Source organism: Brienomyrus brachyistius, unplaced genomic scaffold (genome assembly GCF_023856365.1).
Source record: "Brienomyrus brachyistius isolate T26 unplaced genomic scaffold, BBRACH_0.4 scaffold37, whole genome shotgun sequence".
Taxonomy (NCBI): domain Eukaryota; kingdom Metazoa; phylum Chordata; class Actinopteri; order Osteoglossiformes; family Mormyridae; genus Brienomyrus; species Brienomyrus brachyistius.
This window is the reverse complement of record NW_026042312.1, coordinates 1,491,126-1,635,304: the sequence shown is the minus strand read 5'-3', so window position 1 is coordinate 1,635,304 and position 144,179 is coordinate 1,491,126. Positions and strand designations below refer to the sequence as shown.

Below are 144,179 nucleotides of genomic sequence, written 5' to 3'. Positions count from 1 at the left end.
CCTTCAATTTACAAATATTGTAAATTCAGTTTTCCACAGTTTCTTAAATGATAGTTTATTTTCATTTTTAATTCTTCATTCTGCCAATGCAGATTTGTTTGTTTAATAAATGGTGTTGTTCATAATAGTACAACAAGTAATTAGAGAATATAGTGATTCACTACATTGATTATTTTTCATAACTCAATGGCCCATAAACATACAGTTATCCATCTGAAGCTGGATTTAAACCAGCAAACTTTGGATTACAAGCCCAAATACTTGAGCTACTGAGCCACACACTTACATTGACTCAGCTTAAGTTGCAGAGACACAGTGGACTTTCTGTTGGATGTCAGACAGAACGGCAAAGGACCCCTCACTAACAGGAACCTAAAACACACAAACACTTGGGAACACTTCAAATGCGTGATCTGACTCTGCAAGGGGAGAACATGTTTACGTGGAGTCTTGGCTTTTCACAATGTTTCATTCCTAGTTATAGCTAAGGTTTTTTTTAGCCGTCGTCACTCTAAGGTTGCCCATTAATGGTTTGGAATTGGGAATGTAAAGCTGTTTTGTTAGCATGTCTGCCTTACAATTCCTTTACTGTAAGTCGAGGCCTGATGGAGCTCAATTCTGCTTCATGGCACTTGTATTTACTCTTTATTTTGCATTACATTATGTGTGAGACTAACCTCTTTCTCTACCTCTCCATTCCTCCTGTCGAGCTCCATACAGAACTAGTGGAGAAAAGGGGTGCTTGGAGGGGGGACGATATCTCTGGATGCCCACTTAAGAAATATCTGCGTTACCTTCCAATACACCTTCCAACTTAAGTGGATTGAACATGGGTGCTGTTGAATTAATAAAAAAATGCACTGTATTAAAATTATTTTGTTTATATAACATAAAATTGAACTATAAACATGAAATTTAAATCTGTTTATATATTGACAAAATAATAATTCAGAATTTTGAACCCTCATTGAACAAAATTAAACCTAATATGGACAAATGGAAAGCATTGAAATTATCCTTATGGGGGGAAAGTTAATGTTACTAAAATGGTTGTGGTGCCTCAAGTTAATTATCTCTCTATGATGCTTCCATTTAATATTCCGGAAAGGATATTTGAACAGTACGAGAGTATAGTAAAAGATTTTTGTTGGGAAAGAATAAACCTAGGATTAAAATTACTTCGCCCAGAGACAAGGGAGGTCTAGGATTGCCAGATGTTAGATTATATGGCATGTCATTTGAAATAGCCGAACTCTACTATCACTGGAAGAATGTGAATTCTGATGTGGACTGGATAGCTATCGAGAGCAATTTGGCTTCACTATTTCAACCTCTGCACATTCTGTCACAATGGGGGGACAATATAAGAAACACAAACCCGATATCTTTTTCGAGGAATATATGGATCAAAATACATAAGAAGCTTAAAGTATCACATGACATGCAGCCATATTCCTCAATTTGGCACAATCCTCAAATACAAATAGGAAAAAGTATGGAAACAATGGCAATCCAAAGGGGTGAAAACTCTTTGGGATTTATTCGTAAATGGGATGTTTATGTCATAATCAGACGTAATGAGTAAGTATGATGTAGGAGGAGGAGGGAGTTTTTGGAAGTTTTTGCAACTGAGGCATTGAGTCACAAGTGTTAAAATGCAGGAGATGAATGGTCAAGAATACTTTCTAGAGTGGGGAAATATTATAGGGAAGTAAAAGGTAAATTTATTCAGTATAAAATTATACACAGATAGTACTGGACACTAGTTAGACTAAATAGAACTGGACTAATTAATACTGATCAGTGTTGGAATTTTAGAAGGCAGGTGGGGGCTTATTTACAGAAGCTGTGGCAGTGCTCTCAGGTATATCCATTTTGGGGTAGAGAGCTTGATCTCCTGGACAAATGGCTAGGCTTTACTTTACCCCGCAAACCCGACTCTGTCTGCTAGGAGATAGAGTGGAATTGCCAAAGGTGAATAATAAACAGTTTAAGGCTGTGATGGTGGGACTCATAACTGCCATGAGGGTAATATTAAGGCATTTGAAATCCTCAACAATCCCCAATATAAAGGAATGGACCGATGAGATGATTAAGGCAGCTTCATATGAAAAGATGTTGGACAGACTAAATGGGAAACGAGATATAATGAAAATGTGGGAATGTTTCTAGGGCCATGTTTTTGAAGGATAAATGGCTGGGAGGTTGAACTAGTGATTGGTCATATTGTTTTATAAATGTGAATGGCTGAAGTGTATTATATGAGAGTGCTGTAACTTTTTGGTTTGAAAAATTTGAATTACAAAATAAAATGCTCTTTGAAAGTAATTTCATGTAACCACTAGTCTTAAAATTAATTACATCCAACAGTACATTTTTTAGTGTAGGTAAGTAGATGGATCGATAAAATTAAATAATTATTACAAATCACAAATAACTAATACAGTCATGGCCAAAAATATTGGCAGCCCTGCACTTGTGTCAAAAAACACACCCCTTCTCCCAGAAAATTGTTGCAATTACAGATGCTTTGCTATTGTCATATTAATTTCTCTTGTTGGCACTTGAAGAAAACAAAAAGAGGAAGAAGGAAAAACAGGAATGGGAGACATTCCACGCAAAAGGGCACCTGCCCTTCTCATATTGTCTCAAACACCCAAAGCCAGTCAGAGTGGTCTGGGGGTGATTGTGCACCCAAATAGGCCATTTGATCCATGTTGGTCTTAGTCTTTCTCATGATGGTGGGTAAATCTGGGGTGGCTCTTGTGGTCCTCATATGAGGTCTTTGGTGCACATTAAGTGAGGCAGATACAGGCCACCCATTGTGTCCCTCTGTGCCATTTAAATGGGCTTGCAATCTGAAGAGGTGTGAGGTCACAGTGATTTACCACTGGTCCACTTTTTCTTATGGCCTTGAGCCAGGTCATGACCATATCTTGTGCAGCACTAATGACGTAATGGCATCTGCTCATGTTATCTCATAACTTGAAGCTGTTTGTGCAGCACAACCCACACAGCACCAAGAAGACATTGAGAACAATCCCAGCAGCCCTCGGCTCTCTTACCCAGTGCTGTTATAAGGGGACCAAACTTCTTTAAATTTCGCTTCCACAGTGGCTTTAGAAAAAAATAAGCAAATCACGCAATGCTATTGAAATTATTAAAACATAGAGATTAACAGTCAGATATGCTTTGTGATTTTAAATGAGGAAGTGATATATTGGATATAACATGAATGTATTTCTTATTTCTTTTTTTGGGTTTTCTGTGGTGAGAAATGAAAGCTACAGGCATGTAAATATTGCTTCCTGTAGTAACTTGTAAAATGTTCCTCATTGTTAACAATCACATTACATGTGAAGGTGTCAGTCAGTGGAAACACATAGTGAGACACGCTGGCCAGCCATTGTATTCATTCAGCACCAGCCCATCAAGTAAAGGTTTCAGCACCACGGACAGTGACCTGTGTTAAACTGACCTCAGGTTCCTACATTGGCTCTGTGGAATTTTCTGTAAATAATTAAATGCCACTGGCCCCCTACATGCGGAAATGTTTCCCCTCCCCCAGACTTCTTCAGAGAGCTTTGGAGGACATTGTCTGCACGCTACCAGAGGCAACTAAGAATGTGCTTGAGTTGGGAGGAGGCAGTAGTCCCCATTTTTCCCTCCTGCTGTAGAGGGTCATGGGGAGGAGGTGGGTTTGCTGCTCTCTTTCGTGTCTCTTCAGCAGGTGGCTCTTAGAGATTTGTCTGAGAAAGGTCTGTACCAGGCTTGTGTTAAAGTGCTGCATTTTCGGGCACTGAGTGGACTGGCGGATTCTAGGTGGTCAGGTTTGTTGAGGCCTGGATCTTCCCCGCGGGGATGTTGGAGGTCCCTGAACAAGCCCCCCATTGAGAAGCACACGGTGGATCTTCAGTGGCAGATTGTGCATGGGGCAGTGGCCACAAACAGACAGGTGATGCACATTGATTCCACAGGGTGGCAATTGGTTTTCTTAGCTAATCTGTTTCTTTAAAACAAAGAAATGGATTGTTTACTTGTGTCTTTTATTCTACATCATAGATAATGCGAACCTTCATATAAGTAAGAGGTAATATTTTGCTCAGTATCAGTTCAAGTTCAAATACTTCAGGTTTTTTATTTGACAAAACACATAAAATTGTCATGCAAAGTCATTGATTTATTTTTAAAACTATTGCACTGTGATACATTTAACATCATATTTTCAGTTCTGCAAAATCTCTTATTGACAGCTTAGTGGTTTTCCAATGGCTTGTGGCGTCACATGGTGGTCGAAAATGATATTACAGGCTTTTGTTGAAATTACCTTAAAATTCATCTGGAATGTATTGATTTATGCTGTAATTAATGATGCAAATTAACACAGATGGGACCATTTTTACCCAAAACAGCTAGTTGGAGGGTAGCAATCCTCCAGATTGCAAAGGTCAAGATACTAAAACCTGGAAAAGTACAAAGGACTGGAGCAAAAGAATAACAGTGAAAGCTGTCAGAAACAGGCAGGAAACTCTGCATGGATGTTTTGGAAGAGGTAGATGGTCCAGTTGGCTGTATTAGTCAGTGTGCTGAGAAACATAGCGCCAACAAGCCAACAAAATGCAACAAACATTTAGGACTGACTGCAGTATTAATTCAAAGCATGATTGTGTTTTTCTTATTTTTTATTGATTTATTTTTGTATTATTAATTTTTTAAAGTAACTTGATTCCGTTAAAAGGGGTTTGTCCATTTGCTTTAGCAGAAGTTCGTGTAAGTATGATGTTCACCTTCCCTTTTCATAGTCTAGTCTTTGCCAAGTTTTATGCTTATTTCCCCTGGTTAAGTTAATCTGACTTGTGTGTTTAGGAGGGTCATGCATGCTTTTTGTTTGTAATGGAAGCACAGGGTCTGTACTTGCAGCTTATTTGCCATGTTAATGGAAGCATTTTACCTTCCTCTCTAATCTCTCTTTTTCTTGGCTCTCACTGCAGTCTCCTCTATGCCAGGGTTTCTCAACCCAGTCCTTGGACCCCACTGCAAAGCTCCACAGTTTTGCTCTGTCCAAGCTCTCAGCACAGCAGTAAAAGGTGACTGTTTGGTTCATGCATGCAGGGATCTGGGACAGAGCAAAAACGTCTGGTGGGCTGAGGAATGAGTTTAGAAATGCTGCTGTATGAAGTATTAAACCATTTGGCCGGTTGGATAAATGTTAAAATGTTTTTTCAAAATATAAAAAGAGATAATCTTCTGTTTTGCGTCTCATTACAAGCAAACTTGTTTTTTGTTTTTATGTCACTCTAGTATTTGATATCTAATTTTCAGTCTTCTGGCAATATAATCTGGTGAATGGGGAAAGACTTCCAGAAGGGGCTCCGGTTTCCTCCCACAGTCCAAAAGTGTGCAGGGTAGGTTAATTGGCAAATCTGAGTTGTGAGTGTTTGCGCCCTGCAGAGTGTTGACTCCTGCCCAGGGTTGGTTCCTGCCTACGCCTGTTGTTCCAAGGACAGGCTCCGGTCCCCCCCGCGACCTCAGTTTGGCTTGCTGTCTCCCCGCTTGGTTTTCTTTGGTTTACGTCTTCACTAGCCCCCTTGTTGCTTTGACTTGTGTGTAAGTTATGTTTGTGTGATTGTATTGCTGTGTAGGCAGTGACTGCTATTTTGTTTTGCAAGTGTGTGTTGGACTCTGTTTATTTGGTTAGGGAGTGAGGTGGAGTGTTTGTCTTTTGGTTTCCTTTTCTTTTGCACTTAGGTGAGATTAGCTGTGGGTCGCACTTGATAGTTGGGGATTTTGTTTGTTATTTTGGCTGTGGTCACTCCCAAAGTCTTTTGCACCGGGTTATTTGTTCAGTGTCAGTATTATACATGAAAAAATTAAAATACAAAAAATATCCCTTTGTCCACTGGTGTTCCCTTCTTGCCCTCACCCTGTTTGTCCCTTTATCCCATTCCCCTTTCCCATGAATACTGTTACACTCCAACCCTAGACAGGATATCATAACAGCATCTTACCTATAGTTTTAAAAGAGATGAGGGATATTATTCATTGACCTTTATCTTTGCTATTTCAGAAATCCGTATCTGCCGGTGTGGTACCTTCTGACTGGAAGTATACACTGTAAAAAAGGCAAAATTTGTCACAGTTTTAAACCATTTTATATCAGCCAATTTGACTACAGTATAGTTATTTTTTTCCTCTTATGTTAAATGACAGAAAAGGTTTATCAAAACTACATTGCATAAACATAATGTACCAACATGTGTTTTAAGTAAAACGAAGGCACAACAGCTGTTTTCTATAATTTTGCTTTCATTAACTTTAATTTTACATTCAGTATACATAAAATCTACATTGTTTTACTGTAATAAACCAGATATCCACCATAATTGTACTGTGTTGTTGGATATATACGAAATGGTTTGCACAGAGCTAAGGTTATAAACATAAAAAAATTACTTAAAATTTGAAAATATAGACCCTATATTATAGGGAATATGCGAGTCATCGAACTGATATTGTAACGAACCCAAACTACAGTAGCGTCAGAGGCTGTAAACGGAGAACAGATCACCACCAGACTGCAGCTACAATTACAAAGATACTTTTATTCAGTACAATTCATGCAGCGACCCATCGGGTCGGATCTGGATTCACAAAGAGCTCGGTCCCGCTTTCTCCCCGTAGCACACCACCCCTTTTTAAGCGTGTGTTAACCCACGCTACCGCACAGTAAATCCCGCACCACACAACATCCCCATTAGGGCACGGCACACCAATAGCACTGCAATACACAGTAATCCCCACACTTCGGGCACAGGCAAGCGTTACGGGACCCGAACCGCCTCTATAGTCCTGTCCCGACCCTAAGTGGTTACACTGCGCATTTAAACCACACGAAACACTCACACAATAAAGACATAATTAAAACATAACACCCTCTCCCCCCCCGGGGATCCGGACCCTCCCCCGGGGAAGGAATAATCACACCGGTCCTCGCCCTACCGCACCGGGAACTGTCCCTACCGCCCACTCTCTGGCTTCACCGCCGGCAGCCCTAAACGGCATGCGAGTGGCACCTCCCCCGGGACCCAACGCGTACGGTGTCTACCAGACCATATCTCCCTAGCGCGCCTTCCATTCCCTCTCTTAACCCCAGATCCCTCACAACCCAGGTGTAGCCAATTAACTATTACCTTCCACGCCCATCCCTCACCCTCCACACGCACACATATCATCATTACACAGTATTTGAGGGATGGAGGGATGAGAAGAGTGGGATGGAGGGAAGTATTAGGAGAAGGAGGTTCCTCGGAGCTCCGAGATGTGTTTGGCTGTAATAAATCTGGAATATAGCTATATGACATAGTTTTTGATAACACCAGCATTTATTTTTTAGGTTTGTCGAGCTCCGTCAAAACAGTTGAATTAGAATGAGCCCATTATGTAACTGGAACCCCTCTCACATGTAAACACAGTGACGCGCTACAGCGTTGGTTTGTTGTCTGAGGCTATGATACTGACCATAAACACATTCTCAAATTTCACTGCACCAATCACAGCATATGCAGGCAGAAAAATGATAGCAAACAACATTCAGCATTAGACTGTAAAACCGTCTGTAATGTCTGTGTTTATCCAGTGGACCATGAACTAAAATAAGCTTTTCTATTTCAGATTCTTTCAGATGTTTTAAAATAATAAATAAAAAAATCATAATAATTAAACCATGTATTACTGACTATCAGACAACTTCAACAAGTTACCAAATGTATGCAAAATCAAAGATATTCATTTGCGCCTGGCACTAACCATGTATTCCTTCACAGTACTAAGCCATAGAAAGGTCCCCAATGAAACCCCTGCATTCCTGCATCGCAGATACTCTAATCTCAGCATTTATAGGATTATATTTGTACTGCCTGCCAATTTTTATATTAGATGAAACTAAAAATTGAGAAATGTCTATATACACAAGTAGTTTTTCGTGATAAGAAGGATGACATCAAGACTGTCAGCATTTACAAATCGAATTATGACATATCTGAGTAGCCCAGACTGTCCGGAAAACAAAGATATACAGCATATGTGGCTGACTAATGTACATACAGTGTAATAAGCTTATAATCAAATGGATTGAAAAACGCTCAATAATAGACAGGATTCAAAGGGTAAATAAGGTGCATCATGTGGAAGAGAAGTTAGGTGGCATGGAGGTGCATTGTGAGTTTCATCTGGTAGCTAGAAGGGAACAAACAGGGCTTTTGGGGGGGGGGGGGGACTTCTCCGGGGGCTACATCGCTCTACCTTTTTTTTTTAAATGATTTATTTAAAAAAAAATCTTTTCTCCTTACACTATAATGGCAGGTTTAGGACTAATACAGTACAGTCATAACCAGTGTCAGGGATTCTATGCATCGCTACACAGAGACAAGTCCAGATATTGAGCCCAAGGTTAAAATTGTGGTTTACTTACAAGTGCACTTTGCTGGGCAGTGGGGGTGTTTGTCCTTCTCTGCTCACATTTTCCCCTCTTATCCTGTCTTCTCCTCCGCAGCCCTTCCTCCTTCTCTCTGTTGCTCCTATATTCCCTCCCCTCCAGTCATCTATGTTCTCCTTCCTCTGCGGTCTCTCCTCTTCTCCCATTCTTCAGTTATACTGTCTTCTCCGCTCTCCCTGTATCCCTCCTGTCTTCTGGTCCTGTCGTCTCTTCTCCAGTCATCCCCTGCTTCTCAGTCATCTCTGCATCTTTTCTCTCATTTGTTTGCTTATTCTTTGATTGTTTGTGTTATTCCTTAACTCACCACCCCATGCTGGATGAGTCTTGATGTTTTTTGTTCTTTTTAAAGTTAGGCTTCTTCCTTTGTTTTTGTGCCATATCTTCTGCCCTCTTCTGGTTGCGGCAGTGCATGACACGGGTGGAAAAATAGGGTTTATTACAACACACATCAAAACCAATAAGATCAGGATGGATCCAAAATAAACAGCAAATGTCCAGGAATGAACTAAATGATGGAATAAACACAACTAGAGAACTATGTACATACATACAACATACAGCTATAATGAACCATCAAAGAACAGAAGCAGAACAGGCACTTAAATACACAGCTAACAAGACACAGTGCAGGACAGTGAGAATCATAACCAATAACAAGGACTGAAGGGAACCCAGGAACAGGCGTTACAGTTAAACAGCACTGGTGAAATCAAAGTGACCTTTCAGCCACATGGTCAGCTCTGCATCGCCCTCTGCTGTTTGCATTAGAAGCTGCTTGAAATTCCCACTCTCCTTACCAACACCTCGAAAAGCCAGGCCTTGCCGTGCCAAGTACTTAACTTCAGAAGATTTTTCCTCACTTGCTGCTGCTCTTTCCAGCTCATCTGATGGTTGAATATTAACAGGATTGATCTTCTGAATCCATGTCTTCAGTGCTAATCTGTGGCACTGCCTGTCTTTATGTGCACTGAATTTCCCCAGTGCCTTTTCCAGTTTCACATGCCAGTCTTCACAAGAGCTGAATGTGTCTTTCATGCCAGTTTAGACATTTGTGTTACAAATTATTTTGCACAGTAGAAACAAAGAACCCCCCTTAAGACGAGGGGGGGCTGTAAGGGAGCCCAGTGTGATCTTTAAACCATTTCTCCTGAAAGCAGGGTCTCCTGTTTGATAGACGTGACATTTACATTTGGCTGATTTGGTGAAGGTCCAAGCTCCTCCCCCCTCCTCCCTAATGCACCTTCATCTTCACCTGCCTGTCTGCTCTCTCTCTCTCTCTCTCTCTCTCTCTCTGTCATTGACTCACACTCAGTCTCCCTGCTTAAATGCCATATCTGAAATACACACCACAAGCCAAACTAAGAAGCATATTAAACTAACATCAGGATCAGGCTGCTGTGACGTCATTATTCACTCTTAACCATCAATATTTGCTCCTTTTCTCACTCCCCTCCATGTCACCTGCATTCTCTGCTGTCAGCAGCCTCTTGCTGTCTCTCCCTCTTCATCTTTACTCTCAGCACAGCAGAGTTTACATGAAAGCAGTTATCAGTAAACAAGTGGTGTTTCTTGGCATGATGCTCAGGAATGGATTTCTAAGGATTTGTTACCTGAATGGGATGATTAATATATGAAGAACCCTTGACTCACATACTGTATACGTCTATCATCTGACTGGCACTAATTATCTCACTGTCTCTACTTACTTTCCTGCTTTTCTGTGGTTGCCCAAAAACTCACGATTGTCACACTTCCTCTTCATGATGACACTGTGAATAAAAGCTGACTGTAATAAAACTACCTTCATTTAAATCACACATTAATAATGCAAAATACCTTAAGTAAGCAAGTATAGCTTTCTACAGTAATGGAATATAAAATGAATTAAACCTATTACTGTCTATAAAATAACACATTCAGCACTATATCAGACTTTACATGGGCTTTCTGACCAATATAAATATACCTGAGTGAGCACCGTTGTTAGTTTCTAGGAGAATGTGCAGCTAATAACATCTCCAGGTAACTTAGCCAACGCAACTGCACATGAGGCAATTATTATAATTATAATCGTAGTAGGGGTAGGGGGCGCTATAGAGCGAAAGGGTGACTACACCACTCTGTAACTGTCACTAAGACGGTTATTTTATAATCACCTTTTGCTGGTTTGATTTAATATAGAATGTATACTGTGAAATGTATGCCAGTGCCCTCTGCTGACTATTTAATTGATCCGTGTTAACCCTTGAATACATGGTCAGGTGACGGAATAGGGTAGGAGTAAATGCATGCTGGGAGATTCATGGAGTCAACTTGTGGTTTGTCGGCTTGTCACGGCAGGATCTGTAATAACTCCTAAGCATTTGGTCAGAAGGCGCAAACGGTAATTTATATTTATTGTATTTACTTGTTGTCTTGTATTGAAAAGTGGAATTGCGGTGATGTATGAGCCGCTGTTTAGCGGTAATATCATGGATCTTTTAGAATGTCTTGTAAGATTAAATGTAATGCAGGAATTTAATAATATGTTTATTTTATAGTTTTTCATGGTGTCTAGAAGAATAAAGATGGAATAAACTTCACCATCTGTCAGGCGTATGTTTTCTGTACCAAATGAAGAACTTTTGGAGCTGTTATATCTTCTATAGTAAAGGTAACCTTACAGTAAATGACTTCTGCTGTGATCTGAAGCTATATAAAAATTTTTATTAAATAAGATTAAATTTACCTTCTGCGAGGGGCACCCTAATATAATGATATATATAATAATTATAATATAATATAATTATATAATTATAATAAATGTAGTATAATTATAATTGTGCCCTATTCAAACAATAAAGAGAAACTACATGCAGCACTGAAAAACTATTCCACGGCCAAAAAAAATGTAAACATTCTTTCTATATCAGAAGATAGTCTCTGACTGAAATTTCTGTAACAGGCGCCGAATGGGAAATCTTTATATAAACTGATAGCAATTAACCTAAGAGTGCATGCTTGGATTGTAGTATCTGCATGTACTGTGGAACTAAAAAGAATCATAATCAACATATATAATTACGTAAATGAAAAACAAATACGTTGCATTTTGCTTAATAGTTTTGCACGTTGCCATAATTTATATTTAATTTAAAGTATGAAGCACCCAAGCAAAGTTTATGTTGAAATAATACTCAAGATTCTTAAGTCTTAGCTCTGGCACAGTGTTGGATCTAGAAAATTTTACATGGGGTGGCAAGAGATTTTAACAGAGTGGCATGGAGGTTCAGTGAGAAACCGACTATCATTCAGAATCCTGGAGCTCGGGAGCATACTTACACTGAAAAAGTGACAATTTATCTAAGCATTTGGACTCTCATGGTTAAAACAATGCTGATTGTACTTTTCATTATCACTGACCAGTTGTTTTTCTTTGTTGTGCTGTGCAGCAGAATGTTTCACAAACATATCCAAATTAAGAGCCTTTGCAAGCTGATTCTCAATGCTCAGCAGAGTTTCCAGGTCCGCGGTGTTCATGTCCAGTTGTGCTATTTTGAAAACATAGTTTCGGGTAAATATTAGGAGGTCATGGGTTGCGGATTTTTGGGCTGATTTCATAATGTTATACAGCAGCAGACTGCAAGGGGAAAAAGAAACTAATTATTATCAGTGCAAGTGGCTCCTAATCCTGAGTAATGCTGGATCTCTAGCCACCTAAAGTAAGAGACAGATGCACACGGAAAGCAGGGCTGCCGACTACCATGCATCTGGCATGACTTTCACGCTCTCAGACACTCACGCAAGGAATCTTCCACTATATTATTCCACTATAAGCCTAAATGTAGCTACATCAGAAGCGTTGGTGTAGTTTGCAAACCCTACATACCATTTAGAACAGGGGTCACCAACATGGTGCCCACTGGCACCAGGATGCCCCCAAGAACCACATGAGTCGCCCACGGACCTGTTCTAAAAATACCACAACTCACCAGTGTGCAGCGACTAAAATTTAATTTTATCTTGTTGCTATTCTTCTTTAATCACATTTGTATTTATATAGATTTGAAAATGACAATATCCAAAAAAGCATTTAAAACGTGTTTATTCTACATGAAGTTTAGATAAGTTTAGGTAAAGTCTGTTCTGGTAGCCTTTGTATGACTCAGTACCTGTGAAGTAGCTCTCAGTTTCAAAAAGGTTGCTGACCCTTGATATATAGTATACCCCAATCTTGGGTGATATATCCTAATCAGTAAAATAACAGTCGGCTAAATTCCGCATAGTGATCTCATTAACTGCGTGTTGTTGCTGAAATACATCACACAGATGTCGGGGGAATGTCGAATCATCAGAATATGTAAGATTTATACATTTGGTTAAGCTGAACGCATTTGCTGTTGAATGCAATTCCTATCACATTAACAATTACTGGTTGAAAAATGAATTGCTGTTAGTGTCTTAAATCATACTGCTGTAAAAGTAAAATTTACAAGAGAAATCAATATGCTTAGAATATGGGTTAAGATGGAAAATAATTTTTCCATCCCAATCCCAATCATGTTGATGCAAATTTACAGCAGTGTGGATTCTCAGAAAAAAAGGTACTCTGACATAAAGATCAGCAATACAGTGCAAATAACATTTAATTTCACATTTATACAAAAAAGGACAGGGCATTTCGATGATAAAATTTGTAGTGAACAATAAGTCGCATCAAAACAAAACCTGGTATTCGGTAATGCTACCTTAAGGTTAAACATTACTTTGTGCAAAGTTCCTTGTTCTGAAATAAATACTTTCTGCAATAGCACATCCAACCATATTCACACAGTCTTTATCGTTACTTATTTATTCAGCCGTTTTTTTCTTACTGCCAGCATCTCATAAAAAGGGTCAGTGCTCACAGCAGCAGTGATGCTCTGTATCCACTTGTCCTTCTCCTCAGGGGTTGGCGCCGAGATGCGGTACACCACATGATTTCCCTCTCCCAGGCGGCCGTCCGCCTCCGTTTTGCAGGCTTTCATCAGCTGTCTGCTGTTGTTAGGGATGTACAGTTCAAAGCAGTTAGGCTTCCTGAGATCATTCACCTCACGGATGCTCAGATTCTCCAGCGGAATGATCACCCTGGGTTTCTTATCCGTAGTATGTTTAAAGTAGTAAAGGCAGTTATCCATCAGGATGAACCACCGCCTTTTCCATATTTTCACCCGTCCTCCTCCCAGTTTGAAGAGCCAACTCTCTCTGTCAGAGTTGAAGAAGGCATTGTTCCCATTGTCTTCAGGAATCTTGAATGGCTCATTCTTTATGCTCTTATAAAGATTTCGGAGGAGTTCATCTGGCAGGTTGCCTCCATCATTGATTCCTCGATTCATGGAGATGAACCTGTCCACACTGGGCTTGTCTCTCACATTTGGATTATGAAGGCTAGTGTTTAGCATGATTATGGAAAATGAAAGTACATAGCAGGTGTCAATGTTCTGGAAGACTCCAGGATTACATTGACAGTACCTCTGCGCAAAGGCCTCCATCATCCTGTAAATCTTTTGTGCTTCTCCTGGCAGACGGAAACTCCAGAGGAACTGCCTGAGAGCCTGTACCAGGTTGAACCCTGCGAATTCATGAAGCCCAAGAAATGTTTGGAGGACTTGGATATTGAAGTCGTCTCTCTCACCCAGGTAATCCCCAATGGCTGTTTTGTTCAGCCCCTCTCCCTTGTATTGGACCTGGGCGATGTCCTCAGACGTGTGCCGGAGAAGATTGTTTTGTACCATGAACAGGATACCCTTCTTAGGGTCCATGTTGAATTTCTTTCTTCCCATGGCGACATGCCTATTCTTTTCTAAGATTTGGCTGCGTTTGGTGCTGGATTCAAGGCCCTCCACTTCCATGAGGGCCTCTCTCAGCGCCACCCGCAGCCTCTGGATCTCCAGCAGAAGTGCTTCTCTGGACTCAGGTCCATGGAGACTGCAGCAGACAGGAAAAGGAGATCGTCAGCGGGTGTGGAGCTCAGCAGGTTGGCCATCTCTGCCAGTTTGGTTGTTGGTTCAACTCCCATGGCAGAGTAATCGTAACATTGTTAAGCCCTTGAGCAAGTCCCTTAGACCCAAGTGCTCTGACCCCAAACTCTCATCACTTCGGACAAAAGCATATGCTGAATATATGTAATCCCAAAGGGCAGTTACAGAAGACCCCAGGACCGGAGTAACGTGGGAAGCAATTACTGATGCCTGGAAGCTTTGGGGCATGCAAATAAACTGCATCCAAAGGCAAATGGCTAATAAAGAATGCTCTGAATGCCAGGCATTCGTCCAGCAGTGAGATCGTAGAGATAATGAATAAAGATAGAAAGTGTGAATAAAGATAAAACATTTTGATTGTATTTGCGAAGCGATGCTGGATGTGCTGAGCTCGCCGGGAAGGTCATGTGGTCCGCATTCCCTCCCCATGCACACGTGATCAGCTCAATCACACCGAAATTGTCGGTTTGCTGCCCTTCAGGGAAACAATATAAAGGGTGTTACGGGAAAAGTAATCGATGCAAGAGCCAATGACGTTCTCCTGGTGCCTACCCTTGTTTATGTTATCGTTACTGACACAAACAATGATGAACGATAATAAGCATTTATAAGCCATGATGACCGCACCATTAACGTGGAGTTGCACTAACGTCTGTTTTTATAGCTAACCAACAAGTCAACGTCTCACCCTGGTAATGCAACAGCGCCGGTTAAACAATACGTTTACACAGAGTGCTTGTGATCAGTGGCCTATACTACGAATCAGGGTTACTGGCTTATCGAGGTAACTTGACGGATTTAAGGTACCACAGTTTAAATGAACTTCATATTTGTTCATCGGGATGTCTGAATCGGTGCTAATCAGTACTACGATGCCAGTTATGCAATGTAGTTTTGATAAAAACTTTTCTGTCATTTAACATAAGAGGAAAAAAATAATTATACTGTAGTCAAATTGGCTGATATAAAATGGTTTAAAACTGTGACAAATTTTGCCTTTTTTTTACAGTGTAAACTTCCAGTCACAAGGTAGCAGATACGGATTTCTGAAATAGCAAAGATAAAGGTCAATGATTAATATCCCTCATCTCTTTTAAAACGATAGGTAAGATGCTGTTTTGATATCCTGTCTAGGGTTGGAGTGTAACAGTATTCACGGGAAAGGGGAATGGGATAAAGGGACAAACAGGGTGAGGGCAAGAAGGGAACACCAGTGGACAAAGGGATATTTTTTGTATTTTCATTTTTTTTCCATGTATAATACTGACACTGAACAAATAACCCAGTGCAAAAGACTTTGGGACTGACCACAGCCAAAATAACAAACAAAATCCCCAACTATCAAGTGCGACCCACAGCTAATCTCACCTAAGTGCAAAAGAAAAGGAAACCAAAAGACAAACACTCCACCTCACTCCCTGACCAAATAAACAGAGTCCAACACACACTTGCAAAACAAAATAGCAGTCACTCCCTATGCAGCAATACAATCACACATACATAACTTACACACAAGTCAAAGCAACGAGGGGGCTAGTGAAGACGTAAACCAAAGAAAACCAAGCGGGGAGACAGCAAGCCAAACTGAGGTCGCAGGGGGGACCGGAGCCTGTCCTTGGAACAACAGGCGTAGGCAGGAACCAACCCTGGGCAGGAGTCAACACTCTGCAGGGCGCAAACACTCACAACTCAGATTTGCCAATTAACCTACCCTGCGCACTTTTGGACTGTGGGAGGAAACCAGAGCCCCTGCTGGAAGTCTTTCCCCATTCACCAGATTATATTGCCAGAAGACTGAAAATTAGATATCAAATACTAGAGTGACATAAAAACAAAAAACAAGTTTGCTTGTAATGAGACGCAAAACAGAAGATTATCTCTTTTTATATTTTGAGAAAACATTTTAACATTTATCCAACCGGTCAAATGGTTTAATACTTCATACAGCAGCATTTATAAACTCATTCCTCAGCCCACCAGACAGCTCCACGTTTTTGCTCTGTCCCAGATCCCTGCATGCATGAACCAAACAGTCACCTTTTACTGCTGTGCTGAGAGCTTGGACAAAGCAGAACTGTGGATCTTTGCAGTGGGGTCCAAGGACTGGGTTGAGAAACCCTGAGATAGAGGAGACTGCAGTGAGAGCCAAGAAAAAAAGAGATTAGAGAGGAAGGTAAAATGCTTCCATTAGCATGGCAAATAAGCTGCAAGTACAGACCCTGTGCTTCCATTACAAACAAAAAGCCTGTATGACCCTCCTAAACACACAAGTCAGATTAACTTAACCAGGGGAAATAAGCATAAAACTTGGCAAAGACTAGACTATGAAAAGGGAAGGTGAACATCATACTTACACAAACTTCTGCTAAAGCAAATGGACAAACCCCTTTTAACTGAATCAAGTTACTTTAAAAAATTAATAATCCAAAAATAAATCAATAAAAATTAAGAAAAACACAATCATGCTTTGAACTAATACTGCAGTCAGTCCTAAATGTTCTCGTGACATTCTTTTAGTCACGACGCACACTCGGTACATACTGGTTAAAAACCATTTATAATCCTTCATGTACCAGTCTATGATGGAGCACCCCAACCTGGGCCACCCATCCAACATGGCAGATTTCTGCCCCCTGGCCCCGGAGACTAGCAGACTAACCTCAGGAAACAGGGAACCAGGGGGACATGGGCCGCTGACTGGATGGGCGGCTCCAGAATGAGGTGAAGCAGAAGGTAGACTCCACAGCAGAGGACCGAGGAATGTAGACCAAAACCAGGGAACCTGAAGTGGCAAGAACACAAACCAGGACAGACATATAAAACCCAAGCAAAGGCATCAGTGGCACAGCCCACCAGCTTGTGAAAGATGGCTACCTGGCATCATGAATCCCTTAATCAAAAACCTTTGTGGTGGCAACTTTGCCACCCAGGACTGATCCCTCCTAAAGACCTCAAGTTTCAATGCAAGGTTTCTGAAATGTTTTGAAACATCAGTCCATGTGACTGCTGTGGTATTGTTCCAGGCAGGGAAAACAACTTAGGAGAAAATTTCCGTGCATGTTGGGTGTTTGTGGTACTGTTGGGCTGAGGGGGTAATTGAGTGACAATTAACCTTTGAGATCCAATTATATTATTTAAACAGGTTAGTAGTTAGACAGTGTGATTTAGATGAGGATAAGGATGTTTTATTGTCATTACAAAACGTGTTCTACATGAAGGGAACAAAATGAGGCACTCAGATCCGGTGTATTAGCAAAAATAAAATAGAAATAAAATCGAAAGAACAATACAATGAATAATATGGTAAAAATTAAAGTAAAATAGAATAAAGACATTAAGATAAATTCCATTAAACCCTCTGGGCCAGGCGCTCTGCCACTCTGCATTGTATTCTTTGCATGTACAACTTTGTACTCCATAATTTTTATATTTTATCACGAAGCCTGAAGAGCAATATGAACTGTATCATGCTTTAAGTAAATTGTCTCATCCTTTATTTGACTAAAGTATATTTAACTTCTACAGAACTTTGCAGGCTCATCTAGGATGGAGAATTTCTGCTGCTGAGCGCATTAGAAGAGATTCTCAGAGGGAGATACGAGTCCTAGGTGCCTGCTGGGTACATAATCAAGACAGAGTTAGGACCGACTCCAATAATTCTGTACTGTCTCCCAGATTAGAGGAAAAAAATGTATTTTACTGAAAATTTCATTTATGGAATTTTACCTTAGACTTGGTCAGCAGCCATGTGGATAAAATTCTGAACTACAGACGGTCTGTGGGTTGGGGGGGACAGGCAGGTTGGCCGGTGGGGGCACACGGAATGCTCCTGGGGGTGTGGTGGGTGTGCTTATATGATTTACAGGAGCCGAGGCTAACAAAGGCACTAAACTGCACAAACAGCCTCCTGTACGAAGTTTTACATGAAAAGGGGGCATGGGCTTGTTGGCGCTATGTTTCTTAGCAGACTGACTAATACAGCCAACTGGACCGTCTACCTCTTCAAAAACATCAAAATGGGGTCAAAATGGCTCCATCTGTGTTAATTTGCATCATTAATTACAGCATAAATCAATACATTCCAGATGAATTTTAAGGTAATTTCAACAAAAGCCTGTAATATCATTTTCGACCACCATGTGACGCCACAAGCCATTGGAAAACCACTAAGCTGTCAATAAGAGATTTTGCAGAACTGAAAATATGATGTTAAATGTATCACAGTGCAATAGTTTTAAAAATAAATCAATGACTTTGCATGACAATTTTATGTGTTTTGTCAAATAAAAAACCTGAAGTATTTGAACTTGAACTGATACTGAGCAAAATATTACCTCTTACTTATATGAAGGTTCGCATTATCTATGATGTAGAATAAAAGACACAAGTAAACAATCCATTTCTTTGTTTTAAAGAAACAGATTAGCTAAGAAAACCAATTGCCACCCTGTGGAATCAATGTGCATCACCTGTCTGTTTGTGGCCACTGCCCCGTGCACAATCTGCCACTGAAGATCCACCGTGTGCTTCTCAATGGGGGGCTTGTACAGGGACCTCCAACATCCCCGCGGGGAAGATCCAGGCCTCAACAAACCTGACCACCTAGAATCCGCCAGTCCACTCAGTGCCCGAAAATGCAGCACTTTAACACAAGCCTGGTACAGACCTTTCTCAGACAAATCTCTAAGAGCCACCTGCTGAAGAGACACGAAAGAGAGCAGCAAACCCACCTCCTCCCCATGACCCTCTACAGCAGGAGGGAAAAATGGGGACTACTGCCTCCTCCCAACTCAAGCACATTCTTAGTTGCCTCTGGTAGCGTGCAGACAATGTCCTCCAAAGCTCTCTGAAGAAGTCTGGGGGAGGGGAAACATTTCCGCATGTAGGGGGCCAGTGGCATTTAATTATTTACAGAAAATTCCACAGAGCCAATGTAGGAACCTGAGGTCAGTTTAACACAGGTCACTGTCCGTGGTGCTGAAACCTTTACTTGATGGGCTGGTGCTGAATGAATACAATGGCTGGCCAGCGTGTCTCACTATGTGTTTCCACTGACTGACACCTTCACATGTAATGTGATTGTTAACAATGAGGAACATTTTACAAGTTACTACAGGAAGCAATATTTACATGCCTGTAGCTTTCATTTCTCACCACAGAAAACCCAAAAAAAGAAATAAGAAATACATTCATGTTATATCCAATATATCACTTCCTCATTTAAAATCACAAAGCATATCCATCCATCCATCCATTTTCCAAACCGCTTATCCTATCGGGTCGCGGGGGGTCCGGAGCCTATCCCGGAAGCAATGGGCACGAGGCAGGGAACAACCCAGGATGGGGGGCCAGCCCATCGCAGGGCACACTCACACATTCACACCTATGGGCAATTTAGCGACTCCAATTAGCCTCAGCATGTTTTTGGACTGTGGGGGGAAACCGGAGTACCCGGAGGAAACCCCACGACGACATGGGGAGAACATGCAAACTCCGCACACATGTGACCCAGGCAGAGACTCGAACCCGGGTCCCAGAGGTGTGAGGCAACAGTGCGAACCACTGCACCACCATGCCGCCCCTCACAAAGCATATCTGACTGTTAATCTCTATGTTTTAATAATTTCAATAGCATTGCGTGATTTGCTTATTTTTTTCTAAAGCCACTGTGGAAGCGAAATTTAAAGAAGTTTGGTCCCCTTATAACAGCACTGGGTAAGAGAGCCGAGGGCTGCTGGGATTGTTCTCAATGTCTTCTTGGTGCTGTGTGGGTTGTGCTGCACAAACAGCTTCAAGTTATGAGATAACATGAGCAGATGCCATTACGTCATTAGTGCTGCACAAGATATTGTCATGACCTGGCTCAAGGCCATAAGAAAAAGTGGACCAGTGTTAAATCACTGTGACCTCACACCTCTTCAGATTGCAAGCCCATTTAAATGGCACAGAGGGACACAATGGGTGGCCTGTATCTGCCTCACTTAATGTGCACCAAAGACCTCATATGAGGACCACAAGAGCCACCCCAGATTTACCCACCATCATGAGAAAGACTAAGACCAACATGGATCAAATGGCCTATTTGGGTGCACAATCACCCCCAGACCACTCTGACTGGCTTTGGGTGTTTGAGACAATATGAGAAGGGCAGGTGCCCTTTTGCGTGGAATGTCTCCCATTCCTGTTTTTCCTTCTTCCTCTTTTTGTTTTCTTCAAGTGCCAACAAGAGAAATTAATATGACAATAGCAAAGCATCTGTAATTGCAACAATTTTCTGGGAGAAGGGGTGTGTTTTTTGACACAAGTGCAGGGCTGCCAATATTTTTGGCCATGACTAATAGTTATTTGTGATTTGTAATAATTATTTAATTTTACCGATCCATGTACTTACCTACACTAAAAAATGTACTGTTGGATGTAATTAATTTTAAGACTAGTGGTTACATGAAATTACTTTCAAAGAGCAATTTTATTTTGTAATTCAAATTTTTCAAACCAAAAAGTTACAGCACTCTCATATAATACACTTCAGCCATTCACATTTATAAAACAATATGACCAATCACTAGTTCCACCTCCCAGCCATTCATCCTTCAAAAACATGGCCCTAGAAACATTCCCACATTTTCATTATATCTCGTTTCCCATTTAGTCTGTCCAACATTTTTTCATATGAAGCTGCCTTAATCATCTCATCGGTCCATTCCTTTATATTGGGGATTATTGAGGATTTCAAATGCCTTAATATTACCCTCATGGCAGTTATGAGTCCCACCATCACAGCCTTAAACTGTTTATTATTCACCTTTGGCAATTCCACTCTGTCTCCTAGCAGACAGAGTCGGGTTTGCGGGGTAAAGTAAAGCCTAGCCATTTGTCCAGGAGACCAAGAACTCCACCCCAAAATGGATATACCTGAGAGCACTGCCACAGCATGTGTAAATAAACCCCCACCTGCCTTCTAAAATTCCAACACTGATCAGTATTAATTAGTCCAGTTCTATTTAGTCTAACTAGTGTCCAGTACTATCTGTGTATAATTTTATACTGAATAAATTTACCTTTTACTTCCCTATAATATTTCCCCACTCTAGAAAGTATTCTTGACCATTCATCTTCTGCATTTTAACACTTGTGACTCAATGCCTCAGTTGCAAAAACTTCCAAAAACTCCCTCCTCCTCCTACATCATACTTACTCTTTACATCTGATTATGACATAAACATCCCATTTACGAATAAATCCCAAAGAGTTTTCACCCCTTTGGATTGCCAGTTTCCATACTTTTTCCTATTTGTATTTCAGGATTGTGCCAAATTGAGGAATATGGCTGCATGTCATGTGATACTTTAAGCTTCTTATGTATTTTGATCCATATATTCCTCGAAAAAGATATTATCGAGTTTGTGTTTCTTATATTGTCCCCCCATTGTGACAGAATGTGCAAAGGTTGAAACAGTGAAGCCAAATCACTCTCGATAGCTATCCAGTCCACATCAGAATTCACATTCTTCCAGTGATAGTAGAGTTTGGCTATTTCAAATGACATGCTATATAATCTAACATCTTGCAATCCTAGACTTCCCTTGTCTCTGGGCGAAGTAATTTTAATCCTAGGTTTTTTCTTTCCCAACAAAAATCTTTTACTATACTCTCGTACTGTTCAAATATCCTTTCCGGAATATTAAATGGAAGCATCATAGAGAGATAATTAACTTGAGGCACCACAACCATTTTAGTAACATTAACTTTCCCCCCATAAGGATAATTTCAATGCTTTCCATTTGTCCATATTAGGTTTAATTTTGTTCAATGAGGGTTCAAAATTCTGAATTATTATTTTGTCAATATATAAACAGATTTAAATTTCATGTTTATAGTTCAATTTTATGTTATATAAACAAAATAATTTTAATACAGTGCATTTTTTTATTAATTCAACAGCACCCATGTTCAATCCACTTAAGTTGGAAGGTGTATTGGAAGGTAACGCAGATATTTCTTAAGTGGGCATCCAGAGATATCGTCCCCCCTCCAAGCACCCCTTTTCTCCACTACTTCTGTATGGAGCTCGACAGGAGGAATGGAGAGGTAGAGAAAGGGGTTAGTCTCACACATAATGTAATAAACAATAAAGAGTAAATACAAGTGCCATGAAGCAGAATTGAGCTCCAGCAGGCCTCGACTTACAGTAAAGGAATTGTAAGGCAGACATGCTAACAAAACAGCTTTACATTCCCAATTCCAAACCATTAATGGGCAACCTTAGAGTGACAACGGCTAAAAAAAACCTTAGCTATAAGCAGGAATGAAACATTGTGAAAAGCCAAGACTCCACATGAACAAAGTGTTCCCAAGTGTTTGTGTGTTTTAGGTTCCTGTTAGTGAGGGGTCCTTTGCCGTTCTGTCTGACATCCAACAGAAAGTCCACTGTGTCTCTGCAACTTAAGCTGAGTCAGTGTAAGTGTGTGGCTCAGTAGCTCAAGTATTCGGGCTTGTAATCCAAAGTTTGCTGGTTTAAATCCAGCTTCAGATGGATAACTGTATGTTCATGGGCCATTGAGTTATGAAAAATAATCAATGTAGTGAATCACTATATTCTCAAATTACTTCTTGTACTTTTACAAACAACACCGTTTATTAAACAAACAAATCTGCATTGGCAGAATGAAGAATTAAAAATGAAAATAAACTATCATTTAAGAAACTGTGGAAAACTGAATATACAATATTTGTAAATTGAAGGAAGAGTCCATTAACTTAACGGAAAATGTGCTGGTAATTTTCTGCCAGTACATTTTCCATTTTTTGGTGGATTTTTTTTTTACAGTGTATGACACGCTTGAATTCACTGAGCTCAAGTGTATGTGAAAATTAATATATTTACATCTAGTATGTTTCATGGCTTCACTGTATTTCCCTCTGCAATGATCAGTTTCATCTAACTGGTGATGTTAAAGGCAGAGCTGAAATTTAGTTTAGTCATGACCTCAAAATTTAATTGAAGTAGGTATTCTGTACAACCAGACGGAACTGCTGGTTGGGCTGGTCATCACCTGCTTTTCTAAGTGAGGTCTAAATGTAAAGTTTCAAATTGCACAATATATATTAATCTGTTTTTAATGTTTTTGCAAAATATTTTTTATGTGTTTGCATCTTATATTTTGTATAATGGGCTTGTACATTTGATTCTTCCTTGATTTCGGTGTAATGAAGTGTAACTAGTGAAAAAGAGAGAAGCTTTTGGGAAGCATTATTGAGCTGATTGTCCAGAGTCACTTGGGTGATAATTAAGGTCAATATAAATCACCTATTACCCACTGTAACCCTTTGTATTCCCCCCGCACACTCTGTTAACAAAATAAGAGGGTTGAAGTTAAATCAGGTTAAAAAGGTAAATTTGATCCTCCGCCTATCGCGGAAGATGCGTTCCAGACCCATCAGCGATAGGTGAAAATCCACGATACAGAAAGACCATATAAATTTTTTATAAGCCTCAAAATACCCCTCCCACATGCTTTAAACACATGTAAACTCATTAAAACAACACATATATCTGTATGTCGGGCTAAGGATATGAGTGACATAATAATAATAATAAAAATAAAATAATAATATGTAATATTATTATTACATATTATTAATATATTAATAATATGTAATATACACACACACACACAACTTTCTCTCTATATATGTAATGGAATATATAAAAATAAAAACATATATGGCTCTTACATATTCTTTTCATCCTTCTTCATGTAGCATACTGTTGATTCATTCAAGCCATAATGGCGAACGCCGTCCGCATAACGCTTTCCTTCCCGAAGCACAACCAGAAGTTTTACCTTCACCTGAATGGTCAACGTCTTCCATCGTAGGGCTTAGAACAAAACGAAAACAATCGGACCACAAACAATGTACGGGATGCGCAGAGAATTGTGAGGCGTCGGAGGAAAATCCGCGATATAGTGGGGGAATCGCTGTAATGTGAAATCTGCCAATCCTGGTTTTCAGCACCATGGACAGAAACCTGTCGTTTATAGGGACCCATTATGCCCTTTTTCACTGTTCATAATTGGATTTTTATGGTCTGCTAGAATAGATTCACCCTTTTAATAGATGATATCCTAGAATCCAATATATTATTGCAGGGCTGTTTTCATTTGATATTAACCAAACGTGATATTTTATTATCCTTTTCCTCTTATCTGATAAAAGCCGCTGTCCGCTGAGACAAGCTGGTGTGTTTTTACTGCTCATTGAAAAGTGGGTGGTGCGGACTTTGTGTATTACATCACACTCTGAGACAGTCACTGATTGGTGGGCTCTGAGGGGGCGGTGTGACCTGAAAATGATCCATCAATCAACCCAGGATGGGGGGCCAGCCCATCGCAGGGCACACTCACACACCATTCACTCACACATGCTCTCCTACGGGCAATTTAGCAAGTCCAATTAGCCTCAGCATGTCTTTGGAATGTGGGGGGAAACCGAAGTACCCAGAGGAAACCCCACGACGACATGGGGAGAACATGCAAACTCCGCACACATGTGACCCATGCGGAGACTCGAACCTGGAACCCAGAGGTGTGAGGCAACAGTGCTAACCACTGTACCGCTCCTGAAAATCATGAACTATTTTAAATGTTGAAGTATTTTTGAAATATTTATTAATTTTAAATATTTATTAAATCAAAACATTGGGCAGTATACATGTTATAGCTACTTATTAATGAATAAGCAATATATTAAGATTCAATTTTGCTTTCACTACTTAAAGCGCCAGAACAACGCATTTGAAAAATTCAACAGCAATATCTCTTACCAGAAATCAGGAACAGGTTAAGAAAGTTAAGAGCAGTTTAATATACGAACTATTTCCTTCTACCCGACTCCACACACCAATAATATCACTGCGCAGCAGATATCACCAGGGAGCTCCCGCTTGTGTCTAATGCGCAGAGATACGAGTAGTGTACTTCGATAGAAGCCCGACATTTCTACGGCTGATATTTCCAAACCTGAACAACTCCCAGCAGAACTTTGATGAATAGATAACATTAAGGCCCCTCTAAAATATCTTTTAATAGTTTTTTGTGAACCTCCCATTTAAACGAAGTACATCGTGGTGCTCATGAATTTGAAAGCCTAGATGCCTCATCTCGCTTTTCCACAACGAGTCAGCAGCGCCACCATCTTGGAGCGGTAATTAGACATAAACAAGCAACATGTCAGGGTGTAGATGGAAAGATCTTTTAGCCATAACTTCTTTACTAATTAACGCATTTATATCTTACAATTATGTAGAATAAATAAACAAGCCCACCACTACTGCCCCCCCGCCAAATTTATGTAGTACTGCTCATAGTATTCTCAACAAAAACTAATGCTAGTATCCCGTCAGTGTCACAGGCTAGTAAACATGTTATGTATCTTATTTGACCGTACCGCAGATTTTTTTACCTGTGAAATGTGGTTCCCTGTTTTCTAGTTTTAACATTCCTCATGTTGTTGCAGTTTCGAAAATAGTCGGTTCACTAAGTCATATCTATGAATCCTCTATTTCACAATTACCGTGCCAACATCGCGTATCGCCCAACGAGGCACACAGGGTTTCAAATCTATGGCGGTGCTGCCTACGCTACTACCCGTCACATGACACAGGAGCTACCGAATACCCGCCAATCGGGAGCCGGCTAGATCAACCACGCCCACCCGTCACATAGAGAAGAGTGAGGCGAAAGAAGCCAATCAGTTTAAAAATGTCACCATTAACGCAGTATTTAGTAGTCTGGAGATATTTTACTTTAAGCAAGGCACAAAATAAAGTTGTAGTATTTGTAATAAAATTTGAAGATTAGCCATCCCCAAGGAGCTGACAGGAAAGCCAGGTACAGGTTTAATCCTCCTTAATCAGCTTGTCGGTTACTAAATGTCGGCAAATAAGCTTGCCTTTTTCTGTGATTTTTTTTTCAGTTTAATTGACACTTAACGAAGTAATCTGAGACCTGAGATATAACATTAGCAACAATGGTCATTTTTTACACTCATGGATTTTAACATTGAGGACGTGTGTCTCATGTCATTTTCACATAGAGGGAGTTTAATTTATTTCTTTTTATCTGTGTCTGTGTGTCAACATATGTCTATTTAGTTATGTCACTGAAATGTATGATTAGTATTGACATTTCCTTAGACTACTATGTTTTAATAAAAATGTATGATCCTTTGGGAGTTGGGCAATAGAACGGAATTGTAAAGTATCAATAAGAAACGCTATTAATGAAGTAGCCGCCATAACCTTTTGCTTTGTATGAAGTGTGCATACAAGACACAAATAATGCAGTTGTACTGTTATGTATATAATTTAAAAGGTATACTTGCCAGCAAAAGATTGAGTTAATAAAATTAAATGAAAAGTATTAAGACCCCTTGTCATTCATAGTATTATATACTTCTTAATTTTACAAAGACTTTTTTCCTATCATATTTTTAAGTTTTTGAAGTTGATAATCTGGAAAACTGCTGCTATCCATTCTTGACTCTTGGAATAGGAATTGAAGTCGAATCAAACAGCCTTACAGCACCCTCTTGTGACATACAGTAATATGGAAAACAGAACAATTACTAACTGAACGCAACATCCCCCCTTTACTTATGTATTCTTCTTCCTGCAGCAGCACTGTATTCTATAAAAGACACGCTGTCACGATCGCGGTCGGGCGAAGCGGCGATCGTGCGGGCAGGTGTGGAAATAGCAGGCAGACAGGTTAAGTCGGGGCAAAACCAGGGATTTAATGGGCGAACGAGGACTGGAAAACATAGCACACCTACAAACATCAATGACGGACAAGGGAAACCAGGGAGACCAGGACTTAAATACACAGGACTAATCAAAGTAACTAGACAAAGCTGGAGACGATCAGGGAAATACACATGGGTAATCAGGGGGCGTGGCACACACGAGGAGGGGACGAGCCGGGCATGACACACGCCTTATCTGTAACATTTCTTCCTTTAAGGTCACTACACCCCAGACAAAACAATAATGTAAGTTCAACAAAACACATTGTGCTTGTGCCTTCCTGTAACTGCACAACCTTTTCACTATGAACTGTCTGTTTTGCTTCCAACAGATATCATTTACAATTAGAAATGTTCCATTCACTGAGGACCACAGCAAGAGGATCTATGAACAACTGTTATATATTTTACACTGAATCTCTCTTTTCCTTTAAGGTATCTCTTTCTAACCAGAAAATCACGCTCAGAACATGCATTTCATTTCTTTGTTTAACTCTGTGAAGTTCCATAGTCCTTGAGCCGATGATGGTTTGTGTGCCCTGGCTGCACAGCTTCCAGTTCCTTAGGCCATTCCAAGCTCAACTGTTCTTTCAGGACCAGTCTTTGGCAGGGCTGGAAATTTGGGAAGTCCACTGGGTACTGAGGCCAAATGGGCAGCATGCCATGCTTTCCCGTCAGCCAGGATGGGTCTCGATGGGTGCAGAGAATTTCTGATGCCCTTTTTGCACATGCGCTGGTTTCCACAGCCGCACTCTGTGCCCTTCTCTGAATGAGGGAGTGCGAGCTCCCTGTCTTGCATCACAGTACTGTTTCATGCAAGGTTGGCAAAGAGACACCCAGCAATGCACTTTATTATCATGTCACTTAATTATCACTTATGCCCCTTCAGTATCAGGCCAAGTACAAACACTACACAAGCAGAGTATTCTGTGGGGAAAAATTAATGTCCTCAACTGCTGAGAGCAGCGTGCTGGTGATGCTCTGTGCTCATTACATCTGTGAGCTCATTACTCTCTGTAGTGCTTTTCAATGCTGCATTTAGCAGCTGCCAGGATGTTATGCTGCCTCTGAGGATAACTGTTTGTTTAGAAGTAGAATAATTCAGAATAATTCAGAAGATGGATACAGATTTTCTCTTATTAAACAAGACACTGGCTCACTCATAATTGTCCAATAAAAGGTAAAGAGCATTCCTATTGAACAATCATGACTTCTAGCTTAAGTTAACTCCGCTAACTGAGAAATCCTGCTTAGTGGAACACCTCCCTGGTCAGAAGAGAACAACTACAACAACCAAGAGTCACTACCTGGCTTCTGGTTATTGTGCATTAGCTCACAGCTCAGACTGGAAGTCATTTCATAATGAATTGACTCCTCAAGACCAAGCCTTGCAGTGGACTGCAAAGCATCCAGGGACACTGCGCAGCACGTTAAAGGACAGCTCTTATGGAGTGACCACTAAACGTAAAAGTGGAAAAATAAATCATTTAAAAAATTTTAAATGAATAGTTAAGGAAGATGTAGCATTTGATTATGTCCATGCATTTTATAATCTATTCAGTACAGGATCATAGGGGAGTCACAATAGGACATACTGTAAGGAAGGGGAATATTCTGCCAAGAAGGTCAGTGCATCATAGGACTCACTGACAGACACAGACACACACAGGCACAAGGAAACAAGCAGCAGAACATGCATATGACATGCAGAGCTCAGCCATGATGTTAAGAGCGCGACACCCTGAGCCAACAAGCCTGTAGGACCTAAGAACAAACTTAGATTTGGGTTTAAAGTTTTCTATCTGGGATTTTCTTGCTGTTGGTACTACAGCCAGACACACTACAGTCTGTAGTCATGATCCTCGTTCCCCAGTAAAATACTCTTATTTTCTTTCATGCGTACTTTGACAAAGACATCAGCTTAATACAATGCATAAGGCTCACAAGTTGAAACTTCAAGAATAGGCACAGACCATGACATCACCTTAAAACCAGCTTGGAAGGTGATGAAATTGTAACCTGGCTGTCTTCATCGCCTGATTTAATCCCCATCGTTAACTATGGGGCCTTAATGTAGCATAAGATTAACCATGATCACAAACATTACACTTTTCAGAGTGGCATCTGGGAGGTTGTCCTGCCTGCTTGTGAGTGTGTGTGTGTGTGTGTGTGTGTGTGTGTGTGTGTGTTTGTGTGTGTGTGTGTGTGAACTGATACCAGGCTCATGATGGTCATTGACAAGAAAGGGCATTAAACTTGGCAAAAGGGACCGCAAAGAATGGCAGATTGTTATTCTTTACATAAATTCAATAACTAACTAAGTCTTCTTTTATTATTGCTTCTCTTAAAAGAAAAGAGAGAAAAATCCATCAGTTTCTTTTGTTTTCGTTTGTGACTAATTTTCTCTAAAAAAGAATTTACTTTTAGCAAGACAAAACTTCTGAATTCATTTTCTCAGTCTGTCAGTTTGCACGCACACAAACACACACACACACACACACACACACAGTCAAATGCATTCATACATGTATATATATATAGTCAGGAGTGGTACTTTCACCACGATATGTCACCCATGTGCACTGTCTTCGAGTAGTGAACCAGTTTTCAATACAATGGTTAAAAAGGCTCAAACCTTCAGTGCCTCGTTGTACCATCTCTACCAGTGTTTTTTTCAACAGGAAAAATACAAGTTGTATGCTGGCCTTAGAAGCACAACTTAAAAGAATAGCTGCCATGCTTCTGCCTAGCATGGCAGAGGGAGTAAAACGGTATGGGACTGCTTTGGTGCTGGTAAGGTGGGTGATTTACACAGAGTACAAGGTGCAATGAACCAGCAAGGTTACCGCTCTGTTTTACAACTCATGCCAGCCCCTGTGGTCAGCACTTCTATCAAGCAGCAAGGCTGATTCAAAGCACACTGGTGAAAGATGAGGAATCCAGAGAACTGTCCTGCTTGACTGGCCTACAGAATCATCACATCTCCAGCCTATCAAGCTCATGTGAGACCAGCTTCACCGTGAGGTCAGAGAAAATACCAAGCCAGTCCCACCTCTGGGAATAGCAGGATTGAAATTTCCCCTAATATTGTCATAAACGGACAGCTCAAATGGCAAAGGACTGCAAAGCTGTAATTGCTGCAAGTATAGTTTTCATACAGTTTGATTAATTGAAAATGAAGATGAAACTTATTGCAATATTTATTATATCACAAAGCAGAAGGCAGCAGGGAAAAGTAAAAAAAGAATCACCCCAGATGGGACTTAAAACCACGATATCCAGCTCAGAAAGTCAGGGCCGTGGGCGTTTGGCCAGTGGGGCAACCGGCAGACCTGAGCTTATGACCGGGACACTTGACTCACAATGGAAGCTCAGCAAATTATAAGCAAGCCTGCAAAAGTGACATGAATGGATCTGTGTAATCTATGGTAAAATGCATGCTGGGGCCGAGACATTAACACTCACAGTCCATGAGAAGATGACATCCATCACTGGATCTCAGTCAAATGCGCTCATCGAATTTCCGCTATGCCTTTGGCATTTAATGTTTTTACTTAGCTGAAGAGCTAACTGCAAACATTACTTGAATGGGAAATAAAAAAAAAAAAAACATTTGCATTACAGCAATACGTCACACATGACTATGTAAGGGAATAGATGAAACCCTGAAATGCCGAACCTGAACAAGGTTTTCTGGATTACATTCATAATCCTTTGGATCATCGACGACTGTTCAACAATAAAACCAATAGGTAATGGACACAATCCACTCACCTACAGTAGAGGGGAGCTTCTCCAACTGCAGTCGGCTATCACCTCAAGGCCGGCAGTTGCTCTTCCTCTGGAGTTTCGCCTGAGGAAAAGAGGTAGGCGAGGAGGTGTACGCTCCAGACTGGGGAGGCAACCCTTCAGACCACCGCTACTCCCCATCATAATGGCCAATGTATGTTCACTCCAGAATAAAATGGACTTATTGCATGCCAATTGTCGGGTGGAGCGGTATCACCTATGTTATTGTCCTGACTGAAACCTGGCTTGATGACACCATCTCAGACTCTGAGGTTAGTCTCTCTAATTTTATGATCTGGCGGACTGACAGGACGTCTCAGTCAGGTAATAAGTGGGGTGGTACGGTCTGCATCTTTGTTAGCTAGCGGTGGTACACGAATATTAAAGTACACCGCATTATTTTGGACACCTGACATGGAGATGCTGATTCTATCTGTACGCCCCTTCTACCTTCTGCGGGAATTCCCTACTGTAGTAATTAGCTGTGTCTACATTCCAACAAGCACCAACACCAAGGCAGCGGCGGAGCTAGTGTGTGAGGACGCCAGCTCCATGACGGCAAGATATCGCGACGCCCTGGAGTTACTGCGAGTGATTTTAACAACTATAATCTCAATGCTGTTTTGCCATCTTTTTATCAGTATGTGGATATTCCCACTAGGAAGCTTAATACTCTGTACTTATGTTACAGTAACATCTCTGACGCCTTCATCGCGCGTGTACATCCTCCACTTGGCCACTCTGACCACAATGTTGTCTTCCTGCTACCTCACTGCAAACCAGAACTGAAGCGCATTAAACCGCATGTGCACCTGGCCACCCTCTGGTCGGAGGGGGCAATTGAACGACTATAAGGTTCACTTGCATGTACAGATTGGGACATTTTCCAGGGTGATCAAAACCATAAAGTTTCTGTAATTACAGACTACATCAAGTTTTGTATTTATTCCAATATTCCCACAAGAACTGTCTGGGGATGTCCTACCTACAGACCCAGTATTACTTCCCATGTTAAGCACAGCTTGAAGGAAAACACAAAGCATTTCTATGCAAGGACTGGTCTTCTGTCCAGTCACTCAGTAGACAAGTAAAGAATGAGATAATCAATGCCAAACTCAAATATAAGAATAGACTGGAGCAAGAGTTCAGTACAATGAACACCAAACAGGCCTTTTGGTTACTCACTGGTCAAATACCCTACCATGACCTTCATCCCATAGGCACTGATCTTACAACTTTTGCTGACTCCTTAAACTCCTTCTATACAATGTTTGATAAGCAGGAGTACTCTGCTGTCTGTGAGGAGCTGCTCAATGGCCTTCCCTCTGATGATCCTACAAACCCCCCCTTTACTGTAGAGGACATGAGGCAGCAGCTAAGCAGATGCAAAGCTGGACAGGCCGCCGGGCCTGATCGTGTACCAGCTAATGTTTTGAAGCTATTCGCCACAGAACAAGCTCCCATCCTTCATTCCATCTTCTGAAACTCATATAGATTGGTGACCATTCCTACAATTTGGAAAACTTCTACCATCGTCCCGGGTGCTAAGAAACCTCGTCCCTCTGAGCTAAATCATTACCGGCCAGTAGCACTCACATCGATAATAATGAAATGCCTAAAGAAAATTATACTCCGTATCATCCAGCCAGCTGTCAGACCGCAGCTGGACTCATACCAGTTTGCCTCCTGTGTGAAGAGCGGAACAGAGGGTACTGTAGTATGTCTCCTCCACTCCCTTCTCCAACACCTTGAATCTCCAGGCACCTTCGCTACTGTCCTCTTCATTAACTCCAGTTCCGCTTTTATTATCATTCAATGGCACCAGATGATCAAGAAGCTTCTTCAATTGAACATATCCCCATCTCTCATCCGTTGGGTCCATAATTTCCTCAGCAATAGACCACAGATTGTAAGGATAGGCACAGCCAAATCAGCAACTGTGATCAACAACACTGGACCCCCTCAAGGGTGTGTCCTCAGCCCCTTCCTCTTTACACTCTATACCAATGACTGCATTATTTTTCTAACTTTTTCAGTGTGAGATGAAGCTACTTCAGAAAATGTACATTTTTTCTAACCCTTTTCACAAATATTTACAAGGGCTGCCAATAATTGTGGAGGGCGCTGTAGCTTCTCTAGCTATATTTTTATCAGTGAGCTCCCTTGCCTGCAAGTTTTCTTTTACATATTCTGCAGCACCACCTCCCTTCTTGCTTATCTGCTCCCTACTATGTAAATGATTCTCACTGACTGAACAACATTGAAATAATTGCTGTAATCATGTTACAGTTTGCCCTGCGATGGGCTGGCCCCCCATCCTGGGTTGTTCCCTGCCTCGTGCCCATTGATTCTGGGATAGGCTCCGGACCCCCCGCGACCCAATAGGATAAGCGGTTTGGAAAATGGATGGATGGATGGATGTTACAGTTTACTATGAAATGTTTTTGTGCAACAGGTCAGCAAAAGAAATGGGTGTGCAGAGGCCTAACAGTGAGGATACGTAAAGACCACCATCCTCAGCCTCAGCAAGTGGTCCATCAACGTCAAGCGGATGACAGTGAACAGCAAACCCCAGTTCTGCCAACCATAGTTACCCCATCAGCTTGGAGGGAATCAGTGGCTGAGGGGATGAGGAGATCCACGGGGCGGAAGGACCCATTCTCTGTGCCTGAGTACGAGATCCACCACTGGTCCGGAGTGAGATACTGGTCACGACAGCCAGAGAAGACATCTGTAAATGAAAAATCCATTCTGGACCTTTGTAATGCCCTGCAGTCGTTTACTCTCTCTTGAGGGGGAGCATTATAGATTTCTAAGGCTAACAGGATGTCCAACACCCAGAACTGTATTTAAACCTTTAAAATTATAAAATAAGTTCAGTCTGATATTGTGTCAGCCAAATAGCGTCATCAATGTGCATCATAAATAAAACACATAGCTTATGGTGGACCTAAATTTTCCAAACAAACCAGAAATCATATGAATCATGTCAGTGCACTTCGTACTGAATTGCACTAGTATAGTGATGTATGCAGGGTTTCATCTATTCCCTTACATAGTCATGTGTGACGTATTGCTGTAATGCAAATGAACTTCCCATTCATTTGTGTTCCTGCCACTCTATAGCTAAGTACAAACATTAAATGCCAAAGGCATAGCGGAAACTCGATGAGCGCATTTGACTGAGATCCAGTGATGGATGTCATCTTCTCCTCGACTGTGAGTGTTAATGTCTCGGCCCCAAGACGCATTTTACCATAGATTACACAGGTCCATTCATGTCAATTTTGCAGGCTTGCTTATAATTTGCTGAGCTTCCATTGTGAGTCAAGTGTCCCGGTCATAAGCTCAGGTCTGCCGGTTGCCCCACTGGCCAAACGCCCACGGCCCTGACTTTCTGAGCTGGATATCGTGGTTTTAAGTCCCATCTGGGGTGATTCTTTTTTTACTTTTCCCTGCTGCCTTCTGCTTTGTGATATAATAAATATTGCAATAAGTTTCATCTTCATTTTCAATTAATCAAACTGTATGAAAACTATATTTGCAGCAATTACAGCTTTGCAGTCCTTTGCCATTAGAGCTGTCCGTTTATGACAATATTAGGGGAAATTTCAATCCTGCTATTCCCAGAGGTGGGACTGGCTTGGTATTTTCTCTGACCTCACGGTGAAGCTGGTCTCACATGAGCTTGATAGGCTGGAGATGTGATGATTCTGTAGGCCAGTCAAGCAGGACAGTTCTCTGGATTCTTCATCTTTCACCAGTGTGCTTTGAATCGGCCTTGCTGCTTGATAGAAGTGCTGACCACAGGGGGTGGCATGAGTTGTAAAACAGAGCGGTAACCTTTCTGGTTCATTGCACCTTGTACTCTGTGTAAATCACCCACCTTACCAGCACCAATGCAGTCCCATACCATTTTACTCCCTCTGCCATGCTAGGCAGAAGCATGGCAGTTATTCTTAAGTTGCGCTTCTAAGGCCAGCATACAAGTTGTATTTTCCCTGTTGTAAAAAACACTGGTAGAGATGGCACAACGAGGCACTGAAGGTTTGAGCCTTTTTAACCATTGTATTGAAAACTGGTTCACTACTCGAAGACAGTGCACATGGGTGACATATCGTGGTGAAAGTACCACTCCTGACTATATATATACATGTATGAAAGCATTTGACTGTGTGTGTGTGTGTGTGTGTGTATGTGTGTGTGTGTGTGTGTGTGCAAACTGACAGACTGAGAAAATGAATTCGGAAGTTTTGTTTTGCTAAAAGTAAATTCTTTTTTAGAGAAAATTAGTCACAAACGAAAACAAAAGAAATTGATGGATTTTTCTCTCTTTTCTATTAAGAGAAGCAATAATAAAAGAAGATTTAGTTAGTTTTTGAATTTATATAAAGAATAACAATCTGCCATTCTTTGCGGTCCCTTTTGCCAAGTTTAATGCCCTTTCTTGTCAATGACCATCATGAGCCTGCTATCAGTTCACACACACACACACACACACACACACTCACAAGCAACTAGGACAACCTCCTAGATGCCGCTCTGAGAAGTGTAATGTTTGTGATCATGGTTAATCTTATGCTACATTAAGGCCCCATAGTTAACGATGGGGATTAAATCAGGCGATGAAGACAGCCAGGTTACAATTTCATCACCTTCCAAGCTGGTTTTAAGGTGATGTCATGGTCTGTGCCTATTCTTGAAGTTTCAACTTGTGAGCCTTGTGCATTGTATTAAGCTGATGTCTTTGTCAAAGTACGCATGAAAGAAAATAATAGTATTTTACTGGGGAATGAGGATCATGACTACAGACTGTTGTGTGTCTGGCTGTAGTACCAACAGCAAGAAAATCCCAGATAGAACACTTTAAACCCAAATCTAAGTTTGTTCTTAGGTCCTACAGGCTTGTTGGCTCAGGGTGTCGTGCTCTTAACATCATGGCTGAGCTCTGCATGTGATATGCATGTTCTGCTGCTTGTTTCTTTGTGCCTGTGTGTGTCTGTGTCTGTCAGTGAGTCCTATGATGCACTGACCTTCTTGGCAGAATATTCCCCTTCCTTACAGTATGTCCTATTGTGACTCCCCTATGATCCTGTACTGAATAGATTATAAAATGCATGGACATAATCAAATGCTACATCTTCCTTAACTATTCATTTAACATTTTTTAAATGATTTATTTTTCCACTTTTACGTTTAGTGGTCACTCCATAAGAGCTGTCCTTTAACGTGCTGCGCAGTGTCCCTGGATGCTTTGCAGTCCACTGCAAGGCTTGGACTTGAGGAGTCGATTCATTATGAAATGACTCCCAGTCTGAGCTGTGAGCTAATGCACAATAACCAGAAGCCAGGTAGTGATTCTTGGTTGTTGTAGTTGTTCTCTTCTGACCTGGGAGGTGTTCCACTAAGCAGGATTTCTCAGTTAGCGGAGTTAACTTAAGCTAGAAGTCATGATTGTTCAATAGGAATGCTCCTTATCTCTTATTGGACAATTATGAGTGAGCCAGTGTCTTGTTTAATAAGAGAAAATCTGTATCCATCTTCTGAATTATTCTACTTCAAAACAAACAGTTATCCTCAGAGGCAGCATAACATCCTGGCAACTGCTCAATGCAGCATTGAAAAGCACTACAGAGAGTAATGAACTCACAGATGTAATGAGCACAGAGCATCACCAGCACGCTGCTCTCAGCAGTTGAGGACATTAATCTTTCCCCACAGAATACTCTGCTTGTGTAGTGTTTGTACTTGGCCTGATACTGAAGGGGCATAAGTGATAATTAAGTGACATGATAATAAAGTGCATTGCTGGGTGTCTCTTTGCCAATCTCGCATGAAACAGTACTGTGATGCAAGACAGGGAGCTCGCACTCCCTCATTCAGAGAAGGGCACAGAGTGCGGCTGTGGAAACCAGCGCATGTGCAAAAAGGGCATCAGAAATTCTCTGCACCCATCGAGACCCATCCTGGCTGACGGGAAAGCATGGCATGCTGCCCATTTGGCCTCAGTACCCAGTGGACTTCCTAAATTTCCAGCCCTGCCAAAGACTGGTCCTGAAAGAACAGTTGAGCTTGGAATGGCCTAAGGAACTGGAAGCTGTGCAGCCAGGGCACACAAACCATCATCGGCTCAAGGACTATGGAACTTCACAGAAGTGTCTTTTATAGAATACAGTGCTGCTGCAGGAAGAAGAATACATAAGTAAAGGGGGGATGTTGTGTTCAGTTAGTAATTGTTCTGTTTTCCATATTACTTTATGTCACAAGAGGGTGCTGTAAGGCTGTTTGATTCGACTTCAATTCCTATTCCAAGAGTCAAGAATGGATAGTTGATCCCAAGCAGCAGTTTTCCAGATTATCAACTTCAAAAACTTAAATATATGAGAGAAAAAAAGTCTTTGTAAAATTAAGAAGTATATAATACTATGAATGACAAGGGGTCTTAATACTTTTCATTTAATTTTATTAACTCAATCTTTTGCTGGCAAGTATACCTTTTAAATTATATACATAACAGTACAACTGCATTATTTGTGTTTTGTATGCACACTTCATACAAAGTAAAAGGATATGGCGGCTACTTCATTAATAGTGTTTCTTATTGATACTTTACAATTCCGTTCTATTGCCCAACTCCCAGAGGATCATACAGTTTTATTAAAACATAGTAGTCTACGGAAATGTCAATACTAATCATACATTTGAGTGACATAACTAAATAGATATATGTTGACACACAGACATAGATAAAAAGAAATAAATTAAACTCCCTCTATGTGAAAATGACATGAGACACACGTCCTCAATGTTAAAATCTATGATTGTAAAAAATGACCATCGTTGCTAATGTTATATCTCAGGTCTCAGATTACTTCGTTAAGTGTCAATTAAACTGAAAAAAAAATCACAGACAAAGCCAAGCTTATTTGCCGACATTTAGTAACCGACAAGCTGATTAAGGAGGACTAAACCTGTACCTGGCTTTCCTGTCAGCTCCATGGGGATGGCTAATCTTCAAATTTTATTACAAATACTACAACTTTATTTTGTGCCTTGCTTAAAGTAAAATATCTTCAGACTACTGAACACTGCATTGATGGTGACATTTTTAAACTGATTCGCTTCTTTCGCCTCACTCTTCTCTATGTGACGGGTGGGCGTGGTTGATCTAGCCGGCTCCCGATTGGCGGGTATTCGGTAGCTCCTGTGTCATGTGACTGGTAGTAGCGTAGGCAGCACCACCATAGATTTGAAAGTCTGGATGCCTCTTTGGGCGATACGCCATATTGGCACGGTAATTGTGAAATAGAGGATTCATAGATATGATTTAGTGAACCGACTATTTTCGAAACTGCAACAACATGAGGAATGTTAAAACTAGAAAACAGGGAATCACATTTCACAGGTAAAAAATCTACGGTACGGTCAAATAAGATACATAACATGTTTACTAGCCTGTGACACTGACGGGATACTAGCATGGTTAGTTTTCGTTGAGAATACTATCAGCAGTACTACATAAATTTGGGGGGGGCAGTAGTGGTGGGCTTGTTTATTTATTCTACATAATTGTAAGATATAAATGCGTTAATTAGTAAAGAAGTTATGACCAAAAGATCTTTCCATCTACACCCTGACATGTTGCTTGTTTATGCCTAATTACCGCTCCAAGATGGTGGCGCTGCTGACACGTTGTGGAAAAGCGAGATGAGGCATCTAGGCTTTCAAATTCATGAGCACCACGATGTACTTCGTTTAAATGGGAGGTTCACAAAAAACTATTAAAAGATATTTTAGAGGGGCCTTATTGCTATCTATCCATCAAAGTTGTTCTGCTGGGAGTTGTTCAGGTTTGGAAATATCAGCCGTAGAAATGTCGGGCTTCTATCGAAGTACACTACTCGTATCTCTGCGCATTAGACACAAGCACGAGCTGCCTGGCGATATCTGCTGCGCAGTGATATTATTGGTGTGTGGAGTTGGGTAGAAGGAAATAGTTCGTATATTAAACTGCTCGCGACGAAGTCTGTGGATTTTCTTAACCTGTTCCTGATTTCTGGTAAGAGATATTGCTGTTGATTTTTTTCAAATGCGTTGTTCTGGCGCTTTAAGTAGTGAAAGCAAAATTGAATCTTATTATATTGCTTATTCATTAATGAGTCGCTATATCATGTATACTGTTCAATGTTTTGATTTAATAAATATTTAAATTTAATAAAGATTTTAAAAATACTTCAACATTTAAAATGGTTCATGATTTTCAGGAGCGGTGCAGTGGTTAGCACTGTTGCCTTACACTTGCCTGTCCCCCCCATCCTGGGTTGATTGATGGATGATTTTCAGGTCACACCGCCCCCTCAGAGCCCACCAATCAGTGACTGTCTCAGAGTGTGATGTAATACACAAAGTCCGCACCACCCACTTTTCAATGAGCAGTAAAAACACACCAGCTTGTCTCAGCGGACAGCGGCTCTTATCAGATCAGGGGAAAAGGACGAGATATCAAAAGTAAAAATAAATATATCACGTTTGGTTAATATCAAATGAAAACAGCCCTGCAATAATATATTGGATTCTTGGATATCATCTATTAAAAGGGTGAATCTATTCTAGCAGACCATAAAAATCCAATTATGAACAGTGAAAATGGGCATAATAGGTCCCTATAAACGACAGGTTTCTGTCCATGGTGCTGAAAACCAGGATTGGCAGATTTCACATTACAGCGATTCCCCCACTATATCGCGGATTTTCCTCCGACGCCTCACAATTCTCTGCGTATCCCGTACATTGTTTGTGGTCCGATTGTTTTCGTTTTGTTCTAAGCCCTACGATGGAAGACGTTGACCATTCAGGAGAAGGTAAAACTTCTGGATGTGCTTCGGGAAGGAAAGCGTTATGCGGACGGCGTTCGCCATTGCGGCTTAAATGAATCAACAGTACGCTACATGAAGAAGGATGAAAAGAATATGTAAGAGCCATATATGTTTTTATTTTTATATATTCCATTACATATATAGAGAGAAAGTTGTGTGTGTGTGTGTATATATATATTACATATTATTATTTTATTTTTATTATTATTATTATTATGTCACTCATATCCTTAGCCCGACAAACAGATATATGTGTTGTTTTAATGAGTTTACATGTGTTTAAAGCATGTGGGAGGGGTATGTTAAGGCTTAAAGTTAAAGAAAAATGTATATGGTCTTTCTGTATCGTGGATTTTCACCTATCGCTGATGGGTCTGGAACGCATCTTTCGCGATAGACGGAGGATCAAATTTACATTTTAGTTCGCCATCCTAACCCTGTACACCTGTTTTGTCGCTGATTAGTGTGCTGTGTATAAATATGTCTGCCCTCACTGCGTTCCCCAGCTCAGTCGTTGCTGTTCCATGTGTAGTCTGTGTTTCCTTAAAGTCCACGTCTGTCTCAAAGCGGCTGCATTTGAGTCGAGTCTCACCTGATGCTCACATCTCCCCGCAGAAAAACAATACACCGCCTCACAGGCCAGAGGCACAGCCTTCTCCTCTCTGCTGGGTGGAAGAACAACTCTCACGCAGTGGAAGTCCTCCAGACCCCCTGCCTTCAGACAATAGGTTAAAGATGTGTTTTCTATGTTACCTTTTGAAAATCTGAGATACAGCAGAGGCAACTGTTGGAAGAGCTTTCATGCTATCTGGTCTCCTTTCACTGAAAATGTGGAGGGCCTGTATCTCACTTGGAAGATATTATTTAATCCCTTATATTACAAACCAAAGAATATTGCACTACACCATTACTAGGCTACACAAAGTTATTTTAACAACCACTGAATGGAAAAAGGTCAGTGCTGAATATATATAGCTGTGGAGCAGCAGCAGGCCTTGCTGGGCCGGAAATGCAAGCAGCATTGTCCACATTACCACTCTCTGTACTTGGATTGACCGAATGCTCAGACCGTAGGATAAGAATTAATACTTTTTATTGATCCCAATCAAGATATTTTCGTTTTGCCTCCCCCAACTTGCTCAGAGTGAGCTGGCCGTGATGGGCAGCCAGTCATAGTGACACCCAGGGAGCTGGGGGCCTTGCTGAAGGACCCACAGATGTGCCCATGATGGGCTAAAGTGGGCTATTTTCTGATCACAGGCTTAGCACACTGAGCTACACACTGCCCCCAAATTTATATTTATATGTAATCTGTGTGTGTATGTGTTATCTAGATTTGCCCTGTATGTTTCTAACTAAATCTAATCCACTAAATCTACCTACTATAATTATAAGTACCTCACTATACCTATATCTAACACTGCTATTCATCACCAGTGTTACATGTCAGGGCTTCGCTGCGATAGATCCCTCAGAGCTGCAGGTTATTACTGTGACTTTGCACACACACACGTTGCTGCTTCCTCAGCCAGTGTCACATATACTTTATTACACACAGACCTCAGTAATCTCTGCTACACTCACACCTGCTCACTTTACATCCATGGTTAAATTCTCCTAATGGAATTTATCTTAATGTCTTTATTCTATTTTATTTTAATTGTTACCATATTATTCATTGTATTGTTCTTTCGATTTTATTTCTATTTTATTATTGCTAATACACCGGATCTGAGTGCCTCATTTTGTTCCCTTCATGTAGAACACGTTTTGTAATGACAATGAAACATCCTTATCCTCATCTAAATCACACTGTCTAACTACTAACCTGTTTAAATAATATAATTGGATTTCAAAGGTTAATAGTCACTCAATTACCCCCTCAGCCAAACAGTACCACAAACACCCAACATGCACGGGAATTTTCTCCTAAGTTGTTTTCCCTGCCTGGAACAATACCACAGCAGTCACATGGAGTAATGTTTCAAAACATTTCGGAAACCTTGCATTGAAACTTGAGGTCTTTAGAAGGGATCAGTCCTGGGTGGCAAAGTTGCCATCACAAAGGTTTTTGATTAAGGGATTCATGATGCCAGGTAGCCATCTTTCACAAGCTGGTGGGCTGTGCCACTGATGCGTTTGCTTTGGTTTTATATATCTGTCCTGGTTTGTGTTCTTGCCACGTCAGGTTCCCTGGTTTTGGTCTACATTCCTCGGTCCTCTGCTGTGGAGTCTACCTTCTGCTTCACCTCATTCTGGAGCCGCCCATCCAGTCAGCGGCCCATGTCCCCCTGGTTCCCTGTTTCCAGAGGTTGGTCTGCTAGTCTCCGGGGCCAGGGGGCAGAAATCTGCCATGTTGGATGGGTGGCCCAGGTTGGGGTGCTCCATCATAGACTGGTACATGAAGGATTATAAATGGTTTTTAACTAGTATGTACCGAGTGTGCGTCGTGACGAAAAGAATGGCATGAGAACATTTAGGACTGACTGCAGTATTAGTTCAAAGCATGATTGTGTTTTTCTTAATTTTTATTGATTTATTTTTGAATTATTAATTTTTTTAAGTAACTTGATTCAGTTAAAAGGGGTTTGTCCATTTGCTTTAGCAGAAGTTCGTGTAAGTATGATGTTCACCTTCCCTTTTCATAGTCTAGTCTTTGTCAAGTTTTATGCTTATTTCCCCTGGTTAAGTTAATCTGACTTGTGTGTTTAGGAGGGTCATACAGGCTTTTTGTTTGTAACGGAAGCACAAGGTCTGTACTTGCAGCTTATTTACCATGCTAATGGAAGCATTTTACCTTCCTCTCTAATCTCTTTTTTTCTTGGCTCTCACTGCAGTCTCCTCTATGCCAGGGTTTCTCAACCCAGTCCTTGGACCCCACTGCAAAGATCCACAGTTTTGCTCTGTCCAAGCTCTCAGCACAGCAGTAAAAGGTGACTGTTTGGTTCATGCATGCAGGGATCTGGGACAGAGCAAAAATGTGGAGCTGTCTGGTGGGCTGAGGAATGAGTTTAGAAATTAAAATTTTAATTAAAAATTAAAAAGTATTAAACCATTTGACCGGTTGGATAAATGTTAAAATGTTTTCTCAAAATATAAAAAGAGAGAATCTTCTGTTTTGCGTCTCATTACAAGCAAACTTGTTTTTTGTTTTTATGTCACTCTAGTATTTGATATCTAATTTTCAGTCTTCTGGCAATATAATCTGGTGAATGGGGAAAGACTTCCAGCAGGGGCTCCGGTTTCCTCCCACAGTCCAAAAGTGCGCAGGGTAGGTTAATTGGCAAATCTGAGTTGTGAGTGTTTGCGCCCTGCAGAGTGTTGACTCCTGCCCAGGGTTGGTTCCTGCCTACGCCTGTTGTTCCAAGGACAGGCTCCGGTCCCCCCCGCGACCTCAGTTTGGCTTGCTGTCTCCCCGCTTGGTTTTCTTTGGTTTACGTCTTCACTAGCCCCCTTGTTGCTTTGACTTGTGTGTAAGTTATGTATGTGTGATTGTATTGCTGCATAGGCAGTGACTGCTATTTTGTTTTGTGTGTTGGACTCTGTTTATTTGGTCAGGGAGTGAGGTGGAGTGTTTGTCTTTTGGTTTCCTTTTCTTTTGCACTTAGGTGAGATTAGCTGTGGGTTGCACTTGATAGTTGGGGATTTTGTTTGTTATTTTGGCTGTGGTCACTCCCAAAGTCTTTTGCACCGGGTTATTTGTTCAGTGTCAGTATTATACATGAAAAAAAATGAAAATACAAAAAATATCCCTTTGTCCACTGGTGTTCCCTTCTTGCCCTCACCCTGTTTGTCCCTTTGTCCCATTCCCCTTTCCCGTGAATACTGTTACACTCCAACCCTAGACAGGAGATCATAACAGCATCTTACCTATAGTTTTAAAAGAGATGAGGGATATTATTCATTGACCTTTATCTTTGCTATTTCAGAAATCCGTATCTGCTACCTTGTGACTGGAAGTATACACTGTAAAAAAAGGCAAAATTTGTCACAGTTTTAAACGATTTTATATCAGCCAGTTTGACTACAGTATAATTATTTTTTTCCTCTTATGTTAAATGACAGAAAAGTTTTATCAAAACTACATTGCATAACTGGCATCGTAGTACTGATTAGCACCGATTCAGACATCCCGATGAACAAATATGAAGTTCATTTAAACTGTGGTACCTTAAATCCGTCAAGTTACCTCGATAAGCCAGTAACCCTGATTCGTAGTACAGGCCACTGATCACAAGCACTCGGTGTAAACGTATTGTTTAAACGCCGCTGTTGCATTACCAGGGTGAGAGGTTGACTTGCTGGTTAGCTATAAAAACAGACGTTAGTGCAACTCCACGTTAATGGTGCGGTCATCATGGCTTATAAATGCTTATTATCGTTCATCATTGTTTGTGTCAGTAACGATAACATAGACAGGGGTAGGCACCAGGAGAACATCATTGGCTCTTGCATCGATTACTTTTCCCGTAACACCCTTTAGATTGTTTCCCTGAAGGGCAGCAAACCGACAATTTCGCTGCGATTGAGCTGATCACGTGTGCATGGGGAGGGAATGCGGACCACATGACCTTCCCGGCGAGCTCAGCACATCCAGCATCGCTTCGCAAATACAATCAAAATGTTTTATCTTTATTCACACTTTCTATCTTTATTCATTATCTCTACGATCTCACTGCTGGACGAATGCCTGGCATTCAGAGCATTCTTTATTAGCCATTTGCCTTTGGATGCAGTTTATTTGCATGCCCCAAAGCTTCCAGGCATCAGTAATTGCTTCCCACGTTACTCCGGTCCTGGGGTCTTCTGTAACTGCCCTTTGGGATTACATATATTCAGCATATGCTTTTGTCCGAAGTGAGGAGAGTTTGGGGTCAGAGCACTTGGGTCTAAGGGTCTTGCTCAAGGGCTTAACAATGTTACGATTACTCTGCCATGGGAGTTGAACCAACAACCAAACTGGCAGAGATGGCCAACCTGCTGAGCTCCACACCCGCTGACGATCTCCTTTTCCTGTCTGCTGCAGTCTCCATGGACCTGAGTCCAGAGAAGCACTCTGAACTTGAGGACATCCGGCTGAGGAAAGGAGCCCTTCTGCTGGAGATCCAGAGGCTGCGGGAGGCGCTGAGAGAGGCCCTCATGGAAGTGGAGGGCCTTGAATCCAGCACCAAACGCAGCCAAATCTTAGAAAAGAATAGGCATGTCGCCATGGGAAGAAAGAAATTCAACATGGACCCTAAGAAGGGTATCCTGTTCATGGTACAAAACAATCTTCTCCGGCACACGTCTGAGGACATCGCCCAGCTCCTATACAAGGGAGAGGGGCTGAACAAAACAGCCATTGGGGATTACCTGGGTGAGAGAGACGACTTCAATATCCAAGTCCTCCAAACATTTCTTGGGCTTCATGAATTCGCAGGGTTCAACCTGGTACAGGCTCTCAGGCAGTTCCTCTGGAGTTTCCGTCTGCCAGGAGAAGCACAAAAGATTGACAGGATGATGGAGGCCTTTGCGCAGAGGTACTGTCAATGTAATCCTGGAGTCTTCCAAAACATTGACACCTGCTATGTACTTTCATTTTCCATAATCATGCTAAACACTAGCCTTCATAATCCAAATGTGAGAGACAAGCGCAGTGTGGACAGGTTCATCTCCATGAATCGAGGAATCAATGATGGAGGCAACCTGCCAGATGAACTCCTCCGAAATCTTTATAAGAGCATAAAGAATGAGCCATTCAAGATTCCTGAAGACAATGGGAACAATGCCTTCTTCAACCCTGACAGAGAGGGTTGGCTCTTCAAACTGGGAGGAGGACGGGTGAAAACATGGAAAAGGCGGTGGTTCATCCTGATGGACAACTGCCTTTACTACTTTAAACATACTACGGATAAGAAACCCAGGGTGATCATTCCGCTGGAGAATCTGAGCATCCGTGAGGTGAAGGATCTCAGGAAGCCTAACTGCTTTGAACTGTACATCCCTAACAACAGCAGACAGCTGATGAAAGCCTGCAAAACGGAGGCGGACGGCCGCCTGGTAGAGGGCAATCATATGGTGTACCGCATCTCGGCGCCAACCCCTGAGGAGAAGGACAAGTGGATACAGAGCATCACTGCTGCTGTGAGCACTGACCCTTTTTATGAGATGCTGGCAGTAAGAAAAAAACGGCTGAATAAATAAATAACGATAAAGACTGTGTGAATATGGTTGGATGTGCTATTGCAGAAAGTATTTATTTCAGAACAAGGAACTTTGCACAAAGTAATGTTTAACCTTAAGGTAGCATGACCGAATACCAGGTTTTGTTTTGATGCGACTTATTGTTCACTACAGATTTTATCATCGAAATGCCCTGTCCTTTTTTTGTATAAATGTGAAATTAAATGTTATTTGCACTGTATTGCTGATCTTTATGTCAGAGTACCTTTTTTTCTGAGAATCCACACTGCTGTAAATTTGCATCAACATGATTGGGATTGGGATGGAAAAATTATTTTCCATCTTAACCCATATTCTAAGCATATTGATTTCTGTTGTAAATTTTACTTTTACAGCAGTATGATTTAAGACACTAACAGCAATTCATTTTTCAACCAGTAATTGTTAATGTGATAGGAATTGCATTCAACAGCAAATGCGTTCAGCTTAACCAAATGTATAAATCTTACATATTCTGATGATTCGACATTCCCCCGACATCTGTGTGATGTATTTCAGCAACAACACGCAGTTAATGAGATCACTATGCGGAATTTAGCCGACTGTTATTTTACTGATTAGGATATATCACCCAAGATTGGGGTATACTATATATCAAGGGTCAGCAACCTTTTTGAAACTGAGAGCTACTTCACAGGTACTGAGTCATACAAAGGCTACCAGAACAGACTTTACCTAAACTTATCTAAACTTCATGTAGAATAAACACGTTTTAAATGCTTTTTTGGATATTGTCATTTTCAAATCTATATAAATACAAATGTGATTAAAGAAGAATAGCAACAAGATAAAATGAAATTTTAGTCGCTGCCCACTGGTGAGTTGTGGTATTTTTAAAACAGGTCCGTGGACAACTCATGTGGTCCTTGGGGGCATCCTGGTGCCAGTGGGCACCATGTTGGTGACCCCTGTTCTAAATGGTATGTAGGGTTTGCAAACTACACCAACGCTTCTGATGTAGCTACATTTAGGCTTATAGTGGAATAATATAGTGGAAGATTCCTTGCGTGAGTGTCTGAGAGCGTGAAAGTCATGCCAGATGCATGGTAGTCGGCAGCCCTGCTTTCCGTGTGCATCTGTCTCTTACTTTAGGTGGCTAGAGATCCAGCATTACTCAGGATTAGGAGCCACTTGCACTGATAAGAATTAGTTTCTTTTTCCCCTTGCAGTCTGCTGCTGTATAACATTATGAGATCAGCCCAAAAATCCGCAACCCATGACCTCCTAATATTTACCCGAAACTATGTTTTCAAAATAGCACAACTGGGCATGAACACCGCGGACCTGGAAACTCTGCTGAGCATTGAGAATCAGCGTGCAAAGGCTCTTAATTTGGATATGTTTGTGAAACGTTCTGCTGCACAGCACAACAAAGAAAAACAACTGGTCAGTGATAATGAAAAGTACAATCAGCATTGTTTTAACCATGAGAGTCCAAATGCTTAGATAAATTGTCACTTTTTCAGTGTAAGTATGTTCCTGAGCTCCACGATTCTGAATGATAGTCGGTTTCTCATTGAACCTCCATGCCACTCTGTTAAAATCTCTTGCCACCCCATGTAAAATTTTCTAGATCCACCACTGTGCCAGAGCTAAGACTTAAGAATCTTGAGTATTATTTCAACATAAACTTTGCTTGGGTGCTTCATATTTTAAATTAAATATAAATTATGGCAACGTGCAAAACTATTAAGGAAAATGCAGTGTATTTGTTTTTCATTTACGTAATTATATATGTTGATTATGATTCTTTTTAGTTCCACAGTACATGCAGATACTACAATCCAAGCATGCACTCTTAGGTTAATTGCTATCAGTTTATATAAAGATTTATAGAAATTTCAGTCAGAGACTAGCTTCTGATATAGAAAGAATGTTTAAATTTTTTTTGGCCGTGGAATAGTTTTTCAGTGCTGCATGTAGTTTCTCTTTATTGTTTGAATAGGACACACACATCAACAAGTGTTATGGCAGTTGTGATGTTCTCGCATATGAGAAAATACAAGGACAACTTTTATTAAACAAAACGAAAGGCTTTACTCTCCATACTCCAGTCAATTGCATGCATAGGCCTACTGCCGCATCTCACTTTGCCAACTTCCGCTTCCGTGCGGCTCAGGAGGATCAGGCTGCAGAACACTGGAAAGGGGTCCACAGCTCAAGGGGACCACCAGAGGACAGATGGAGTGGAACCGGGAACCAAGGGATTTGCCAGTGACTGGCACTCACTGTTGTTTTCGACTACAATAAAAACAGTTGTACTGGCTGAATAATGAGCATACAAAAGGAAAAAAAGACATGGATAGGAATAAAAAAGTAATTAAAAATAGAAAAACAACCGAAGAGTCATTCACACTGAACACGCGTCTCTGCTCTCAGGACGATGATCCTGCCAACTGCGCCAGACTGTGACAGACCGAACTACAAATCTGTAGACTCAGTGGACAGCTGACTACGCCACCGTAGGAATTTCATCCAGCTTTCCATTGAGACTACAGTTTTGCAGTCTGTTCTGCCAAACAATGTATTAAAAAGTGCAGTGTTATACATGACACTGTAATTAGTTCAATTCAAGAGATGTACTATCAAGTTATAATAGTGTGATTATCATAATCACACAAATATTTGAATTCCTCTGATACTGAATTAAACAACCCTTTATGCTGTCCCTTATGTGAATTAGTAAAAATCTCCATAGTCATATGCAATTCCAATTCCCCCTTTTATTTATTTTATGGCAGACAGACAGCAGTGTATTATTATATTATAATTATATTATATTTATTATAATTATATAATTATATTATATTATAATTATTATATATATCATTATATTAGGGTGCCCCTCGCAGAAGGTAAATTTAATCTTATTTAATTACATTTTCTATATAGCGTCAGATGACAGCAGACGTCATTTACTGTAAGGTTACCTTTACTATAGAAGATAACAGCTCCCAAAGGTCTTCATCTGGTACAGAAAACATACGCCTGACAGATGTTGAAGTTTATTCCGTCTTTATTCTTCTAGACACCGTGAAAAACTGTAAAATAAACATATTATTAAATTCCTGCATTACATTTAATCTTACAAGACATTCTAAAAGATCCATGATATTACCGCTAAACAGCTGCTCATACATTGTGACGCCCGCTCCGTCCGCTCCTCGTGTGTGCCACGCCCCCTAATTACCCACGTGTGATTTCCTGATCGTGCCCAGTCGTGTCTTGTTTCTTGCTGCCTTGTTCCATGTATTTAAGTTCCTGTTTTGTACTAACCCGTTGTCTGTCATTGATGTTTGTTTGCGTGAGATCCCCGGTCTTGTTATTAAATCCCTGGTTTACCCCGACTTCTGCCTGTCCGCCTGCTTCCTGCCCGTTCGATCGCCGCTGTGCCCGCGATCGCATCGTATCTCCCGTGACAGAATGACAGACCAACTTAACAAGGCACAGCAGCAGACCGAGAGCCAACGTCTCGGTCTGTTGCAAGAGGTTTACTACTGGCTGAACCAGCCCGACATCCAGGAGGACCCCGTCGCGCTGCAATTGGCCACCGACAGCTGCGATCTCCTGCTGGCGATTTCCCCATCGGAGGGCGGGCATCGTCTGGGAGAGGTGCGCGCCCACCTCCATGAGCTCATCCAACGGATGACAGCTCGGAGATTGGAGCTGGACGCGTCATGCGTCGCGGAAAATGTTCCCCAGCTGTCTGTCCCACCAGACGAGGAGCAGCCGTCCGCGACCCGCATGACAAAGAAGAAGAAGAGGAAGAAGCACGCGATCGCCCCTGCAATCGTTCTGGGAGCGTGCGCGCTCATCCCCGCTTCTCTCCTAACCGGGGAATTGGAGGACTCACCGGCTGACCTTGACGTCATCACCGCAGCTAAGCTGCCTGCGCTGGCAGCTTCCCCAGTCCGGGGAGAGCACCCAGCCGCCGCTGAGCTGCTACCGCCCCTCGAGCGGTACTACTTCCGGCCCGAGCGGCTGGCCAACAAGGGGGCCAGCGCAGTGCGGGACGCTATCCCGCGTGTGCCCCGGGCACTTAAAGGGACCACGTCCGTCTTGCACGCACGGGACCTACCGGTCCCGCCGCCTGCAGCCCCTGCTCAGCCCGAGCAGCCGCCTCCTGTGCCTGCAGCCCCTGCTCAGCCCGAGCAGCCGCCTTCGCTGCCCCCTTCGCCTGCTGCAGCTCCCGGGTAGGCGCTCCCACTGCAGCCAGCTCCTGTTCCTGACCGCGCTTCTGTTCCTGTCCGGGCGCCCCCTCCGCCTGCAGCGGGCGCCCCCTCCGCCTGCAGCGGGCGCCCCCTCCGCCTGCAGCGGGCGCCCCCTCCGCCTGCAGCGGGCGCCCCCTCCGCCTGCAGCGGGCGCCCCCTCCGCCTGCAGCGGCCCCAGGTCCTGACCGCGCTCCAGCGGCTCCCGATCCGCCGCCCTTGCCTGCGGCTCTGGCGCCTGAGCAGCCGCCTTCGCTCCCTGACGCGCCCGGAGGAGCGCGCCTTGGAGAGGGGGCTCCCACAGGGGCACGACCGCCTCTGTCGATGGACCCCGCGCCCGAGGCGCTCCCCGTGCCTGCTGCAGCTCCTGTCCCGGCGCCCCCATAGCCTGACCGTGTTCCTGTCCCGGCGCCCCCATAGCCTGACCGTGTTCCTGTCCCGGCGCCCCCATAGCCTGACCGTGTTCCTGTCCCGGCGCACCCTCTCCCTGCTGCGGCTCCCGAGGCGCCCCCCGACCGCGCCGCAGCGGCTCCCGAGGCGTCCCCTGGCCCCGCTCCTGTGACTCCTCGGCCCCAACCGAGGGGCGTGATGTCCGTGTCCCGTAAGGGGCGGGGACACAGACGCAGGGCTGGGGTCCCTCCCGCCCGGCCCCCTGGCTCGCCCTCCCTCGCCTGCGCGCTGGCTCGGTTGGCGCCTGCGAGTCCTGGCCGTCCTGGTCGGCTGTTGCCTGCGGGTCCCCCTGCGAGGTTTCGTCGCCCTGCCTCGCTCCCTCCGCTGACTCCTCGTCGGTCGCCTGCGGGTCCACTCGCTCCTGCACGGCGGAAGACGTCGCCGCCTGCGGTGGCCCCCCCCCTCTCCTTGCCCTCGCCAGCGTCCCCTTCGCCTCCCTCCTCGGCCCCTCCGAGGTCCCCTCCGGCTCCGGCCTCCCGGCCGTCTGCGGCCCCTCCGGCTGCCGCCCGTGTTCCCTCCGTTCACTCCCGGTCCTTTTGTCCCGCCTGTTCCCTCTGTGTCCCCGTTTCTGGTCTGTCTGTCGGCCTTTCCTGTCTTGTGTGATGTCCTGTCCTGGCTCCTGCCTCTTTGTCTGTTTTGCCTGTCTGTCTTGTTCCCTGTTCCCCGTTGATTTTTATTATTTTTTTGCTCTTGTCTTTCAGGTCTTGTTCTGCCTCGTCCCGTCCGTCGCCCCCTTCCTTGGCGCGCCCGGTGTAGTGCGCCTTTGGGGGGGGGTTCTGTGACGCCCGATCCGTCCGCTCCTCGTGTGTGCCACGCCCCCTAATTACCCACGTGTGATTTCCTGATCGTGCCCAGTCGTGTCTTGTTTCTTGCTGCCTTGTTCCATGTATTTAAGTTCCTGTTTTGTACTAATCCGTTGTCTGTCATTGATGTTTGTTTTGCGTGAGATCCCCGGTCTTGTTATTAAATCCCTGGTTTACCCCGACTTCTGCCTGTCCGCCTGCTTCCTGCCCGTTCGATCGCCGCTCTGCCCGCGATCGCATCGTATCTCCCGTGACATACATCACCGCAATTCCACTTTTCAATACAAGACAACAAGTAAATACAATAAATATAAATTACCGTGTGCGCCTTCTGACCAAATGCTTAGGAGTTATTACAGATCCTGCCGTGACAAGCCGACAAACCACAAGTTGACTCCATGAATCTCCCAGCATGCATTTACTCCTACCCTATTCCATCACCTGACCATGTATTCAAGGGTTAACACGGATCAATGAAATAGTCAGCAGAGGGCACTGGCATACATTTCACAGTATACATTCTATATTAAATCAAACCAGCAAAAGGTGATTATAAAATAACCATCTTAGCGACAGTTACAGAGTGGCGTAGTCACCCTTTCGCTCTATAGCGCCCCCTACCCCTACTACGTTTATAATTATAATAATTGCCTCATGTGCAGTTACGCTGGTTAAATTACCTGGAAATGTTATTAACTGCACATTCTCCTAGAAACTAACAACGGTGCTCACTCAGGTATATTTATAATGGTCAGAAAGCTGATGTAAAGTCTGATATAGTGCTGAATGTGTTATTTTGTGGACAGTAATAGGTTTAATTAATTTTATATTCCATTACTGTAGAAAGCTATACTTGCTTAAGGTATTTTGCGTTATTAATGTGTGATTTAAATGCAGGTAGTTTTATTACAGTCAGCTTTTATTCACAGTGAGTAGCTTGTCATCATGAAGAGGAAGTGTGACAATCGTGAGGTTTTGGGCAACCATAGAAAAGCAGGAAAGTAAGTAGAGACAGTGAGATAATTAGTGCCAGTCAGATGATAGACGTATACAGTATGTGAGTCAAAGGTTCTTCATATATTAATCATCCCATTCAGGTAACAAATCCTTAGAAATCCATTCGTGAGCATCATGCCAAGAAACACCACTTGTTTACTGATAACTGCTTTCATGTAAACTCTGCTGTGCTGAGAGTAAAGATGAAGAGGGAGAGACAGCAAGAGGCTGCTGACGGCAGAAAATGCAGGCGACATGGAGGGGAGTGAGAAAAGGAGCAAATATTGATGGTTAAGAGTGAATAATGACGTCACAGCAGCCTGATCCTGATGTTAGTTTAATATGCTTCTTAGTTTGGCCTGTGGTGTGTATTTCAGATACAGCATTTAATCAGGGAGACTGAGTGTGAGTCAATGACAGAGAGAGAGAGAGAGAGAGCAGACAGGCAGGTGAAGATGAAGGTGTATTAGGGAGGAGGGGGGAGGAGCTTGGACCTTCACCAAATCAGCCAAATGTAAATGTCACGTCTATCAAACAGGAGACCCTGCTTTCAGGAGAAATGGTTTAAAGATCACACTGGGCTCCCTTACAGCCCCCCCTCGTCTTAAGGGGGGTTCTTTGTTTCTACTGTGCAAAATAATTTGTAACACAAATGTCTAAACTGGCATGAAAGACACATTCAGCTCTTGTGAAGACTGGCATGTGAAACTGGAAAAGGCACTGGGGAAATTCAGTGCACATAAAGACAGGCAGTGCCACAGATTAGCACTGATGACATGGATTCAGAAGATCAATCCTGTTAATATTCAACCTTCAGATGAGCTGGAAAGAGCAGCAGCAAGTGAGGAAAAATCTTCTGAGGTTAAGTACTTGGCACGGCAAGGCCTGGCTTTTCGAGGTGTTGGTAAGGAGAGTGGGAATTTCAAGCAGCTTCTAATGCAAACAGCAGAGGGCGATGCAGAGCTGACCATGTGGCTGAAAGGTCACTTTGATTTCACCAGTGCTGTTTAACTGTAACACCTGTTCCTGGGTTGCCCTCAGTCCTTCTTATTGGTTATGATTCTCACTGTCCTGCATTGTGTCTTGTTAGCTGTGTATTTAAGTGCCTGTTCTGCTTCTGTTCTTTGATGGTTCATTATAGCTGTATGTTGTATGTACGTATATAGTTCTCTAGTTGTGTTTATTCCATCATTTAGTTCATTCCTGGTCATTTGCTGTTTATTTTGGATCCATCCTGATCCTTTTGGTTTTGATGTGTGTGTTGTAATAAACCCTATTTTTCCAGACGTGTCATGCACTGCCGCAACCAGAAGAGGGCAGAAGATATGGCACAAAAACAAAGGAAGAAGCCTAACTTGTTGAAGTTGTCTGATAGTCAGTAATACATGGTTTAATTAATATGATTCTTTATTTACTACTTTATAACATCTGAAAGAAACTGAAATAGGAAAGCTTATTTTAATTTATGGTCCACTGGATAAACACAGACATTACAGATGGTTTTAGAGTCTAATGCTGAATGTTTTTTGCTATGATTTTTCTGCCTGCATATGCTATGATTGGTGCAGTGAAATTTGTGAATGTGTTTGTGGTCAGTATCATAGCCTCAGACAACAAACCAACGCTGTAGCGTGTCACTGTGTTTACATGTGAGAGGGGTTCCAGTTACATAATGGACTCATTCTAATTCAACTGTTTTGACGGAGCTCGACAAACCTAAAAAATAAATGCTGGTGTTATCAAAAACTATGTCATATAGCTATATTTCAGATTTATTACAGCCAAACATATCTCGGAGCTCCGAGGAACCTCCTTCTCTTTACATTTCCCTCCATCCCACTCTTCTCATCTCTCCATCCCTCAAATACTGTTACATTTGTCTTTTTTCCACATGCACACCCTATCTTGATCATACTCTGACTGCATGGCATCCATATGCAGGGCAAACTATTTTACAGTCTTATCTAGTATAATAGGACATAAACATTGAATTTGATAGTTATCTTTTATTTACACATTAGAACACAACGCATGAACATGAAGGGATCGTTTGCATTTGCAACCAACACCTCCGCAAACCCCCCTGCGGAATACTGGCCGCGGACAGGGGTGGGAATCCCCAAGCTGGAAGACTGTACTGCGTCATGTTAACATTAGCTAGCTAGTTAGCATGGATACAGAGTGCACCAGGCTAAAACTATAAAGGACGTAAGGTGTGTGATATAGTAAAACACTTACTAACTGGTAATGCACGTTAGCATTACGTTAAATGACAACTTTACCTGTTACTTACCAGAATAGCCTCCTACACGTGTGACGAATGACAGTAGGCAGAAGGCTGCGCGTTTTTCAGAAACACACCGGAGTTAAACTTACGCCGCATTATTTACCGGCACTTCTAACACCAACATTTGCAGCCGTTAACTCATATGTGGTAGTAACACTGAAATTACTTTCTCTGCGTCAAAATAAGGCAACACTGTGATTTTGATACTTTATCATTTATACTTAACTGTACCTTCCTCCCATTCCTCCGTCTCTGCTTATTGACATTTAGGAGAGTGTCAGATATAAATTAACAATTCGAAATTATCAAACAAAGACAGACACAACACTGAAAAGATGACAAAGACACAGTTTGAAAAGTAAATATGTTTTATTGCAAATCTCTTATCTTAACATAGCCTACCTTATCATATGTTAACTTAGCCTATCATATATTTTATCTTAGCCTATCTTGTCATATCTTAACTTAACCTATCTTATTATATTTTAATCAGTAGCTGTGATCTGTCTTCAGATGCCACCATATACTGAAACCTGACCAGTGTGGTAGCATCAGCATCTTCTGCCTGCTGGAATACCACATCAGCTTCTTCATTTTCCTCAGGTCCATCTTCCTGTAAAGTCTGCAGCCATATTCTGGCTACATATGCCGCCATGCACTGCCAACTGTCCACTGTGGCAGCATCAGTGTCTTCTGCTTCCTGAAGCTCCTCATCTGTTTCTTCATCTTCCTCAAGGTCTTCCTCCTGGATGGGTTCTAGCCAAGTTCTGCCTACTTGTGACACCACATATTCCACAGCATTCCCTGTACTTTTCCCTCCTCCTCCCTTAACCTCCTCCACATTCACTCCCACCTCACATACATTCTCCTCACCTCCATTTAGCATATCCATCATACTAATACCAGCCTATGTCCCCTCCATCACAACCCTGGAGGCCTTCCCCTCAAATGTTCCCCACTCTGGTACCTCCACATATTCCTCACTACTCTGCCCCCTTACCTCACCCTCCCCCCGGCTTGTCCGGTCCTTCCTGACTTTCTTTTTTTTGTTAAGGTAGCAAGTTTTATAAATTTCCCAGTCTTCAGATGAAAGGCCGTAATTACTCTGAAGACTTTGAGATGAAATACTAGTGCTGGCTAGCAGTCCATCCTTTCCCACACTCTCCCCTCCCTTACCCAAATCAGTAGACCCCCCCAATCCCCCCTTAACCCCCCCAGCCTGGACAGTGGGGAGTGTCACTGGTGAGAACTCCTCCACACCTTCTCCCCAGTTGATCACTTCATCCCACAGGTTCCAGGCTTCCCAGTGTTGGGTGTTGGTCCATGGATCAGCTCTCTCAATTCGCTCTCTGGGGAATAAATGAGAGATTAACCAGCACTTAAGAGAGATAATAAAATAAATAAAGAGCTGGAAATTCTTCAACCATACAGAAAATACAATTGTTATAATTATTATAATAAATAATTACAGGGTTCACATATATAAAAAAGAAAGAATAAAAGAAACAGCGAGCGAGATTGCAAAAAAAATCTACTGTAAAATGCACGATACTGTAAGTGCAATAGCATATTAAACAGTAATGTCACCAAATTATAACTAGAATCAAATACGAAACAACTGTGCTCCACATCAAATGAATACCCAGATGAATACTACCAAGAACTGAGTTAACACTAACCAAGCTAAGAATATTTGAAAGTGTTAATCCTGTGTAACAATGTAAATAGATGTAATGATAAACTTAGAAGCATCTAGCCTACTCCGAAAGTAATGGCCCAATTTTTTTTTAACAATTTACCTACCACCCTGTACAGTAGGGGGTCCCAACTTCCGGTCGGTGTTCCGGTACCGTCCGCGCGGAGTATTGCACCGGGCGGCAGACAACCGGGGGTAGAGGAGCCAGCCGTCCCGTTTATTAGGGGATCGCGCCGTTTTGGAAAGAAAGCTGCCCGTATTGATGTACGGAAATACGCCATTAGCCCCGCATGTCCGTATACACCGTCAATCTCCCGCCGCTCGGCGTGGGAACCCCCAAATTATACCGCCGTCTTACCCATCCGTGACACTTTTCTACGACGGAAACCGATCCGCGGACATCGAAAGGTTGGGAAGCCCTACTAAACTAGCATGTTTGAGATGAATTTACTAACCAAATAGTCTGTCATTATTTAAATATTAGCAACCACAGTAGCAATAAAAACCACTGCACTTTAAATGACGTTAAAAAATATGTAATATAAAAAAAAATGTAATGTTTTTTATTGTATTATAGACATTTACTATGTCATTATAGTATAAAAGGCTAAATAATCAAAGTAGCACAACATCAGTTGAAGAATTCAAAGACATTTTGGAGAGCTAACAAGCTACTCACCTCTGCGCCATTTTCACTCAGAGTTTGTTGTGCTTCAAACGGTAAAGTTTGTTTACGTTGTTTCTATGGAAACTGCTCTGACTCTCCGCTTGACCGTAATATAAAGGCATGTATGCAGTAATTTTCTGATTGCAGATTTGATCCCTATGCAGTAATTGACCACTGACCTCTTGGACCCTCTGGGCTGCCTTCACCTGCATTGAGGCAGCTGTTACGTTTGCTGTCATTACATTCAGCCCAAAATACCAAAGTACAGGATTTAAGATTTGAATTAGTAACAGGACCATGGGAAACAAAACATATATGTTATTGATCCCACGAAGAAAGTTTTCAATTTTCTCCTTCTTTCAGTTCTTAAATAACGTGTCAGTTTTTGCTCTGTTTGGTTGGGATTTACCATTTTAACATTGTAGCAGTTCCTAGGCAATACACAGACAAATTCTTTTTTTTAGGATGGAATTGTTATGCTGTAAACGATTACCTTCACGTTTCAACAAAGGTACTTGCTTTTGATATATAATTTTTTGTACATGTGTACTCTGGTCATACCCCTTGTACATATGGATGGCATGGAAGGACAGTTACTGCTGTCACCTATACTGTCCCTGTCTGCTTTTCTCATTTAAGTGTTGATACGGCAAAAGAAGATGGACCTTTTGTAGAAATTTCCAGCCAGAGACTTGGTTCCTATATGAAGAGAATATTTTATTTTAATTCAGGCTAAGAAACTACAGAAAACCAGCTCTGCATGTGATCTCCCCTTTACTGCACAAGGAGGGCACACACATCAACAATTAGCAATGCAGCAAAATACAGATGAACAATTTCTCACAGTTTCAGAATAAATCAGATTTCTCTGTAATTCAGAGATTGTCTAAGACTAGATCATTTTCTGCACTTGAACCTAATTTCAAGATAAATGACACCTGGGTCTATTAAAAGAAGGTGATGCTGCCTGACCCACCAACCAAGGCTGGGAGGAAAGGGAGGAATACTAGTCAAAGGAAGGAAGAAAAGCAGCCCACCCTATCTCATGGTCATGGATACAAAAGTCAGGGAGTGTTACGAAGAAGACACCACACTTAAGACCATTGGTTTTATGCACTGAATTACACCAGATAGAGTTTTTGCATTCTAGCTGTGTTACGTAACATTCCTCAGCCTTCATTTGTTTCCACAGAATGCAGGACATAATTTAGGGTGCCAAACAAGACAGCGGAACTGCAGTATAGCCAATTATTTGTTTCAGTAGTTTTATAACAACTCGAACATAAAATGTTTGTTTTTCTTAGATAAAAGTCCAGTTGAAACAGACTTTATTTTTAAATGTTAGATTGGATTTAAGAGATGGAACATGTTGCTTGTGTTAATACTGCTTTGATTTTGAGGATGAAGTCTGAAGTGTAGGTGACGTGTAACAGGTTGTTATTTTACTTTTAATTTATAATTATACAAGATTCTGTTTTCCTTCTTCTGTCTAACCTGATGGGTACAATATCCTTTAAACTTTCCCATGATGCTTTTGTCCTGCATCGCCCCTCCCTCTGTCTTTTCCCCTTTATAAGGGTCCCGACCTCATTTCCTCTTACCTTTGGTGTATTGCACACGTGGGAAGAGGTGAGGATCTAGTGGCAGGGTCCCCCGAGTTAGTAAATCAATTGTATAATTATGACCCATATATTATATATTTGATTTATTATTCATCATAAGCAGGGGATAGAAAACACGTCTATACATAAGTATATACATTGTTTTACTTTGTGCAGAGAGAGCGAGAGGGCCAGAGCATATGAATTTTACCCCTTTCCTTATTGTTCCCAACAGGTTCAATAAAATCCAGGAACGACAACGGCGTCTGTAATATCCCTTCCTCCTGCACCCCACACACACCTGATAACACCCCAAAACACAATGCAGAGTATAGGCAGGGAATGACCGGTTACATAGGTACACTAGTGCGGCTTGTAAATATGCCCTTAATTTATGCCTGAATATCCCTCCCATATAGTGGCTGACCACATATCATGTGAAAGACCCGGAGAGAGTGAGTGTATATATATATATATATATATATATATATATATATGTATGATGTATATGTGAGAGACACCATCGGAAGTCCGGTTCAGTTTCTCAGAGGCACTGCTATGGAGGCGCTTACAGTAATAAACTTGCTGACCGCAAAAACTGGCACTATGATGGAAGTTATGCAGAAGTGCAGAGTAGATGGAATAATTTTTGTACCTCAATAAGATTGTATGCCTTTTGCCTGTGTCTCCAGCCAGTGCCGGGGGTGAAACGCGCCTGCAATTATCAGCGGGATAACATTATCGTTTTTTTTATTCTGTGGAAAATGAAAGACTGATTTGCTGGCCAGATTTATTTATGAATCATAAACATGTTGTGGGCTATATAAGTAAAGTCAGGGCTCTCAAGTCTTATGCATTGACTGTGAGACACTTGCATTTCAACCAGTTCACATGTTCACACACCGCACCTTATGTTTGTCAAGCTGAGAAGTAAGGGTTAGGGTTATAATTATCAATAAATAATGTACTTCCCTGTGAAACAATGATGCTGGATGTTTATTTGCATATCATGATATGGTGCAGCCTTTTAATAGGTTTCTGTTTTTCTGTTAATCCATTCATGGTGTTGAATAAGTCAGCAAGCATAAGTGTAAGGCTAGTGAGTGACTGGTGTTTTCGGGGGAGACTCCCTAGAGCTGGAGAGAAATACCTTAAGGCACGGGATGAAAAATCCCAAATTTTCCAGGAAAAATGTCAGCATTATATGTATTTGCCACACAGAACAGAACAAAAAATTCCTTAGGGAATCACACGCCTACCATAGTCACTATACTACTCAGAACGCCTGGCAGCCACCAAATCAAACATAGGAAAAGGTCCGGATTTATAGCGTTAGAATGTGGTAGAGACTAATATCCATAACGTACCATCCTAGAATACACTGTGCTCTAAAATTTAAGCCCAATTAAAATCTGAATATTAAATGAGGAAAATAATTTGATTTGTTCTTCTATCCCAAGTTGTGGTCTAAAAGCAATAAGACCACCATCCATTATACCTGCTTTGGGGAAAATGCACTCCTGTAGCCACAAGGGGAGCTCTCACCTCTTCTGGGCCCAGCTAAATAATTATGTTACGCATTATAACAAGCTTTATTATCTGTGTCAATAAGCCCTGCTTTTACACTAACACTCCTGCTGAGAGGCTAGTTTGATTACCAGTCTTGCCTTTGTCATTAGGAACACATGAGAATTTGCGCAGTGCTGTTTCACAGTGGATTCTCACTGGTTTTCCCCAAGACTGGTACGATACATTTTATTCAGTTTCATACCACAGGTTATTGCAAGAGGGATCAATTGGTTTATTTTCATACTGGTGCAAGGAAACTATTATTATGATGGTGGGTTATCAAACACAGTAGCTGGCTACCTCAGACATAAGACGCCCATTACGTACCTGTGTATCACCTATATGGGCTTGGAATCTGTATATAAATTGAAATAATTATTCATAGCCCAGATAGCATCATGTTATTGTTTCAGCGTTGAAGTATAGTTAAATGCATTGAATTATGGTCAGTGTTAAATTATCAGCATTGAAACTGAATTGATTTTTGGTCATTTTTTCAATATTGAAAAATTAATGGTGGCAAAACCTTGATATAAAGTGACTTTTTCAACATTGAAAATAAGATGCTGAGTTAACATCAATATTATTGAAAATAAAAATGGAAAAATGAATTTATGGGGGGCGGCATGATGGTGCAGTGGTTAGCACTGTTGCCTCACACCTCTGGGACCCGGGTTTGAGTCTCTGCCTGGGTCACGTGTGTGGAGTTTGCATGTTCTCCCCATGTCGTCGTGGGGTTTCCTCCGGGTACTCTGGTTTCCCCCCACAGTCCAAATACATGCTGAGCCTAATTGGAGTTGCTAAATTGCCTGTAGGTGTGCATGTGTGAATGCATGGTGTGTGAGTGTGCCCTGCGATGGGCTGGTCCCACATCCTGGGTTGTTCCCTGCCTCGTGCCCATTGCCTCCGGGATAGGCTCCGGACCCCCCACGACCCAGTAGGATAAGCGGTTTGGAAAATGGATGGATAATAATAATAACAAATAATGATGATAATAATAATTGCACTATGTCCAATGACTGCCAGTTACTGTAAACAGTAAAGTACACGTAACTGGACATGACGTGTTAAAACGTCCGAACGGCTTGACACGTAAATAATGTACGTGTCAAGTACATCATTTGCTGACAATTACTTTGACAGCTGGGAGGACGACACAGAGTAGATGAATTGATCATATTGAGGGGTTGTGCCATTGTCTTTCTCTGTCCATGTCCTTGTGTTCTACTTGTGTCTGGGTAGCTGCCCTTTTGCTCCTACGGGGAAGAACCAGACATTTTTCAATGGGGAGGGGGTGGCAAGCTTGCCTGGACAGGTGCCCCTTCTGTCCTATGGGGGAGTAACCAGACCTTTTACAGTGGGGTGGGGGTGGCAAGGGTGTCTGGGTAGCTGCCATTTTTGTCCGACGGGGGAGAACCAGACCTTTTACAGTGGGTTGGGGGTGGAAAGGCTGACTGGGCACCAGCCAATTCTGTCCTACGGGGGAGTAAGCAGACCTATTACAGTGAGGTGGGGGTGGCAAGGGTGCCTGGGCACATGCCTTTTTTGTCTGACGGGGGCATAACCAGTTCTTTTACAGTGTGGTGGGGGGGGGGGGTGGCAATGCTGCCTTGCCATCAGCCCCTTCGATCCTTCCGGGGAGTAACTAGACCTTTTTCAGTGAGGAGGGGGAGGCAAGGTTGCCTGGGAAACTGCCCGTCTTGTCTGAGAGGGCTTTAACCAGAATTTTACAGGGGGGTGGGGGTGGCAATGCTGCCTGGACATCTGCCCCTTCTGTCCTATGGGGGAGTAACCAGACCTTTTACAGTGGGGTGGGGGTGGCAAGGGTGTCTGGGCACCTTCCTATTCTGTCCAACGGGGGAGCACCCAGAACTTTTACAGTGTGGTGGGGGGGTTGTATGGCTGCCTGGGCACCTATCCGATCTCTGTGACGGGGGCGTAACCTGACTTTTTACAGAGTGGTAGGGGGGGGGGGGGGGGTAATGGATCCTGGACACCTGCCCGTTCTGTCTGACGGGGGCATAACCAGACCTTTTACTGGGGGTGGGGGTGGCAAAGGTGTCTGGGCACCTTCCTATTCTGTCCAACGGGGGAGCAACCAGACCTTTTACAGTGGGGTGGGGGTGACAAGGTTGCCTGGGAAACTGCCCGTCTTGTCTGACGGGGCTTTAACCAGACCTTTCACAGTGGGGTGGGGGTGGCAAAGGTGCCTGTGCACCTGCCCGTTCTGTCTGACGGGGGCATAACCACACCTTTTACAGTGGGGTGGGGGTGGCAAGGGTGCCTGGGCACCTGCCCGTTCTATCTGACGGGGGCATAACCAGACCTTTTACTGGGGGTGGGGGTGGCAAAGGTGTCTGGGCACCTTCCTAATCTGTCCAACGGGGGAGCAACCAGACCTTTTACAGTGGGGTGGGGGTGACAAGGTTGCCTGGTAAACTGCCCGTCTTGTCTGACGGGGCTTTAACCAGACCTTTTACAGGTGGGCGGGGGTGGCAAGGCTGCCTGGGCACCTGCCCGTTCTGTCTGACGGGGGCATAACTAGACTTTTTACTGTGGGGTGAGGGTGGCAAGGGTGCCTGGGCACCTGCCCGTTCTGTCTGACGGGGGCATAACCAGACCTTTTGCGGGGGGGTGGGTGTGGCAAGGCTGCCTGGGCACCTGCCCGTTCTGTCTGACGGGGGCATAACTAGACTTTTTACTGTGGGGTGAGGGTGGCAAGGGTGCCTGGGCACCTGCCCATTCTGTCTGACGGGGGCATATCCAGACCTTTTACAGTGTGTTGGGGAGGCAAGGCTGCCTGGGCACCTGCCCATTCTGTCTGACGGGGGCATAATCAGACCTTTCACAGTGGGGTGGGGGTGGCAAGGGTGCCTAGACACCTGCCCCTTCTATCCTACGGGAGAGTAACCAGACCTTTTACAGGTGGGTGGGGGTGGCAAGGGTGCCTGGGCATATGACTTTTCTGTCTGACGGGGGCATAACCAGACCTTTTACAGTGTGTTGCGGAGGAAAGGTTGCCTGGGCACCTGCCCATTCTGTCTGACGGGGGCATAACCAGACCATGTACAGTGGGGTGGGGGTGGCAAGGGTGCCTGGGCATTTGACTTTTCTGTCTGACGGGGGCATAACCAGACCTTTTACAGTGTGTTGGGGAGGCAAGGTTGCCTGGGCACCTGCCCATTCTGTCTGACGGGGGCATAGCCAGACCAGTTACAGTGGGGTGGGGGTGGCAAGGGTGCCTGGGCATAAGACTTTTCTGTCTGACGGGGGCATAACCAGACCTTTTAAAGTGGGGTGGGGGTGGCAAGGGTGTCTGGGCACCTGCCCCTTCTGTCCGACGGAGGAGCACCCAGAACTTTTACAGTGTGGTGGTGGGGTTGTATGGCTGCCTGGGCACCTGTCCGTTCTGTCTGACGGGGGCATAACCAGACCTTTCACAGTAGGGTGTGGGTGGCAAGGGTGTCTGGGCACATGCCTTTTCTGTCTGCGGGGGGCATAACCAGACCTTTTACAGTGGGGTGGGGATGGCAAGAGGGTCTGTGAATCTGTCCTTTATCTGACGGGGGCATAACCAGACCTTTTTCAGTGGGGAGGGGGTGGCAAGGTTGCCTGGGAAACTGCCCGTCTTGTCTGACGGGGCTTTAACCAGACATTTACAGGGGGGTGGGGGTGGCAAGGGTGTCTTGGCACCTTCCTATTCTGTCCAACGGGGGAGCAACCAGACCTTTTACAGTGGGGTGGGGCTGGCAAGGGTGCCTGGGCATCTGCCCGTTCTGTCTGACGGGGGCATAACCAGACCTTTTACAGGAGGGTGGGGGTGGCAAAGGTGTCTGGGCACCTTCCTATTCTGTCCAACGGGGGAGCAACCAGACCTTTTACAGTGGGGTGGGGGTGGCAAGGTTGCCTGGGAAACTGCCCGTCTTGTCTGACGGGGCTTTAACCAGACCTTTTACAGGTGGGTGGGGGTGGCAAGGCTGCCTGGGCACCTGCCCGTTCTGTCTGACGGGGGCATAACTAGACTTTTTACAGTGGGGTGGGGGTGGCAAAGGTGTCTGGGCACCTGCCCGTTCTGTCTGACGGGGGCATAACCAGACCTTTTGCAGTGGGGTGGGTGTGGCAAGGGTGCCTGGGCACCTGCCCATTCTGTCTGACGGGGGCATATCCAGACCTTTTACAGTGTGTTGGGGAGGCAAGGCTGCCTGGGCACCTGCCCATTCTGTCTGACGGGGGCATAACCAGACCATTTACAGTGGGGTGGGGGTGGCAAGGGTGCCTGGGCATATGACTTTTCTGTCTGACGGGGGCATAACCAGACCTTTTGCAGTGGGGTGGGTGTGGCAAGGGTGCCTGGGCACCTGCCCATTCTGTCTGACGGGGGCATAATCAGACCTTTCACAGTGTTGTGGGGGTGGCAAGTGTGTCTGGGCACCTGCCCCTTCTGTCCGACGGAGGAGCACCCAGAACTTTTACAGTGTGGTGGGGGGGTTGTCAGGCTGCCTGGGCACCTATCCGATCTCTGTGACGGGGGCATAACCAGACCGTTCACAGTGGGGTGGGGGTGGCAAGGGTGTCTGGGTAGCTGCCCCTTTTGCACGACGGGGGAGAACCAGACCTTTTTCAGTGGGGAGGGGGTGGCAAGGTTGCCGGGGAAACTGCCCGTCTTGTCTGATGGGGCTTTAACCAGACCTTTTACAGGTGGGTTGGGGTGGCAAGGGTGCCTGGGCACCTGCCCGTTCTGTCTGACGGGGGCATAACCAGACCTTTTACAGTGGGGTGGGGGTGGCAAGGGTGCCTGGGCATATGACTTTTCTGTCTGACGGGGGCATAACCAGAACATTTACAGTGTGTTGGGGAGGCAAGGGTGCCTGGGCACCTGCCCATTCTGTCTGTAGGGGGCATAACCAGACCTTTTACAGTGGGGTGGGGGTGGCAAGGGTGTCTGGGCACCTTCCTATTCTGTCCAACGGGGGAGCAACCACACCTTTTACAGGGGGGTGGGGGTGGCAATGCTGCCTGGGCACCTGCCCCTTCTATCATACGGGGGAGTAACCAGACCTTTTACAGGTGGGTGGGGTTGGCAAGGGTGCCTGGGCACCTGCCCCTTCTTTCCTACGGGGGAGTAACCAGACCTTTTACAGTGGGGTGGGGGGGTTGTATGGCTGCCTGGGCACCTATCCGTTCTCTGTGACGGGGGCGTAACCGGACCTTTTACAGTGTGGTGGGGAGGCAAGGGTGCCTGGGCACCTGCCCATTCTGTCTGACGGGGGCATAACCAGACATTTTACAGTGGGGTGGGGGTGGCAAGGGTGTGTGGGCACCTTCCTATTCTGTCCAACGGGGGAGCAACCGGACCTTTTACAGTGGTGTCTTAAAATTGGAGGAGAGAGGGATATAGGGCTCTCGAAGGAACAAACAGGCACGCTTAGGTTCACTCAAAAACACTTTAATACAAGTGATACAAGATAACCTCGCATTAAAATCAATATCAATTAAAAACAATGCAAGACAACCTTATACCACCAGAAATATAGAATAGTATGAATCATACGTATATATATATATATATATATATATATATATATAGGAAGCAACAATAAAAATAAGTAAGGCGAATTATTATCACAAGCGGTGATAATTAATCCCCCTTAATCAATCGGACGCACAAGCAGCTGCTAAACTATTTACACTCGGGCGTGCCATCATCACCCACCTTCACACACGGACTGGGGAGCCCTTTTCAGTCCTGGCAGGAGACCAACACGTGAGTCCCGAGAAATGCCGGGCGATGCGCGCTCTATCCCACGGCTGAGCTCCGGTCAGTACTGAGTTTTCCCCGTCTTTTATACTAAATTGGGTGCTACCTGTGGGCAGGGGGTGATCTGGCCAGACTCACCCCTTCCCCCCAGGGCAAGGTGTTATCCAATTCCCCCTTTTGTCCGAGTGTTGCTGCTTGTGATAATAAAATACAATAGGCGTCCTGGTGCCGGGTGTCTGCGCAACGCCTCCCCGTCCCCCCTACCGACAACATAGGGTGCTAGATAACGACCCCCCTCTGTCTCCCAAAACCAAGATAAGCATTTTGCATGCTGACCTAATGGCTCAGATAAGCATCCTGGTTTCTTTTATGAGCCGAAGTTCTTTATGGCAGGACAGGGTTTGCGGGGGATCGGCAAAGAATAACATAGTCAATGACATTCTGGGTGAATCATGGACGACTGATCTTCAGGACGATCAGTCTCCACACGATCAGAATTACTCCACAATTACGACCTCCCAGAATATTACAGTAAAAGGATTAATTCCATATACGTGGGTGACGTAATCGTCCGTGAATTCATTCTAATACAAGTGGGGTGGGGGTGGCAAGGGTGCCTGGGCACCTGCCCGTTCTGTCTGACGGGGGCATAACCAGACCTTTTACATTGGGGTGGGGGTGGCAAGGGTGTCTGGGCACCTTCCTATTCTGTCCAACGGGGGAGCAACCAGACCTTTTACAGTGGGGTGGGGGTGTCAAGGGAGCCTGGGCACCTGCCCGTTCTGTCTGACGGGGGCATAACCAGACCTTTTACAGTGGGGTGGGGGTGGCAAAGGTGCCTGTGCACCTGCCCGTTCTGTCTGACGGGGGCATAACCACACCTTTTACAGTGGGGTGGGGGTGGCAAGGGTGCCTGGGCACCTCCCCGTTCTGTCTGACGGGGGCATAACCAGACCTTTCACAGTTGGGTGAGGGTGGCAAGGGTGTCTGGGTAGCTGCCCCTTTTGCACGACGGGGGAGAAGCAGACCTTGTTCAGTGGGGAGGGGGTGGTAAGGTTGCCTGGGAAACTGCCCGTCTTGTCTGATGGGGCTTAAACCAGACCTTTTACAGTGGGGTGGGGGTGGCATGGGTGCCTGAGCATCTTCCTATTCTGTCCAACGGGGGAGCAACCAGACCTTTTACAGTGGGGTGGGGGTGGCAAGGGTGCCTGAGCACCTGCCCATTCTGTCTGACGGGGGCATAACCAGACCTTTCACAGTGGGGTGGGGGTGGCAAGGGTGTCTGGTTAGCTGCGCCTTTTGCACGACGGGGGAGAAACAAACCTTTTTCAGTGGGGAGGGGGTGGCAAGGTTGCCTGGACATCTGCCCCTTTTGTCCTATAGGGGAGTAACCAGACCTTTTACAGTGGGGTGGGGGGTGGCTAGGGTGCCTGGACATCTGCCCCTTTTGTCCTATGGGGGAGTAACCAGACCTTTTACAGTGGGGTGGGGGTGGCTAGGTTGTCTGGGCACCTGCCCCTTCTGTCCGACGGAGGAGCACCAAGAACTTTTACAGTGTGGTGGGGGGGTTGTAAGGCTGCCTGGGCTCCTATCCGTTCTCTCTGACGGGGGCATAACCAGACCTTTCACAGTGGGGTGGGGGTGGCAAGGGTGTCTGGGTAGCTGCCCCTTTTACACGACGGGGGAGAACCAGACATTTTTCAGGGGGGTGGGGGGTGGCAAGGGTGCCTGGGCACCTGCCCGTTCTGTCTGACGGGTGCATAACCAGTCCTTTTACAGTGGGGTGGGGGTGGCAAGGGTGCCTGGGTAGCTGCCCTTTTTGTCCGACGGGGGTGAACCAGACCTTTTACAGTGTGGTGGGGGGGTTGTAAGGCTGCCTGGGCTCCGATCCGTTCTGTCAGACGGGGGCATAACCAGACCTTTTACAGTGTGGTGGTGGTGGGGGGTAAGGGATCCTGGGCACCAGCCCGTTATCTGACGGGGGCATAACCAGACCTTTTACAGTGGGGTGAGGGTGGCAAGGGTGCCTGGGTAGCTGCCCCTTTTGCACGACGGGGGAGAACCAGACCTTGTTCAGTGGGGAGTGGGTGGCAAGGGTGCCTGGGCACATGCCTTTTCAGTCTGACGGGGGCATAACCAGACCTTTTACTGTGTGTTTGGCAGGCAAGGGTGCCTGGGCACCTGCCCATTCTGTCTGACGGGGGCATAACCAAACCTTTTTCAGTGGGGAGGGGGTGGCAAGGTTGCCTGGGAAACTGCCCGTCTTGTCTGACGGGGGCATAACCAGACCTTTTACTGTGTGTTTGGCAGGCAAGGGTGCCTGGGCACCTGCCCCTTCTGTCCTATGGGGGAGAAATCAGACCTTTTACAGTGGGGTGGGGGTGGCAAGGGTGCCTGGGCACATGCCTTTTTTGTCTGAAGGGGGCATAACCAGACCTTTTACAGTGTGTTAGGCAGGCAAGGGTGCCTGGGCACCTGCCCATTCTGTCTGACGGGGGCATAACCAGACCTTTTACAGTGGGGTGGGGGTTGCAAGGCTGCCGGGGCACCAACCCCTTCGATCCTACCGGGGAGTAACTACACCTTTTACAGTGGGGTGGGGGTGGCAAGGGTGTCTGGGCACCTGCCCCTTCTGTCCGACGGAGGAGCACCAAGAACTTTTACAGTGTGGAGGGTGGATTGTAAGGCTGCCTGGGCTCCTATCCGTTCTCTCTGACGGGGGCAGAACCAGAACTTTTACAGTGTGGTGGGGGTGGCAAGGGTGTCTGGGCACCTGCCCGTTCTGTCTGACGGGGGCATAACCACACCTTTTACAGGGGGGTGGGGGTGGCAAGGTTGCCTGGGCTCCTGTCCGTTCTGTCTGATGGGGGCATAACCAGTTCTTTTACAGTGGGGTGGGGGTGGCAAGGGTGCCTGGGCACCTGCCCGTTCTGTCTGACGGGGGCATAACCACACCTTTTACAGGGGGGTGGGGGTGGCAAGGTTGCCTGGGCTCCTGTCCGTTCTGTCTGATGGGGGCATAACCAGTTCTTTTACAGTGGGGTGGGGGTGGCAAGGGTGTCTGGGCACCTGCCCGTTCTGTCTGACGGGGGCATAACCACACCTTTTACAGGGGGGTGGGGGTGGCAAGGTTGCCTGGGCTCCTGTCCGTTCTGTCTGATGGGGGCATAACCAGTTCTTTTACAGTGGGGTGGGGGTGGCAAGGGTGCCTGGGCACCTGCCCCTTCTGTCCTACGGGGGAGTAGCCAGACCTTTCACAGCGGGGTGGGGGTGGCAAGGGTGTCTGGGCACCTGCCCGTTCTGTCTGACGGGGGCATAACCAGACCTTTCACAGTGGGGTGGGGGTGGCAAGGGTGCCTGAGCACCTGCCCCTTTTGCACAACAGGGGAGAACCAGACCTTGTTCAGTGGGGAGGGGGTGGCAAGGGTGCCTGGGCACCTGTCCGTTCTGTCTGACGGGGGCATAACCAGACCTTTTACAGTGTGGTGGGGGGGGGTTAAGGGATCCTGGGCACCTGCCCGTTGTCTGACGGGGGCATAACCAGACCTTTCACAGTTGGGTGGGGGTGGCAAGGGTGCCTGGGCACCTGCCCGTTCTGTCTGACGGGGGCATAACCAGACCTTTCACAGTGGGGTGGGGGTGGCAAGGGTGCCTGGGCACCTGCCCGTTCTGTCTGACGGGGGCATAACCAGACCTTTCACAGTGGGGTGGGGGTGGCAAGGGTGCCTGGGCACCTGCCCATTCTGTCTGACGGGGGCATAACCAGACCTTTCACAGTGGGGTGGGGGTGGCAAGGGTGTCTGGGAAACTGCCCGTCTTGTCTGACGGGGGCATAACCAGACCTTTTACAGGGGGGTTGGGGTGGCAAGGGTGCCTGGGCACCTGCCCGTTCTGTCTGACGGGGGCATAACCAGACCTTTCACAGTGGGGGTGGGGGTGGCAAGGGTGTCTGGGAAACTGCCCGTCTTGTCTGACGGGGGCATAACCAGACCTTTTACAGGGGGGTTGGGGTGGCAAGGGTGCCTGGGCACCTGCCCGTTCTGTCTGACGGGGGCATAACCAGAACTTTTATAGTGGGGAGGGGTGGCAAGGGTGTCTGGGTAGCTGCCCTTTTTGTCCGACGGGGGAGAACCAAACCTTTTTCAGTGGGGTGGGGGTGGCAAAGGTGCCTGGGCACCTGCCCGTTCTTTCTGAAGGGGGCATATCCAGACCTTTTACAGTAGGGTGGGGGTGGCAAGGGTGTCTGGGAACCTGTCTATTCTGTTTGACGAGGGCATAACCAGACCTTTTACAGTGGGGTGGGGGTGGCAAGGTTGCCTGGGCACCTGCCCGTTCTGTCTGACGGGGCATAACCAGACCTATTACAGTGGGGAGGTGGTGGCAAGGGTGCCTGGGCACCTGCCCCGTCTGTGCTATGGCGGAGTAACCAGACCTTTTAGAGTGGGGTGGGGGTGGCAAGGCTCCCTGGACTCCTGCCCGTTCTGTCTCATGGGGCATAAACAGATCTTTTACAGTGGGGTGGGGGTGGCAAGGGTGTCTGGGCACCTGCCCGTTCTGTCTGACGGGACATAACCAGACCTATTACAGTGGGGAGGTGGTGGCAAGGGTGCCTGGGCACCTGCCCCGTCTGTGCTATGGCGGAGTAACCAGACCTTTTAGAGTGGGGTGGGGGTGGCAAGGCTCCCTGGACTCCTGCCCGTTCTGTCTCATGGGGCATAAACAGATCTTTTACAGTGGGGTGGGGGTGGCAAGGCTGCCTGGACTCCTGCCCGTTCAGTCTGATGGGGGCATAACCAGTTCTTTTACAGTGGGGTGGGGGTGGCAAGGGTGCCTGAGCACCTGCCCGTTCTGTCTGACGGGGGCATAACCAGACCATTTTCAGTGGGGTGGGGGTGGAAAGGGTGCCTGGGCACCTGCCCCTTCGATCCTACCGGGGAGTAACTAGACCTTTCACAGTGGGGTGGGGGTGGCAAAGGTGCCTGTGCACCTGCCACTTCTGTCCTATGGAGGAGTAACCAGACCTTTTACAGCGGGGTGGGGGTGGCAAGGGTGCCTGTGCACCTGCCACTTCTGTCCTATGGAGGAGTAACCAGACCTTTTACAGCGGGGTGGGGGTGGCAAGGGTGTCTGGGTAGCTGCCCTTTTTGTCCGACGGGGGAGAACCAGACCTTTTTCAGTGGGGTGGGGGTGGCAAGGGTGCCTGTGCACCTGCCACTTCTGTCCTATGGAGGAGTAACCAGACCTTTTACAGCGGGGTGGGGGTGGCAAGGGTGCCTGGGAACGTGTCCATTCTGTCTGATGGGGGCATAACCAGTTGTATTACAGTGGGGTTGGGGGGGGTTAGGGTGTCTGGGCACCTTGCCCTTCGATCCTATCGAGGAGTAAGTAGATCTTTCACAGTGGGTTGGGGGTGGCAAGGTTGCATGGGCACCTGCCCCTTCTGTACTATGGGGGAGTAACCAGACCTTTTACAGTGGGTTGGGGGTGGCAAGGGTGCCTGGCCACCTGCCACTTCTATCCTATGGGGAAGTAACCAGACCTTTTACAGTGGGGTGGGGGTGGCTAGGGTGCCTGGGCACCTGCCCTTTTTGCCGGACGGGGGAGTAGCCAGACCTTTTGCAGTGCGGTGGGGGTGGCAAAGGTGTCTGGGCACCTGCTCGTTCTGTCTGATGGGGGCATAATCAGTTCTTTTACAGTGGGGTGGGGGTGGCAAGGGTATCTGGGCACCTGCCTATTCTGTTTGACGGGGGCATAACCAGACCATTTATAGTGGGGTGGGGGTGGCAAGAGGGTCTGTGCATCTGTCCTTTATCTGACGGTGGCATAACCAGACCTTTTACAGTGGGGTGGGGGTGGCAAGGCTGGCTGGGCACCTGCCCGTTCTGTTTGACGAGGGGCATAACCAGACCTTTTACAGTGGGGTGGGGGGGGGGGTATGGGACCCTGGGCACATGCCCGTTCTGTCTGATGGGGGCATAACCAGACCTTTCACAGTGGGGTGGGGGTGGCAAGGCTGCCTGGGCACCTGCCTCTTCTATCCTACGGGGGAGCAACCAGACCTATTACTGGGGGTGGGGGTGGCAAGGGTGTTAATTATTTAACAAATCAAATTTCTTTATTTAAATATATTAATAATAATTTTATTTACTTTAATCCACTGAACCAGGACATAATTATATTTTCCAGTTTTTTTCAGTCTGTTATGTCTCTAGTTAAATGATTATTTTATACACTGATTGACAGTCATTGTGTCAGTTATGTTCAGCTGCAGTAATACAGTGAATTTAACTTAATCCAGCAGACTGTGGTTTCATTATGTTACTCAGTTATGCTTTGGGTGACGCTGAAGCAGGACATTAATAGGACAGAACAGAAAGCCTTTATTGTCATTGTATAGGGAGGAAATACTGTAAATGGACATAAATATATAATATATAAAATGTACATATACAGAAGGGGATAGCCCCCCCCAATCAGGATTACATTTAATTACATTTTAGTCAGAGAAAAAAACGTATTAAACTATATTTTTCATGTTATTCAGCTCACTGAAGACAGTTATTTATTTTTTGTCAAACATACAGTCCTGTGCAAAGGTCTTAGTCAGTCCAAAGAAATGTTCAAAGCTGTTTATCTGGGTAGCAAGTGTACTTTGGCTTAGAACAAAATACACAATTTAACATTAGAACGTGTGTAAATTAAAAGTAACACAATAAAAACTAGTAATAATTTCTTCTGTTTCCTAAAAAGTTACTGATATCTAGTTGGACGGCTAGATGAACACCGCTTCAGTTCCCAAACTTCTCCTCAGGGGCAGCTCAGTCGTTCCATGATTTTGTTAAATTTCACCAACAGCTGAATTAAATAATTAAATACATCAGTTTAAAAGGTCAGTGAGAGATTGACTAGCTGTATGAGGTGTGTTAGTGGCCAAGTCAAAAAATACATGGCTGCACTGGACGGTCACTGCAAATACTAGGATGATTTTAGCAGAGGTTCTGAAATGGCGAAGCTGACACACTTTGACAGGCATCATATCATAGTTTTACACCAACAGGAGGATAATCTAAACATCATTTTCTTTGTCTGCCTCAGACTTTTGCACAGTTCTGTACATTTCAGAGTGAAAAGGATTATAAAGGTTAAAAAGCAGAGATTTTACCTTTTTGCAGGAGAACCAGCAACACGTCACAGTGACACTGAGGAGTCACTATAAACATAAAACCCTGGATAGAGGGACTCAGTGAATGAGGAGGTGAATCTGTGCAGGGGGGTCAGTCCATCAGAGGAGACTCTGTAGAAGGACAGAGCACCAGCCCCCCAGTCCAGATACACTCCTACTCTGCGGGAGCCTGAGGGCTTTATGGGTATGACAGTCTGTTTATTATTGTGCCAGACAGAGTATCTGTCAGTATAACAGTACAGACACCATGACTTGTCATTGTACCCAAGCCCACAGTCACTCCCTCCTTCCCTCCCGATCCCTTTATAAGTCACTCCTATCCAGGCTGCACGTCCATCCCACTCAGCCTCCCAGTAACAGCGGCCAGTCAGACTCTCTCTGCACAGAACTTGTTCCCAGCTGTCAAATCTCTCTGGATGATCAGGATATGGCTGCTCTGCCCCCCATGTCACCTTCCTGTTCCCCCCTGACAGAGACAGGAATCTGTTTGCTGTGTTGGGGTCCAGCGTCACCTGGCAGGAGTCTGTAGGCAGGAGGAAGAATTATTAATCCCATCAGGCCGCCTGTACTTTATGTTTCTGTACGATATAAAAACAGCACAGCTTCCCCTAACGAAGCGGGAACTGAAGTTTATGAAACATAAAGAGGGCGCGCGACGGCGGCGGGAAGAGCCGCCAAAATGGGGCGCGAGCTAAACTAACAGCTTAATTAATTTAATTAAAAAATGACAAAGCAGCGACATTCATCAGACATATTCATCACAAGCATATTTACCACAAAACGGCACCAGAGATCAATACTAAAGTCAGTGTCTTTCCTTCAAACCGCTAATTCCGGCGCATCCGGCTCGAAAATGGCCATCAATAACAGAATATTTAAGTAATATTATTACACGTTTAAAGTGATATTTAATAAACATTTGGATCTGGATTCTGATATAAACGATGATTCCGGCACAGATCGTGCGCGCATCATAAAAAACAGGAAGGTTTTCATTAATTCAGAAAAATATTGCTCTGAAAAACGGGATTATTATCTCATTAATTCGGAAAAACAGAATTAATTTTTCCCAGATGAATGCAATACGCTTCCATAGAGAACCGCTTACCGCGCGCGTGACTGTAGATGCTGCGCCGCTACCGCGAGGCGTGAGCCCCGCATCTCGCGCACGCACGCGGCCGCTCTAATCTGTTAACATGGGCGCCGAAATGAAATTTGATATTTTCCGCCGCACATCCAGTGTGTCCTGGGCGCTAATTTCTTTTAGCACCGTGGATCAGGAGAACTTTTTAATATTCACGAGTGAAGCCCTACACGATTGGCTGGCTGATTAATATTTATGAGAGGGGCACTACCTCATTGGCCAGTTAACATCGACTTGTGCTGCCTGTTTCTTCTACCTAAAGCAGGGGTGTCCAAATCCAGTCCTGGGGGGCCGGTGCCCTGTGTAGCAAAGTTCTTTCCCTGTTCCACCATAAATAATTCAGCTCAAGAGCTGTGTGGTTATTAGCACAAGGAGATGAATCAGGTGTGTTAAATGAGGGGAAACCCAAAAATGTGCAGGACTCTGGCCCTCCAGGACTGGATTTGGGCTCCCCTGGTTTAAGGGATTCAGTGACCAATCAGTAATATTCTCTCATGAATTTTAAGGAATGTTCCAGAACCACCCTGTAAAAATGCAAATTCACATTTTGCACTTGAGGAGAGAGTCCGGTCTCACTGCCTACAGGTGCCTCCTTAGGACAATACTAACGAATCTCTCACAGAAAACACATACACTCACGGCATCCGCAAAAAGAACAAATGCAAAGGATTCTTTTTTTGTGAAATTAAAGATGTATAACTAATTCAGAATATATGTAACCATCCTACACTCCCACACAAACACCAAGATAATACAAGCAACTATAAAGCATTAGTAAAAAATATTTTTAAAAACGATTAAATGAATTCATAGTGTTTTTGGTGATGATTCTGATTTTTTGTTTCGCGTTTGGATGTTTGTCTAAAATGACATGAAACTCACCTAAACACAAACATGGAAATCCATCTACACACAGTGCAAAAAGCCACACTCATCACAACAATTGTGTGAATACAACCATAACATAGTATTCATGGCATTATTAATAAAAACAACAACATGCAAAGACACTTACATTTCTGTAAGCCTGGTCTGGTCCTGCACTCTCCACCGTAATCCACACTACAGGAGAAGCAGAATGACATAGTACTACTGCTGTATCCATTTATTAATTGGTGCCTCTTCTTCACATACATGCATAAGTATCTGTAGCGTGTCAGACACACACTCTGTACTCACTTCAGCTTCTCCAGTTTACAGCTGGGATCCTCCAGTACAGCAGAGAGCAGCTTCACTCCTGAGTCTCCTGGGTGATTGTAGCTCAGGTCCAGCTCTCTCAGGTGTGATGGGTTTGACCTCAGAGCTGATGCCAGGGAAGAACAGCCTTCTTCTGTGACTCTACAGCCTGACAGTCTGCAGAAAGATGGAAAAAAAAATCCACAATAAATAAGATCACCTGACCATTACAAGCATTACTTTTAAGCAAAAGTGACTCCTCTAATAAATATTTCAATAATCACGCAAAATTAACATCTTTTGAACATTTTATAAGAACCTATACTTCTCAGAACCAGATCCAGTTGATATAGAATCATTTAAAAATAATCTAGACTTACCCATATTAACCAATGAAACAGCAAATGCCCTTGATGCCAGAGGTGGAGATTTCAGGTCCAGAGAGTACAAATCCAGACCAAGATTTTGTTTCAACCAACCAGATGAATATAAAGAGTCACAGTCACAAAGACTCAACTGGTTTGTTGAAACAAAATCTTGGTCTGGATTTGTACTCTCTGGACCTGAAATCTCCACCTCTGCTTGATGCACCATTAACATCAGAAGAACTCCATAAGGTCCTCAACCAAATGCCTAACAACCAATCGCCAGACCGGATGGTTACCCTGCAGAAATGTATAGGCCATTACAGTGTTATTGAAACCTGATAAAGACCAAACACAACCCTCCAGTTACCCGCCATTACAGTGTTATTGAAACCTGATAAAGACCAAACACAGCCCTCCAGTTACCAGCCATTACAGTGTTATTGAGACCTGATAAAGACCCAACACAACCCTCCAGTTACCCGCCACTCTCATTAATGAATAACTTGAAAATCATTACAAAAGCTCTCGCCACTCAGTTACAGACAGTCATTCCTACTATAATCCATCCTGATCAGACAGATTTCATCAAGACAAGACAATTATTATTTAATTTAGTCTAGACTGCTCAGCATACCCACACTAAAACCATGATTACATCATTAGATGCAGAAACTGCATCTGACAGTCAGTTGGACATTCCTCTTTAATACATTGCATAGATTTGGCTTCGGAGAATCGTTCACCCACTGGGTTAAAATACTGTACACCTCAGCCAAAGCTACAGTGTCACAGATGGGATGACATCACCTGCATTCACACTCCGACGGGGAAGACGGCCTGCATGCCCACTCTCTCCTTCACTGTTTGCCATCTTCATAGAAACAATTGTGGCAGCAATACGACAGAACAGTGAAATAAATGGAATTCATACTAATAACAACACAAAATTAATCTCTATGCAGATGATATCTTGCTGTTTTTACGAAACCCTCAATATATGAAATTTTAATTTTATTAATACCTTTTCAAAATATATCAAACTACACAATAAACTTGAAAAAAAACCCATAATATTCTCACTGTCTGAAGATGCCTGGGAATCAGCTGATCAGGATGGTCCATTTCACACTGGAAATATCCGGTACTTGGGTATCTACATCTCCCACAGGCTGTCAGACTTGGTTACCCTCAACTACACCCCCTTACTCAAAACAATAGATGAGTCTCCCACTTGAATCAATAAAAATAAAATTACTCGTCCAGAATAATTTCAGAAAAATTCTTTCAAACTCAACTCATTAATGTCACATTTTTGCTAGAAAAACAAAAGCGCAACATCAATCTGTCACGGGAGACGGCAGCGATCGCGGGCAGAGCGGCGATCGTGCGGGCAGGCGAATAAGAAGCAGGCAGACAGCCGAGAATCAGGGCAAACAAGGGGTTTAATCTCAAAGACGAGGGCACGAACATCGACTGACATCAATGACAGACAAGGAAAACTGGGGAGACCAGGACTTAAATGCACAGGACTGATTAAAAGCAAACGGACACAGCTGGGTGCGATCCGGGAAACACACGTGGGTAAGCAGGGGGCGTGGTACACAGGAGGAGCGGACGAGCCGGGCATAACACAAACATTCCACATTACAGAAAAATAAATCTCAAGGTGGATTACAAGCTCATTTTTCTTAATTATTACTTAGCAAATCAACTGCAAGACTTAACTAAATGGTCACACTACAGCAGTAACAGCAGCTCATGGTTACAGCAGGAGCAGCTGTACTGTAAAAATCTCAGACATGCAGACTTACTCAAAATTTCATTAAAGAAACAAATCTGCTTTAACAACACAGTGCTGCCATTTCCACAGCACTGACAGCCCAGTGGAAAGCCAGTAAAATCACTAACTGTAATCTCAGACCCTGTAAATACACGCCAATCTGGAATAATCTGGACTTCCTACTTCACAATATCACTATTCACTATCACTCACGGGGACAGAAAGGGATTACACATCTCCACTTCCTTTTCAGTAACAGTCATTTCATGACATTCAAAGACTTAATCCATAAATACGAGTTGAGAATATGCAATTTTTCTAATATTTACTAACTGAATCCAGCATCAAAACCAAAATGGACCTCACACATAATACACTGAATCCTCCTCAGATGAGATAACATTCTGCAACTTAAAAATAAAAAGAAACCTCTAGAATATATAATCCTCCATCTGCGACAGACACATTGATATTTGTACCAAAAATTAATTGGAATAAGGACCTTATCTTTTCCCCCAGCTCTGATTTCTGGATGGACGTCTGCAACAACATATTCACAGTGACAAATACTGGCCTTCAGTTCAGTACAAAGTAATTCACATAAAACATGTGACTCAATATAAAAAGTAGTCAGTACTGATACCTGCTCACAGTGTACAATGGGTGTCACCGATAATTATCTGCAAGCTATGTAAGTCTGTATACCTGCTCACAGTGCACTATGGGTGTCACAGATAATTATCTGCATGCTCTGTGGGCCTGTATACCTGCTCACAGTGTACAATGGGTGTCACAGATAATTATCTGCATGCTCTGTGGGCCTGTATACCTGCTCACAGTGTACAATGGGTGTCACAGATAATTATCTGCATGCTCTGTGGGCCTGTATACCTGCTCACAGTGTACAATGGGTGTCACAGATAATTATCTGCATGCTCTGTGGGCCTGTATACCTGCTCACAGTGTACAATGAGTGTCACAGATAATTATCTGCATGCTCTGTGGGCCTGTATACCTGCTCACAGTGCACCATGGGTGTCACAGGTAATTATCTGCATGCTCTGTGGGCCTGTATACCTGCTCACAGTGTACAATGGGTGTCACAGATAATTATCTGCATGCTCCGTTGGCCTGTATACCTGCTCACAGTGCACCATGGGTGTCACAGGTAATTACTGTATGTTCTCTATAGATGAAAGATCTGGACTGCAGACAGGCCAATTCAGCACCCGGACTCTTCTCCGACGAAGCCATGTGCTTGTAATATCTACAGTATGTGGTTTTGCATTGTCCTGCTGAAATACACAAGGCCTTCCCTGAAACAGACGTCCTCTGGAGGGGAGCATGTGTTGCTCTAAAACCTTTATATACCTTTCAGCATTCATAGTTCCTTCCAAAACATGCAAGCTGCCCATACCGTATGCACTTATGCACCCCCATACCATCAGAGATGCTGGCTTTTGAACTGAACGCTGATAACACGCTGGAAGGTCTCCCTCCTCTTTATCCCGGAGGACACGGCGCCCTTCATTACCAACAATAATGTCACATTTGGACTCGTCTGACCATAGAACACTTTCCCTCTTTGAAACAGTCCATTTCAAATGAGTCTTGGCCCACAGGACACGACGGCGCTTCTGGACCATGTTCAGATATGGCTTCCTTTTTGCATGATAGAGCTTTAGCTGGCATCTGCAGATGGCACGGCGGATTGTGTTTACCGACTGTGCTTTCTGGAAGTATTCCTGAGCCCATTTAGTAATGTCATTGACACAATCATGCCGATGAGTGATGCAGAGTCGTCTGAGGGCCTGAAGACCACGGGCATCCAATACAGGTCTTCGGCCTTGTCCCTTACGCACAGAGATATCTCCAGTTTCTCTCAATCTTTTGATGATGTTATGCACCGTAGATGATGAGATTTGCAAATCCTGTGCAATTTCACGTTGAGGAACATTGTTTTTAAAGTATCCCACAATCATTTTATACACTCTTTCACAGATTGGAGAGCCTCTGTCCATCTTTACTTCTGAGAGACTCTGCCTCTCTGACATCCCTTTTAATGCTAATCAGGTTACAGACCTGATATCAATTAACTTAATTAGTTGCTAGATGTTTTCCCAGCTGAATCTTTTTAAACTTTCTTGCTTTTTCAGGCATTTGTTGTCCCTGTAAGTCCCGACTCCCGACTTTTTTGGGACATGTAGCAGGCATCAAATTTGAAATGAGCTCATTTACTGGATAAAGGTGTACAATTTCCCAGTTTGAACATTTGTTATATTATCTATGTTCTGTTGTGAATAAAATATAGGCTGTTTTGAAAGTGTTTTATTTGTTATTTCATTCAAATTTAAAGAACTTTTCTGGAATTCTGGTTGTTTGTTTGTTTGCAGAGGGTGGTGCAGTGGTTAGCACTGTTGCCTAACCCCTCTGGGACCCCGTTCGAGTCTCCGCCTGGGTCACATGTGTGTGACATGTTCTCCCCATGTCGTCGTGGGGTTTCCTCCGGGTACTCCGGTTTCCCCCCACAGTCCAAAAACATGTTGAGGCTAATTGGAGTTGCTAAATTGCCCGTAGGTGTGTGTGTGAGAGTCACTGGTGTGTGAGTGTGCCCTGCGATGGGCTGGCCCCCCATCCTGGGTTGTTCCCTACCTCTTGTCTATTGCTTAGACATAGGATAGGCTCTGTATCCCCTGCGACCCAGTAGGATAAGTGGTTTGTAAAATGGATGGATAGATGGATGTGTGCTTGCTGATGTTTGCAGCAAACTATTTTGTGGATAAAAGCTACGTAAACGCCCGCCCCCCCTCCCCCCCTTACTTTTTTGCTGTTATTTTTATTAATTATTATTATTACTGTTTGATTCATGTATTGTATGTTTCAATCATTACAGATATGTATGAAAGTGTGTTCGTGTAGGTATAGACATATATATGTATGTATTAATATACACTGCTCAAAAAAATTGAAGGAACACTTTTTAATCAGAGTATAGCATCAAGTCTTTTAAACTTCTGGGATATTGATCAGGTCAGTTAAGTAGCGGAGGGGGTTGTTAATCAGTTTCAGCTGCTTTGGTGTTAATGGAATTATCAACAGGTGAACTAGAGGGGCAACAATGAGACGACCCCCAAACCAGGAATGGTTTAACAGGTGGGGGCCACTGGCATTTTTCCCTCCTCAACTTTTCTGACAGTTTTTTCACTAGTTTTGCATTTGGCGACGGTCAGTGTCACTACTGGTAGCATGAGGCGATGCCTGGACCCTACAGAGGTTGCACAGGTAGTCCAACTCCTCCAGGATGGCGCATCAATACATGCCATTGCCAGAAGGTTTGTTGTGTCTCCCAGCACAGTCTCAAGGGCATGGAGGAGATTCCAGGAGACAGGCAGATACTCAAGGAGAGCTGACAGGGCCGTAGAAGGTCCTTAACATTTCAGCAGGACCCGTATCTGCTCCTTTGTGCAAGGAGGAACAGGATGAACACTGCTGGAGCCCTACAAAATGACCTCCATCAGGCCACTGGTGTGAATGTTTCTGATTGTTTGGTCAATGACAGACTTCATGACATTGGCTTGAGGGCCCAATGTCTTCTAGTGGACCCTGTGCTCACTGCCCAGCACCATGGAGCTCGATTGGCATTTGCCATAGAATACCAGAATTTGCAGGTCTGCTACTGGTGCCCTGTGCTTTTCACAGATGAGAGCAGGTTCACCCTGAGCACATGTGACAGATGTGAAAGGGTCTGGAGAAGCCATGGAGAACGTTATGCTGCCTGCAGCATTGTTCAGCATGACCGGTTTGGTAGTGGGTCAGTGATGACCTGGGGAGGCATATCCATGGAGGGACACACAGTCCTCTACAGGCTAGACAACGGCACCTTGACTGCCATTAGGTATCAGGATGAAATCCTTGAACCCATTGTCAGACCCTATGCTGGTGCAGTGGGTCCTGGGTTTCTCCTGGTGCACAACAATGCCCGGCCTCATGTGGCAAGAGCATGTAGGCAGTTCCTGGAGGATGAAGGAATTGATACCATTGACTGCCCCCCACAGACATTATGTTTCGTCCATTCGATGCCACCAGGTTGCACCTCAGACTGTCCAAAAGCTCAGTGATACCCTGGTCCAGATCTGAGAGGAGATCCCCCAGGACACCATCCGTGGTCTCATTAGGACCATGCCCCGACATTGTCAGGCATGCATACAACCACGTGGGGGCCATACAAACTACTGAGTATGATTCTGAGTTACTGTAATGAAATTTCAACAAAATGGACTAGCCTGCCACATCATTTTTCACTTTGATTTTCGGGGTGTCTTTGAATTCAGCCCTCTGTAGGTTGATAATTTCATTTCCATCAAACGATGTGGCATCCTTTCATTCCTAACACATTACCCAGTCTACATCAGTATAGATATCCAGCATGATTTTTTTCCCCATTGATATCTGATGTGTTTTCAAAGTGTTCCTTTAATTTTTTTGAGGAGTGTATATGTGTGATAATTTTTTATTTACTAATTTCTTTTTGACAATTACGGCTCCAATCATCCAGAATCATCATATATAAATAGAATCCTTCGTTTTTTACTTTTTTGCATTTATCTCTTTTTCTTTTCCTCACCCCTCTACGACTCCTCACATGAAATACTGACTTTACTCGCCCCCCCCATTCCTGCCACTTCAACTAGCTTCTACTTTGGGGTAGTGGTTCTTTTCCCCTGTGCCTCTGGGTGGGGCAGGTCACCTAGTGCACTGGGGGTGGGGAGTTACAGACACTCTCACAGACACATACCCTGTCACAGACACTCTCACACACACGTACACTGTCACAGACACTCTCACAGACACATACACTGTCACAGACACTCTCACAGACACATACACTGTCACAGACACTCTCACACACACGTACCCTGTCACAGACACTCTCACACACACGCGTACCCTGTCGCAGACACTCTCACACACACGTAACCTGCCACAGACACTCTCATACACACGTACTCTGCCGCAGACACTCTCACACACGTGTACACTGTCACAGACACTCTCACACACACGTACTCTGCCGCAGACACTCTCATACACACGTACTCTGCCGCAGACACTCTCACACACATGTACCCTGTCACAGACACTCTCAAACACACGTACTCTGCCGCAGACACTCTCACACACATGTACCCTGTCACAGACACTCTCACACACACGTACCCTGCCACAGACACTCTCATACACACGTACTCTGCCGCAGACACTCTCACACACATGTACCCTGTCACAGACACTCTCAAACACACGTACTCTGCCGCAGACACTCTCACACACACGTACCCTGCCACAGACACTCTAAAACACACGTACTCTGCCACAGACACTCTCACACACACGTACCCTGCCACAGACACTCTCAAACACACGTACTCTGCCGCAGACACTCTCACACACATGTACCCTGCCACAGACACTCTCAAACACACGTACTCTGCCACAGACACTCTCATACACACGTACCCTGCCACAGACACTCTGAAACACACGTACCCTGCCACAGACACTCTCACACACACGTACCCTGCCACAGACACTCTCAAACACACGTACTCTGCCGCAGACACTCTCACACACATGTACCCTGTCACAGACACTCTCACACACACGTACTCTGCCGCAGACACTCTCACACACATGTACCCTGTCACAGACACTCTCACACACATGTACCCTGTCACAGACACTCTCACACACATGTACCCTGTCACAGACACTCTCAAACACACGTACTCTGCCGCAGACACTCTCACACACATGTACCCTGTCACAGACACTCTCACACACACGTACCCTGCCACAGACACTCTCATACACACGTACTCTGCCGCAGACACTCTCACACACATGTACCCTGTCACAGACACTCTCAAACACACGTACTCTGCCGCAGACACTCTCACACACACGTACCCTGCCACAGACACTCTCAAACACACGTACTCTGCCACAGACACTCTCATACACATGTACCCTGCCACAGACACTCTGAAACACACGTACTCTGCCACAGACACTCTCACACACACGTACCCTGCCACAGACACTCTCAAACACACGTTCTCTGCCACAGACACTCTCATACACATGTACCCTGCCACAGACACTCTGAAACACACGTACCCTGTCACAGACACTCTCACACACATGTACCCTGTCACAGACACTCTCAAACACACGTACCCTGCCACAGACACTCTCATACACATGTACCCTGCCACAGACACTCTCAAACACACGTTCTCTGCCACAGACACTCTCATACACATGTACCCTGCCACAGACACTCTGAAACACACGTACCCTGTCACAGACACTCTCACACACATGTACCCTGTCACAGACACTCTCAAACACACGTACCCTGCCGCAGACACTCTCACACACATGTACCCTGTCACAGACACTCTCAAACACACGTACCCTGCCGCAGACACTCTCACACACATGTACCCTGTCACAGACACTCTCAAACACACGTACCCTGCCACAGACACTCTCATACACATGTACCCTGCCACAGACACTCTCATACACATGTAGCCTGTCACAGACACTCTCACACACATACCCTGCCAGACACTCTCACACACACATACCCTGCCACAGACACTCTCACACACACGTACCCTGCCACAGACACTCTCACACACATGTACCCTGTCACAGACACTCTCAAACACACGTACCCTGCCACAGACACTCTCATACACATGTACCCTGCCACAGACACTCTCATACACATGTAGCCTGTCACAGACACTCTCACACACATACCCTGCCAGACACTCTCACACACACATACCCTGCCACAGACACTCTCACACACACGTACCCTGCCACAGACACTCTCATACACATGTACCCTGTCACAGACACTCTCATACACATGTACCCTGCCAGACACTCTCACACACACATACCCTGCCACAGACACTCTCACAGACACGTACCCTGTCACAGACACTCTCACACACACGTATCCTGCCACAGACACTCTCACACACACATACCCTGCCAGACACTCTCACACACGCGTACCGTGTCACAGACACTCTCACACACACATACCCTGCCGCAGACACTCTCACACACGCGTACCCTGCCGCAGACACTCTCACACACACATACCCTGCCCCAGACACTCTCACACACACGTACCCTGCCAGACACTCTCACACACACATACCCTGCCAGACACTCTCACACACATGTATCCTGCCGCAGACACACGGAAAATGATAAATGGGACCAAACTGTTTGTCCGTTATAAGCGAAATTCCATTGTATGTGAGTCCGCTATATTCGATGCTTTTTCTGCAGGTTCTTAAAGGCGCACGGCCAGCGGACCTTGTCTGTTACAGATGATATTCCGTTATAAGCGAGTTCGTTATAATGGGATTATACTGCACCTCCAACTCCACCTAGCAGACATACCTATGAGGGGATTGAGGTATGGATTGATTCTGATCATGTATGGACTAAACACCCCGGGATTCAAATACATCGTCCACCGTGATTCACCCACATTGTTGTTGTGCCACAGGTGAACTGCACAAACATGTTTTTTCATTGATCACTTATATAACTTGTTTCTCACAGAAAGAGCTAGAACACCTATCTCGCCTTTCCCAGCGGAAAGGGAGGCTTATCTTTTCTCTCCCAGGGGAAAAGGGAAAGCCTTGCCCAAAATGCTTCATAACCGCAAGCGCAAAACAGCCTCACCTGGACAGGAATTGGAGAATAAAGAGCATATTCCCTGAGGAAGGGGGTGAGCCTGGCCAGCTCGCCCACTCCCCGCATGCGTACCGCTCCAGATTTAGCATAAAGGAAGGGGGAGAGCTCAGCACTGACCGGAGATCAGCCGTGGGATAGAGCGCGCATCGCCCGGCACTTCTCAGGAATCACGTGTTGGTCTCCTGCCAGGACTGAAAGGGGCTCCCCAGTCCGTGTGTGAAGGTGGGTGATTATAGCACATCCGAGTGTAGATGGCTTGTGGCTACTTTTTCATTTTATTAATTAGTGGGATTACCTATCATCCATCCATCCATCCATTTTCCAAACCACTTATCCTACTGGGTCGCGGGGGGTACGGAGCCTATCCCAGAAGCAATGGGCACGAGGCAGGGAACAACCCAGGATGGGGGGCCAGCCCATCGCAGGGCACACTCACACACCATGCACTCACGCACGCATTCCTATGGGCAATTTAGCAAGTCCAATTAGCCTCAGCATGTTTTTGGACTGTGGGGGGAAACCGGAGTACCTGGAGGAAACCCCACGACGACATGGGGAGAACATGCAATCTCCATACACATGTGACCCAGGCGGAGACTCGAACCCAGGTCCCAGAGGTGTGAGGCAACAGTGCTAACCACTGCACCACCATGCTGCCCCCGATTACCTATCAATGCTTATGAAATATATCATAATTTTGTGTATATTTTAAGAAATATTTCTGAACGGACCAAAGCGAACCTCATTGTTCCTTCGACATCCCTATATCCCCCTCTCACATTAAAACAATATTCTAGGTGGGGTCTTACCAAGGAATTGTATAATCTTAGCATCACTTCATTTAAATTAAACTCCACACACCTAGAGATGTAACCCAACATCCTATTGGCCTTTTTAATTGCTTCCCCACACTGGTGAGAGTGGGACATGGAAGCATCAACATACTGACTGAGGTCTTTCTCATAATTAGTAACCTTCATTTCAGTGAAACCCATAAAAAATCTGTACTTTATATTTCTGCTCCCTGCATAAATTACCTTACATTTATCTATATTAAATTTAATCTGCCAGGTATCAGCCCAGTCGCTAATTAAATAAAGATCCCGTTGTAGCCTCTCCGCTGCTAGATCAGTATTTGCTACATCATCCACCTTGGTGTCGTCTGTAAATTTAACTAGTTTACTGTATGTATTGGTGTCAATATCATTAATGTAAATTAGGAACAATAGTGATCCTAAAATTTAACCCTGCGGTACCCCACTATGAACGCAGGCCCACTGTGACATTGTGCCTCTAATAACTACCCGCTGCTTCCTGTCAGTTAACCAGTTTTCAATCCAAGTTGCTAGAGTTCCTAAAATCCCTGCAGCTTTGAGCTTAAGCAAGAGCTGTTTGAGGGGGACAACATCAAAGGCCTTCTGCAAATCTAAGTACATTTTGTGACCAATTTCTATTTTTGCTTCCTCAAAGAACTCAAGTAGATTAGTTAAACAGGATCTACTTCTCCTAAGTCCAGGTTGGCTACCCCTCAGAATGTTATTTGTATCCAGGTTATTTGTATCCATAACTTTTCCAGTTATGCAAGTTAAAGTAATTGGCCTGTAGTTTGCTGGATTACATCTATCCCCTTTTTTGAATATGGGTGCTATATTAGCATACTTCCAATCATAAGGTACCACATGTGCAAATAAGGATTTCGGAAACAGTAAAGTTAAAGGTTGGCTAATAATAACCCTCATTTATTTTAAAACTATATGTAAGATGCCATCAGGACCCTGTGATTTATTTATTTTGAGCTTAGCTATAGGCTTTGTACCACATCAGCCTCAGTTATACATACATGCCCTACGCAATTATTGGCACCCCTTTGTACAAGGGGTAAGAAAAAATCCACCTTCTGGTGAAGTTGCTTCATCTCACACGGAAAAAATGAGAAAAATCCAACCTTTAATTAAAATCAATTTATCTGAAGAAAAATCTAATCCTTCATCAAGAAATAATTATTTTTAACAAAAGCACATGAGCCACGATTATTGGCAGCCCTGCAAATTATAGTGAACACAATGTAACTGAAGCATGTTTCCCATGTAAATTATACATATTTGAGTTGATTGGAGTGAGTAGGAGCCTTCAAGCTGTAATCCATGACTTCCTGAGTAACTGGGGTACAAACGTGAGGAGACACAGAGGCCAAATTCCCTTAGTCATCCATCAACATGGGAAAGATAAGAGACACACAGACCAAATGAGGGAGAAGTGTGCTGACCTTCATAAGTCAGGGAATGTGGATTAAAAAATAGCTACTCACCTTAAAATGCCAATTTCTACTCTTAGGGCAATAATTAAAAAGTGGGCATTAACTGGAACTGTTAGAAACCTGCCTGAAAGAGGACCCAAGTTTATTTTGCCCCCACATACAGTGAGGAGGATCGTAAGAGAGACAAAAAATCCCCAAGGATGACTGTTAGTCAATTACCAGACAAAGTAAAATCTTGGGGTTACCACGTCTCCAAAAAACCATCAGACGCCCCCTTCATGCTAACAGATGTTTTGAAAGTTATGACAGAAAGAAGCTTTTTCTGCCAGTTACTTAAAATGTTAGAGCCAGGAGTTTGCAAAACATTATACAACTTTGACTGGAATCAAATTCAACTGTCTGATGAAACAAAAATGCTTTTTGGCAATAAACATTCAAGGTGGGTTTGGCGTAAAAAGAAGGATGGTTATAATGAAATGAACCTTATCCCAGCTGTAAGATATGGTGGAGGTTCTGTGATGTTGTGGAGCTGTTTTTCCTCCAAAAACCCTGGAAACCTCGTTAGGGTACATGGCACTATGGGGTCCATGAAATACCAGGACATTTTATATCAAAATTTGGCTGCTGCTGCCAGGAAACAAAAACTGGGCCTTCATTGGATCTTCCAGCAGGACGGTGATCCTAAGCACATGTCCAAATCAACATTAAAATGGTCAGCTGACCGCAGAATCAAGCTTCTGCCATGGCCATCTCAGTCCCCTGACCTGAACCCCACTGAAAACCTGTGGGCTGAGCTGAAGAGGAGAGTGTACAAGAGAGGGCCGAGGACCCTGGGTGATCAGGAGAGATTCTGTAAAGAGGAATGGTCTCAGATGCCCTGCTCTGTATTCTCCAACCTTATAAAATGTCATAGGAGACTCAGTGCTGTTATACTGGCAAAGGGAGGCTGTACAGAGTATTAAAAGCAGGGCTGCCAATAATCGTGTGTTTTTGTTGAAAATAATTATTTCTTGATGGAGGATTTGTTTTTCTTTGAATAAATTTATTTCAATGAAAGGTTGGATTTTTCTCGTTTTTTCAGTGTGAGATGAAGCTGCTTCACCAAAAGGTGGATTTTTTTCGAATCCTTTTTACAAATCTTTACAAGGCGGCCAATAATTGTGCAGGGACTGTATATTGTTTATATACGACACTGTATTTGTACAAACTGGTGGTAAGTTAATCATGTCCTCTACTGTGAACACCCGTGTAAAATAATCATTAAACTCATTTACTATATCAGTTTTCATTTTCAATTATAAGGCCGTTACTATCCTGCAGATGAGTGATTTCAGCTTTTAGAGCTCTTTTGGAGTTAAAATATTGGAAGAAACTTTTAATGTCATCCTTAGACTCCAATGCAGTCTTACTTTCGACATTCCACTTACTGTAGCGAGTCTAATGTTATTTTTTAAGTCAACCCCTAGACTTAGATACTCCTGCTTTATTTTGAAATCATTAGTTATTTTCTACCTTAGTATTTCCACTGTACAGTGTGAAATACCCAGTAATACTCACCTCACTACCCCCGGTTTACAGTGTGGAATACCCAGTAAAACTGACCTCAGGATCTCCAGTTTACAGTGTATGTCCCCCAGTCCAGCAGAGAGCAGCTTCACTCCTGAGTCCTGCAGGTCATTGTCACTCAGGTCCAGCTCTCTCAGGGGTGAGGAGTTTGATCTGAGAGCTGATGCCAGTACCTCACAGCATTTCTCTGTGAGTTCACACCGGCCCACCCTTAAAAAGATTAAACACTTTCAAATCCAGTTTTTACACTGCAGCACTGTATTCAAATGAGGAGAATAAGGGCCATGACATAATGGATTTTCAGAAAACAATTAAATTATTAAAAATAATTTTAACAATCATTCCGATTCTGTTTGGTGTCCATTATTTTTTTGTCCATAACACGTTAAAGTCATCATGTTTATCTGTAACAGTGCTGTTAACTTTGCTAACCAACAGAAATGTTTTGCATGGATTATATGTGCCATGCCCAGCTCGTGTGATCCTCGTGTGCCACGCCCCCTCATTAACCACGTCTGCTGCCCCGATTCTGACCAGCTGTTTCTGTTATTTCGGCTTGTCTTGTGTATTTCAGTCCGTGTTCAAGTCTGTTTCCCTAGATCTGTCATTGATGTTGTGAGCCGTGTTTCCTCGTCTGCCCTTAATAAACCCCGTTTGCCCATCTTCATGGCTCCACTGCTCTGTCTGCCTGCTCCTCCGCTCAGCGGACGTCACAATATGGTTGAATGGATGTTTCCTGCTTCCCTGCTTAATTATTTCTAACATGTATCGATGGTTGATAAGATTGTGGGATATAAGGAAGTAGGAGAAGAAAACAGAAGCTGTTTGTGTTTGTTTATTATGTAACTGCTGAAAGGCATCGTGGGTTTTCTTGCTGTCCAGTTACTTTTGTGTAAAATGCATATTCTGTACTCACTGCAGCTTCTCCAGTTTACAGCTGGGATCCTCCAGTACAGCAGAGAGCAGCTTCACTCCTGAGTCTCCTGGGTGATTGTAGCTCAGGTCCAGCTCTCTCAGATGTGAGGGGTTTGACCTCAGAGCTGAAGCCAGGGAAGAACAGCCTTCTTCTGTGACTCTACAGCCTGACAGCCTGCAGAGAAAGACCGAAACTCCCCAGTAAATAATATCACCTCACCATTATAATTATTAAATATATGTGATGCTCTAATAAATAATTCCAGTATTACAGTTTAGTGTCTAAGACAAGGCAGGACCCCTCCTCCCTTTCCCTTAGCTAATTACTCACTATCTCCTCTTTATAGTGTGGAATACACAGTAATACTTACCTCAGTATCTAAAGCGTACAGTGTGGAATACCCAATATTACTGACCTCAGTATCTCCAGTTTGTGGTTTGGAATACCCAGCAATACTGGCCTCAGTATCCCCAGTTTACAGTGTGGAATATCCAGTAATACTGGCCTCAGTATCTCCAGTTTGCGGTGTGGAATACCCAGTAATACTGACCTCAGTATCTCCAGTTTACAGTGTAAATCCCCCAGTGCAGCAGAGAGCAGCTTCACTCCTGAATCCTTCAGGTTATTGTCACTCAGGTCCAGCTCTCTCAGGGGGGAAGAGTTTGATCTTAGAGCTGAAGACAGCACTTCACAGTCTTTATCTATGAGATCACAGCTGTTCAGCCTGAAACAGAAAACACTTTAAGACACAGACATATATACACATCCTACACATTAGTAAAATACAAAGCATTACAATAAGCATTTGTTTTCAGTATAATTAGCAGCACAGCTTACACTTCAAAATGAATTATAGTCTGCAGAGTGTTCTGTGCGTCCTGACAATCTGCTGCAGTCACATGATCATTAATTGTGAGTCAGTGCATCTTTGCTCAAAACTAGAGGTAAAAACATTAAATACAAGCTATAGGAATACATAGGAACACATCAACAACAAGATGGACATGAACCTCCCATAACAGTCAGACCAGTGCTTCCAGTGCAGTCCTTAGCCATCTTTCTGCCAGGTGTCCCTACACTCGACACGTATCTCTGATAGGAGGAGATGTGAACATTCCCAGCAGCTAATGCAGCAGCAACTGGCACTTGGATTCCTGATCCCATTAGTAAAGTATCTCAGTGTCGATATCTGACAGTGACTAACCGGCGATTATCGTCTTTGCTGAGGAAACGCGCTTAGGCTACATACAAAGCAAGATAACAGAAAGATTCATGATTTGCTTTCAGTTCAGCTTTCTAGCCAAAGATTCTGAAGCAGTTAAAAAGAAACATTGCACAGAATTTCACAAGCATTGTCCCTTGCAGTAACCATGCGTTCGCCATTCTTGTAAGTTCAGTATTGTCACATCAGCAACTTCTATCTCTGAGTCAGCAGCCAGAATGTCAGTCATTCAAGTGCAGCTTTCTGGTGGGAATTTTGAGCTTCCCAACTCAGTTTTTCGTATCTTAGTCTCAGGCACGGCTTTAAGTGTGTCCCTGACCCGCCAGGGCTGTGATTAGGATTGGTTGCTAACTGTTTAATAAAGGTGGTTAAAAGTAAACTCTCTCTCTCATCTATCTCTCATCTATCATAATAAGGCATCTTAAGGCACTTTTTTCATGCATACTTGCACACCATACTTCCTCCACCTAATTTCAATGTGAAAGAATTTCTATTTTGTACAGCATATTTCTATTTTTATTTCTATTATGTACAGTACACTTCTATTTCTACTTCTATTTTATGTAAAGAATTCTCTTTTAGGTCACTGGCGGTCGTGTAAGCATTTCACTTCATATCGTACTGTGTACGACTGTGTATGTGACAAATAAAATTTGAATTTGAATTTTGAATTTGATCTATCTGAATCATCCATCCATCCATCCATTTTCCAAACCGCTTATCCTATTGGGTCGCGGGGGGTCCGGAGCCTATCCCGGAAGCAATGGGCACGAGGCAGGGAACAACCCAGGATGGGGGGCCAGCCCATCGCAGGGCACACTCACACACCAGGCACTCACACATGCACACCTATGGGCAATTTAGCGACTCCAATTAGCCTCAGCATGTTTTTGGACTGTGGGGGGAAACCGGAGTACCCGGAGGAAACCCCACGACGACATGGGGAGAACATGCAAACTCCACACACATGTGACCCAGGCGGAGACTCGAACCCGGGTCCCAGAGGTGTGAGGCAACAGTGCTAACCACTGCACCACCATGCCGCCCCCTATCTGAATCAATCAATCATTATTTATATAGCGCATTTTAGCCACAGCATTTATAAAGAATTTTGCAAACATTTAAAAAGAAGAAAAAGAAATTCAAATAAGCTCAGAATAAATAACAATAAGCGCAAAAGAAATAAAAATAGAGTAAAAATGTTTTAAAAAAATAAAATTAAAAACCATCATAAAGGACTTTAAATACCCATGTCCTCTTTAAGGGCCCCTCCCTCAAAGAGGCCTCTAGCCCCTATGTCTTCAGGGGGTAGTGACCGCCCCCCCGCCCCCCCACAATTACTGATATTAATAAAAGCATAAAATAATAAAACTGATTATCATAGATTATTATATGCGTTGGTGAAAAGATGCCTTTTCAGCCTAGTTTTGAAAGTACTGAGACATTCAGTAGCTCTCAGGTTTTCTGGGAGAGAGTTCCAGAGTTTGGGCTCATAGTGACTAAAAGCTGCCCCCTCCCTCCCCAGCCGGGTTTTAGGAATAATCAGTAAATTACTGCCGGATGATCTGACTGATCTGCCTGGGACATACCTTACAGTCATGTTACTGAGGCAGGACAGAGCTAAACCACGTAAATATTTACAAATTAGCAAATGAACTTAAAAATCAATCCTAGAAGACAGAGGAAGCCAGTGCAGGGATGTGAGAGCAGGTGTGATGTGATCCCTGTGACTGGTGCGTGTTAACACTCCGCCAGCGGCATTCTGGGCCCGTCGTAGATGTGATCCCTGTGACTGGTGCGTGTTAACACTCCGCCAGCGGCATTCTGGGCCCGTTGTAGATGTGATCCCTGTGACTGGTGCGTGTTAACACTCCGCCGGCGGCATTCTGGGGCCGTTGTAGATGTGATCCCTGTGACTGGTGCGTGTTAACACTCCGCCAGCGGCATTCTGGGCCCGTCGTAGATGTGATCCCTGTGACTGGTGCGTGTTAACACTCCGCCAGCGGCATTCTGGGCCCGTTGTAGATGTGATCCCTGTGACTGGTGCGTGTTAACACTCCGCCAGCGGCATTCTGGGCCCGTTGTAGATGTGATCCCTGTGACCGGTGCGTGTTAACACTCCGCCAGCGGCATTCTGGGCCCGTTGTAGATGTGATCCCTGTGACCGGTGCGTGTTAACACTCCGCCAGCGGCATTCTGGGTCCGTTGTAGATGTGATCCCTCTGACTGGTGCGTGTTAACACTCCGCCGGCGGCATTCTGGGCCCGTTGTAGATGTGATCCCTGTGACCGGTGCGTGTTAACACTCCGCCAGCGGCATTCTGGGCCCGTTGTAGATGTGATCCCTGTGACCGGTGCGTGTTAACACTCCGCCTGCGGCATTCTGGGCCCGTTGTAGATGTGATCCCTGTGACTGGTGCGTGTTAACACTCCGCCAGCGGCATTCTGGGCCCGTTGTAGATGTGATCCCTGTGACTGGTGCGTGTTAACACTCCGCCAGCGGCATTCTGGGCCCGTTGTAGATGTGATCCCTGTGACCGGTGCGTGTTAACACTCCGCCTGCGGCATTCTGGGCCCGTTGTAGACGTGATCCCTGTGACCGGTGCGTGTTAACACTCCGCCAGCGGCACTCTGGGCCCGTTGTAGATGTGATCCCTGTGACTGGTGCGTGTTAACACTCCGCCAGCAGCATTCTGGGCCCGTTGTAGATGTGATCCCTGTGACTGGTGCGTGTTAACACTCCGCCAGCGGCATTCTGGGCCCGTTGTATATGTGATCCCTGTGACCGGTGCGTGTTAACACTCCGCCAGCGGCACTCTGGGCCCGTTGTAGATGTGATCCCTGTGACCGGTGCGTGTTAACACTCCGCCAGCGGCATTCTGGGTCCGTTGTAGATGTGATCCCTGTGACTGGTGCGTGTTAACACTCCACCAGCAGCATTCTGGGCCCGTTGTAGATGTGATCCCTGTGACTGGTGCGTGTTAACACTCCGCCAGCGGCATTCTGGGCCCGTTGTAGATGTGATCCCTGTGACTGGTGCGTGTTAACACTCCGCCAGCGGCATTCTGGGCCCGTTGTAGATGTGATCCCTGTGACCGGTGCGTGTTAACACTCCGCCAGCGGCATTCTGGGTCCGTTGTAGATGTGATCCCTGTGACTGGTGCGTGTTAACACTCCACCAGCAGCATTCTGGGCCCGTTGTAGATGTGATCCCTGTGACTGGTGCGTGTTAACACTCCGCCAGCGGCATTCTGGGCCCGTTGTAGATGTGATCCCCGTGACTGGTGCGTGTTAACACTCCGCCAGCGGCATTCTGGGCCCGTTGTAGATGTGATCCCTGTGACTGGTGCGTGTTAACACTCCACCAGCGGCATTCTGGGCCCGTTGTAGATGTGATCCCTGTGACTGGTGCATGTTAACACTCCACCAGCAGCATTCTGGGCCCGGTGTAGATGTGATCCCTGTGACTGGTGCGTGTTAACACTCCACCAGCAGCATTCTGGGCCCGGTGTAGATGTGATCCCTGTGACTGGTGCGTGTTAACACTCCGCCAGCGGCATTCTGGGCCCGTTGTAGATGTGATCCCTGTGACTGGTGCGTGTTAACACTCCGCCAGCGGCATTCTGGGCCCGTTGTAGATGTGATCCCTGTGACTGGTGCGTGTTAACACTCCACCAGCAGCATTCTGGGCCCGGTGTAGATGTGATCCCTGTGACTGGTGCGTGTTAACACTCCGCCAGCGGCATTCTGGACCCGTTGTAGATGTGATCCCTGTGACTGGTGCGTGTTAACACTCCGCCAGCGGCATTCTGGGCCCGTTGTAGATGTGATCCCTGTGACCGGTGCGTATTAACACTCCGCCAGCGGCATTCTGGGCCCGTTGTAGATGTGAAACAGTAGATGTGAAACAGACAAGAGGGCATTACAGTAATCTATTCTACTAGAAACAAAAGCAGGTATTATTTAATACTGCCAAGACCCCCTCCACTCTGCAAACAAGTAAACCAGCTTCCTTTCATTCTAACAACCTAAGCAGTTCTGTTAACCTGCTTTATGACTTTAGGGTCATGTTTCCACAAACTGTGCTTGCTTTGCAGAACAGTATTTCCCTTTTAAGGTTACCCATTTTAAATCTGGTGTAGGATCACACATGCACATATCACAAAGCTTAAATTCCAGGTGGCCTGAGACAAGGCCTACCCTGGTACGAGAGGCACACATCGACCTAGGCCTCAAAGGGGGGTCGTGACCCCACACACACAGACACACTTAAACACATAGATAACAAGGGAGGCCAGCACTCCAACTTTTATTGCTCAAAGTTTTAACGACCTACAGACAGCAGAGTGGACCTCAAGGACAGGGGTCCCTCGACTTGGCACACAACCCCCTCCCCAGACATCCTGCCTTACATACCACTCACCCAACACCCTAAAGAAAGTTTCTTTTAAGTTTGGCTGTTGTACAGTATATCTGTATATTTATTTACCCATGACTACTAGTCTCAATATACAGACAGGTTATGTTTGTAATGTGTCCTAACTTTCAAAGATTCTTTTTCTTTGACTGACTAACCTTCCCCCCTTTATGCTTTGCCACATTCCTCAGCAGCCCTTATCTGATCTTTGTATTCTACCATGTCTATCTAAGGGTAAGATGTGCTGCTGACATGGGAATATGTCATATAATGTCCGTATAAAGGGTAACCTCTGATTGAGGTGCAACCTAGACCACTTAGACCAGGGACTGCTGTGAGTAATATAACATAATGACATAATAGGGGGACAGCGTGAGGTGCAGTGGGCTAAGCCTGTGTGCCTGTAAGCAGCAGGTCACAGGTTCAAACCCAGCCACAGCATGTCTGTGGGTCCTTGAGCAAGGCCTGTAACCCCCAGCTCCCTGGGCGCCATTGTGGGTGGCAGCTCTTCGCTGACAGCTTACTCTACATGGAGCAAGCTGAGGGAGGCGTAAAGACAATATCCCCACAGAGGGATCAATAAAGTATCAATTAAATTATTAATAACTAGTCATTAATTAATCATTACAGATGGTATTTGGTGTGAACCGCTGGGCTGGTACGGCATGTTTGGTATCAAACCAATGGAAGATCACTCCAGTTTCCAAATCTGGTCAGTGGTTACCACAAAAGTGGATATATCAAAAGTTACACCAGCCTAATGAAAATCATCATTACCAGAGAAGTCAGTCTGGTCATAACTCCCAAAAGGACTGATACCGACCCCCTTCCGAAAGCCGCCAAATGGATGGTCAGCCATTGGTCCAGGACTCGAATTCCTGGTCACTCCTAATCACGAACCTTATGCTATAAAACCTGGCACCTCAGAACAAAGAGAGGAGAGGAGAAACAGAAGGGAGGAGAAAACAAAAGACCATCAGCCCAAAGAGAGGCAGAGAACATCAGCCCAGGAGAAGAGAAGCCCATAAGAAGCCCTCCTGAAGCCTGCCAGCGAAGGCCCAGCTGGACAGAGAACTGCAACCAAGACAAAGCTTCACAAGGAGAGGGAATCAGAGGGGCTCCACTGCAACAACTGCTGCAAACACTGCGGCTCCCTGAGTGCCATCACCGCTCAGCTCATCAGCCACTGCAACCAAATGGCAAGACCCCCCCCACTCTGCAAACAAGTAAACCAGCTTCCTTTCATTCTAACAACCTAAGCTGTTCTGTTAACCTGCTATATGACTTTAGGGTCGTGTTTCCACAAACTATCCTTGCTTTGCAGAAAAGTATTTCCCTTTTAAGGTTACTCATTTAAATCAGGTCATTGCATTTCCATAATTACATTGTGTCTATTCTGTTATTTCGTGTTTATTGTTTGTGTTAGATGTAATGTCTATCTTATGTTAGTTGTAGTGTTAGCTTTTACACAACAACTTCAGCCTCCATTCATTGAGTGCTCACAATAGTCCCGGCCTCTGAGGTTTCAGAGCGTAGTAGCCAGATCACACAAACTCGGCTGAAATATCGTGAGACTCGACGGCCGTGAGGGGAGCTTCACATTACCTGGTGATGAAGCTCGCTGGACGAGCCTTCTAACCCAGGTTACTAAGCGATACTGGTAACTACTGAATCCCATGTAAGTCTCACATTAACAGACTCACGGGGATTCGCAATTGAGTTTGGAGCAACCAACCATTCGGCATAACAATTAGTTAATAAACATCATTAAATAATGATTAATTCAAATGTAATTAATTTCAAAACATATTGGTGGAGATATTAAAATTTACCTGAGCTAAATATTCCTACAATGGTGTCCCTCAGGGATCAGTGCTGGGCCCACTACTGTACACTGTATATATTGGTCACATTATCAGAAATCATGGTGTTGGGTTTCATTGTTTTGCTGATGATACACAGTTATATATATCTGTTAAGCCGGATGATGCATCACAGCTCTCGGTTAGACGACTGTCGACTAGATATCCGGTGCTGGATGTCAAATAATTTCTTTATGTTAAAGACAGAAAAACAGAAGTACTGTTAACTGGTCCGAAGGCAGCTCAAAATAAGTTTGACAACCTCAACCATTGAGGTCTTCATACCCAACCTAACACAGTGGTCAGAGATCTTGGTCTTCTGGTTGATTCAGATTTATGTTTCGATGCTCACATAAAAAGCATCACTAAAGCTCTGTTCTATCATGTACGGAACCTCGCCAAGCTTCGGAAGATGCTCTCCTTTCATGAAGCGGAAACACTAACACCTTTATAACTTCCAGGCTGGATACTGTAATGCCTTCCTTTCTGGGTGCCCATCTGGATCCTCACATAAACTTCAGCTGGAACAAAATGCAGCAGCCAGAGTTCTTACAAACACTAAAAAAATTGATTATATTACCCCTGTTCTATGCTTCCTTCATTGGCTTCCAGTTAAGTCTCGGATTAACTACAAAATACTGCTATTGATTTATAAAACACTGAATGGCCTTGCACCAGAATACCTTAGTAACCTGCTGGCCTTATACAACCCTCCTCACTTTCTTACATTATAAAGAGCAGGATATCTGTTAGTACCCAAGGCAGAAAGAGCTACAGCAGGCTGCAGAGCTTTCTCTTATAGAGCGCTTCAGCTGTGGAATAGTCTTCCAGCGGATCTGCAGGATTCAGGCTGACTTTCAATATTCAAGTCTAGACTAAAATCACACCTGTTTAGTTTAGCTTGTAGGGACTCTAGTTCTAGCTCTAGCTAACTGCTCACCCAGTCAGACCTATAGTGTGAGGTGTAGAGCTGGGTGGGGATCGGTGCCATTGGCTTTGGATAAACTGAACTGTCAGTCTGTCACTTTAGCTTCACACCCCCTTGTGGAATTGGAGTGCTGACATTCAGGGACTCCCCATGCCTGCGTTCCCACCTGCCTCTCCCTCCTACTTATGCTGCCATAGTCATATCTGCCGGAGCTTACATACTGCACTCACCTAACTGTTTGCACTGCCTCTAGTCTCCCCTACTTTGGCTAATTGCACATTTTATTTCCCCTACTCCCCCTGGGCTGTGCTGCCTGGAGACCCCGAATTTTCAAGATATCCTGCCTACCCTGCTGCCTGCGACGTCTCCACTACCTGTGAGTCCTTCCGGCCTGCTCACCCTTCTGCCTGTGACATCTTCCCTGTTTACCCTGCTGCCGTACTACTGTTCTCCCTGCCATCTGAAGCAGCTCCAGCACTTGCCTGTCATCACCTCCCTGCCCCCTTCTTTGTGACTGAAATGTTAAGATTGGAATAATGTGAATTAGGACTTTGCCATCTTGATCATTTGACTTCCTCTGCTGCCCCCTGGAGGATGGGCTCCCCCTTTGAGTCTGGTTAGGGTTAGGGCTTCCTCTGCTGCCCCCTGGAGGATGGGCTCCCCCTTTCAGTCTGGTTAGGGTTAGGGCTTCCTCTGCTGCCCCCTGGAGGATGGGCTCTCCCTTTGTATCTGGTTCCTCCCAAGGATTCTTCTTTCTAGGGTAATTTTCCTTGCCACTGTCCCCTCTGACTTGCTCACTGGGGGCTTTGGGCAGGGATGCTGTAAAGTGCTTTGAGATGATGTAATGTTGTGAAAACACACTACACAAATAAAACTGAACTGAACTGAAATTGCATTCATTGTTTTGTGGGGGAGGGGGGGCTCAAAATGAGATCTGAACCAGCAACCTTCTGCTCATGGACACAGAGTCTGAACCCAAAGAGTCACGCACATCCAGAACTGAAACGAATATGAGTGGTTTTCCCACTATTAATGAAAACTGGACCATTCTGTATGATGCTGTATCTTTGGTTATTTGTTACACAAAGGATGGTCGTGGAAATCTTGTCTTTTTTGTTTTTACTACCTCACTACTTTCAGTTAATATAAACTAGATTAAAAAGGAACCTTGTTGATAAAAGAGGGGAAACAAATTACATGTATACATATTCATTTTATATTTTAAACAATGTTTATCTATTTCTGCCGGACTAGATGTGTCGTCACATCCTCAGCAAGGTGCAGCTGAGGCCAGCAGAGGGCGCCAGTGAGCAGCCAGAGACAGCAGTCATACGGAAGCTCCCAGCTCTGGGCTCCATCACATGAACACGCCTGCTGACAATAACACTCACATACCACTTATACACCCTGTGGATAAAGAGCCCTCACTGTTTCTATAGCAGGTTAGGATGCTGTGCTGTGATCAGAAGGCAGACTGGATGGGAATGGAAACGTAGTAACAAACAAAAAGTGACATCACTACTTTCAGTCATTATAAAGTCTGTGGTCAAGATTAGCTACTGCTATACAAACAGCTATAGCTGTGATTATCAAAATAAAACCCACTTATTAATCCATGAGGAGAAATATATAATGTATATTACACATTTCAAACAATATTCATGTATTACTGCCAGACCAGACATGATTTCCCATCCCCACGTCACTTACAGAGCCGTCCTGGAGTTCTTGACCACAGGCAGAAGCCTGCAGTGCTGTTCATCTGATCTGATGTATTTCTTCAGGTCAAACACATCCAGCTCCTCATCTGACATCAGCATCACAAAGGCCAGAGCTGAGTATTGTGCAGGTGAGAGGTCATCTGCTGAAATGTTTCCTGAATTCAGGTATCTTTGTACTTCCTCTACTAGAGAATTGTCACCCAGCTCAGACAAACAGTGGAACAGGTTGATGGTCCTTTCTGGAGATAAATTCTCCTTTATTTTCTCCTTGATGTATTGGGTTGCTCTGATGGGCTGGCCCCCCATCCTGAGTTGTTCCCTGCCTCGTGCCCATTGCATCCGGGATAGGCTCTGGACTCCCGGCAACCCTGACGGATAAGCGGTTTGGAAAATGGATGGATGGATGTATTGGTCTGTTTCCTTAATGGTATGTGAGCTGGTTTCTGTCAGCCCCAGTAGCCTTTGTAACAGAGTCTTACTGGATTCTGTTGAGAGGCCCAGGAGGAAGCGGAGGTAGAGGTCCAAGTGTCCATTCTTGCTCTCTAATGCCTGATCCACTGCAGTCTTCAGGAGGTCAGCTGATGAGTTTGACAGAAACATATATAAAGCAGCGAAATACTCCTGGATGCTCAGATGCACAAAGCAGTACACCTTCTCCTGGTACAACCCATACTCCTCTTTAAAGACTTCTGTGCACACTCCAGAGTAAACTGAAGTTTCAGTGACATCAATGCCATTCCTTGTCAGATCTTGCTCATAAAATATGAGATGGCCTTTCTCAAGATTGTCAAAAGCAAGTTTACCAAGTTTTAAAAGGAAATCCTTGCTGTATTCCATAATCTTAGTTTCATGGTTTTTCATATACTTGTCATTTTTTAAACTTGTCTGAAAGATCAGGAAGTGTGTGTACATTTCAGTCAGAGTCCTTGGAATTTTTCCCCTGTCAGTCTCACTAAAAAGCCTCTTAAGCACAGTGGCTGAAATCCAGCAGAACACAGGTATGTGGCACATGATGAAGAGGCTCCTTGATGATTTCACATGTGTGGTAATCCTGCTGGCCAAGCTCTGATCACTAAATCTCTTCCTGAAATACTCCTCCTTCTGGGCATCACTGAACCCTCGTATCTCTGTCACCTGGTGGACACACTCAGGAGGTATCTGATTGGCTGCTGCTGGCCGGGAGGTTATCCAGAGGAGAGCGGATGGGAGCAGATTCCCCTTAATGAGGTTAGTCAACAGCACATCCAGTGACGTTTTCTTTGTTGCATCAAACCAGCTCTCATTGTTCTGAAAATCCAGAGGAAGGCGACACTCATCGAGACCATCAAAGATGAACAAGACTTTGTACCTAAACAGCTCAGTGGATTGAAATGATTTCAGTTCTGGGACAAAGTGGTGAAGCAGTTCAATCAGACTGTATTCACCCTTAATCAAATTCAGGTCCCGGAAAGGAAGAGCAAATACGAAGTGAACATCCTGGTTTGCTTTTCCTTCTGCCCAGACGAGAATAAATTTCTGCACAGAGACTGTTTTCCCGATACCTGCCACCCCTTTAGTGAGTACAGTTCTAATAGGTGTCACACGCCCACATAAGGGTTTAAATATATCATTGCACTTGACTGTAGTATCTTCTGTTCGCCTTTTCTTGGATGCTGTTTCAATCTGTCTCACTTCATGTTCATCATTGACTGCTCGAGTCCCACCTTCAGTTATGTAGAGTTCTGTGTAAATCTCACTGAGAAGTGTTGGTTGTCCTTCCTTAGCTTTCCCTTCAAATACACACTCAAATTGCTTCTTAAGTTTACATTTGATTTCCTGCTGATGTTGCAGCATGAGCTGTCCTGAAAAGGAATGAGAGGAAAATGCATTAATTCTGACCGAGATCCTGACCAGTATGAGAGGAAGAATATTTTCCAAAAACACACTTTTTCACACATACATATCCAGATATTTCCCTGTGACTGTGAATGTGAAACAAAGTTTTATCATGCGTATTTTACTGGAACACCACATACAGGACCGTGAATAAGCCTTAGGCAGCCAAAGGAAATGTTTAAAGCCATTTATCTGGGTAGTAAGTGTATATCTGCTCAGAACCAAAAAAAACACAAAACCCCTTTTCATTTCCCAAACCTCTCCTCAGGGGCACCACAGCCAGTCCATGTGTTGGTTAAATTTCACCACCGGCTCACTTAATTAATTAATTTAATTAAATAATTAAATAAATTTTAAAAAAACTTAAAAATGAGATATTGATCACCCACATGAGGTGTGTTAGTGGTCAAGTAAAAAAATATGTGGATATACTGCACGATTTCTGCAAATATTAGGGTGATCTTGGGAGAGGTTCTGAAATGGCAAACACACTTTGACATACATATTATAGTAGTTCTACACCAACATGAAGACCATTTAAACATCCTTTTCTCTGCCTGCCTAAGACTTTTTCACAATATTGTACACGTACATAATGTTATAAAGCTCTTACTCTTCTCCAGCATGTCAGCAAGATCATTTTGCTTCATGGTCCTCAGGATGTACAGTGTGATCTTCAGAGCTCCCTCTCTACCACAGGTCTTCTGCATCTGACCATCACAGTCGAGGTCATTGTCCTCCTCCAGCTGAGGCTCAGAGGATTCTGGGTAATTCTGATCTAGGTGCCTCATGATCTTCTTCAGCTCGTCCTTCAGGAACCTCACAGCATTTTCCTCTAGTGACTAAAATCCACAGTCACAGTTAACTACTGCTCGTTTCACCAAACCTTTTCATAGTTTCATTTGAGAATTGTAGGTTTGAATTAGTTTCCTCTTGTACAGCCGTATAAAATGTAAGCCAATTCACACGATACTTAAGAAAATATATATCAGCAATAAATACAAACCTTCAATATGAATGATAAACCCGGTTTGTCCTGTAGATCTGATCTGCATTCAGCCATTTGGTCTCTGTCAATGAGGCAGAAAAATAGTAAAACCTCAAATCATCTATACGAATATAACAGAAAGTCTGTAATGGTCCCCATTAAAAGTTCTCTTGCTGCCGACAAAGAAGAGAACCAGTGACATCCTGTTGTGATCGGCGATAGCAGGTAAGGAGCACGGACAGGACGACGGGCAGAGAAGCAGGCGATCAGGCATAAGCAGGGAAAACAGGGATTTATTTGGGTTATGGGGATTGGGAAACATCACACGCAGACTAACATCAATGACAGACAAAGGCATCAGGCAAGACGTGGACTTAAAAAGACAGAACTGGTTGAAAATAATCAGACACAGCTGGGCACGATCGGGAAAGCACACGTGGATAATCAGGGGGCGTGGCACACATGAGGATCGGACGAGCTGGGCGTGACACATCCTGCTCCATCATGGAGGGACACACAGCAGGCAGGACAGACAGTTTACTATTCAGCCCTTTTGACCAAGTGACATTTAGACAGTTTAACTTAATTTTGAAACAGATTTCAGCTTAATTAGCAGAGCTAACTAACAGCATTTGATTCACTATCCCTAGTTAAACTCTGTAAACAGCCTAAGAATTTATGATGGTCTTTGACAGGAAGCTCAACATCAGTATTTTCACAAACACATTTTGACACTGAGGTACACAGCAGCCTTGAGTATCAGAGCAATAACAATAGACCTTAAAAAGGTGCTAAATATGTCTCATTTCCACCAACAGGGAGTCGATGCTGAGACCAGTGCTGGGCTGGTTCTGGCTTGGTGCTTTATGAGAACCTGCCAGTGTGTCCAGGAGTTTCTGTTTTATTCTGTATTATTATTATTGTTATTATTATTATTTACCTTTAAATATGTAGGCTAAACCTCTGTGTGCTGGGAACAGGCAGAACACACATGTAAGCACATTTTTTGATGGCCTCTTAACGTGGGTATGCTGGGGGGGGCGAGACGCTTCAGGTGGTGAAAAGCAAAGTAATGAAAAAATAATCAAGTTCATTGAAGAAAGACAGTCTAATTAAGAAATCAGAACGAGTTACATATTTATAAACAACGTAAAATGTGACTGCAAAGCACTGCATAAATAACCTCGGTTATTGAGATCATCTTTTTCTTCTAAATGCTGGTAATCTATTGTAAGTAAATACTGCAGGACATTATGGTCAAATACATCTGTCGCCCCAACAGAACAGCTGGCACTAGTCTGGCCCCCGGTCTAGAACTGCCACTGTCATTATCTCTTCGCCAGTCAAGCAGCACAATATTTTATGTATTAGACCTGAAAATTTTTTAAATTTGTTATTAAATCTGGCCAGCAGATCGATCTTTTGTTTATCACATGTAATGCTGATAAACAAATAATAAGCTGACAGCATGTATCACTGCTGCTGTTGTGCACAACTCCGGCTCTGCTGATGTTAGACAAAACTATACCAGTTATGGGCTGAATGTTCTGGGAAGGCTGCAGGTTTGGACATGATAGTCTGCCCCACTTTCACTGATATTACGGGTCCAAATTCGGAACCAATTCTGGATCAGTAAAAAGTCCGGAACCGGCACCACGTTGGTGGAAAGGAGACAATAGTGTTTATCTTCTGTCCATAGTTCAATTATGGATTCAATGTAAAAATATTCCAATTAAAAACTCAGGTAACTGATTAAAACAGCATGTTTGAGTTTGCCCAGCATATTGACTAACTGTAGTAATCACATCTAAATGAGAAGGAAATACTGTACTATAAAAATCAACTGGCACAACTGAAATCAGTCTCCAATGATTAATGAGTGTAATATTAATTATACAGATATGTCAGGACCATGTGTAACTGTCACACGTAAACAACTATACTGAACATCTAACAACTAAAACAGAAACACCCCTCCCCCCCAGAAGAAGATGATTTATTGTCCAGTCTTTCTTAATGGAAATCCAGCAGTGTGCAGGTCAGCATGATTTTTTAAGCTTTATAGTGAGAATTTAAATTTTTAATCCAATTTTTAATTATTGAACTTCCGATCCTGGCTCACAGGAAGTCAATCTTAACAGTAATCCTCTTCCTTTTACCTCTGATGTACTTTATATACTGTATAGAATACAGACTAAGCTTGCATTCTCAAAGATGATAGGATTTGTAAAAGTTAAAATTATTTTTATCACAGCTTGAATGTGCCTCTGTGCCTTTTAAGTGAGAGTCTGGGTGTTTTAAACAGTGTTTGTTTAAATGCACTTTTACCTTTGATCTGAAGGTAAAGGTCCCTCTCTGAAGTTGAGTGGGGGGGGCATTGACCTGTCACTCTTCATGGAAACACAGCTGGGTACAGGGGAGTCTGCTCTCTCCATCAGGACACTGTGGGCAGCGAGAGGAAACAAACCCTCATGGTATAAATATGATTCATATACTGTGAGCAGCATCACATTAAATCTTCAGTTGATCAGTCTTCAGCTTAACCTGCCATGAAGCTCTTCATGCAAACAGGCTTCTTTACAGTTAGATTTCATGTGAAATAAACTATGTGACCTAAAAATAAGTTTCCTATATGAAAGGTTTGGTTATCACTGTTACAGCAAACAACACTTTTACACTGAACTAGATGCTGTTGGAATGACAACAATGTATTTCCTGCCTCATTTCTGCCATAGAATTGTCTGAAACTTTATGTGTACATGTGGCAGGTCTAGCAGAATAAGACCAAGCTGGAATGGGAGACATATTATATGTAAGCAAAACCTCTGTGTGCTGGGAACAGGCAGAACACAAATGTAAGCACATTTTTTTGATGGCCTCCTAACGTGGGTATGCTGGGGGGGGCGAGACGCTTCTGGTGGTGAAAAGCAAAGTTAAAAACAGACAAAATATTCAAGTTCATTGAAGCAAAACAGTCTAAGAAATCAGAATGAGTTACATATTTATTAACAACGTACAATGTGACTGCAAAGCACTGCATAAATAACCTCGGTTATTGAGATCGTCTTTTGCTTCTAAATGCTGGTAATCTAGTGTAAGTAAATACTGCAGGACATTATGGTCAAATGCATCTGTCGCCCCAACAGGACAGCTGGCACTAACCTGGCCCTCCGTGAAGAACTGGCACTAACCTGGCCCTCCGTGTAGAACTGGCACTAATCTGGCCCTCCGTGTAGAACTGGCATTAACCTGGCCCTCCGTGTAGAACTGGCACTAACCTGGCCCTCCGTGTAGAACTGGCACTAACCTGGCCCTCCGTGTAGAACTGGCACAAACCTGGCCCTCCGTGTAGAACTGGCACTAACCTGGCGCTCCGTGTAGAACTGGCACTAACCTGGCGCTCCGTGTAGAACTGGCACTAACCTGGCCCTCCGTGTAGAACTGGCACTAACCTGGCCCTCCGTGTAGAACTGGCACTAACCTGGCCCTCCGTGTAGAACTGGCACTAACCTGGCGCTCCGTGTAGAACTGGCACTAACCTGGCCCTCCGTGTAGAACTGGCACTAACCTGGCCCTCCGTGTAGAACTGGCATTAACCTGGCCCTCCGTGTAGAACTGGCACTAACCTGGCCCTCCGTGTAGAACTGGCACTGACCTGGCCCTCCGTGTAGAACTGGCACTAACCTGGCCCTCCGTGTAGAACTGGCACTAACCTGGCCCTCCGTGTAGAACTGGCACTAACCTGGTGCTCCGTGTAGAACTGGCACTAACCTGGCCCTCCGTGTAGAACTGGCACTAACCTGGCCCTCCGTGTAGAACTACCACTGTCATTATCTCTTCATCACGCAACTGATACAATATTTTATTTATTAGCCTTGCAACATTTATAATTAAGAGTCCAAAGCACATAGAGATTTATAAAATCAAACTGGTACAACTAAAATCAGCCTCCAAGGACAGTTTATGGGTGTAATATTAATTATACAGATATGTCAGGACCATGTGTAACTGTCACACGTAAACAACTATAATGAACATCTAACAACTAAAACAGAAACACCTCCCCCTCAGAAGAAGAGGATTTATTGTCCCGTCTTTAGTAATGGATACCCAGCACTGTGCAGGTCAGCCTGATTTTTTAAGCTTTATACTGAGAATTAAAATTTTCACTTCCAATTCCGGCTCACAGGAAATCAGTCCCAATCCGGAACCCGGCAGGGTTCACCCCGGACATCACCGTCGCTGCGCTCCTGCAGGTGCCCAAGACCCGCATCGCCCTCAGAGCTGCCGCCGCTAGCAGCTTACCACTTCTGGGAGGCAGGCCTGGCTAATTAGGGGGCCAGGGCAGTATGGGATACTATCCTGCAGGTGCCCAAAGCCTGCATCGCCCTCACAGAGCTGCCGCCGCTAGCAGCTTACCACTTCCGGGGGGCAGGCCTGGCTAATTAGGGGGCCAGGGCAGTATGGGGTACTATCCTGCAGGTGCCCAAAGCCTGCATCGCCTCACAGAGCTGCTGCCGCTAGCAGCTTACCACTTCCGGGGGGCAGGCCTGGTTAATTAGGGGGCCAGGGCAGTATGGGATACTATCCTGCAGGTGCCCAAGGCCCACATCACCCTCACAGAGCTGCTGCCGCTAGCAGCTTACCACTTCCGGGAGGCAGGCCTGGCTAATTAGGGGGCCAGGGCAGTATGGGATACTATCCTGCAGGTGCCCAAAGCCCACATTGTCCTTACAGAGCTGTCGCCGCTAGCAGCTTACCACTTCCGGGAGGCAGGCCTGGCTAATTAGGGGGCCAGGGCAGTATGGGATACTATCCTGCAGGTGCCCAAGGCCTGCATCGCCCTCACAGAGCTGCCGCCGCTAGCAGCTTACCACTTCCGGGAGGCAGGCCTGGCTAATTAGGGGGCCAGGGCAGTATGGGATACTATCCTGCAGGTGCCCAAAGCCTACATCGCCCTCACAGAGCTGCCGCCGCTAGCAGCTTACCACTTCCGGGAGGCAGGCCTGGCTAATTAGGGGGCCAGGGCAGTATGGGATACTATCCTGCAGGTGCCCAAAGCCCACATTGTCCTTACAGAGCTGTCGCCGCTAGCAGCTTACCACTTCCGGGAGGCAGGCCTGGCTAATTAGGGGGCCAGGGCAGTATGGGATACTATCCTGCAGGTGCCCAAGGCCCACATCACCCTCACAGAGCTGCTGCCGCTAGCAGCTTACCACTTCCGGGAGGCAGGCCTGGTTAATTAGGGGGCCAGGGCAGTATGGGATACTATCCTGCAGGGGCCCAAGGCCTGCATCGCCCTCACGGAGCTGCCGCCGCTAGCAGCTTACCACTTCCGGGAGGCAGGCCTGGCTAATTAGGGGGCCGGGGCAGTATGGGATACTATCCTGCAGGTGCCCAAAGCCTGCATCGCCCTCACAGAGCTGCCGCCGCTAGCAGCTTACCACTTCCGGGAGGTACGTCTGGCTAATTAGGGGGCCAGGGCAGTATGGGATACTATCCTGCAGGTGCCCAAGGCCTGCATCGCCCTCACGGAGCTGCCGCCGCTAGCAGCTTACCACTTCCGGGAGGTACGTCTGGCTAATTAGGGGGCCAGGGCAGTATGGGATACTATCCTGCAGGTGCCCAAAGCCTGCATCGCCCTCACAGAGCTGCCGCCGCTAGCAGCTTACCACTTCCGGGAGGTACGTCTGGCTAATTAGGGGGCCAGGGCAGTATGGGATACTATCCTGCAGGTGCCCAAGGCCTGCATCGCCCTCACGGAGCTGCCGCCGCTAGCAGCTAACCACTTCCGGGAGGCAGGCCTGGCTAATTAGGGGGCCAGGGCAGTATGGGATACTATCCTGCAGGTGCCCAAAGCCTGCATCGCCCTCAGAGCTGCCGCGTGTAGCAGCTTACCACTTCCGGGAGGCAGGCCTGGCTAATTAGGGGGCCGGGGCAGTATGGGATACTATCCTGCATGTCCCGATGGCTCTAAAAGGGGCAGCACCTACTCTTACGGTGCCAACTCTGGAGGCAATAGTTGATGTCCCAGCACAACAAGTTTTCCAGTGTTTAATTTTCACTGCATGGTGTTTATATCATTCTCACCAAATCAGTGTTATATTTAACATTTTACAGAGTGGAATGAGTGTTGTTGTATAGTGTTAAGTTTTATTAGCTCTTATAGTGTTCAATTGACACCATAGAGTGTCAATTTAACACTGGCAAATTTTCTGTGTGACTTGCCTGTTCAATCCGTTCCTGACCTGCCTGTCCTACCAGTTTCTAAAGTTCCTGACCTGCTAGGCCTGGCGGCTAACACACCACCCAGTGAGGCTCCAACCCCGGCAGCTTAAGCGCCGCCCCAACGGAGTTCCAGTCACAGCTGCTGCAACGGTACTCTCAGAGGCCCATGCTGCGCCATCCGACGGAGTTCCAGTCCTGGTGGCCGACGTTCTGCCCCCCGCGGTTCCTAGCCTGCCTGACCTGCCCACAGAGGCTCCAGTCCCAGCAGCTGATGCCCCGCCCACAGAGGCTCCGGCCTCGCTGGCTGACACGCCTCCCACCGAAGCTCCGGCCCCGGCAGCTGATACGCCTCCCACAGAGGCTCCGGCCCCGCCTACTGACACGCCTCCCACAGAGGCTCCGGCCCCGCCTGCTGACACGCCTCCCACAGAGGCTCCGGCCCCTCCGGCTGACACGCCGCCCACAGAGGCTCCAGCCCACCTGCTGACACGCCTCCCACAGAGGCTCCGGCCCCTCCGGCTGACACGCCTCCCACAGAGGCTCCGGCCCCTCCGGCTGACACGCCTCCCACAGAGGCTCCGGCCCCGCCTACTGACACGCCTCCCACAGAGGCTCCGGCCCCGCCTGCTGACACGCCTCCCACAGAGGCTCCGGCCCCTCCGGCTGACACGCCGCCCACAGAGGCTCCAGCCCACCTGCTGACACGCCTCCCACAGAGGCTCCGGCCCCTCCGGCTGACACGCCTCCCACAGAGGCTCCGGCCCCTCCGGCTGACACGCCTCCCACAGAGGCTCCGGCCCCGCCGGCTGACACGCCTCCCACAGAGGCTCCGGCCCGCCTGCTGACACGCCTCCCATAGAGGCTCCGGCCCCAGTAGCTGACGTCCTTGCTCCACTCGTGCCTGATCCACCCATTGTACCTCCTGCTCCAGTCTCCCCAGTTCCTGACCCAGCTCCGGCACCACCAGCTCCTAGGACTCCAGTCCCTGTCCCCAAAGAGGTCCCAGGCTGCCTGACCATCGCTCCTTCTTCCTTGATGGCTGGAGAGGAGGAGCTCGAATGGAACTGCTTGGGGATTTTCTTGATGGCCCCAATGGACCCCTCCAGGGGAACGACTCCTTCACCATCACCCCAGCGCGGTGGATCCCGGCCAGTTCTCCATCTTTCAGTGTCCCGAAAGGGAAGAGGACACGCCCACCCTGCCCCTGACTCGCCCTCACTCGTCTTGTCTGGGGCTCAGGCGGCGTCAACGGGTGCTCTGGTTCCTGTTTAGCGGTCGCCTGCGGGTCTCCCTCCAAAGACTTGTCGGCAGCCTTTGGTTCCGCCTTCGAACCTTGTTGGTCGCCGGTGGGTTCCCCTGCATCGACTCCTCGGTCGCCTGTGGTTCCCACCACTCCAGCTCGTTGGTGGATGGCGCCTTCGCCTCCTTGCCTGCCCCGTGGTCCCCTCTATCTCCCTCCTCGCCTCCCCTGGTGCCCCACTCTGACTTCCTCCTCACCTTTCCGCCTGTCCCTTCGCCTATCTCCTCTCCCCTTGCAGGGTCCCCTTCGGCTCCGGCCTTATGGTCGCCTGCGGCCCCTTCGGCTACAAACCCTCGCCCGCTGCTGTTCCCTTGGACTCCCCATTTTCCCCCATCCTCTGCCGTCCTGCCTCCTTGTTTTGTGCCTCCTGTGTCTGTTCCTCATCCTCTTGTGTCTCCGGTGTTCCCCCTTGGTCCCTGGGTTCCTCTGGTCAGTGTTTCCCTGGTGTGTCCTTTTATCGTGCGCTTGTGTCAGGTATTATCCTGACTTCTGCCGTTGTGTCTGTTCTTTGTGTCCGTCCTGTTTCCAGTGTCTCGTTGATAGTTTTGCTTTTGTTTTCCAGGTCCCGTATCCCTGGCCCCGTCTCGTCCGTCACTTGGGGGGGGTTCTGTCATGACCTGCTCGTTCGATCCTCTCATGTGCCACGCCCCCTCATTAACCTCGTGTGAATTCCTAATTGTTATCAGTTGTCTCCTGTTATTTCGACTTGTCCTGTGTATAAGTTCACGTCAGAGTCTGTATCCCCAGTTCCGTCATTGAAGTCTTCACCATGTTTTATTTTGTCTGCCTGTTTGTCCTGAATAAACCCCGTTTCCTGCACCTCTGCTGCCTAATCCTGACTCCTTGCTCACTCGCCCAGAACACAGATGTGACAATTACAGCCTCTGTTACTAGACTTGGCTGCTGTTGCTTTTTTCCAGTTTTTTTGTTTGTATATTTTAGGGCTATCAATAGATTACAATATTTAATCGTGATTAATTGCACAACTGTCCATAGATAATCACAAATTAATCACAAATTAATCACAAATTAAATCATGAATTTATTTAACATTTACCGTAAAGGGATTTTTTCAGGTGTTAATATTCTTATCAATATTATAGTTGGTAAGGCATGATTGCGTTATGCAAATGTATGCATGTATTATTGGAAATCAATTACCAACAATAAGCAACAACAAAATTGGCCAAAGGTCATCAGAGACACTTCATCACTTAAGAAAAACCCAACAACAGATCGGCACATTGACCTAGTAAATATTACATATTACTTAGTCATATAACTAAGTATAGATCAGAGATAGCAGCCTTTTTAAAGCGAAAAGCCATTTTATCCTAAATGTCTGACCAAAGATTAACCCTCAGCCAAGTTGGTTTGGCTCTGCAGTTGTCTGCCTTTCACTCTCCACTTCCCTACTTATAACTGTGCTGACTGAACAATGCAAAATGTCCTCAGCACTCCGAATGCGATTTACTACAAAAAGTATATTATTAGGAAGAATTAGGAATCCCAATAAACTTAATAAGCCTACATCCAATCTTGGACACTGAGGAAAACTCCGGAAACCACATCATTTGACCAGAGACATACTCTCGTAGAGAATGACTTTGAGGAAGATGAATTAGGCAGTTAAGACGTCACAGAAGCGCGCGACAGAGTGTCTCACTCATATATAGCTAAATAAATACCTAAATAAAAAATAACATTAACCCATAAATAAATTATTTATAATTATGAAAGTATTATCATAATATGATAAGACATGAAAATGCGAATGTGTCTATCATTCTGAGAAGAGCCGCAACCTGGTATGGTATTTAAGACCAGATGTACTTTGGTGGTAACTCATTTCACATCTACAGTGACTGCAAATAACTTTGGTCTTGTCGATGGACCCATCTGACATAGTTTTGAAGCTGAACCTGCCATTCAAAATACCTTTTTCTCTCTTCATTATTTTTCCCGAGCTGCCATCTGACACGCGTTAATGGCATCAAAAAAGTTAGTCACGTTATAATGAATTCGCGTTGACGCGCTATTTGTTCTCTACCACCTTACAATATGTGGTTGTTTTGGGTAGGAGGGATGATGTGATGGTTGCCTCTAAAATAAAAGAACTGGCTGATTTTGGAGGAAAGGGAGACTATGGCCTGACTGCAGACCCAGAGAGACATGCATGCTAGTCGGCTGTAACACTGTTACCTCTCAGTCCCCTTTGTTTTACGCTCCACAGAGGGGCTCATTTCCGAAGCAGGTTCCTCCATTTTGTTGCTGATCCAGAGCAGATGATTCTTGCCGAGGTCTCTGTGAACATGAAAGGTAAATAAACACATAAAAATACAATATACAATAATCAACACTTTTACATTGAACTAGACGCTGTTGGAATGACAATAGTGTATTTCCCGCCTCATTTCTGCTACAGAATTGTCTGAAACGTTATGTGTACATGTGGCAGGTCTAGTAGAATAAGACAAAGATGAAATGGGAGACATATTATGCATTATCTGCGACGGGCTGGCCCCCCATCCTGGGTTGTTCCCTGCTTCGTGCCCATTGCTTCCAGGATAGGCTCCGGACCCCCCCACGACCCAGTAGGATAAGCGGGTTGGAAAATGGATGGATGGTATGGATTGATTATGCATTATTATACAGATATTGGCTCAGTAGTATGTACAGGTAGTTAATTATCATGCACAAAATATAGGTTTGCTTGACCATAACCTCGTCCTTGGTTCTCGTCCTTTTTTTTGGAGGGGGTGGGTCGGGCGGGCGGGATTTTTTTTTAATTATTTTTTATTTTTTTACAAATTTTGATTGACTGTTTGGACTTTCAAATATGTAAGAAAAGACATATTTGAAAATACATACCGAAGAGAGCAGACCTACTTAGTACGCCTCCTCAGTTCTTCGTTTGTTGCATTTCAAATATATTAAATGTAAGAAAATACAAGAATGTAATTATACAGATATTGGCTCAGTAGTATGTACAGGTAGTTAATTAACATGCACAAAATATAGGTTTTATTGACTATAACCCCATCTTTCCACCATGGAGCTGAATGCAGCTTTGTGTGGCTACTTGCAGGGGAGTTTCTAGCTACTGAAAAAATCAGGGGCTAAGTCAAGTTTACTGGGGCTTGAGTGTTTTTGTTTTTGAAGGAATATCGACATTGAGGCTAAAATACTCTGTGTTCAGCTTAAAATACTATATGCCTGAGTGATCGGACCTAACAACGCCCACGGCACATTGTCAGATATGAAAGAGCATTTTCAGGTTTGAATATAACATATATTATGCTTTATTACAGAGATTTGAGCAAATAAATTTATTACTGCAAAACCCTAGTATTCACACACATGCAAACTCATTCCGACAGCATCTTACGGAGCCCTGTACCACAGACCCTGTGCCACAAACCCTGTGCCACAGACGGTCACAGACAGGGTTTGTTTTTCATGCACACGATGTACTACATCATACACTCAATTTAATTTATCATGCCCAGGAAATACTAAATCAAGCATGGTTTACTTTTCCTCACTGTTCGTGCCCCCTACAGGCTCCGTAGCATCTAGTTATCTGACCTGCTACTACGTAAATGACTGATTAAATACAGAGCCCAGCCTGGGATTTAAAACGGCGATCTTTCGGTCACAGGCACTGACCTGCTACTACGTAAATGACTGATTAAATACAGAGCCCAGCCTGGGATTTAAAACGGCGATCTTTCGGTCACAGGTACTGACCTGCTACTGCGTAAATGACTGATTAAATACAGAGCCCAGCCTGGGATTTAAAACGGCGATCTTTCGGTCACAGGTACTGACCTGCTACTACGAAATTGACTGATTAAATACAGAGCCCAGCCTGGGATTTAAAACGGCGATCTTTCGGTCACAGGTACTGACCTGCTACTGCGTAAATGACTGATTAAATACAGAGCCCAACCTGGGATTTAAAACGGCGATCTTTCGGTCACAGGTACTGACCTGCTACTGCGTAAATGACTGATTAAATACAGAGCCCAACCTGGGATTTAAAACGGCGATCTTTCGGTCACAGGTACTGACCTGCTACTCCGTAAATGACTGATTAAATACAGAGCCCAGCCTGGGATTTAAAACGGCGATCTTTCGGTCACAGGTACTGACCTGCTACTACGTAAATTACTGATTAAATACAGAGCCCAGCCTGGGATTTAAAACGGCGATCTTTCGGTCACAGGTACTGACCTGCTACTCCGTAAATGACTGATTAAATACAGAGCCCAGCCTGGGATTTAAAACGGCGATCTTTCGGTCACAGGTACTGACCTGCTACTACATAAATTACTGATTAAATACAGAGCCCAACCTGGGATTTAAAACGGCGATCTTTCGGTCACAGGTACTGACCTGCTACTCCGTAAATGACAGATTAAATACAGAGCCCAGCCTGGGATTTAAAACGGCGATCTTTCGGTCACAGGTACTGACCTGCTACTACGTAAATGGCTGATTAAATACAGAGCCCAGCCTGGGATTTAAAACGGCGATCTTTCGGTCACAGGTACTGACCTGCTACTACGTAAATGACTGATTAAATACAGAGCCCAGCCTGGGATTTAAAACGGCGATCTTTCGGTCACAGGTACTGACCTGCTACTACGTAAATGGCTGATTAAATACAGAGCCCAGCCTGGGATTTAAAACGGCGATCTTTCGGTCACAGGTACTGACCTGCTACTACGTAAATGACTGATTAAATACAGAGACCCACCTGGGATTTAAAACGGCGATCTTACGGTCACAGGTACTGACCTGCTACTACGTAAATGACTGATTAAATACAGAGCCCAACCTGGGATTTAAAACGGCGATCTTTCGGTCACAGGTACTGACCTGCTACTACGTAAATGACTGATTAAATACAGAGCCCAACCTGGGATTTAAAACGGCGATCTTTCGGTCACAGGTACTGACCTGCTACTACGTAAATGACTGATTAAATACAGAGCCCAACCTGGGATTTAAAACGGCGATCTTTCGGTCACAGGCACTGACCTGTTGAGTCACACACCTCACACAAACCAGCTACTCTAAAGGTCTCCAGCTCCAGTCCCAGAGAGCTACTATCCGATAGGTTTCTGTCTTACTTGGCTTCTGATGAGCCACAAGTTCTCAGGTACATTCCAGGAACAGGTATTTCAGGTATAACAGGTTTGGTGGAATTTACCTGAGAATAGTCACAGCAAGGCATTGCATGGTCACGTCATTAAATAATGCTTTTGTGGCACAGAATGTATTTTGTGCATGAAAATGAGCACTTCACACTTGGTGCCCCATACAAGAGAAGCAAGAATTTCATTGCATTACATTCCAATGTGAAAATAAGACTCGATTAGATGAATTCTGCCAATTATATGGTGTCTGTGTGTATCTGAAGTCCTTAGAGATGCATACAAATTTATAACAAATGATCTTATTCCAGGAAGGTAAATAGGCGTAACTTGTGTGGAAAAGTCACCCTATGGGACTTTAGGGCTCCTTACCGTAAAGTTTCGAAATACTGTCTAGTTTATTCCCATAGTGTCCCGCGCTCCATGTTTAGGTAACATTGTATTTAAGACGAACTCATTTACTCCATGCAATCACTTACAGTGTATCGAATTATAATAAGCGTCTAATTCTGCTGTTATATCCCAGTATGTGTGTTAAACAGGGGCGGATTTAAGAGGCCACCACCCCACATCAAAATAATAAAAAAAAAAACTGTATTTTATTTTCAAAGCGGAAGCACAGAACAGACACGGTGAGGTGCAGCCGCCCCCATAAATATAACTGGCCCCTGATGGCCACCCAATCAAAATTTTCACCAGAGCCGCAGGTTAAACATACTTATTTTATTAGTTGAATCTGTTGATTATATTCTTACCTTGCAATGCCTTCTTGCCTTTGTATTATTCCAGAATCTTATTCGTGTTTCTTGGTGAATCTGGCTTGAAATCCCTTTCACTTTCATTTACAGAAAAGGAATTATCAGCTTCGTCCTGTGGTGCGGGTGTGGAGAATACCTGCCCTCCGGTAACTGACTAGCTGGACTTGGAGGGGGCGGGGGAATGTCTACTCAGGATCTCAGTATCTCAGGGACGGGGTGCCGGACCGGTGCGCAATAAGAAGTGCGGCTGTTTAACACAGCGACCCCTTTTTCACTGGCTGCCGATTGCCGGGGGGCGTAAGTGTGTCGGGAAGATGGGGCTCCGTGTTGTCGATTGTACTGGCAGCGGGGTGGGTCGAGCTTTGAAGCCGGGGCTTGTGGTCGGTGTGTCACAGCGGGGCTGGTGTTACTTCATTCCAGGGCAAGTTAACGTCCTTTAAAAAGCCGAACTTCATGTGAATGTGTATGTGGCTGTGTGTTGATGAGGTTTTTAGGCTGCGGCAGTACGTGTGTTGAGGGCGAGGAAGGATAGTTACGGGGGGTAACTTTTTACAGAAGTCTGTAGAGGACATGCATTTTTTTTCTTTTCATTTTCTCGAAATCACAACTTATTTTTTTTCTTGTGATCTCGACATAACCCGTGTCACTTTCCCATGATCTCGAGGTTCAGTATTATCCTCATGAACGAATGCAGCAGATTTTACTTAGATCGTGGACTGTCCCAATCAGAATCATAATCATTAGACTTTATTAATCCCGGAGGAAATTGCTCACATTGCGACTGCACAATCACATATAAACACGCAGACAAGAACAATACAATATAAGTATAAAAATAGGAATTAAGTATAAAACAAATCACTGCACTGCTAAACATTAGAATAATTAAATTATTAATTTTTTAAATAAAATAAGATATAAAATCTCTGAGGGGCAGCATGGTGGTGCAGTGGTTAGCACTGTTGCCTCACACCTCTGGGACCCGGGTTCTCGTCTCCGCCTGGGGTCACATGTGTGTCGAGTTTGCATGTTCTCCCCATGTCGTCGTGGGGTTTCCTCCGGGTACTCCGGTTTCCCCCCACAGTCCAGAAACATGCTGAGGCTAATTGGAGTTGCTAAATTGCCATAGGTGTGCATGTGTGAGTGCATGGTGTGTGAGTGTGCCCTGCGATAGGCTGGCCCCAAATCCTGGGTTGTTTCCAGCCTCGTGCCCATTGCTTCCGGGATAGCCTCCGGACAAAATCTCTGGATAAAATCTCTGCACAGGAATCTAAAGTGCCTTTGTCCAAAGGTTACAGGAAAAGTGTATATTGCCCAGTAAAGTAAAAGCATTTTGCACTTGTTTGTAAAACCAAGTTAGACTTCAAACTGTGGGAAATATCGAGGTATATTGCACCAAATCATGGACACGAGGAAATAACACTGTCTGTCGGTGCTAGAAAAATGTCATATTAGGCTACTAACTAATTGGGCTGTAACACTGCTACCTCTCAGTCCCCTTTGTTTTACGCTCCACAGAGGGGCTCATTTCCGAAGCAGGTTCCTCCATTTTGTTGCTGATCCAGAGCAGATGATTCTTGCCGAGGTCTCTGTGAACATGAAAGGTAAATAAACACATAAAAATACAATATACAATAATCAACACTTTTACATTGAACTAGACGCTGTTGGAATGACAATAGTGTATTTCCCGCCTCATTTCTGCTACAGAATTGTCTGAAACGTTATGTGTACATGTGGCAGGTCTAGTAGAATAAGACAAAGATGAAATGGGAGACATATTATGCATTATCTGCGACGGGCTGGCCCCCCATCCTGGGTTGTTCCCTGCTTCGTGCCCATTGCTTCCAGGATAGGCTCCGGACCCCCCCCCACGACCCAGTAGGATAAGCGGGTTGGAAAATGGATGGATGGTATGGATTGATTATGCATTATTATACAGATATTGGCTCAGTAGTATGTACAGGTAGTTAATTATCATGCACAAAATATAGGTTTGCTTGATCATAACCTCGTCCTTGGTTCTCGTCCTTTTTTTTGGAGGGGGTGGGTCGGGCGGGCGGGATTTTTTTTTAATTATTTTTTATTTTTTTACAAATTTTGATTGACTGTTTGGACTTTCAAATATGTAAGAAAATACATATTTGAAAATACATACCGAAGAGAGCAGACCTACTTAGTACGCCTCCTCAGTTCTTCCAGTTTGTTGCATTTCAAATATATTAAAAGTAAGAAAATACAAGAATGTAAATTCCTTGATCCATGTGTATCTCATAAATGCCTTCCCAACTATTGATTTGGATACTTTATGCTGATGTTTCATTCGTGAATATAAAAATGATACTATTTGAAACCAATATTCTGTTTGTCATTCCCATTCTAAATGAACAACCAAGATTTTAAAATATATATCTAGAAAGAAAGTGTATTTAAACATGTTAAAACACGAGGAATTTACAAAATACAGGAACCTAAATGGTTGAACAAGGAAATGCAACTCTACAAACAAGTACTTAAGAACATGTACCACATCACTTCCCCAGATTTAAATCTTTGCACCAGCCCATCTCAGGTAGAGACAAATTTAGGTTCATGAAACCATTCCAAGACTAGGATTACAGAATGTGGATCAATCGTCGATGTGGAATGCGCAGGAAATTCAAATTTCATCATTCTTGGGCATTTTCCATGCGATTTTTACTAAATAAAAAATTTAAAAAAATTCGGGTCGGAGGCATTTCGGTGGGTCAGGCGGGGACAAGAACCAATTTTTTCTTTAAGTGGCCTTAGTGTTCGTCATTTGAGAAGGAGGATCAGAAATGTGCTGTTATACCGTCGGAGAAATTATAGTGAGCCTGAGCGAGTAGTCAGTTTCATTACCAACCAACCGGAGAATATGGGACCTCTCCACCTTAAATGCTGCGCAGCCGAATGCAATGACTCATTTACCGAGACTTACCTTCAGAACTTCATTTGGCTTTCGATTAATAATAATTGGATTGACTTGTTACCACTTTGAGGAAAGTACATATCTGGGCATTTTCAGTAATAATTTGTGTGTACTTTATTAAAAAAAAGAGAGAGAGACAGAGAAACGCAAACTCTGAGAAACACAATTCTGAATTATCTGTCCGTCTCTGTAGCTTATAATTCTACTAATGAACAAAAATGTTTATCCTTAGACGCGATATACCATTGTACTGAAATGTTTTATTATATACATTTTATTATGTTCATTTCTGTATTACATATAAAACTGATGTGATTTCTTTTGATGCATGGCCCAAAATTCATGGAGCAAAGGCCTTAAATGCTGTAATGTAAACACTTCCAGGCAGAGGCCAGTATGATGATGATGATGAAAACCCTTTATTGCTGTTGCAATATACCATGTCACTAGTCACGAGTACCAGCGAAAAACAGGCCATCAACCGACCATACATATACACAAACATCACAGTAGGGGGTAGACCGGTCGGGAGACAAGGGAAGAGAGAAGAAAAGAAACAGAATAACATGAGGAGAGAGGAGGAGAATAAAAAACAGCCCCCAGACTGTACTCCAGTGGGGAGGACATTGTGGGAACCGAAAAAAACACCTCAGCAACATAAGCACATGGTCACTACACCTTACAACATAAAAATGACACGACTTCCAACGGGTGAGGGAATGGGGAGGTGGAGGTAGTCCAGCATAGACAAACAGCCATCCGGTCCTGCAGCCATGGAGGCGCTGGTCACAGACCCGCCTGTTCACGCTGGGGGTATGAAGCGGCGAAGGCGTTGGATGGGGGGAGGGTGCAAGTCCTTGGGATTGGGGGAGAGGAATGCAAGAGAGTCTCACTGCCTGTTCTTCCGGGGGAGCTTTTTGTTCAGCAGCGGCCTTGGCCGAGGCCAGTGCTGATTGGGGGGAGCCAAAACCTGATAGGATAGGGTTGTTTGGGTTTCCGTGCGAGAAGCTGTAATTTCCAGCTCCTCTAATGTCCACGCTGGTCTCCGCCATCCAATAATTTTTGCAAAGCTGTGAGCTTCTCCATGATGTTATCCAGTTTCACAGTCTGAGTGCTAACAGCTCTGCCCACTCCATCAATCATTCCGGCCAGCCTAGTGGGGCTTTGAGCGGCTGTCACTGGATAGGAATAACTGGAGAAACACAGGAAAAGCAAGACCTTTCACCCCTGGAGTGGCCGGAGTTCCACAGTCAATCCACAGAACAACAGCTGTCAGTCTCCAAACACTGACACCTTTTCCACTATAAACAGGATAACTCACCACACATAGATGTTAGGGACAAATACACGCGTGTTTGGTCTTGTTTGAATAGGCATGAGACGGCGAGTATTACACTCTCAGATTTAAGGCAGTATAACTTTCCCTAAGAGAAATATAGAAACTTTGGCTAAACCTACCAAACTGAGAGAGCCTCTCACATGGTAGAACAAGAGAACTTTGACCACCTCCTAAAGTGATCTGATTGGCTGGGGACCTGAGAACCAAGGCCAACAATGCCCCTAAAATTAACCATTGACCGAAATTGGTCAGTCTTCAGAGACATGCTATCACCTGGGTTGGATACTTAAGGAAGGGCCTCAGAAGAAGTAGGGGAGTCACTCTGTAATCAGAGCTCCCACAGAGAACTGTGCGAAAGTCCATCTGTAGTCAGATACTTGTGCACTCTCAGCTGAGGAATGTGATTGTTTAATATTGTATTTGTCCAAATGTATTTACAAGTATGTGGCCACATGTCAATAATTGTATATTGTAATATGTTTAATAAATGTTGTCTTGATTACTTCATGACTGTCTGATTTGCTAACCTTTTATAAACTTTCCAGATTGGGCTTCAATCCTGATTAGGACTAAAGTGGTAAATACTATCTTGCAGCCTCTGGGTTAAATCCCCTTTATCCGGGTCCCAAACTCGACTGCCCAAGTTAAGTTAGGTGGATACCAAAACTACACCTCTGGAGTTCGCACACGCTCAGTTACGGGCCGACTTAACCTCTGAGGTCAACACACGCTGATGAAAGGTACCGGTCTACCCTCTGAGGGGCGTACACACTATGTTCCTAGGCACCGGGCATAGTCCCTGAGACGCTCACATGGTAAGACAATGGGCGGCATCGGCGGAGTCCCTGAGACGAGCCCAAAGTAAGCCTCGTACAAACTACCGCAACAAAAGGTGCGCCGTCACAGCCGCTGAGGTTGACACACGTTATGATATGGGCTGCCCCCGGCTGAGCCTCTGAGGTGGACGTACGTGAGGTTTGGGTAAACATCGGCTTAATCTCCGAGGCACCCACATGCTCAGTAATTGGCAGACACTGAACCTTTGGGGAATTATATAGGTGGAGGGACCCGAATAACCAGAGGCTGACATTGTCTTAAATGGTGGCGATTTCCGTACCTTTAAGACAAACCCTGTGGAACAAGCCCACGGATCGCCCTGTCGGCCGAGGCGAATCTGGCGGACTCCTTCGTCAGGGGTAAACTAGAGTTGGTAATCTAAAGGACAGTCTCGAAGTAATCTGAACAACATAGACGTCATGACTACAATATACTGAAATAAGATCATTAATAAAATGGAGTCAGATATGTGTCTAAAAGAATATTTTGTATATTAAAAAGGGTAAGTAATTCCCAGGAGCGCTCGGAAGGACCAACACGCATTCACAGCCTTCGGCTGCGCCATTGGATTCCGCCATTGGGCCAGTGGGCGGCTCCCTACATGACCATCAGCAAACAGCTTGATGAGAAGATTACAACTGTTGATGCAATTACTTGCAAATGGAAGAATGACAATATAACTGTCAATCACCCTCGGTCAGGGACCCCAAGGAAGATCTCATCTTGAGTAGTATCAGTGATCTTAAGAATGGTGAGGGCTAACCCCAGAGCTACATAGGAGGAGCTTGTTAATTATCTCAAAGCAGTAGGGACCACAGTCACCATGAAAACCATCAGTTACACATTATGCCGTTAGTTTGAAATCCTGCAGTGCTCGCAAAGTACCGCTGTTCATGAGGGCCCATGTTCAGGCCCGTATGAAGTATGCCAGTGGGCACCTGGATAATTCCAGTGAGGCTTAGAAAAATGTGGTCAAATGAGACCAAAATCAAGCTTTTTGGCTTTAACTCTACTCACCGTATTTGGAGGGAAAATAATCCTTACTCTTACCCCAGGAACACCATCCGTACTGCCAAGCATGGAGGTGGAAGCATTATGCTTTGGGGGTGTTTTTCTGCCATGGATACAGGATGGCTGTACCACATCGAAGGAAAGATGGACAGGGCCATGTACCATAAAATCTTGGATGAGTACATCCTTCCTTCAGCCAGGGCCTTGAAAATGCAGGAGGGTCTTCCAGCAAGACAATAACCCTAAACATACGGCTAAGATAACAAAGGAGTGGTTTAAGAAGAAGCACATTAAGGTCACGGAGTAGCCAGTCTCTGGACCTTAATCCCATAGAAAACCAGAGAGCGGCAACCTAACATCCTTAAAGATTTCAGAGATCTGCAAAGAGCAGTGGATGAGAATTCCTGCTGAGCTGTGTGCAAACCTGGTGACCAACTACAAGAGACTCTGACAGCTGTGCTTGCCGACAATAGTTACTCTGCCAAGTACTAAAGCCTGTGTTACAAGGGATCAAATACCTATTTCCTTAGATAAATGGCAAATTGGTTTGTAAGTGTTACCTAATTATTTTTTCTTGTTTCTTTTGTTAATAATCTACCTTTTGCTGTTTAAATAAACATACCAGTGAAATTACAGACTTCTCATTTCTTTATTAATGGGTCAACTTAAGAATTCAGCAGGGGGTCAAATAATTATTTCCCTCACTGTACATCATTTTTTTTATTCTGTGGAAATTGTAAGAACAATGTGCAGCCCAGATGAAATGATGAATTAACAGAGCCCTGAATGGGACAAGCAAATACAGAAAATGGATGCTTTTTCGATAATGTTTTAACATCAGCCGGTAATATCAGCCAAGTCTAACATACCCGACCGATGCTGATATCGTGATTTGTAATGACTATCGGACAATGACTATGGTATCAAAAGAGAATCCATTCATTGTCCTATTCAGGATTGCAGGGGGTCTGGAGCCTATTCCAGAGGCTATGGGTGCTAGTCAGGGAACAACCCAGTATGGGACGCTGGCCCATCGCAGGGCACCCTCATGCACTATTCACACACACATGCACACCTGTGGGCAGTACGGTAACTCCAAGCCTCAGCATGTTTTTGGACTATGGGGGGAAACCGGAGTACTCAGAGGAAACCCCACGACGACATGGGGGGAAACCGGAGTATTCAGAGGAAACCCCACGACGACATGGGGGGAAACCGGAGTATTCAGAGGAAACCCCACGACGACATGGGGGGAAACCGGAGTATTCAGAGGAAACCCCACGACGACATGGGGGGAAACCGGAGTATTCAGAGGAAACCCCACGACGACATGGGGGGAAACCGGAGTATTCAGAGGAAACCCCACGACGACAATGGGGGAACCTGCAAACTCCGCACACATGGAGCCATGAAGAAGAAGCATTTACATAAAAATTGTACCAAGATGACAGATAGTTCAGGACTTTGCAAAAATTGTGGTGGTCGTGATAAGGATCGGCAACTATTACACTGCAAAAAAGACCCATTTTACAGCAACTGTAAATGTAATGTTTTTAAGATGTTTTTATTTATGAATTAATCTTCAGTTGTTTTTATATCTCCTACACACAGACACCTGCTGTACTATGTCCCAACAAAAGTCAAGGGGGAATAAAATTTGTACTATTGCATAAACAGGTTTTTAAGAGCAAATTTTTGATCTTCCATTTAATGTCATTGGAGTGCAATAATGTGCAAACTGGTTTATATGTATATCAACATTTAGAAAAGCACAAATGCCTTAGTATTGATTATAACTATTTGTACTGAATTGTGCGGGAGTGTATTGGGTGGGACTGAGCTTTTTTTAAAGCGTATATTTTCAAGTTTTTGGTGATGGATAAACAAGTTATGTGGCGCCATGTGCACACACAGTTTTATAAATATGGACTTTCATTAGTTTCATTAGAGTTTCATTAGACACCCAGGGTTTAAAGCAGAGTTCAGCCTTTAGAATCACTTATTTAAAGTCTTCATTTGTTTCAGATTGGAAGGTAAGCGCGCCATTAAGTTTTACACTGTGGTCCTTGTCTGACTGGTCTAAGCCCAGCTGTTGTCCACATTGTGAGTGGTGGAAGCCTGAAAAGGTCTCATTTGTTTCAGATTGGAAGAAGGTAAGCGAGCCATTAAGTTTTACACTGTGGTCCTTGTCTGACTGGTCTAAGCCCAGCTGTTGTCCACATTGTGAGTGGTGGAAGCCTGAAAAGGTCCCCACTGACACGGAAGGCTGCTGCGATACAGGTGTCAGGGAGGCAGCCGCTCTGCTACAGACTTGCTATTTACCAAGAATTGCACAGTTCAGTTTTTCTCTCTTTGCTGAGTTGTAACTTTATGATTGACAGTTGAAAGGGTCCATAGAGTTGACAGAGGACTAGAAGAAGTTAATATGGAGCTTGGCCCTTCGTACCTAGCAAGCCCCAAATATGACATCTGGAAAATAAACAATAAATTGTGGCCAAACTATACTAATTTATTATAAGAATAAAATGTGGCCACAGTAAACTTATTGGCGGTAACAACATAGCTATAACATGCACACTTTTCAGCTATTTTGTGGCCAGCTCTTGGTATACTATGGCCACAAAATATCTGTATCGAGTACATGATCTAGTCTTCCCTCTGTAGACTTGTGTATAAAGGCATGACTGAGATTTAATTTAGCCTGGAAATGACTTAAAAAATATTTGCAAAACTCTGACGTTACATGGAATCATTATTAGTGACAGGCATTAAATAGAGTATTGAAATCCAGGGTGCTTTACGACTTTTACGACCTGCCTCTGCCTGCTGCTGCTGATGAGACTGAGCCTGAGTTTGTGACTATGCTGTCTGCTGATCACCTGTTTGCTGATCACCTGTCCGCTGTCTCTTCTGCTTCCTGTCCTGAGCTCCACTCATTGGGTATCCAGATCGCTGCTGGTTGGCCTTCTTCACCTGCTGCTGTAAGTGCAGTTGTACACCCATATTTCAAACTCCATCACAAGTTGTCTGTGCAAGATGATTTCACTTTCCGAGGCTTAAGACTCATTGCACCTGTCACACTGCATCACACCTTGGTTAGCCTGGCTGAAGATGGTCACTGAGGCATTGTGAGAACCAAAGAGTGGCTCCATGAAGTTTACTGTTGGCCAGGTGTAAATGAATTTGTGACCACACAGATTAAGAGCTGCTACCTGTGCCAGTCTTCAGACAACTCTGCTGTTCCCTCTATTGTGCCCCTATAACCAGCTAACTTTCCACCAGAGTCTTAGGAAAAGCTAAACATTGATGTGGTTGGTCCAATGGAGACTGCTTCTCTATACTGCTGTTTTGCCCTGACACTGGTCCACTACTACAGTAAGTGGCCAGAGGTCACTTTCACACCCTCTGTTACCATTGCTTCGTGATTCAATGTTCAGCAGGTAATCTGTGAACCACTGTATCTGATAATGGACCTCAATTCATTTCTATAGAATTCGCTCTGCACTGGAAGTGACGCACTCAACCCCAGAGAGTTAATGAGGACAGGTGTGTAAGAGCCCTGCTGCCTCATGTAGTCCACATTCAGCTCCTTTGTTTTGTTGACATTCAGCAGGAGACTGTTATGCTGGCACCAGCTTTCCAGGTTCTCCACTTCTTTCAAATAGGCCGACTCATCATCGTTGGAGATGAGGCCGAGCACTACTGTGTCGCCAGCAAATTTCACATAGGAATTTGACCTGAGTGTGGCTACACAGTCATAGGTGTAGAGGGTGTACTGCAGTGGGCTCAAGACGCAGCCCTGCAGAGCTCCCGTGTTGAGGGTGATACACAGTTGCCTACTCTCACCACCTGGGGTCTTCCTGTAAGAAAATCCAGAATCCATCTGTTCAGCTGGTCACTCAGTCCTAGATCCCTCAGCTTGGTGAAGAGTCTGAGGAGGACTATGGTATGTTGAGCTGCAGTCACATCTGAAGAGAATTTGGATAGCAGAGTATGGTAGGAAGACAGATCTGCATCAAGCTTAGATTTCTTCCACGTCCTCTCTGCTACCCGCAATTCTCTTCGGTTGGTGCGTAATGCAGCTGAAAGCCAAGGAGCAGGACGAGTTTTCTTGGGTTTGGAAGACAGTGGGCAGAGTTTGTCCAAGGATGTGGAAAGTGAGGAGATGAGAGTATCAGTTGCAGACTCCAGTGCCAAGGAGGAAAAGGAGTCAAGGTCAGGAGGGTAAGACAGGGTGCAGGAAGCAACAGAAGAAGGGGAGACGGAGTGGAGGTTTGCTAGTACAAATGCACAAGTATTTATCAGTAAATATCAGTATAGTTATAAGTATATGACAGCCAATGGATTTTCATTTTAATGTGGAAAAACCAGAATTGGGAAACAACCTGTTTCTTGTTTTGACAATAAGATCAGGAAGATTAAAAAATGGCCCATTATCAGATTTTCCTTAGTATGATTGTAAAGGCGTGGGATAGTGGTGCAGTGGTTAGCACTGTCACCACCCACCTCTGGGACCAGGGTTTGCATCTCCACCAGCATTCCATGTGTGTGGAGTTTGCATGTTCTGCCCGTGTTGTCATCGGGTTTCCTCCCGGTACTCCAGTACCACCCCCCACAGTCAAATAACATGCTGAGGCTAAGTGCAGTTACTAAATTGTCCATAGGTGTGTGTGGGTGAGTGATTGTTGTGTGTGTGCGCCCTGCAATGGGTTAGTGCCCCAACCCAGATTAATGCATCTTTATAATTTGTATTTTATATTATAGGGCCCTTGACTTCTAAGCCCTATACCCTACAGAGCAGAGTACATGGGTTGCAAGCTCCATTTGGATCAAAAAAGGTTGTTTTGTATTTGGAGTGAAACATGTTATCAATGGTGCCATTGCGAGGGGGGGGGGGAGTTAGGATGATTCCCTGAATGGCAGGGCCCTAAAAAATCTGGAAAATAAATGGATTGGTCTGCACTGGGAGGCCCAATATGATATGCTTAATCTTTAGCCACTTCCCTACAGGTCATTGCTATTCCAGGATTCAACAAGATGGTTGTCAGTCACTCTACCATGCCAGTAAGGAACAGCATTGTCATTTATGAAGATGTGTACAGGTAAAATTACTTTTTTAGGGTGGAACCCAAAGTTGACTCATTAGGAGTGACTCTGAAGAAAGACTGTTCAGGGATATAGAACTTATAAAAATAATGTTTATGGTTAAAGTTGCTGCTGTGCTTTCCTGTGGACTGCGGGACCAGATTAAAGTTGACTGGGGGACAGAATTTTATCTGACATTATTCATCCAGGAAAAGCTGGCAAGACACAGATACAATCTCCAAAGGTGGCCCTACATTCAGCCACCATCTACAAGTACTGTGTTGATAAAACTGAATTCTTCTTTCTTGTAGTTATGGTCTATTTATAACCATGACTCACATTTCTCTTAAAACATTCACAGATCTATGTGAGGAACTGAGCCTGGAGGGCAGTATATCCATGTATTGTGTTAGCATGTCATTGCACTCAGCCTACACTCTCACTTTGTGTTGTTTTTTTCTAAGACTGTTTCCTCAAAGCATCAAAAACGCCCACTGACTGGTAAAAATGACGATTAACCCGTTTATCAGGGCCTGATAAATTGAATTCCTAACATTCATAAAATAGTGACAGGCCTATATACGGTCAAAAACAATGAGAAATACAGAAAAGCATATGAAAATAATTAACTAGTTTGTCTGGAGGCACAAGCCAAATGTACAGATTCTCCAAAGCAGCCATATAGGTGTAATAGCGTATGTCAGCATCAAGGCCCGTCCTGCGCTGCCCTTTGTGTCTCCTCCCTACTTGGCTAGCAGGTGTTGCACGTCATCCACCTGCTGGCCATCCTCTTCTCCACCACTTCTCTGGAAACAGCCTCACCTGTTTTGTTTAAATATTGGCTTGAGGGTTAGGACCAAACACCTGTGAAAAGGATGATCCTGTAAAATACTGAAGACAGATGTGGTGCCTTTTGTGACCCCAGTAAACCAGCCTTGACCCTGTCTTCTCTTAATGTTATCTGTCCATCCATCCATCTGTCTCCAGAAACTACTTGTTCTATTCAGGGTTGCAGGGGAGCCCAGAGCCTATTGTGGAGGCCACAGCTGCAAGGCAGGGAACAACCCAGGGTGGGGTGCCATCCAATGCAGGGCAGACTATACCTTATACACACCTATAGGCAATTTAGTAAGTCCAGTTAGCCTCAGCATGTTTTTAGGCTGTGGGGGGGGGGGGGGGGGGGACTGGAGTACCTGGAGGAAACCCCACGACAACACAGGAAGAAGATACAAACTCCACAGACATGGAATCCTGGCAGAGACTCAAACCCTGGTCCCAGAGGAGTGAAGCAACAGTGCTAATCACTGCACCACCATGCCACTTCCTTTTTGTGGTTATATATATATATATATATATATATATATAAATATATATATATATATATATATATATATATATTTTTTTTCTTTTTTTTCTTTTACAGAGTTTTTTTGGTGACTCGTGTTCTCTGTAACATGAAAATCAAAACTCCAAGCCAAATTTACTTTTTTAATGATTTGCATTATGTATGTATGCCTTACTTTTAGCAAGAGCGCACAAAATCAAATCCGAGTTTCTAGCTTGCTTCAGAATAATGAACACAAAAATGTATTATGACGTCAAACTGGTTTTATGTGTATTGGTTTGTGTTGAGGAGGCGGAAATTCTTTACTGTGACACAATATGGGCGTGACAAAACCAATGTATCTACATTTATCTTTCAATGAAAGTGAAAATTAAAGTACAGGGAACACTTAACTCATCGCTCTGAAGGAACTGATTTAAGTGGATTTTCAGTCCAAGAGGTAAGTGTGAAACCCCAAAATATAATTCTCTCTTTATTGATTATAATACACCATAAAGTGAGCATCAGTAAGACAAAAAAATAATTTAAATAAATTTATAGCAAGATCATATAATTATGTTTACTATCATGTCATATACATGCACTGTTAACTATTTTGTAGGTCTGGTACAGAAAACATCAGTGTATTACTCCAGAAGCAAAGGGACTAGTTGGCAGAAGAAAGTATGGCAAACTTTAATGATGACTTTGGTGCACCATTTGAATCCCGTTTGGAGTGTGACATAAAGAGAGGTAGGAGGAGGTACATCATGTACCATGGTACCACCCTGACAGCTGCATATAATATTCAAAATCACGGATTTCAGCGGTCCAGTGGCGGCATGCTTGGACCTGGAGTCTATGTCAGTCGGAGCTTTCAGAAGGCCAAAGCTTACCCAAAAATTCTACCCTACAATGACCAGCGAGCTGTACTCAAGCTGAGGATTCGAGTAGGAAAAGTAAAGAAGATCGACCGGCAGGGACACCCCCTCCAAAAAACCTGGCATGAGAATGGATATGACACAGCCTGGGTGCCCCCCAAGTGCGGAATGGTTCCCAGTGGTTTGGAGGAAGATTGTGTTTGGGATCCCAGCAGGATTGAAGTTTTATCCATAATCCCAGTATAGTTCTTTATAATCTTCTGTTGTGGAACACATATGTCATTTTGTAATTGTTAATCTAATTGTATTATTCATATTTATTCTCGGTCACTTCCTTCTTTTTAACAGTTTAGGGAATGCATTGTTCTTTAAAACTCAGTACATAAATGTTTATTTTGATCAAATACAATAATCTTCTGTGGAAGTTGGTTTCTTTAGTAAGATGCTGTTGATCTTTGATTAATCATAGGAAAAGTCCATACAAGTATTACAGCATCCAGTTTTATTCAATTATATGGATGGATGGATGAAAATTGAATATATGTATGAATGTAGGAAGACAATAATAAAAAACACAATATGAACGACTTCTTTTTGTGTACCGCAGTGAAACTCCAGATGTAAACCTGACGCAACCTCTCCACCAATGCCATATATGGGAATGATGTGGGTACATTAGATGGTATATTATCTACTGCACCTACATCTCAGATAAAGGATCTTCATTATGGCACTAGTATCCAAATTTGTTTACTTGAAAATAGCTTTAGTCTTTAGTGCTGCAACTTATCATTGTCTTTGTTTTGCTTATTTTTTGTATTCAGTTTCTGTTTCAGTAAAACTTGAGTGACTGTCGGACTCGTTGCTCTGTTTCAGCATAACAATATAATCCAAGGTCTCCCATTCGTAACCTGTCAGTGTCACTCGATGCTGGACAGATATCAGGGTTTCTGTTTCACCACTGACAAGCTCCCACTCCCGTTTGCTGCCTTCAAAGATGCAGGCCACTTCCCCATTGTCACGTTGCTCTCAGATCTTCCAACAATGGAATCACAGCTGGAATCCACATGGTCTTGAGTAACATTTATCTTCTTGTATGTATTAAACAGAACTAACCAAACTGAATGTGCACTGAAAAAGGATCCAATGGCTTATACTCAAATAAAATGAGGCACCACCTACTTTCTATCCATTGTCTGTTCCTGCTTCTCCTGTACAAGGATAAGGGGGCACATTCATACACCATTTACAACAATGCACAGTTTGGTGACTCCAGTTCACCACTGCATGATTGTGCGGGGAGACTGGAATACCCAGAGGAAAGCCCATGACGACACAGGGAGGGCATGCACACTCCACACACAGGGAATCCTGGGGGAGACTTGAACCCGGGTCCCCACAGTATGAGCTGACAGTGTTACCCACCGTGCCACCCCCCACGGAAACACTACAAAGCTGAATTTGGATATCAAAATACGTATATTTCACGTTAGCTTGTAATGGTTAATATCAAGCATTCCTTTCATTTTTATCCTTATATATGATTACAAATAATCTTAAATTACATGCTTCATACCCATAATATTTTACTGCTATGTAATGTTCTTATGATATAGACCTACATTCATTCAGTAAGGCACAATCATATAACAGCTCGACCTAACTTTCTGTAACCTAAACTATCAATTAACTGATTCACACACACCATTCACACACACCCAAGCACACCAACACACCACAATATGGTAACTCCAATTAACCTCATCGTGTTTTTGGACTGTGGGGGGGAAACCGGAGTACTTGGAGGAAACCCTACGATGACATGGGGAGAACATGCAGACTCCACACTCATGCAACCACGGGGGAGACTTGAGGCAACAGAAATCACATCCAAAGTCAGTGGCACATTGTTACACGTTATTTAGGCGACACGTTTTATAAATGTGCGGGTGCATGATGCTTGTAATTGACACAGATACGTGCTGGAAGTGCACTAATAGTATTTTGTTCTTTTATTTTATTTATATGCAATTTATTATAGAATACAACTGCTTCTTTCATACTGTTTAATGAAACATCTAAAGAAAAATATTCATACATTAAGTAACTGTCATGCCCGGCTCGTCCGCTCCTCCTGTGTGCCACGCCCCCTGATTACCCACGTGTTTTCTTCCGATTGTACCCAGCTGTATCTAGTTCATTTGCTCAGTCCTGTGTATTTCAGTCCGTGTCTTACCTGAGTCCTTGGTCCGTCATTGATGTTACCCTGTGTTTGTCTTCCTGCCTGGAATAAACCCTCGTTTGCCCGATTCCTGCCTGCCTGTTTGTACCTGCTTGCTGCTGCTGTACCTGTCACCCAGCGATCGCGAGCACCCGTGACACCAGCTTTGTCTGATTTCTTTGTTTAGTCTTGTCTTATTTAAGTCCTGGTCTTACCTGTTTCCCCCGTCTGTCATTGTGGTCATGGTGTGGATTAGTGGTCTAACGTCCCTGTCAGATATTCCGGAACCCTCGTTGCGCCAATAAACCCCTTTTCTCCCCGTATTTGGCCTGCCTTGCCTGCTTCCCGCACGATCACCGCAACCGCTACCCGACGATCGCTGATCGTGACAGAAACAAACCATATAATAAAAAAATCAATCATTACCACAATTAAGCACATATTGTAATTGAAAGGACATTTGGATTGCTGAATATGCTTTTCACATATTTAGTTAAGTGAGGTGGACCATTACAATACAGCCAGCAGAAGGTCGTGGCATTATTTGTGGCATGTTGTATGTTGCATAACATTGCCATGTGCGACGGATTCCTGTTGGACATTGATGAGGACACATTAGAGGACTTTAGGAGGCATGATGCTGAACTGCATGCACTGATGGCAACAATGGAGTGGACACTGGTAGCAGCACGGGCAAGGAGGGCCAGCTGGCAGAAGAGCTGAATCATCTGTAGCTTCGTAAGGAATCTAAATTGTGAGATGTAGAAAAATAACAGTCCTATTGTCTTTTATTGGTAGAATTTAAAACACCTTAAACTGTAGGTTGTGCTTTGTTTGAACAAAGATTGCACTTTTATTTACATTTTACAAGCTGCAGACCCAAAATTAAAAACACCAAGCATAATTAAGTCCACATTGCCAGCTGCTGCTCTCATTTAGCAGTGAGCTTCTGTTTTCCTCGCCTCCTGACATCATTATACTGCTTTTGGTACTGTGTGGATGATCTGGTAAGGCTAGAAAATAAGGACACACTCACTGCTATCTCATGCCATGCCTGTTTCACATAGAGAGGGTTAGGTGGGCACCCTGTGCTGTCCCAATCAAGATGCTGCCCAGGGTGGCTGCTCATGTCACCCATACCATCTGCCAATGGATCACCAGGCACAGTACCAAGCTTTGGAGGGAGTGGGGTACAGCACTCTGCCAATGGACTCTGGAGCAGTGGAAGCATTCTGTGGAGTGACAATTCATGCTTCTCTGTATGGCAATTTGATGGATTCATCTGGATTAGGCAGATGGCAGGAGAACGTTACCTGCCTGACTGCATTATGCCAGCTGTACAGTTTGGTGGAGGAGAGATAATGGTATGGGGTGTTTATCAGGGGTTGGCATAGGCCCCTTAGTTCCAGTGAAGGGAACTCTTAATGCTTCACCATATGTTTTTGACAGGCCTATGTTGGGGAATGACCTTTTCTGTTCCAGCATGACATAAAAACATGATTGAGTGAGTTTGGTGTGGAACAAATAGACTGGCCCAGACGGAGCTCTGACGTCAACCCCATCACACTCCTTTGGGATGAACCAGAATGGGGATTACGAGTCAGGCCTTCATATCCAACATCAGTGCCGGACCTCATAAATTCTCTTGCAGATTAATGGGCTTATTTGCACAGACACACAAAATCTTTTGAAAAGCCTTCCTTGATGAGTGGCAGCAGTTATATCTCCAAAGGGGGAGGGGGGGCTCAATATTGATGCCTAATGATTTAGAATGGGATGTCAACCTGGCAAGCAAAACAGCCTGACATCAATAAACACACCACCCACAGGGAAGAACTTCTTGAACAACCACAACTGTTCCATGTTGGTTACAAACAGAGAACATCCTGTAAGGTCAGTATTTGAGGATGAGGGATAATCTTTGTGTAGTTCTTTATAATCTTCCCTTACTAATAATAAAAGAGAGGGGGGACATTATACTTTAAGTAGGGATGTATTTTGGAGGGGGTGTCCCTGGTAGTGAATCTTCTTTACCTTCTTTACTTTACCCTCAGCCTGAGTACAGCTTTCGCTCATTGGAGGGTAGATATATTGTGTAGGCTTTGGTCTTCTGAAAGTTCTGACTGACATAGACTCCAGGTCCAAGCAAGCCATCTCTGGACGGCCGAATTCTGTGCTTTGGAATATGTAATGCAGCTCTTAGGGTGGTACCATGGTACATGATGTATGTCCTCCTACCTCTCCTTATGTCATGCTCCAAACGGGATTCAAAAAATGCGCAAAAGTCATCTACAAATACGGCCAAGCTTCCCTGTGCAAACCAGTAAGTTTACTTGTGCCTTAATAAACTGAGAGATCTGAGCAGCCCAGAATGTCCAGAAAACAAAGATATACAGCATATGTGGGTAACTCATATACATGCCATGTAATATGCCTGAAATCAAAGGGATAAAAAACACTCAAAATGGACAGGCTTCAAAGGGTTAAAACCTTTTGGCTAATATTGTGTAATATTGTGCCTCCCAAGCATAAATAAATGATTGAATATTTACATGGACACACTTACTTTGTCATTTACATATTTAACTTGTACAGTTTCCGTGAGGTAAAATGTTGATACATAATTTCTTATGTTTTTATGTGCTATCTTTTATGAGCTAACTGGTTTGTACCAATTGGCTATTTGTCTTTTGTACTGAAGTAGTACTCAGTGCGTAACAGCCGTGGAATCTTGAATGGGTGGTGACATCAGGGTTGGTACGAACTGGTCCTGACATGTTAGTGGGGGAGGAGGAATGTCTACTGCTACATACAGAGTATGTATAAAAAACTAGCTGAAAAGGTCAGGAGGACTGCTGATTCATTTTATTATTATTGTTTTCATAGGTATTAACATACATAAACATACTGTATCCCAGCAGGTTTGAGAGGCTTCCATGTCTGCAGTAAAGCAGACTGCTGCCTGCTTATTGATACAAGCGTAGCAGGCTAAACAGCATTACTTTTTCAGAAGAGCGGGGAAAGGAGGTAAACCGGTAAATTTACTTGTGCATTAATAAACAGATGTTTTCTGTACAAGCAACAATTTTGTATCAATTTTATTACTGGACAGAAAACTAAATTTGATTACAGTCCATGTTAATTCAGATATTAACATTAAGTTTAGTTTTAATGATGTTTCATTATAAAAACACTGAGTTATATTCTAAACGGAATGAGTGAGAATGAGGTCATGAAGTTCAGACCAATAAATCAAGTTTTGCTGTAGTTTCAGTTTCACTTTCATTGAAAGATAGTTACATTGTTGTGTTTTGTCACACTTTTTTGCATCATAGAAAGAATGTCTGCCTCCTCATCTCTACAAGTCAAACTAAAATGACATACAGAGTTGGGGGGGGGGGCAGATGGACACCAACAGAATTCATGGTGTTCTTTTAATGACAACAGTCTTTTAATGACAACAGTCTTTTAATGACAACAGTCAATATAACAAGAGGCTGAACTAAACATCACAACATTTATTTTTATGACAGTTACCCACAAAGTGTGCAACTTTTGTCACTGCAGTGTATTTTTCTGGGCTTCTGGAAGAACATTTCTAGAGCCTCTTGATATGCAAAGTCAGAGACGTCTGGCCCATTTATTGAGATCTGCATGCAGGCTGCAAGATGGTCTCATTGGAGCCTATTGTGGATGTTTGTCTTGAGCTGCAAATTAATAATAAAAAAAAAACATATTTTTTTGTCTGCTTTTCAAGTGGTTGATGCGACATATTTTCCGACGCGCGCTCTCTGTCCGCTGGTGGGAGTGTGCTCACCTGTGTGTGTGTGCATGTGTCTGTGTGTGTGCATCAGGGCGGAACTCCGCCATGACTGATACAGAGAGAAGAGGAGAATTGTAAACGTGACCGTGTAGAGACAAAAATGTTGTGCAAATCAGATAAATAACATAAGGCTATTTAGTTTGTTTAATAAAAGGACAATGTATAGACCTGTTCTATAGGAAAGGTAACCTTAAATAACTTCTGCTGTAATCTGGCGCTATATAGAAAATAAATTTAAATAAAATTTACTTGACCTTCAAGGGGGGACAAACACACACACACTATCATGGTGGCGTTCGCAGATGCAGCGGCCCGGAGCTCCCCATGTAGATGCCACTTTTTTATTTATTTTGTGAATTTTAGTATACTTTTAGTCACAGTGAGCCACGGTTTGCAGTTACGACAGGGTCATGCAACATACAGTCCGCAGGAAATTCGGAATATCGGTTTAAAAGGTTTTATCCCGGCTCTACCTCCCAACATCCAGGAGGAGATACTCTGTACATCGGTGCCTGCCTGGATCACCCCCCAGATGCAGAGACTGCAGACACGGGGTAAGAGAGCTGGCATTCATGCTAGGCTAAAGAGCTCCCCGAACAAAGCTCCTCTACCCAGCCTGTTTATCGTGAATACCCAGTCTATAGCTAACAAGATAGATGAGTTGAGGCTGAAGATTTTGTCACAAAAGCTGAACAGTTGCACTTCAGTTTTCACGGATACCTGCCTGAATGCTGACATCCCCGACTCGCCTCTAAAGTTAGCTGACCAGACTGTTTACTGGGTGGATCGCACTGCTCAATCCAGAAAAGACAAAGGCGGCGGCGTGTGCATCTATGTGAGTAACTCTTGTTGTACATCCACGAACATTAGAGAACAATACTGTTCACCAGACCTGGAATTTATTATGCTGAAGTGCAGACCGTTTTATCTACTGAGGGAATTCATCAGTGTTTCTCACCGCCGTCTGCATCCCCCCTCAAGCTAATGCCAAGCTAGCACTCGCTAAGCTGCATGATGCTTCAAACGTACTGCAAAACCACCCAGACGCTGCATTAATCATCGCGGGGGATTTTAATCACACCAAGCTACCCAAATTCTGCCAGTTTGTTGGTTTTCCAACCAGAGGAAATAACACGTTGGATCATGTGCAACATAGCAAACGCTTACAAAGCGCCCCCCTCCCCCCACACCAGTCAGCCTGATCACATCTCTTTGTCCCTGACCCATGCATACAAACCCCTCACTGCCAGAACAAAGCCCACTGTACAGACCATCAGAGTCTGGCCCTAAGGAGCCATGACCAGACTACAGGGGTGTTTTGATGACTGGAAATTGTTTAAACTGGAATCCACAAAGGAAAACCACACCGACTTGAATGTATATGCATCCTCTGTTGTTTTCTACATAAACTTCTGCATGGACACTGTTACCACGTTCAGGGACATTTGCACTTTCCCCAACTGCAAACCGTAGATGAACAGGGAAGTTCAAAAGCTGCGTAAGTCACGCGATGAGGCTTTCCACACCGGCGACCGAGAAGCCTACTCAGCAGCCAGGCCCAACCTGAGGAGAGGCATCAGAGAGGCAAAGCGCTCCTACGAAGACAAACCGAGGAGCACTTCGGCAACAACGACCCCCGGCTCATGTGGCAGGGAATCAGGTCCATTACCGACTATAACAGCAACAACACCCATCAAACCAGCACAGCGACCTCATCCCTACCTGATGATCTGAACCAGTTCTTCGCACGGTTTGACAAGGACACCAAACACCATCATACCAGGTTGACTGTGCAGGAGGCTCCCCTGAATACCCTGAATACACTAGTCAGCTGTCCACAGTCCTCACCAGTCTGTTCAACATCTCCTTGAAACAGGCCACCGCCCCCTCCTGAGTCTGCCACCATCATCTCCGTCCCTAAACAGGCAGTGGTCAGGAACCTGAACGACTACAGTCCAGTGGCCCTGACCCCCATTGTTATGAAGTACTTTGAGCGGCTGGTCTTAGCACACATCAAGAAGAACATACCTCCCTCCCTGGACCAACGACAGTTTGCCTACCGGTCAAACAGGTCAGCAGAGGATGCCATTACATTGCCCCCTCCACATTGCCCTATCACACCTGGAGCAGCAGGACAGCTACGAGCGGATGCTGTTTATTGACTACAGCTCCGCCTTTAACACCATCCCCCCACCAAGCTGGCCATCAAACTGCACAACCTTGGACTGCACACACACCTATGCAACTGGGTCTTGGACTTTCTGACCAACAGCGTACAGACAGCGCGCATGAGTAACCACACCTCAACCTCCATCACTCTCAACACTGGAGCACCTCAGGGCTGTGTGCTCAGCCTCCTCCTCTACTCCCTCTTCACACACAACTGCAAAACCACCCATGATTCTAACATCATCATTAAGTTTGCAGACAATACAACTGTGATAGGCCTGATCTCAAACAACGAGTCAGCCTACAGGGAAGAGGTCGGGAACCTGCAACAGCCTCGCCCTGAACTCAAAAAAGATGAAAGAAATGATCCTGGACTTTAGGAGATGGAAGCACGAGGGCCACCACCCCATCAGCATCGGTGGTGAAAAGGTGGAGGTGCTTCAGAGCTTTCGATTCCTGGGGGTTCAGATCAGCTGTGATCTGTCATGGACCACAAACACTTCAGCCATTGCCAAAAAAGGACTTCAGAGACTCCACTTCCTGTGGAGCCTGAAGACAGCATGTCTTCCACAGCAGCTCCTGGTGAACTTCTACAGGTGCACCATAGAGTCAGTAATCACATACTGCATCACTGCGTAGTACTCTGGATGCACCTTGGAGATCAGCAAGACCCTGCAGCGTATCATTAAAACAGCCCAGCAAATCACTGGCACACAGCTTCCATCACTGGAAGAAATCCATCACACCTGGTGCAGCTGCAGAGCTGAGAAAATAATCAAGGACCCAACCCACCCGGGACACAAACTCTTTACAACTCTGCCATCTGATAGACGCTACAGAACCCTGAACACATGCACAGCCTGGCTGAGGAACAGTTTTTACCCCACATTCATCACACTTCTGGATTATTATTATTATTATTATTATATTATTATTATGGGGTTTTATTATTAATTTATTCATAATCGTTTTTATTTTTTCAACCTCCATGTGGCCATAATATTTTGGGTTTTATAGTTACAGTCATGTGGATTTATCTATTTTCTCTGTTTTACCATGAAGTACAAGGTGTGACAAGGGTTGATTTTGTGGACATTGGAGAGTAAGATGTTTACCTTTTGTTCCCCAAAAAGTTCAGACTGAGGAAATCCCTAATTTCCATTTTAAAACTAAAGTCAAGTAAACTGTCTGTTTGATAGCAAGCTCTGTGTTTTTGGTGGTTTTGGTGGTTTTTGGTGGTTCAGACATACTGCTGTCAAGTCATGGTTACAGAATATATCATATTTAGTTTCATGATCTTTCCCTCAATCAGTCTGGAGTGGAAGCAGAAGACTTCCTAAAAAATAAGCAGGGAAATCAGCGGCAACACCTGAACAAAAGAGATTCAGTGTAAGTATCACACAGTCCTGGAAATAGAAACTAAAGTGGACAGAGCTGTTAGAACACAGTGCAGGTGGAAGTAGAATCAGCAGAATAAGTGGTTCTCACATCAGAAATACTGCTACCATTCATTCTGCTCATTCTATGTCCACCTGCACTCCTCTGCATTCTAACATTTTTGGTGCAAAACTGATATCTTTCTTTTCTCTACACGTCTCCACCAGGCTGTTGTAAGATCATCCCTGGGTGCATCAAAAATGTGGACCACTGCCTGCAAGGGAGCGGAAATTTACTGGAACACTGTCATAAGCAAAATCTGTACCTCATAAAATTGTTTAAAATCAATATTTATAATCAAATAGTTTAATTTCTCTATTTTACTTTTTTACCACATAAAGCACAATGAGTGCTTAAAATTTCAATTCACAAGGTAAAACACCAAATAAAGTGTTTTAACAGAATGTTTAATGTAATTTCAAGGTCACAGCAGAGTTGCCCTGCAGCCTCGTCGGCAAAGAGCAGGAAATTCGGGAAAAAGCCTTAAAAATGCTCCGAAACAGGAGGGAGGACCTCCGAAGGTCAGGAAAGGTAATACATACTGTACATAGGGAACCTGCAAGCAAGTTAAAATTATTCAAGCCCCCTGCAGTCAAATTAAATCATGAATGTAATGTCCGGAATACAGACCTAGTCAGCCAAGGCTGAATAATGTTCCTGTTCATGTTCTGCTTCACTTTCCTGGCTTCTCATGTCGTGGCAAAACTTCATTTCTACTGATTCCATTGTCTAGAAGAGAGAAGGACTTCAGCTTCACTCCAACGGTATGTAGCTTTTCTGTATTTATACCTTATCATTGTGTAATATATATAGTCATACATTTCATAATTTAGCTTCTAAAATATTGTGCAATCACAAGCCCAATTGATATTTTTGCCATCTTAATCCTCTCAGGATCAGTACAGTTTATATGTGCAAACATATTTTATGTGTTTACAGACGTGTAAGACTGCTGAAAAAAGGTGAGAGAACAGTGGCCCTTGGAGGTAAAATGTGTTTTTACATTTTCCCAGTCCTGCTGCATGATTCACTGTACTGCAGTGTCAGGTTTCCCATTGCCCAGCACACCTAATTTGGCTAAAGAACTTGATGATGTTACGATGATCAGTGTGTTGGCCAGTGAAACTGACAATGTGCTGAATTTTGGGAAATTTTGAAATTTATTATAAACACAGTATATTAATCTGCACAATGTAGCAAAACAGTCTGAAACGTAACTGAGATACAGAGGTTATACACTGATCAGCCATAACATGTGAAGTGAATAACATTGATTATTTGGTTACAGTGGCATCTGACTGTGGGGGGGTTATATTAGGCAGCAGGTGGATGCTTTGTCCTTGAAGCTGATGTGTTGGAAGCAGAAACAATGTGCAAGTGTGAGGATGGGAGTGACTTTGACATGGACCATTTGGTGATGGCTAGAGAGCTGGATCATAGTGTCTCCAAACCCCCAGCTCTTGTGAGATGGTCCTGCTGTGGTCAGCAGGTTCATGGTGGGGCCCAGACTCACTTTTGCCGCCAAAATAGCCTTGACTCGTCAGGGCGTAGATTCCTCTAGACCTCTGAAGGTTTGCTGTACTATCTGACATGTAATGAGCCTCCGTCACCCGTTCACATATTTCCCTTCAGTTTTGGAGATGATATTAGTCATCAAGCCATCACAACTTGGCCCTTGTCTCTCAAATCTTTAGGCTTGTCCACTTTTCTGCATCCTAGTATATCCTACACATTGTTTCTTTGCTGCCTAATAGGTCCCACCTACTACCAGGTGCCACTATTACCAGGTAATCAATATTATTCACCTGTCAGTGGGCGCAGTGTTTGACAAATATAGTTTAAAATATCAGTCATTTAACCTAATTCCGAAACATTAAATGTGGAATGGAAATAATGGAAGCTATTGCTTGTGTGGAGTGAATTGAACTTAATTTTGAATAATGTTTCAAATTGCTACATACCTGAAATGTTTGTGGTTTCTTGTAGAAAGAACAGAAGCACTTGAGGTTTGCCTCCAGGACATCACACCTCCTATTAAGCGCCTTTGCAAAGTAAGTAATTTCCTTGAAACATCATCAAAATATTTTTTTTTTCTGGACAGCTCAAAGACTGGGTTTCCGTGGGACATTAGTCAAGTCAAGTCAAGTTAAGTAGGTTTTATTGTCATTTCAACCATACACACAGTATATAGAGAAATGAGATAACGTTCCTCCAGGACCATGGTGCAACGCAGAGCAGGACAAAGACCGAGCGACATCATAAGTGCAGACAGGACAGCATAACAGTGCAGATTGACAAGACAAGACAACATACAGTGCAAATTAACGGTGGTAACAGTCTGGATACAGTATTTAAGTTACTTTATGGTAGCAGCGAAGGTTATATGTGCAAAAATGCCGTGGTGTAGAAGAGTAAGGAATAAATAAAGAGTAAGGCAATAAATAACAATAAATATTATATACAGATGTGCATGTGTGTGTGTGGGGGGGGGGGATTGTGTTCAGTTCCGGTTCAGGAGTCTGATGGCCTGAGGGAAGAAGCTGTTCCCCATTCTGGCAGTGGAGGCCCATATGCTACGGAACCTTTTGCCAGACGGGAGGAGGGAGAAGAGTGTGTGTGAGGGGTGCGTGGGGTCATCCACAATGCTGGTGGCTTAGCGGATGCTGCGTGTGGTGTAGATGTCCGTAATAGAGGGGAGAGAGACCCCAAGACGCTGCAATTCCCGTACTAGGCTGTGATGCAGCCACAGAGAATGCTCTCTATGGTCCCTCTATAAAACGTGCTGGGGACTGGGGGTGGAAGGTGCGCGGTCCTCAGACTTCGCAGGAAGTAGAGATGTTGCTGGGCCTTCTTGGCAATGGAGCTGGTGTTGAGGGTCCACGTGAGGTTCTCCGTGATGTGGACACCAAGGAACTTGGTGCTCTGGATGATCTCCACCGAGGAGCCACCGATGCTCAGCGGGGAGTGATCTCTCTGTGCCTTCCTGAAGTCGACAACCACCTCCTTTGTTTTGTCCACATTCAGGGAAAGATTGTTGGCTCTGCACCAGTCCGTCAGCCGTCGCACCTCCTCTCTGTAGGCTTCCTCATCTTTCCTGCTGTCAGACCCACCACAGTTGTGTCATCGGCGAACTTTATTATGTGGTTTGAGCTGTGCATTGTTGCACAGTCATGGGTCAGCAGCGTGAAAAGTAGAGGGCTGAGCACACAGCCCTGGGGGGCTCCCGTGTTCAGCGTGATGGTGCTGGAGATGTTGTTCCCGAAGCTGACTGACTGAGGTCTCCCAGTCAGGAAGTCCAGGACCCAGTTACAGAGAGAAGTGTTTAAGCCCAGCAGTCTCAGATTCCCGATCAGATGCTGAGGAACGATGGTGTTGAAAGCTGAACTGAAGTTTATGAACGGCATTCTAACATAAGTGTCCTTTTTATCCAGTTGGGTGAGGGCCAGATGAAGGGTGGTGGTGATGGCGTCGTCCGTAGAGCGGTTGGGACGGTATGCAAACTGCAGGGGGTCCAGTGAGGCTGGCAGTAGGGACTTGATGTGCCTCATGACGAGCCTCTCGAAGCACTTCATGATGATGGGTGTGAGTGCAACGGGACGATAGTCATTGAGGCAGGACACTGAAGACTTCTTTGGCCCGGGGATGATGGTGGTGGTTTTGAAGCATGTTGGGATGACTGTGGTGCTCAGAGAGATGTTGAAGATGTTTGTGAGAACATCCGCCATCTGTTCTGCACATCCTCTGAGCACACAACCAGGGATGTTGTCTGGTCCAGCAGCTTTCCGCGGGTTGACTCTAAGCAGAGTTTTCCTCACATCAGCCACGGTCAGACAGAGCACCTGGTCGTTGGGAGGTGGGATGGACTTCCTCACTGCCATGCTGTTTTGGGCTTCAAACTGTGCGTAGAAGCTATTCAGCACATCTGGAAGGGAGGCCTCACCGTCACAGGCAGGTGGAGATGCCCTGTAGTTGGTGATGGCCTGGATGCCCTGCCACATGCGCCGAACATCCCCAGTATCTTTGAAGTGGCTGTGTAGTATCTGGGCATGGGCACGCTTCGCCACTCTGATGGCCCTGGACAGGTTGGCCCTCGCTGTTCTCAGGGCAGCCTGGTCACCTGATTTGAAGGCGATGTCACGGGTTCTCAGCAGCATACGCACCTCCATAGTCATCTAGGGCTTCCGGTTGGAGCGTGTGGTGATGTTCTTGGAGATGGTGACATCCTCAATGCACTTGCTG

At 44.6% G+C, this 144,179-nt stretch overlaps 1 protein-coding gene across 1 annotated transcript; it reads right to left on the bottom strand.

The window, feature by feature from the left end:
- Positions 1-72,585: 72,585 nt before the first annotated feature.
- On the bottom strand, positions 72,586-116,187 carry LOC125722275 (NACHT, LRR and PYD domains-containing protein 3-like). Its single transcript, XM_048998475.1, has 13 exons — positions 115,990-116,187; positions 113,146-113,247; positions 105,744-105,857; positions 103,434-103,497; positions 103,041-103,269; positions 100,890-102,393; positions 100,542-100,859; positions 90,954-91,127; positions 90,404-90,577; positions 89,524-89,697; positions 75,729-75,902; positions 75,565-75,611; positions 72,586-73,928 (listed from the first exon to the last, which is right to left on the bottom strand). The coding sequence occupies exons 2-13, from the start codon at positions 113,205-113,207 to the stop codon at positions 73,411-73,413; spliced, it is 3,552 nt and encodes a 1,183-aa protein (XP_048854432.1). The 5' UTR covers positions 113,208-113,247; positions 115,990-116,187; the 3' UTR covers positions 72,586-73,410.
- Positions 116,188-144,179: the final 27,992 nt, after the last annotated feature.

Coding starts and splice junctions, on each gene's coding strand:
- LOC125722275 (XM_048998475.1), bottom strand. CDS start 113,207: ATGGAGGAACCTGCTTCGGAAATGAGCCCCTCTGTGGAGCGTAAAACA. Junction 103,270..103,433: donor GTTTATCATTCATATTGAAG/GTTTGTATTTAT, acceptor TGTGGATTTTAG/TCACTAGAGGAAAATGCTGT. Junction 75,903..89,523: donor TGTAAACTGGAGATCCTGAG/GTCAGTTTTACT, acceptor ATCTTTCTGCAG/ACTGTCAGGCTGTAGAGTCA.